Source organism: Ambystoma mexicanum, chromosome 10, assembly GCF_040938575.1.
Source record: "Ambystoma mexicanum isolate Mex_15411 chromosome 10, UKY_AmexF1_1, whole genome shotgun sequence".
Lineage (NCBI taxonomy): Eukaryota > Metazoa > Chordata > Amphibia > Caudata > Ambystomatidae > Ambystoma > Ambystoma mexicanum.
Genome location: NC_090932.1, coordinates 890,606,070 through 890,750,248, shown reverse-complemented (window position 1 = coordinate 890,750,248; position 144,179 = coordinate 890,606,070). Strand labels below are relative to the sequence as shown.

General features: G+C 46.2%; 1 protein-coding gene across 1 annotated transcript; it reads right to left on the bottom strand.

Moving 5' to 3' along the window:
• Positions 1 to 41,586: 41,586 nt before the first annotated feature.
• Positions 41,587 to 130,967, bottom strand: LOC138491840 (fetuin-B-like). The gene is made up of 7 exons (XM_069618630.1): positions 130,609 to 130,967; positions 126,736 to 126,843; positions 98,144 to 98,231; positions 97,292 to 97,455; positions 96,039 to 96,146; positions 60,191 to 60,274; positions 41,587 to 42,274 (listed from the first exon to the last, which is right to left on the bottom strand). Exons 1-7 carry the CDS (start codon positions 130,861 to 130,863, stop codon positions 41,627 to 41,629), a joined length of 1,455 nt encoding a protein of 484 aa, XP_069474731.1. The 5' UTR covers positions 130,864 to 130,967; the 3' UTR covers positions 41,587 to 41,626.
• Between the last annotated feature and the right edge of the window lie 13,212 nt (positions 130,968 to 144,179).

Here is a 144,179-nt window from a genome sequence, read left to right as displayed (position 1 = left end):
AGTGGACACCCCGCTCCCCTTATCAACACCGGTCAACTTACTATATGTAGTGGCCACAATCCACGCCATGTGTCTGGGATCACCTTTACTGCCCGGACTACCATCGGTGAGGTTCCTGGCGGCTTGCTCCTACCCCGCTGAGTGGGTCATATCCTCACTGGGCTGTTACCCGGTCTCTTATTTGAAGGTCGGGACTTATAACACAAGACCGTAGAGACCCATTCTCATTGGCTCTCGGCTGCGCCGACCACCACTGACACACATCCAGGTTAGCCCTACTTCTATTGTGATACCCTCAAGAGACGCTATCCGGTGCCTTACCGCTCCACTGCAGAATACATCAGACAGCCTCATCGTTCACCGACTCGTACTGAGCTGAGGCCCCCCTGGCCAGAAAGACCACCCTCAACCCCTGCACACTGCACAGTATATCCCCTGTGAGAGTTGGAGGGATCATGACCAAAGGAGCTAACAAAAAACAGAGTTCCATCAACATGTTTGCCAAAGCGGCACAAAACTGGGGGAGCACAACCCTGACCCAGAGATTGCCATGTCATCGCATCCCGAGTCGTCAGAATTTCAAAGAATGATGGATTACATGCGCAAAGGTTTTACTGCTCTGCATTCCAAACTGGACGATATGAATGGGACAATATCGTCGATCAAAGCCCATATGGAGAAAACTGACAATCGAGTTACAGAGGTGGAGTCCAGGGTCGGGGTGACCAGGGATGACATCGTCTCCCTACGAGCAGAAGTGACTGCCCTCTCCAGACAAGCCCTGGATGTTAGAAAGAAGAACGAGGACCTCGAATCACGCTCCAGGTGCGACAACCTCAGTATTATCGGGATCCCAGATGATAAGATCGACGGCCCCATAGAAGACTACATTTAGTGTACCCTGCTCATGCTTCTAGACTCCCCGAAACTCTCCCCATATTTTGCTATAGAAAGAGCCCATCGCGCTTTGACGACAAAACCCAAACCAGGCACTCCTCCTCGCCCATACTAAACTACCGCGATAGAGAATCTCTTCTACTTGCGGCGAGAGTTAAGGGCGACCTATTGTAACGCTCACCTGATTCCCGTAGAGGCGCCGGTCTTGACTGGGCGTATACCGTATCTGCAAAGGTGATGTGTAACACACGGCTGGCTCTTTGGGCTGGACCTCTGTGCACTGTATGTCTGACTTGAAGGGTAAGATGTCTGCAGATAGAAAATATGGGATTAAGGAACTGGGTTATTGAATGTCTCTCTCTTCTTCCCTTTCTCTTCTCCTGTAGAACCCCAAAGGTTAACGCTCTCACCTTAGGTAAGTGAACGCCGTGCTCTCCATCTGCCTCGGGGCAGGGTGCTGTAACCAGTTTCTTCACTGGATAAGGGGAGCAGGCCTCTTGACTTCAGAGGACTGCTGTCCGTCGTTTACTGCACGAACGGTAAGTTTCGAGTAATTCTAATGTCTTTAAAGTCTTTAGTAATGATGTTTCTTGTTTTGCAGGGTTCCGGCGATGGCGGATGACGGGCTGAAGTGAGTTGAAGATGGAGCTCGTGTGATGAATAGAAGCGCCTGGAAGCACGTAAGTAAGCGCTTGTTGCCTGCTTCACGATGCGCTCTAACTGTCTTTTTATTTTGCAGGTACAAGTTCGGAGCGGCTGCAGGGTGCCGGAATACCCACTGGGTTAGATGTGGAAAGGAGTAATGGCACATGAGTATTAAAGTTCCCCAATGTCTTTAAACGCACCTTGTTTTGTCTTTCAGATGCGGGATGCAGCGCCGAAGGCCTCCGGAGCGTGCGAAGAGTTGGTAAGCTTTTGTCTTTCAGATGCCGGAATGCAGTGTGAAGACCTCCGGAGCGCACGAAGAGTAGGTAAGCCTTTGTCTTTCAGATGCCAGAATGCAGCGCGAGGCGTTGGTGACAGCCGATGGACCAGGTAAGTGAAGAGCTGTCACTGAAGATCGTAATGCTAACCTGTTCTTTCTTGTCTTTATAGGTGTTGCTGAAGACTGGATTCAGGATGGTAAGCCTTTTTCCTTAGGCCCAGGATCAGATGCAGAAGACACGATGAGCGTTCTGCTGCAGAGGATGCAGAATAACGCAAAGCAAGATTTATCCATCGGGTGTGGTTTAAATAGCCTCCTGTAGTGCTTAGGTGTCTCCTTCCACAGCCACGCCTAGGTAAGAAAAGAGTTCCTGCTTTCCAGAAGAGTTCCAGTGTTCTGAATCTAGGGAGTGGCTCCTGCCCCACCCAACAGAAAAAGTAGTTCCAAACAGAAGAGGATCAGAGGCTCAACTGGCAGGCAAGTAAGCAGCATGGTCTGCTGCAGGTAAGTCCACCCAAGCATTATGAGCCCGGCGCTTCCAGTGCTGGGACTGGGCATATTTATGAGCCTGGTGCCACTGGTGCCAGGACTGGGTCCAAAAGGTCCCAATTGGGACTGGTTGGCACTCGGAACCTGGGTTATGGATCTGCTTCCAAGGGAGTTGGGAAAACCCTGACCTTTTGGAAGCAGAGATCATGACAGTACCACCCCTCAAGGCCCCTCCCAAACCGGGCTTCTCCGGGGGTTTTGGCTTGTCAGGAAATGTTCGGTGAAATCTTTTGATTAGGCGAGGAGCGTGGACATATTCAGCAGGTTCCCAGGATCTCTCTTGGGGGCCGTAGCCTTTCCAGTCAATTAGGTAAAATAGTTTAGATTTGGAGATCTTGGAGTCCAGAATGCTTTTGACTTCAAACTCGAGTTCTCCATCAACTAGGATAGGTTTTGGAGATTTAGTTAGTCGGGTTTGAGGTTGCACGGGTTTTAATAGAGAGACGTGGAAGACCGGATGTATCTTCATGTGCGGGGGCAAGTCCAACTTGACCCCTACTGGGTTTACTATGGTAGTGATGGAATAGGGACAAAGGTATCTTGGGTTGAATGTGCGTGGCCCTTTTAGAGGTAGATATTTGGTGGATAACCAGACTTGATCCCCTACTTGATATTGAGGGGCTTCCTTCCGATGTTGATCTGCTCCTTTCTTGTATTGCTCTTTAGCCCTTTGAAGGTGAGAAACAGCTTCCTTAAAGGCTTGGGTGATTGTAGAATGTAGGTAGTCTACTGCTGGTGTTTCAAGATCTTGGAGGGGATCCAACTCCGAGGTTCGAGGGTGACTGCCGTACAAAAGAAAAAACGGGGTTTTCCCAGTTCCCGAATGGACAGAGTTATTGTAGGCATATTCGGCTATCCAAAGGATGTCTTTCCAAGTTTTTTCAGTTTGTTGCAGCATGCAGCGTAAATACTGTTCCAGAGTTTGATTGGTCCTCTTGGTTTGTCCGTCGGTCTGAGGGTGGTGACTGGACGATAGTCTCACATCAATTTGAGCCGACCGACAGCAACTTCGCCAAAAATGAGAAATAAATTGACTACCTCGATCCGAAATTAGAACCGAAGGAAAACCGTGCAGTCGGACGATGTTTTCGAGAAATTCTCGGGCCAGAGTTGCTGCTGTTGGCAAGCCTTTGAGCGGAATGAAATGCGCCATCTTGGAGAATAAGCCCACGATTACTAGAATCGTATTGTATCCGGAGCATGGAGGTAGATCGGTGATGAAGTCCATAGAAAGCGTATGCCAAGGGCGAGGTGGGATGTCAATAGGGCGTAAGAGGCCTGCTGGTCTTTCCTTTTGACTCTTGTTTTGGGCGCATACTCCACAGGACATTATAAAGTCTCTGATATCTATTTTCCAAGACGGCCACCAGAAGTAGCGCTTGATCTTTTCTGAGGTCTTGGCCATACCGGGATGTCCTTCCATTAAAGAATCGTGATAACAAGAGATTACTTTTTTCTGTAAATCTGTGCTGGGTAGGTATAATCGTTCTTGGAAATACAATAAGTTGTCCTTTACTGCAAAGTCCTTTCCCTGCAGATGCCAATTCTGTATGTCTGCTGGAGTTACAAGTTGCCTGGCCTTATCCTTAACTTCCTCTATGGATTCTGTGGCGATTACACCCAGGATTCTTTGTTCGGGAATGATTGGTACATGTTTAGGGTTGATCAAGTGTTCTTCCACTCCCATCCGAGAAAGGGCATCAGCTTTACCGTTCTTTGTACCAGGTCGATAGGTAATTATGAAGTCAAACTCGGCAAAGAATAATGCCCAACGGAGTTGTCTAGAGGATTGGGCTTTTGCGGTTTTCAAATATTGCAGGTTTCGGTGATCCGTAATCACAGTAACGGTGTGTCGGGCCCCCAGCAGATAATGCCGCCAAGCCTTAAAGGCAGACTTGATAGCCAGAAATTCCTTGTCAGTAATCGTGTAATTGATTTCAGGAGGCGAGAATTTGTGGGACCAAAATGCCACGGGATGCAACTGATTGGTTACCGGGTCCTTTTGTGATAGAACTGCCCCCATGGCAAGGCTTGAAGCATCAGTTTCCACGATGTAGGGGAGTTCGGGGCGAGGGTGTTTTAAGATTGGTGCAGAGATAAATTTAGTCTTCAAATCCTGGAAAGCTTGTTCCGCCTCGGTAGACCATTCAAAACGTTTGTTTTTCTTTAACAAGGCAGTGATGGGCTGGACTATTCGAGAGAATTCGGGGATAAACCTGCGGTAAAAGTTAGCGAAGCCTAACATGCTTTGCACACCTTTTACGGAGGATGGTGATGGCCATTTGAGAACTGCATCGACCTTCTTTGAATCCATACGCACTCCGCCAGGTGATAATATGAATCCCAAGAATTCAACTTCAGTCACGTTGAAAACACATTTTTCCAACTTAGCGAAAAGTTTGTGTTGACGCAATCTTTCGAGGACCATTTTCACGTGTTTCCGATGTTCAGATTCCGATGAAGAATAAACGAGGATGTCGTCAATGTAAACAACAACACACACATCTATGAGCTCTCTGAGGACATCGTTCATAAAATATTGAAAGGCGGCCGGGGCATTGCAAAGTCCGAAGGGCATGACCTGATATTCAAATAGCCCATACTTGGTGTGGAAGGCCGTCTTCCATCCATCGCCCTCTTTTACTCGTACCAAGTGGTAAGCTCCTCTAAGATCCAGCTTTGTATATATGCATGCTTTTCTGACTTGGTCCAGGAGTTCAGGGATCAAAGGTAACGGATATCTATTCTTAACGGTGATCTGGTTCAGGGAGCGATAATCTATACAAGTTCTAAGGTCTCCTTCCTTTTTTGGAACGAAGAACAAAGCTGAAGAAGCAGGGGACTTGGAAGGACGAATAAACCCATTTGCCAGGTATTGATCCAGGTATTGTCGAAGGTGAAGGTTCTCAGGCTCGGTGAGGGCATAAATTCTACTACAAGGAGGAGTAGATCCAGGTATCAGGTCTATCTGGCAGTCATAAGACCTATGAGGAGGTAGAGAGTTAGCCTGATCCTTCCGGAAAACATCTTGGTATTCTAGGTATTCGGGAGGTAACTGGGGAGTCTCTGAAGAAATTGCTGCCAGTGCAACACCAGGTGGAGGGTGACAAGTAGAGACACATTCTGGAAACTGGACCGTTCTTGCTCGCCAATCGATCAGAGGATTGTGTTTCTCTAACCAAGGTATTCCTAGAATAATCTGAAACTGAGGGGCCTTGATCACATCGAACACGATCTTCTCATGGTGTCCATCTTGACTTACTAGCGTCACCTCTTGAGTGGTATGCGTTACTGGCCCGGAGGCTATCTCCGTACCATCCACCGTAGTAATGACGTCCTTTACAGCCTTGGGACAAAGAGTTAGATTCATCCTCAAAACCATTTCATGATCCACATAATTGCCGATGGCACCGCTGTCGACGTAAGCTTCAATTGCATGTAATCGATCCGGATTATCAGGGCTAATGAGGACCATAGGTATCACGAAATGCGAGGTCACGGAACTGGTTTTCACGCTCGGCAAGAGGACCTCTATTCTTGTCGGGCGAGGTCGTTTCCCTGCTCAGAGTTTGTAACTTTGGTAACTGCAGCTCCTACTGCCTTCTTGGCAGGTTTCACCGGACAGTCTCGAAGAAAGTGCCCTGAGTTTCCGCAATAGAGGCATAATTGCAACTGTTTTCTCCTTTCCCGCTCCTTTTGTGTTAGAGGACCTTTCAGACCCCCTATTTGCATGGGTTCCCCGGAGTCTACTCCTTTGGAAGGAGTTGGCGGTTTGGAAAATACTCGAGCATCAAACTTGGAACGATCGGCATTCCTGTTCTGCAGTCTGTGATCTATTTGAACGACTAAGTCTATATAGTCCGAACAATCTTGTGGGGGATTCATGACTTGGGCTAACACATCTTTGAGCTCTCCACGTAGACCTCTATAAAACAGCGTAATACTTTTGTCCTCAGGCCATTGAGTTTCCACTATCAGTCTGTTGAAAGACGCAATATAAGCCAAAAGGTCTTGATTACCTTGTCGCAACGAAAGAAGCTCATTGTCCAAGGCCTGCCCCTGTGAATGTCTTGCGAACAGTTTTTCCATACTGAGCTGAAAAGCTTGAAAATCATGGAGGACCGGATCATCTTGATTTACTAGAGGGATCGACCAGTCTGCCGCATTGCCACTAAGGTACGAAAGCACGAAAGCTACTTTAGCTTGATCAGTTGGAAAGGCTGCTGGCCGGCATAAGAAATGCAACCGGCACTGATTGATAAATACTGCAAACCTCTTTGGGTCACCAGAAAATCGTTCGGGCGGAGCCAGAGGTACATTCCCAGGTAGGTTGATCTGCACTGGATTCATAGAGGATGTAGAAGGAAGATTTCCCCCAGATGCGGGTAACGGGGTCTGTCCGGCTTGTGACTGTAGCAATTGTCTAGCGAGATCATCTGTTCGCTCCTTGGAAATAATCAGTTCCCTTCTTAGATCGTTCGTTTCCTGACGGGCTGCATGCACTTCTGCCCTTAGTTCCCCAAGTAACTGGGCTAGCTGGTCGGTATCCGAGGTTTCCATAGCGCCTGGACGGGAGTTTTGTGGTAGGCTTTGCGTTCTGTAACGCTCACCTGATTCCCGTAGAGGCGCCGGTCTTGACTGGGCGTATACCGTATCTGCAAAGGTGATGTGTAACACACGGCTGGCTCTTTGGGCTGGACCTCTGTGCACTGTATGTCTGACTTGAAGGGTAAGATGTCTGCAGATAGAAAATATGGGATTAAGGAACTGGGTTATTGAATGTCTCTCTCTTCTTCCCTTTCTCTTCTCCTGTAGAACCCCAAAGGTTAACGCTCTCACCTTAGGTAAGTGAACGCCGTGCTCTCCATCTGCCTCGGGGCAGGGTGCTGTAACCAGTTTCTTCACTGGATAAGGGGAGCAGGCCTCTTGACTTCAGAGGATTGCTGTCCGTCGTTTACTGCACGAACGGTAAGTTTCGAGTAATTCTAATGTCTTTAAAGTCTTTAGTAATGATGTTTCTTGTTTTTCAGGGTTCCGGCGATGGCGGATGACGGGCTGAAGTGAGTTGAAGATGGAGCCCGTGTGATGAATAGAAGCGCCTGGAAGCACGTAAGTAAGCGCTTGTTGCCTGCTTCACGATGCGCTCTAACTGTCTTTTTATTTTGCAGGTACAAGTTCGGAGCGGCTGCAGGGTGCCGGAATACCCACTGGGTTAGATGTGGAAAGGAGTAATGGCACGTGAGTATTAAAGTTCCCCAATGTCTTTAAACGCACCTTGTTTTGTCTTTCAGATGCGGGATGCAGCGCCGAAGGCCTCCGGAGCGTGCGAAGAGTTGGTAAGCTTTTGTCTTTCAGATGCCGGAATGCAGTGTGAAGACCTCCGGAGCGCACGAAGAGTAGGTAAGCCTTTGTCTTTCAGATGCCGGAATGCAGTGCGAGGCGTTGGTGACAGCCGATGGACCAGGTAAGTGAAGAGCTGTCACTGAAGACCGTAATGCTAACCTGTTCTTTCTTGTCTTTATAGGTGTTGCTGAAGACTGGATTCAGGATGGTAAGCCTTTTTCCTTAGGCCCAGGATCAGATGCAGAAGACACGATGAGCGTTCTGCTGCAGAGGATGCAGAATAACGCAAAGCAAGATTCATCATCGGGTGTGGTTTAAATAGCCTCCTGTAGTGCTTAGGTGTCTCCTTCCACAGCCACGCCTAGGTAAGAAAAGAGTTCCTGCTTTCCAGAAGAGTTCCAGTGTTCTGAATCTAGGGAGTGGCTCCTGCCCCACCCAACAGGAAAAGTAGTTCCAAACAGAAGAGGATCAGAGGCTCAACTGGCAGGCAAGTAAGCAGCATGGTCTGCTGCAGGTAAGTCCACCCAAGCATTATGAGCCCGGCGCTTCCAGCGCTGGGACTGGGCATATTTATGAGCCTGGTGCCACTGGCGCCAGGACTGGGTCCAAAAGGTCCCAATTGGGACTGGTTGGCACTCGGAACCTGGGTTATGGATCTGCTTCCAAGGGAGTTGGGAAAACCCTGACCTTTTGGAAGCAGAGATCATGACACCTATTCCTCGGCTCCTCCACAATCCACCTCTATCCCAACTTCTCTGTATCTGTCCAACAAGAGCATAAGACCTTTCTAACTACCAAGAAGAGACTCTGAGATCTAGGGGTCAAATACTCGATGCTTTACCCTGCTAAACTCAGGATTGAACACTCAAACCAATTTTTCTTCTTCACCATCACTGAGGAGGCCTCTAAATTCATCGACGAACATTTTCCTGGATGATCAATCACACCTCGGTTGCTGTAGTCATGTCATCCTGCTCCTGAAGTGTGTGTAACAACTCTGAATGCGCAGCTGAATTTGTCAATGATTGATCCTATAGGTAGCTTCTTACACCTGTTTAACTGGTGGCTAGTTTTGACTCTCAAGATTGTTTTCTTCAACCATCATACGTTGTTTCCACATTATGCACCACATAATGCCTAGTAAAGTCCCTGTCTCTGTAGCATTGCCGTTCATGGCCAGCACACAGCCCCCCAGGCGATGCTGCCACTGTTCTTGGCTCTGTTAGAAGTTGTTTTGGGTTTCACCTCTCTGATTGGGAGAGGGGCGGGGGTGGGGGAGGGCTGAGAGAGGTGTTTTGTTAAAAAAAGCTTGACATGCGACGGGGGCTAGAATATCCAAACATGATCCGATCGGCACTTATAGATTTGGGGCCCACATACATCTGGACTGAACCCAGGACCCCAATTTTGGAATCAAATGACTGTCTCCCATTATTGGTAATCCACCCTAATGTCTGAAGATCCCATTGTTTGCTTGAGTTGGAATATCAGGGGGCTGGTTAATCACACCAAAATGCATAAATTACAGCTACATATCGAACGGCACAAGGTTAAATTACTCTTTTTGCAAGAAACACATGCTCGCGCTGGCGGATGTGAGAGGTTCGCCAAAGTGTGGGGTCCCCAGCGATATTACACTGACTACTCCACCTAAAATCGTGTTGTCATGACCTTGATACATAAGAGTCTTAAGTTTCAGCATAAAGTGGTTCATATCGATTCCTTGGGTCGCTATGTCTTACTGTTCGGGACACTGATGAACCGAGAGATTGTGCTACTTAACATATGGCCCCAACATAGATGACCCCGACTTCTATGACCATCTTTCATCCTTACTTTCTCGATTCCCCCTAGTCCCTATCCTTTGGAGTGGAGACTTCAACACCATTTTTGGTGTGGACCTCGATAGATCGGGCTCTAGACCTTGCCAACTCTCTAGAGCAGCTAAAACCATCATTGACGTGCAGTCCAGCTGTTGGTGTCAGACGCATGGAGGCTGATCTATCCCGTTTCCTGATCATACTCCTTCTACTCCTCAGTCCATGATTCCCACTCACAAATTGACAGATGGCTCATCTTGGATGTACTACTCAGAACCATCACACAAATGGCGATCATCCCCAGAACTTTTTCTGACAATTCACTGGTAACAATCTCCCTTGAGTGGGATAATGTCAGTCCTGGAGCTTGCTCATGGAGGCTGATATCACATTCTTTATTAGACATGGCCTTTGGACGGCCATCGACGACTTCTTTACACTAAACACCGGATCTGTCCAATCGTAGGCTACCCTATTGGAGTCGTTCAAGGTCTACATTAGGGGCATTGCTATTTCCAAAGAGTTGGGTATTTTTAAAGTGATCCAGAGGGACATAGCAGATAGTGAATCTCGACTCCCCTCCCTCGAAACCCAGTATGCTTCCTCACAATCGCCCAACACCCTCTCTACTATAGGCACAGAATTAGATACATTCCGCTTGCATGCGGAACAGGAACGAAGGTTTCTCGATGACCCCCATTTTGCTCGTAGATACAGAAAGGGCGAACATTCTGGTCGTGTCCTGGCTAGGCTTCTCTGTCAGGAGTCTGGATCGCCCCGCATCCTGGCCAAAGAGAGGGCCGACGGCTCCCTGGCCCTGTCATCGCAAGACATCAACACAGTATTCTGCCTATTCTATGAAACGCTCTAGTCCAATGCTGACAATATTTCTGCAGCTGTAGTTGAGGCATACTTGGACAGCCTCCCGCTTTCCGTCCTCTCCGCCGAAACCAGGGACACCCTAGACCAACCAATCACGCCTGAGGAAATTTTTAAGGCCTTTGGAAAAGCCCTGGTTCTGACGGCCTTCCTGTAGAATTCTACAAGTGCTATAAAGCCTGCCGAGTCCTCCACCTGACTGCCCCCTGGGAGGAATCTTATGAATTGGGCATTCTCCCCCCCTCTATTCGAGAAGCCATCATTTCTGTAATACTTAAACCAGGTAAACCTCCCACACAATGTGGTTCATACCGCCCTCTTTCCCTAATCAATTGCAATATCAAGATCTATGCTAAAGTGCTAGCCTTGAGACTGGCCACGTATATGCCATTCATCATACGCCCTGACCAATCAGGGTCTTTTACTGGGGCGCTCCACCTCTTTCAATTTACGTCACCTGTTTAACATTCTAGCCCGGGTTGACCCGAACATACAAGCAGTGGCGGCCACTCTCGATATGCAAAAAGCATTTGACTCCGTCTCCTGAAGCTACCTCTGGCGGGTCCTTGAGAAGTGCAACTTTGGTCCACATTTTCAGTCGTGGGTCAGACTCTTGTACTCTTCTCCGGTTGCCAAGGTCCGCACTGAGGACCGATGCTCGGCCCTTATCCAAATAGCTCGGGGCATGAGACAGGGTTGCCCCTTCTATTGCCATCAAACCCTTAGCTGAAAGGCTGAGCCAAATGCATGCACATAGAGGCTTGAGACTAGCTGGCTCCCCTGAGATCATCTCCCTACATGCTGATGACGCCCTCCTTTTTATTTGCTCCTCTGCACAAAACCTTGCCCCTATTCTGGAAGATATTACTCTCTTTGGCGAGATATCAGGTCTCAAAGTAAACTGCTCTAAGTCTATACTGTTCCCGTTAACCAAAGTCACCACCCCCCTTCCAGACCCACTAGGCTTCACATGGGCACATACCGAGATCACCTATTTCATAGTGGTGGTAGCGCGCCAACAAAATCCACTATACATTGCCAACTTTGAGAACTACCTATCCACCCTTGCTCAAAAATTTGCAGGTTGGGATAAATTACCAATTTCCCTCGCCGGTAAGATCAGCATTCTTAAAATGATTGTGCTGCCCCAACTCCTATATAGGTTCTTGAATATTCCCTTATGGCCGGGTCGCAAATTCTTTCAGACACTGACCCGTACCGTCAATTCTTTTCTCTGGTATTCTGGAACGGTCCGACTAAAGTTAGAAACAATAAGCAGCCCAATTTTTGGGGGTGGTTTCAACGCCCCCAATTTCGAAAGCTGTTGGATAGTGGCCCAAGCACATTATGCCTCACACTGGTTTAGCTCCACAGACCCCCAACTGCATACTAGACTGGAACGCTGAACTGTTACCGGCCACAATATCCACACTCTAGTTCTCTCTCCTCAGCACAATGAATTCAACCCCCCTGACCCTGCTGGCTCCACGACACTTACTTTGACTAAGTTGTGGAAACGTGCCAAATGTCCCACACCCTTCATGACAACCTCCCCCTTTGGAACTTCCTCCGGAATCTCCCTGTGTTAACCCTGCAACAACACACCTTTGGGCTAGTGCAGGTCTCAAGTCCATCCAAGATGTCTTTGACCAGGGCAACTTCCTTGAATGGCAAGATTTACCAGAGCCTCTAAGTAGGAAACCCTCCCATTGGCTGCAGTATGCAGGTCTCTGCCGCACCCTTAAGAACAGATACCCGGACTTCCCTGCAATTCCCTCAGATGATCCTATACTGCCTGAACTCCTGAATATCATGTCTCTTAAGGGGAAGGTTTCTAGATTGTATGCCCTGTTTAAGTCCAAAACTATCCCCCCTTTCGATAAACTCAGACATACATGGGGTGAGGACCAAGAAATTGAAATATCTGACCATGCTGGGTTCGCATGTGTGCCTGTATCCACGAAATATCGTGCAATTCCTGTTTCAAACTAATCCAGTTTAAGGTACTCCACAAATTCCATTATACCCCGATTAGACTGCATCATATACCAAAGGACATCCCCCTGGATGCCCTAGGTGTAGCTCGGATGTCGCAAACTACATACACTTGATGAGGGTCTTGTCCACGCCTTTCCCACTTCTGGGAGGAAGTATGCTCTACTATGTCTGGAATCCTTGATTGTATCATCACCCCATCCCCATTGTCATGTCTCTGTTACGCTCACCTGGACCCCACAGGGGTGTCGATCGGACCCGGACAGCTGCGGTCTCCGTCAACGTGATGCATGGTGTAGAGATGATTGTCTGGACTGGCCCAGCTAGTCTTGTCTGCTGGACCCGAAGAAGTATTTTCCTGCAAGTGGAGACAGGGATTAGCCACCTGTGGGTTTTAGTGATGGCCTCCCAACGTTTCTCTCTCTCCCCCACTAATCACCTCCGATATCCCCTCAGTAACCTCACCGTATGTTTGTAAAAGATGAGCTCTCCATCCTGCGTGTCTTGCAGGGGCGCGTAGATACCAGTTACTTCACTGGTTTGAAGGCGTTGGGAGAGTTCCGGTAAGCATTGACTCTGAAGTTCCAGGCGGGATTGGTAAGTATCAAGTTCAAAGAGTTCAATGTGCCCGATGTTCACTCTTGTCCCCTTCCTTCCTTAAGTTGCAACTGAGTTCGTGAGAAGAAGGTCTCGTAGCTGCTGCTGGCGTTCAGGTAAGAGTCTGTGTTACCCAACGCTGTCCGGTAACTATTGCATGCGTTAACGTGTTGTTTTTCTCCCTCTTTACAGATGCGACATATGAAGATATGGAGAATAATACCGCCGGTGGTAAATCAGGCAAGTCTATGGTGGTAAGAGGTATTTGTTGATTCCCTTGGTTCACCTTGTTATTCTTGTGCCCCTAGGTGCCGGAGTACGGCGAAGAAATGATGGAGACAGTGCCGGATCGAAAGATGCTGTGAGAACTGGTGATTATGGCGCCGTGCTGGAGCTGGCGAAGCGACGCGTGCAGGACTGATGTACTTTCCAGGTCAGGAGATGAAATGGATGCGGAATCAGGTGAGGAATTTGAAATAAGTTTGTTTTCTAACCTTGTCCTTTTCTTCCTCTTTATTCTAGGAGCTCCGGATTCGAGGCGGGCGTGGCAGAAGACTGGATGCTGGCTGCAGGCACGCGGGCGTGGCAGAAGACTGGATGCTGGCTGCAGGCACAGTGAGAGGCACGCTGCTGGATGCAGAATAACACGAAGCATGTGCTGCTGTTCGGGCGTGGTTTAAATAGCCTCCAAAGTAGTCCCAGGAAAGAAGTTCCCCAGGACCACACCGAGTAAAAAATAGTCCCTGTAGTAAAATAGTCCCATCCAGGCCTCACGTTGGCTTGGATTTATTTGCAGCATGGTCTGCATGAGGTAAGCAATGTCTATGAGCCTTGCGCCTATGGCGCCAGGACTGATTTTTATTATGAGCCTGGTGCCTACGGCGCCAGGACTGAACACAGACAGCCCCTAGCTGGGGCTGCTGGGGTTTTTGTAAATGTCTGGATGCCTGCTCCCAGGTCTGATGGGCTTGATCCGGACGCCCGGGGGTAGGCATCATGACAGCCTCTTCCATGAATTCCCCCAACTGGGGCGAGACTCCAGAAAATTGACCTGTCTATGTATGCTGGTGGCAGTCCGCTGCATCCTGCTGCTCTGGCTCCGCCCTAGGGCCCCCACACACACCCAATGGCTCCAGCATGTCACCTGGGCCTCGGACACAGAGGGGATTTGGGCAGGATGGCAGCCTCTAGTTTCTAGACCTAGAAACATTTGGACTCCATTCTACTCCTATACTTCTTCCTTGTTGGCTGATACTGATGATGATACCGGCGATTCCCCTTCCCCCGTTTTAATACCTGTTTGATTCCCGAACCTTTATTAACACTGCAAACCATTTACCCCTGATTACTGTATTACCTGTTGGCTCACTCCTACCATGTACAAACAACTGTCATTCTATGTATGCTGATCATGTACCCTGTCTATTATCTGTAAGTTTCTTTCTTTCTCGTTGTAATATCAAGCACCATAAATAAAGTTTAAAAAAGTTTTATCCGAATTCGTCCATGGCGAACAAAGTTATAAGCCGCTGAATAAGTGGTCTTCCTATCAGTTGAGCAACTTCTATATATATAAATAATATTACACTGCCTGCGGTAGCGGCCGTGTAGTTATGGTTAAGTTGCTGAAATCATAGAAACAGCACTTATTGGGCTTCTCATAACTTCACCCCTCACCCCAGACAAATCCTCACCAAACTTTGCATAAAAAGTACATGCCCCCTCAGAACGATTCTGCAAAGTTTGGTGCGGTTTTGTCCAGGGGGGCTAAAGTTGTGGAAATCCTCATAGACGCAATGAAAAAAGAGTTTTGGTCACGCCTACAGCCCAACCCGCTGGATGGATTCTCACCAAATTTGCGGCAGGAGTGGCAGTCTGGTCCCGAAAACATGCTTTTGTAAATTTGGGTAAATCTGAATCTGTCCAGTAGTTTGTTTAACAACGGCCAAAAAGTAGGTTAAAAAATGTGCAATATCTGGGTCTGGTCAGCGGACTGCCTTCCTGGTTCGATATGCAAACACCCCCCTGAGCCAATCAGGGTCCGGCATGATGTCCGCAGACATCGTATGCACCCGCTGATTGGATGGTAGGGGAAAAGGCTGCAAAACACATTCAGGGTTATTTGATGGTCGAAAGAAGGGCTGGAAAGGGTTGGGGTGGAATAAAGATGATATGGAGGTGTTTTTCTAGTTGAAAAAAGTCGGTGCGTGTGTCGCCTGCTCCTTGGACACCACAGGAGTCCACGGACAACGCTGTTAACAAACGACTTGGCGAACACATTTGGGGTTATTTGATGGCTGAAAGAGGGCGTAGAAAGAGCAGGGTCGTGGAATAAAGATGATATGGAGCTGCTTTTTGTAGGTAAAAAAAGGGTTTGCAGATGTCGCAGAGCCTCCGGTCAATTCTTAATGTCCACGGACATAATATGGATAGCAGGGGTTCTGGGTGAGTTTTGTTAGTTGAAAGTGTATTGTACGTACTTGTTACATAGTTTTATTCTATTGTGCTTGCCATTGGCAACACAGAGTATAGTAATATGTGTATAGTAATTATAGGTAATGTAGTGGGAGTATACAGTATTTGTAATATGGTGGTATGATATAATTAAAGTATATATGGTATTTATGATAGTAGTACAATTGAGGACAGTGCTTCTTGATGTCTTCTCCACCTTTCACACAGTCAACAATTGTATCCTCATTAAACGGTTACATGATACCATTTGCATTATTGAGCGGGCACAGGACTGGCTGATTTGTTTTCCTCACTAACCGCCCTTACCAGCTACAACTGGGCTGTTTGTACTCCACCACCTCAATGTGTACCTGCAGAGTATCCCAGGTTCTTATCCTATCATTTTGGCACTTCCATATCTATTTCGTCCATCTGGCTCACCTGATGTCCTTCTCCTTTTCTCATTTTGTGTTATTTTAATGACACACAGCTTTCTTTAAACTTCCCTGAACTAATTTGTTGATCTCGTTTTTATTCCCTAATTGTCTGACTGCCATCGAGGCATTGTGTGTGGCTAATAATCTGTGTCTCAATGCCAGTAAGAGGGAGTTCTTTTTTTACTGTGACACCTGGGACCTGTTTTTCTCCTACCCTCTGGCAGCTGTCTTTGGGCCCTCTACTCTCACCATCCTGTGAGACCAAAAACCTTGGGGTTATCTTTAAGTCATCTCTCTCCTTTACTCCATACATTTTGAAGCTTGTAAAGAAAGCCTGTGCTTTCTGCTTGACCTCCTTACATGCATTGTACCGTTCCTCACCTTAACCAAGAAGCTCAATGTCTGCAGAGCCCTAGTCCTGTGTAGGCTGGACTACTGCAACAGCCTCTTCATTAACCTCCCCATTTGTTGTCTATGCCCCCTTCGGCTAATCTAGAATAGGGCTGCAAGACTTATCCTTGGCCTCAAGCCCAGGGATCGTATTGCTGCAGCCCTAAAATGTGTACATTGGCTCCTGCTAATTGCAAGGACTGCAATATGTCCAACTTTGTTTCCCTAAATACTGCGCTGCTAGAGCCCTCTCCTGCTGTAACTCCAATCCTCTGCTTGTCAAATGCTTTTTGAAACTAAGAGTGGGAGGCAGGCCTCTGTGTTTGGCCGGTGCCTGTCTTTGGAACAGCCTTCCTGCTCCTCTTATACTTGTGCTGGACTGCCTTAAATTCCGGATACTTCTGAAAACTCTACTTTTGTATTCCTGTAATCCTTTCCCTACTAACTCATACCACTGCCACTGAGACTGGTGGTCAAGTCCCTAATGAACCTCACAGGTTCCACGCCCTATATCTTGATCGACACCAGTACACCTCCCCACTCGCCTTCAGCACTGCCCTTGCGGGTATACCGTCTGGCAGATGTGTACCACACCCTTGGGACTCCTCTGCCCAGTAGGTAGCTAGTGGGCTCCCAGTTTGGCATTTCTTGGCACTTTTCTTCTGGTCTCCTATCGGCCCTTTGTAATCCCTACTCCTCTTTCCATTCATGCACTTCTTTTACTGCATAATGCATATGTGCATTTATAGCATCAGTGTGTAAACCTTTTTTGGATAAGCAAGTGAAATTCATATGGAAAAGATTTGTAGAACAGTTTTAAGTGGCAGTTGCTGTGTGGAAGTTTAATATGTTGATAAGGTTATATGTAGAGTATTTTAAATGATTGGTGGATATATATGTGACTGTTTCAAAGCAGGCAATGAGGGAGTGCTACAAACATAACAGTACAAAGGGTAGAAGGGCTGTCTTGTGTGATGGTGTGCACATGCTATCCAGGTTTTTTAATGATACATGGCCTAGAACAGGGACTGCAGAGACCGTGGATAGTCATGAAGAGCATGGATTATGGTGCTTATTGAATGCTAGAGAAAGGTATTTGGGACAGAAAATTGTTTCTGTGCTTTTTTCCTTTTCTGTAGTATACACTTACTATAGTAGAATGCTAATGGCAATGTTGGATAATCTTATTGAGTCCATCTACTTTACTGAAAAATATAAAGTACATGGAGTCTATAAACTTATTTTTTTTTACTTCTATTTTTTATCTGTGAAAAGTGGTTCCTAACGGAACATTTTTTGGGGGTGCTTTTTTATTTGATTTCTTTGCAGGAGAGGCCAGGAAGTAAGGGTGGGGAGGGAAGTAAGGGAAAGGGCAGAAAGCACAGCTATGGAGTAGCAGGTGAACATGGGAAGCTGTTGGCCGTGCATTACATATAAGGTAGGGGGCATTTTTTCTCATGCTTCTTGATTATAGCTTTGAAAGCACTTCAAAGCTGCCCCCGCACCCACAGTAGAGTGGTGTGTTGTAGTGTATACAGAGTACTGTTGTCTTCTAAAGGTATGGATCAAAGTCCTCTTTTATGGCTTGCAAGGTAGCTTGTAGGATGTTGTGCCCCAGAGGAGTAGCCTGTGCGGTTGCAGTATTGGTTGAGGAAGATGAGTTAGAGGAAGACAGCCTACTACTTCCTGAGAAAGAAACAGCCTTTCTGAGAGCTTCCCGGTGATTGCACTTTGTGTGGCAGTGCCTGCATATGGTCCCGTAGAAGTACTGCCCAGGTTGTCCGCAACTGAGTACAAAGTTGCACTCAGTGCATTTCACTTTGGTAGCCTTCGCCTTTGGTACACCCCAACAGTGGTAGCATCCCATGATTCTCTCTGGGTGCTAGAGGTAGGCATTTCCTCTGCCTCATCTTCCTGGTCCTCTTCATTGTTTTCTGAATTATTGCGCTTCTTCCGTTGTCTAGGCCCTCCAGCTGGTGGTGGTTTTGGTGGCTCCTGGAGAGGAGGGATGGCAATAGCTGATGCCATTTTTGAAGTAAAATAGCAGTTTTGCTAATACTCTTTCAAGCATGTGCGGTGTCCTAGATTGTTAATGGAGAATGAGTAATAATAGGTGTAGGTGCTGTGCAAGGGTACATTTTCAGCTTCAAACCTCCTAGATCAGCTGAAAATGCAGTTTCGGAATGTTCACGTAACACAGATCCATTTGCGAAGTACAATTTGGTTGCAAATATGTCATCATGCCGTGCGTATGGTCACGTGACACTGTCCGGAAACTCTGGGATGATGTCAGACGTTTGCGAATGTCGGCAAACACAAAAACAGTGGAAAAAGTTGCAAAAGGTTTATAGAATTGTTAAAAATGTCGGTAGGCGGTGGTGAATGGCTACATTTTTAAATTGAAATGTTCTGCATAGGCCGAAAATGCTGCTATATTGGGGGTAAGCATGATATTAGGAAGTTGTAACAAATAAGGGTGCAGCGATAAAAACCCATGAAATTCAGTGAAAAAACTTTGTTAAAGGGACGTTATAGTTAAGTTTCACTAATAAAAACCTATGAAATTCTGTGAAAAAACTTTAAGTGTATATGATATACAGTGACACTGTTGAAAAGCTGCATCAACCGGTAAAGGCCACCATCTATGGTTGGTAGCTTGTTAGTGTTTTAAAATATTCAGTGCACATGGGTGAAAGTTGTGACCACTGTCCATAACTGAAGGCCATGACTAAAACAGTGACAAATATATTTTAACCCATTCATGTGTTAAAATATATTTGCCCATGTACACTGACCATGTCTGAAGGCCATGCTTAATGCTAGTTACTGTTGCAGTATAATTAGTGATGTCATCAGTGATGTCATCATTGTGGTCATAGTCTGTGCAACAGGGGGCCTGAAGTTAAGGTGGCTTCAGCTGAACTTCGAGGGTTTTGTTGCATTAAGCTCTCACCTTAACGTTCCTGAAACTAAAGTTTTTCCTTGAATTTGAAAGGTTTTGTTACAACGTATTGCTCACCTTAATGTCCCTGCAACTAATGTTTTTTCCTTGAATTTCAAGGGTTTTGTTACAATGTATTGCTCACCATAGTCCCTGCAGCTAAAGTCTTTTCCTTGAATTTCCAAGGGTTTGTTACAAAGTATTGCTCACCTTAATGTCCTTGCAGCAAACGTTTTTTACTTGAATTTCAATTCCTTAGATTTTGAGAATGCTTCCAGACCACTAGAATGGTCTTTGGCCATGGTCAGTGGGAATGCCCTTTGGCCGTGCCCATTGTCCATTTTAAAACGCTACCAGACCACTAGCCAAGGCCTTTGCATTGCAGGCTTTTAGAACTCACAATGTTTTTAGGCAATGCGCAGTGAGATTAGATTATTTGCCATGGAGCACACACTTTGGTTAAGCAGCGTTCTCCAAGCAGTACACCTCTTTTTCAGTGCCTCATTTTGGCGTGGGCCGATTTGGCACAGGTATTCCACTGCAGCCCTCATTTCGGCATGCACTTTTTGTTGCGAAAGCCATTTTGGTGCGAGGGATGTTTGGATGTGGCCGACATTGCAGCCACGTCTAAATGCCCTCATGCTAAATAAGATCACAGGACTGCACTGCAACAAACCTCGCTACCTCCCACTTGCGTTCCTTTTCTTTTAATTAAATTAAATGAGTTAATGTAACGCTCACCTGGTATCCACGGGTATGTCACTCAGCCTGTTCTGACCTCTTACGACCTCAAACCCTTTCCTGGAGTCTACTCGACTTGAGACTGGGCCTGAAACACAGGATTGGTAGAGTTTTACTCCCTATTGTCTTTGTGTGCTTGAACCCCTTCTTCCCCGGGGTCCAACCCTTCCCTTTGATCCACAGCTCACCTTGTTTTCTTGGAAAGTGTGCTCTCCGTCCTGCTTTCAGCGCAGGGGCGCGTTTATTGATGTGGGCTCGTTGCTGCCTAGTTACTTCACTGGCAAGAGTCCGACAGGTAAGTATAATGAGTCTTTTGAACAGTTCTCTAACTTTGTTCCTTTCCTTCCTTAGATGATGGCCGGCGTCCGGGGATGGCGACGTGCTTCTGAGTTGAGTAGTACTGAAGGTGAGTGAGAGCGCTATGCGCAATGCAACCCTTTCGTATTTGTATTGAACTGAGTTATTTTTCTGTGTCTTTCAGGTGGCGCGACGTTTTCAGCGTGGATGCCGGTTATGAAGAAGAAATGCGGTGAGTAAGTGCGGTATGCAGCGCCTCTAGATGTTTAGATGTTTCCACGCTAACCTGGAGTGCCTTTTCCCTCTTGCAGATGGATGAGAAGTTCCGAAGACAGAGTTCCCCCAGAGTGACTGTGATTCAGGTAAGCGTTTGAAGCTTGTACAGTATTTAAAAATAAGCAAAGATTTGCTGAATGCTTACTAATGCCTTTTTTCTGTTCTTTTCCCCTTTCCTAAGGGAGCGGCGTGCCGGGATGGGAATGATACCGCCGAAGATGCCTGCAGAACAGAAGAAGCGATGAATGATGGACAGAAGCGCCGCAAGGTAAGGCTGTTCCTAACGGTGTTCCTGTTCTTGCAGGAGCTGAGCGCAGAAGAAAGATGCAGGCCTACTGGAGACCGATCCGAACACAGTGAGTGTCACGCTGCAGGTGCAGAAAACACAAAGCATGTTTCTCAGCCTGGGCGTGGCTTAAATAGTCTCTGGGTATCCCAAGTGTCCCTGGGCTGAACCACACCCAAAAGACTAGACTGTACATGCAGTTCTGGGAACCGAAATATGTGGGGGCATCCATCTTGACCCCATCAATGCACTACAAGTCCAATCCCCAATGTTATCCTATGGGAGTGAGTGAGTCTGGTGCCACAAGCGCCAACACTGACTCCAAGTGGGTCTTTGGAGGGATGGAGAGGCCATGCAGGTGATTGTGGATGGCCCTAGCCTGACATCTTGGAGGACTGGGGACATGAGGGGCAGGAATCATGACAGTTAAATAAAACATAAAAAAACATACTGCCTTGAACCCAGGATTTAATCATTAGGCTAACATGGATTGTTGCTCCATGGGGCATACATTTCCTACTTAGCCTATCATTGGATATGTTCAAGGATAAAAGGCTAGGTATGAAACGCCAAACAATAACATCACTGTGGAAACAATAACCTCATTGTTGCACAATGATTAAGTGCTGTGTCTTGAACTTCTTAAGGCCAGGGTTCTCTGATAGCAACGTTCAGCATGAATGTGATTGATTTAATCTCATTTTTTTAGTTTTATAATGTTGCCCAGAGATGGTGTAGTCCTCTTTTTAAATACATGTGCAGTGTAAGGGGGAATGTGTGGTGTGAGGGTGTGCATGCAATGTGTGTGTGTTTGATGTGAGCATGTGTGTGTACATGGTGTGAAATTGTTTGTGAGGGATAGTTGCATGCAGTTTATAATGTTGCAGTAAATAAATGATTGTTATGCTTAATACGTGTTCAATTCTGCAACAACGGTGTAATTCATGTCCCATCCTGTTTTATAATGTTTGAGTAAAGAAATCTTTTATCATGGTTAATCCATATTAAAAAATGCAACGTGCCTGCAGTTTCATGCCAATTGCGACCTCTCGGGCCAAAACATTCTTGCGCGGTGAGGTGCAAAATGCAAAGTGTCTGCAGGTTCATGCTGCTCCAATTGCGATCTTCTCATGCCAAAACTTTCTTGCACTGAGAAGTCCCTGCCCCAACTGGCTGCATCTAACTGGGCGCGCCCAAATAGAACCTGCAGCGAAACGGTCATGGCATAACGGCGTGCACCTAACTGGCCATGCCAAAATGTCCTGTCCGATGCTCAATGTGCAGTCTCGTGAGGAACAAAGTCAGCTGCGCAGGGCATTTAAATTTGAAAATCACCTGCAAGTATCAGATCGGAGAGAGGAGATAAACTGTAGAGTGTGCAGAGCAGGGAGCAGCCCCGGAGGTAGAGGCAAACTCATAGAGACGAGCCGTGAGGAGAGAAGGAACCGTTTGGTTCTAAATGCCTCCAGACATTTACCGGCAGAGGATAGGAACTCCAGCGGAGACATAGTGGGTGTCCTCGATGGACCGCTGAAGGTGGACTGTGCGCAGTTAGGGCCGGAGGAGATGTGGCCTTTTAGAGAGGAAATGGTTCCCTTGGCAAAATAATGAAAAGCAGATGTGGGAACCGAAGGAGACTCTGGCAAGAAGGGGAATCCTGCCTGATGAAAACTCTTTGCTGCAGCTGCATATTACACCGCTGAGTCAGACTAAAAGTGTAGGGGACCCTGGGATGTGCCAACATGTTAATGAACATTTGGGAAGCATTTTTGAATACCTACCAAGTAGAACTGAAAAGCAAGGGCAAACATTTTAGAATTCTCCTCTTAGGAGAGGTCAGTTAGGGGAAACCTGGAACCACCATTGCGATAAGTCAAACGACATTATAGAGGAAAAGCAAGTGCAAATGTTTTAAATTCTCCTCATATGAGATGTTAATTTGGGGAAACCTGGAACAGGCATTGCCAATAGCCAAGAGATATTGAAAGAAAGGTTGACGTACAGAACTTGATGTGGGATGACTGTATGGGGGAGGTTGAAACAAGTAATACCTGAATTCAACAATGTTTTCGAAGAAGTGCAATTATACTAAGGGGAATGTGAATATTGCAGAAAAACCTGATAAGAGATATACATAAGGTGGTGGACTATTTTTGGAAAGAGATACCTGGCAGCAGAGTACACCAGGGCATCTGCATGAGCCAAAAGGGAAATAATCCTGGCAGGGGAGTAAACCAGGATATCTGGAGATTCTGTTGAAAAGTTGAAATACGTCAACCAATATTGGAAAAAAGACATTTGTTTTGCCATCCTAATGAACATTTTCATTTCCTTTAATAGACTATTGTTGAAACAGAACATTTTGAACCATTTTCCTGAAACAATTCGGGGGAAGGGAGCCAATCCGTGTATACACAGATTATTTTGCTGGAGTTATATGTTTAGGTTTTTGCAAATTTGTGTTCAATTGAAATTTGAAACATTTATATTGCACCTTTTGATTGTGTATGTTGGTGTGAGGTCAGATATAGTTTGGACACAATGTCAGCCTGTTTAGTTTCAGTTTCAGAGGAAGGGACATTCTCTTTAGGATAGGGAAAGTTATGCCTTTATCCAAACCCCTTTCTGTTAATAAAAATGGCTGATGTTGAGAATATTCCCACTTTGTGTCTGAATCTCATTTCTAACCCCTCACATCACACAGTCTCAAGTATGGTGGGGAGTGTATGATCTATGTATTAGGGAGGAGCCAATCCTTGAAGAGGAGGGTCTTGAGTCCTTTCCTGAACTGTAGAAGTTGTTGAAGTGGCAGGGCGATTTGGATGTTGATGGGGAGGCAGTGCCAGAGTTTTAGAGCATAAACAGAGAAGGCTTGTCTTCTGTTGTTTCCTTCCTGCACCGGCAGAGTTCAAGCCAGCATATATCCTTACTTCTGGTGGATCGTAGGCCTCACGAGATGATGAATTTCTAAATTATTTAGCTGTCATGATCCTACCCACCTGCCACCCAGCACCGCTAGATGCGAGCATTCAGAGACTTTGTTTAATTTCACAGTTAAAATCTACCTACTGCCTCTGCATTTATTTACTTGTTTTACTGCTGTAGTTTTGGACCAATCTAATTTCATGTTCCATTCTGAGTTTTGATTTAAACCATCAGATGCATTCTGGTACATGTATGCTGTCCAAGAGACAGAGAGCTGGAGGAGGCATACTAAGTACATTTGTTTGCAGCAAGCTACTAAGAGCTGGAAAGGACATGATTATATTCACCTGTTCCAAGCTACTGCAGGCTAGTCTGCAGAGAGCTGGAAAGACCTTAATTACAATCCACTGCTGCAGGCTACTGAAGCCAGGGCTGGACTTAATTGAACACAGCTGCCTGAGCCTGCAATCAGTTCCACCCTGTTGGGCTGTTGGCTGGGAGGGCCTTTATAAGCTCACTTTGAACAGAAGCGGTTGTTCAGGCAACTGCTTCGGCCATGAACCATCAAACTCGCCCTTTCTGGGCCTCCTGGTCCGTAACACGTCAGGGTCTACACGCCATAATACCACCAACATGGCGGCAAGCCCAGAACGTCGCTCACCAGTCTTCGCGTTCTACACAGCGTGCTCTATAAAGAGACCACACCCCCGCGGCCCCGCGCGTCTCAACACTGCTGCTAGCTGTGACCGGACGTGTACTCCGTACTCTTCCCTGTACTATTCTGTTGTTTCCTGGTTCCAGGAAACCCTTCTTCCAATCTACCTTTCCTCCTCCTTATCCAGCCTTCCCGGAATCCTTGCACCGCCTCCGTGTGCTTCTTATCCCTTTCTTGAGTCTCCTGGAGTTTCACCTTGATCCCGGACATCGAAGCTGAACAAACACTGGAAGCCGAGGACGGCCGAGCGGGCTTGTATAAGACCCGAACCTTACGAAAGAAGACTCCTCCTAAAGAAGTCATCAGGCAACGAAAACAGGTGAGAAAGGGGGAAACCTGTGACAGATTGAGACGCCACCTGACCGAAGTCGATACAGACATGGAGGCGGCCATCCAGGATCTTATGCGCAGCATGCAAGAACTAACCACCGAAGTACAAAACCTGAAAGCAGAGAACGCCGCGTTAAAACAATTGGTACTATCCCGCGACTCTGCCACAAAGGACAGTGTGCTATTGGGCAGCATTGTCGACAAATATGATGGCTCTGCAAAAACCCTCCGTGGATTCCTGGATTCTTGTTTGGTCCACTTTACCTTTAAACCTTATTATTTTTCTACCCCCAGGGCTAAAGTGGGCTTTATTATTTCACATCTTTCCGGGAACGCATTAGCCTGGGCCACACCATTAGTTAATTCCGGAGATGCCTTTTTGGATGATTATGACAGATTCATCCAAGCACTTAAAACCATGTTTGACCGCCCAAAACAGGTCTTTAGTGCTCAAGAACGTTTACTCGATTTCCAGCAAGGCTCTCAGGACATGCTCACTTATGTCACTCGATTCAAGCAACTGGCCAAAGACGTGGGTTGGCCATCTGAAGCTTGCTTCACTCTCTTTCGAAGAGGGCTAAATGAAGATGTCAAGGATGAATTAGCCAGGGTGGCACGTCCAAGTTCTTATCAGGCACTTATGGATCTTGTTCTACAGATTGATTTTCGCATCCAGGAAAGGAAGGCAGAGAAAAGGAAGACCAAGTCACCCCTCCAGAAGAACCCCTCAGAGACCTCTCCTCGAAATCCGAAGATCCTTCTGTACCCACAAACGAACCCGAACTCATGCAACTAGGGGCCTTCCGTGGACCCATATCCACCCAAGAAAGGTTGCGAAGGATCCATACTGGCTTATGCATGTACTGTGCCTCGGACAAGCATTTAGTCAAGGAATGTCCAATAGCCCCTCCGCGGCGTTTGGGAAACGCCAGCTCCCGATCCTAGATGGAGCTCAGTTTCGGGAGAGAGATGTAGGCTCCACATCTATACCATCCTTGAACTCTCCTGGACAAAACTCTCTGGTAATTTTACAGGCCTTTCTATCACCATCCAAGAAGGAAACCTACCCCATTCTGGCATTAGTGGACTGTGTGGCTATGGGAATATTCATAGATCAAAAATGGGTCCTTAAACATCACATTCCCTACGAATCCCGGAACACCTTGCAACCCATAGAAGCAATTGATGGCAGGCCTCTCTCTTCTGGACCTATAACCCTTCAGACCAAGGAAATTGAGCTTGCAATAAACCATCATCGAGAGAAGATAAAGTTTGACATCATAAAATCTGCCCATTACCCAATGGTATTGGGAATGTCCTGACTACAAAAACACAATCCATTCATCAATTGGACAGCAGGTTCCTTTTTCCTAGGTTCTGAATTTTGCATGTCTCATTGTCTACTCATGGATCCTTCTCCAATACCATCGGAACAACGCTCAACAACCCAGCGAGGTCCTCTCACGGTCTCCAACATCGTCCAGGTTCCTAAAGCCTACCAGGAGTACAGCGATGTGTTCCCTTCTGCTATTGTTCAAGCCTTACCACCCCATAGGCCAGACGACTGTGCTATTGAAACCGAACCTTCAGCTATGATCCCCTTTGGAAGGATGTTTATTCTGTCTGAACCCAAGAAAAGGGCCCTTTGCGAATACCTAGATACTAACCTAGAAAACGGAACCATACGCCCATCCAAATCTCCAGCCGGAGCTTCACTATTTTTTGTTCCTAAGAAAGATACCAAAAAGCTCAGACCTTGCCTTGATTATCGAGGTCAAAATCAGTGCACCCTTAAGGATCGTTATCCGTTATCCCTGATCTCAGACATCCTGGAGGCCGTAAGAGGAGCCGTAATATTCACCAAATTGGATCTCAGGGGTGCCTACCATCTGATCCATATTAGGGAAGGAGACGAATGGAAGACAGCCTTCAGAACACCCTTTGGTCTCTATGAATACTTGGTCATGCCCTTTGGACTCGCTAATGCTCCGGCGATCTTCCAACGCTTTATGGATCGGGTGTTTTCGGATATGCTGTTTCTCTTCGTCATCGTCTATCTGGACAATATTCTGTTATTCTCTAAGGACCCTCTCAAGCATGAAGGACATGTTAAGGCAGTACTACAACGACTACGTGAGCACAAGCTTCTAGCAAAACCCGAGAAGTGCCTTTTTCATGTTTCCACCGTCCACTATCTAGGATTTGTCCTTAGCCCAGATGGCATAGGAATGGATCAATCTAAGGTTAAAGCCATACTACTCTGGCCAACTCTGATCACTTTAAAGCTTTTCTTTAATGGCAAAAAGTAGTAACTGGCAGAGTGAAGGTTACATCAACAGTACATATTTCATATTTGAAGCTAGACTGATAAAACACAGATTCTACAGAAGGTCTCATATGATCACAAAAGCAGGTGGTTTACAATAGAGACATTCATTGTGTAGTTTGATCGATCCCCAGATTGGGAGATGGGGGAGATGACAGCAGCTCCAGGTCAACCCTGCGGTTCAAGTAGCTACAAAACTCTGTCCATATGTTTTTAGGTCGAGTATTACTAGGCAGCATGTTCATGTAGTCTTCCTCACAAGATTGTGTCCAGGTAAGGGCTCTTAGCCACATTTCTAGCGAAGGGGGGGATCTGCGCTTCCAACATTGCAGGATGCATTTCTTAGCAATTATCGCAGCCACATTCAGAAACCTAGCCACCCGTTTGGCCTCAATCCCCTTCCAGAGCCCAAACAGGAGAGACAGGGGGTCAGGGTCGACAGAAAGCCCCACCATCTCGGAGAGAGCCCCAAGCACCGCCTCCCAGAACGGGACCAATGCCCCACAGGACCAGAACATGTGAGCGTGGTCCGCCTCATTGGATCTGCATCTCTGGCAGGGGTCTGAGTGATCCCGTGCAAATTTCCCAACCGCGTAGGGAGTGTAGTACAGGCGATTGAGTAGCTTGTATTGAACACATCTAACTCTGGAATTGAGGGAAACCTTGCATGTATGCATGCACATTTTGGTCCACATATCGTCAGTGATGTCCAAACCCAGTTTCCAGCTCCAAGCATCCCGAACAGTGTGGGGGGGTTCTACAGTTTGCGCCATCATGATTTTGTACAGGGAGGACACAATGCCCCTACCCCCAGTGGAATTAGCAATATAGCAGATCTCAGGGGACTCCGGGGGTTCGTCCGGATACGAAGGCCACATGTGTTGGACTGCCGCCCTGAGTCGAAAGTATTGCAGCAATTCCAGTGAGGACCCAGAGTGCCCTGTCTTCCACGTAAGTGGGAGGATAAATTTCCCATCGGGGAACAGATCGGAGAATGAGCTGTATCCCAAGTCCGACCAGTGCCGCATAAGAAGCGTGTCTTGTGTAGGGGTGAGTCCAAGGAACAACCACAGGGGAAGCCATTTGTAATACGGGGGGGAGTCAGAATAAGGCATCAGAACCTGCCGCCACGCCCTGATGGTGGAGGCCACAGAGTCAGCAGGGGCGTGCAAGCGATACGAGTGAAAAAGGATCAAAGTCATGACATTTACCTCCTCGGTCGCGAGGATCTCGAGTTTAACATGCGGGGGGGGGGTTCCTGGTGATGGTACCAGCATGTAGCGTGCTGAGCCTGGGCGGCAATCCAATACCGTGTGAGATCAGGTGCGTTGAAACCAACCCTCTCATAAGGCATAAGGAAGAGTCATGTGCTACCACTTCCTACGCACGGCGCCGGAGTGCCACAGAAAGCGGGCGCACCCCGCGTGCAAGTCAGCAAAGTACTGTTTCCCGGGCCAAAGTGGAACGTTAGCAAATATGTATAGGAGCTTTGGAACTATAATCATTTTTATTAGGGACAGTCTCCGTGATAGTGAGAGGGGGAGCTTACACCATCTTTTCATCCTGACATCAGCATATTGCGCGGCAGCCCCATAGTTATCAGACAATAAAGAGGATTTAGAGAGGGACACCTGGACCCCCAGGTACTTGATGCCCTCAGGGGCCCACTTGAGCAGAAATTCGCATGCTGGTTGGGAAGTTGCGGGTGTGAGGGGAAAGATTTCTGATTTAGTGTAATTTATGGTGAAGCCTGAGAATGTGCCAATTTTGATTATTTCACGAATGATCGGGTCGAGGTGGATCAAAGGGTCTCTAATGTATAGAAGTACATCGTCAGCATATAGTGATATAATTTCGGGGGTGTCCCGCAGACGAATCCCTTTGCGTACATGGTTGTTTCTTACACTATCCGCCATGGGCTCGATAGCCATCGCGAACAGCAGGGGCAAAAATGGGCATCCCTGACGCGTCCCCCTGTGGAGGTTGAAGGGAGTTGATAAATGAGAGTTAACCAGGACTCTGGCCACGGGGTTAGTATATAGCAATTTAATGCAGGACATCATGTATGGGCAAATCCCCATCTTCTCCAGCACCGCCCACAGGTATTGCCACGAGACCATGTCGAACGCTTTTTGGGCGTCTAGTGTCACGGCCACAGCGTTGGCTTTGGGGTCAATTCTAGAGATGACATTGAACAGACGACGAATGTTTAAGGCAGTGGAACGGGCAGGGACAAAACCACTCTGGTCTGGGTGAATCAGATATTTCATGATGGGGAGGATCCTATTTGCTATGATTTTGGCGAAAATCTTGGTATCGGTATTGATGAGGGACAAAGGTCTATAGGAACCACACTCATCAAGCGGCTTACCCGGCTTGGGGATCACGGTGATGACAGCCTCGCGCAGGGACCGGGGGAGGGTGGCAAGATGCAGCGACTCATCCCAAACCTCGTGGAGTCGTGGGGCAAGAAGGGCAACATGCTCTTGATAGAACTCGGCAGTTAGGCCATCTGGACCGGGGGCTTTACCTTTAGGGAGGGCCGAAATGACAGCGGTGATCTCATCAAGGGTGAAGGGTGTGTCTAGTTGTTCTTTAGTGGCTAGAGATATAAGGAAAATTGGGATGCGGTCGAGGAGGTCGTCCAGATCCTGCGGGTTGTGCTCTTGCTACTGGGCATAAAGGGTTGCATAAAAATCTGCAAAGGTCTCAAGAATGGGCCGGTCAGACCAATGCCGCACTCCGGCATTGTCGATGATACTATCAATCCGGGCTCTGCCTCCCTCGGTCCGGGCAAGGCGGGCAAGGGTGCGACCAGGCCTCTCTGCCTCACCGTACTTTCGGGCCACAATAGGTGGGGCAAGGTATCTTATCTCGCTGAGGGCCAAGGACTCGAACGCGTCTAAATCAGATCTTATTTGTGCAAGCTTGGGTGGAGAGGGTGTGGTCGCGTAATCGCGCTCCAACTCCTTAAGTCGGGACTCAGAACGGCGCAAAGAGTTTCTAATGTCTTTCAGGACCCCAGCCTCCCTGGAGATACACATGCCCCTGATGAAAACCTTAAAGGCCTCCCATCTCACCCCATCTGTTGTGTCATGGCGTTTATTATTATCAAAAAACGAGGTGATATCCGCAAGGATGTCGGCCCTGAAGACAATATCGTGCAGTATCTGACTTAAACCGCCAGTTAGAGTGCTGGGGGAGGGCCGGGTGCAAAGCTATGTCCAATGTGACCGGGGAGTGATCGGATAATGTGCGTGGCAGAATCTGTGTGGTAAGTGTTTTGCTCATAAACCCCGCAGAGAGGAGGAAAAGATCAATCCTGGAATGGCTGTCATGGACAGTGGAATAAAATGTAAACTCTTTCGACATTGAGTGAAGTGCTCTCCAGGCGTCTACCAGACCGGCAGTGAGCATGTGTGCTTGGAGACGACGAGCGGCCCTGGACATTGTCCTGGGTGCGGCCCCAGACCTGTCCAATTCGGAGTCCAGAATAAGATTCATGTCCCCCCACCCAGATGATAGGAACCCCGACATATCTTAGGAGGATGTCAAGGATGTGATAAAAAAAAATCGGGTGCATCCATGCACGGGGCAATATGTGTAGACCAGAAGGCATTCTGTATAACAAGGAAACAGTGGAGGATCACGTATCTACCCTGGTCATCTATATGGCTGGTGCAGATGGAGAATTCTAACGACTTGTGAATCAAGGTGAGGACACCTCTAGACTGTGAGGAGAACACCGTGTAATATTTGTTGGAGCCCCAAGCCGGGGCGAGGGAGGACGAGAGTTGTGCGAGGGCGTGGGTTTCTTGCAAGAGAAGTATTTTGACCCCGTGTCTCTGGACATAAGCAGTGATCCTGCGTGCCTTTGTGAAGTTGCTGAGCCCTCCGATATTCCAAGACATTTGCCTAATAGCCATTCAGCAGCATTTTAGGGGGGATCCGAGTAATGTGTGACATAATTTGTTGAACAAGTGCCGGCCACCATAACAGTGGCCCGCTGCATCGCACCAAAAGCTACTACTACCTCACCATTTTTGTTATAACATCCCTCAACTGCACCCCCCCTCCCTCACTGCCACCCCCAACCCGGCAGTGCCCATAAGCCCACCCAAAGGTCTAAGGCACTTGTGCCATACCCAACAGGGCAAGGCCTGCCCACACACCCAACTGGGGCGCAACCAGTGAACATAACCAGCCAAACTCGGCATTGCAACTGCACCGGGGGTCGCTGCTGCAGTGGGCCCGATTAAGATGATTGACCGTTGGAATGCACTGAATAACGTGCAGCGGTAAATATGTTAAGTTTAGCTGAGACACCATAGCAGAGTACAGTAAGCGGAGGGTGTAGGAATAGAGGAACACAGGCTCGGTGCAATATACCTCAGATCATACAACTGTTACCCATATTGCGTTTCATGAGACTGCACAACAGGTTATGACAAGATCACATGTAACTTCCAAGGAGACATTACAATAGGTTACAACTAGCAGTGGATATACCAGATAGGATACAAGAGACGACAAGGAAAATGGAGAAGTCAAGTGCGCCAGTGGTATGGAAGGCGGCGCAGACAGTGGGGACGAGACAGGCCACCTCAACCCTCATCCAATGGCTCATCCAACGAACCGGGGAGTGGAATTTGGGATTCGATGAATTTAACCGCCTCGTCCGGGACTGTGAAAAAATATATCTTATTGCGATGGGTGAGTTTCAGCCTTGTGGGAAACAACATGGCGTATTCCACTTTCCTCTCTCTGAGCAACTTTTTCACACCATTAAACTGCCTGGGAAGATTCGAATAGTCTGAGACTCCAGTTTCAGTTCACCCTTCTCGCGGGCCAGGCGCAGGATATGGTCTCTGTCTCTGAAGCTAAGGACTTTAGCAATAATCGGCCTGGGGAAATTGCCCGGCTTGGGGCGGCGGGCCAACGCCCGGTGGGCGCGTTCAATCGTGAAGAAAGGGGAGAGTTGAGGATTGCCCAGGAGGTCTCTCAGGAGGTTTTCAACAGCCTGTTCCATTTTGCCCTTGAGGGCCGACTCCGGGGCACCCACAATGCAAATATTGTTCCTGCGGGATCTGGACTCTAAGTCGTCGCACTTCACCTTGACTTGTTTCATATCGCGCACCAGGTCTGAGACAGTATTTTGGAGCACGTGGACCTCATCCTCATTTGCCCCGATCCTGGTCTCGGCCTCAACCAGCCTAGTGCCATGCTGATCCAGCTTGGTGCGCAGTGAGGCTACACTAGCATTGATGTCATCTAATTTTTCGTGGAATGACGCAAAGTTCTTAGCCATAGATTCCATCAGCGTTGTAAGGTCTGGCTGAGGGGAGCATGATGAGGCATCTGGGTCGTCCTGAGGTGGGGCAGCCACCCCCTGCTCCTGTCTAGAGAGTGTTTTGGCATATTTGTCCATCGCCCCCGCTTTGTTGGCCCCGCGTGACTTGCCGGACATGTTTAGAAACACACTGAGTCTCTGGTGGGCAGTCTTTGTGGGGTATTAGCTACGGGGCCCCTGGGGGCAAGATGGTCAGGTGGGTCCTCAACCTCCCAGCCCACACCGACCACTGTATAGGGGTTAGGGCGAAGTATACACCAGGCAGGTGCTTCGCAGGGCGCTAATCCCGCCCTCCCAGAGCGGACCGTGCAACAGGCTGTTCCAAGCGGCAGGGTAAACTGACAGGGGTAAAGTCATGCGGGGCGCACCGAGGGCGAGTCGGGCCGCCGGCTATCCATGCCCCCTGTGGAGGGGAATGCAGACAGAGGTGGTTGCTGGGCGTGGGACGCTGGCGGGCGGATGTAGTTCGAGGGTAGTGTCAAGGTGCCACAGGCAGTAGGGCGATAGGGAGAGGGTAGTAGCCAACTAGCCAGGAGCGGAGCAGCGCCACGCGGACCACCGGGGGGGTTGCGCTGCCTCAGAAGGGTTGAGGGCAAATAGTCCCAAGGAAGCTGGGCAAATGTGGGGGCGGTTGCCCTCAGGGAAGGAGTGATGGCAGCCCCAATGGATATCCGTCTGCAAGGGGCCGGTGCGCGACAATCTAAGGCCCCCAGCTCCTCACCTGCAAGTGTTCAAGTTCAAAAGATGGTGTTGGCGGCAAAGCAGAGCAACTGCAGGCCCCACAGTCAAGAGCGGCAGCCGGCACTGGAGGCGCCAGCAGGGGACCAACACCTCCTCCAGGGATTCCGGGCCGCCCCCGCCACCACCACAGGGCCGGGAACCCCGGCGGAGGAGCCGCCAGGCAGATCTGGCTAGAAGTCCAGGCCGCGGGAGACCGCTCCAGCAGGTCCCGCAGCGTGACGACGGAATTCCGCCTCGGCCGCTCCCCCAGGGACTGGTGGAGAAGGGAGCCGCACGGGCGGGCCGCAGGTACACTGGCAGAGTGAGAACAGACCGGGGGGGAAGGGAGGGCTGCCCAGGCAGCGGACGAGGGTCCCACCACAAAACGGGACGGGGAGAGGAGAGATCTGGGCCACCGCTCCAGCGGAAGGCCACTGCGCAGCCGGATGGAGGAGCCGAGAAACCTGTGCGTGTAGCAGAACAGTCAAGGCAGGCCAGAGGGATGGGTCCGCAGCTGACGTACGCGGCCCCAGAGGCGTTAACAAAAGTTATCAGCTGGCGAGGTTGCAGGGGACTGCTCCAGCAGTCCCCGCGGAGCGGAGAAACCAAGGGCACCAGCACCCGACCGCAGGGGAAGCTGGGCCGGGGAGGGGGCGCCGCCCCAGAAGCGGGCCAGGCAAGGAGACAATCCGGCCCGCCACTCCAAGCAGGCAGCACTCGGCACGGCAGACAAAGGAGCCGGCCAGCCAATCAGGGCTGGGGAGCCGACCCACACAGGGCCCGGGTGTCGGGGCCGCAGCAAGATTACGCGGCACAGGAGGCCTCAAGAGTCGGGCGGCCAGCACAGGTGCGGAGCGGTCTCCAAGCTCCGATTTCCGCCCTTACAAGGATCGTGTCGGGGAGGCAACGAGCAGCACAATGCCCCCTGTCACAGCCACGGATGATGTAGAGAACTGCTGATTTTAGGTGGGTAAGCAGCAGCTGGGCCACGGAGCAAAAAGCTAGGCAGCCATCTTGCAGGCTGCTCAACAGCGCCCCCCAACTCTGACCACTTTAAAACAGATCCAGTCTTTCCTTGGGCCTAGCTAATTTCTATCAAAAGTTCATACCATCCTTCTCCGAGATTGTTCACCCGATAATTGCCTTGTTGAAGAAAGATACTCCCTTTCATTGGACATCATCCCAGGAGAAGGCCTTCCAACGCTTGAAAACAAAGTTTACACAAGCCCCCATCCTGGCTCAACCTGATATAAATCAACTCTTCCTAGTGGAAACAGACGCCTCTAACTATGTCATCGTAGCAGTTCTGAAACAGGAACTCGATGACGGACTGGAACACCCTATTGCCTATCTTTCACGGACATTGACCCCCAGTGAAACTCCTTACTCGGTTTTAGAAAAGGAACTGCTAGCCATCCGTCAAGCCTTCACCAAGTGGCGTCATTTACTTCTAGGAGCTAAACATCCTGTCCAGGTTCGCACAGACCATCGAAATCTCCAAATATTACAGGCCCTGGAATGCAGGAACAGCCGTCAGGCCCGTTGGGCTTTCTACTTTGCCCAATACCAGTTCCAGATTCACCATGTTCATGGAACACAAAATATAAATCGCTGACGCCCTGTCTCGGCGTCCTGACTATGAACCTCCTGAAAACCGAACATTTCCTAAGATGTTTCCCCATACAATATTTGTAGCTCAGGCAATCAGTCTCCTAGATAAAGTCTGAATGCAAACTCACTCCTCTGATTTCTGGAAGGACATCTCGGGCAGGAACCAGTGGAAATTGAAGACTAAGCATGGATACCTGTTCAAAGATAACACCTTGGTTATTCCAACACAAAAACTACAACAAAGGATAATAAACCTCTGTCACGATACCCTTTACTCCGGACATCGTGGTATTACCAATACCCTCCGACTAATACAAAGGCAATGTTGGTGGCCCGGAATGAAAGCTGACGTACAACTGTACGTTCAGGCATGCTCTGTCTGTAATCAAAACAAACACGACAACAAAAGACTGGCGGGTCTACTACAGCAACCTCCACTACCAACAAGGCCTTGGGAATTCATAGCAACAGACTTCATTGTGGAATTACCGCCTTCCAGGGGATACACAACCATCATGGTCACCATTGACTTGTTTACTCATATGGCTCATTTTACACCCCTGTATAAATTGCCATCCTCGTCAGAACTTACTGGAATTTTCCTAGAACACATATTCCAACTACATGGACTCCTTTCCAAGATCATATCGGACAGAGGGCCTCAATACATTTCTCAGTTCTAGAAACACCTTGGCCGGATACTAGGAATTCAACGTGCCCTCTCATCAGGCTACCATCCCCAAACCAATGGAGCTACTGAGTGAGTAAACCAAACCCTGGAACAATATCTTCGTTGCTTCTCTACCAAGGTCCAGGACGATTGGTCCCTTTTAATATCAGTGGCTGAATTTGCTTATAACAACTCGGATCACTCGGCCGTTAAGACCAGCCCTTTTTTCTGTAGCCATGGATTCCACCCTTCGGTTCTACCTACTGTCCTTCCACATCCTACACCAGTTCCAACAGTCGACTCCTGGAATGAAACACTCATTAATGTACAAAGAGAAGCCAAAGAACAATTAGAGAAGGCCAGGACCCAGACCAAGCTGTATGCGGACTCCAAAAGAAGGCCGAGCCCTTCCTACTCAATAGGGGATAAAGTATGGCTATCCTCAAAGCTGCGTCCACGGCATCTGCGACCAAATAAATTGGCTCCCCGGTATTATGGGCCATTCCCTATAAAGGAAATCATCAATCCAGTGGCCTTTGGACTCAAATTACCAGACTCCTGGAAGAAACTCCACCCAGTCTTTCATACATCCTTAATGAAGCCCTACATCCAGACCTCTCGAACTAACCTCCGGCCTAATCCAGTACTCATAAATTACCAGCTGGAGTATGAGGTCTCCAGAATTTGTGATTCCAGATATAGACGTGGCCAACTCCAGTACCTGGTGGAATGGAAGGGATACCCCCCCGGTGAACGCACTTGTGAACCTATCTCAAACTTAAATACCCCCACGTTACTTAGAAGGTTCCATCTCATACAGCCCGGCAAACCCGGCGGGACGGGTTTTCGGAGGAGGCATGCTGTCATGAACCATCAAACTCGCCCTTTCTGGGCCTCCTGGTCCCCGACACGTCGGGGTCTACATGCCATAATACTACCAACATGGAAGCAAGGCCAGAACGCCGCTCAGCAGTCTTCGCGTTCTACACAGCGTGCTCTATAAAGAGACCACACCTCCACGTCCCTGCGTGTCTCAACGCTGCTGCTAGCTGTGACCAGACGTGTGCTCCGTACTCTTCCCTGTACTATTCTGTTGTTTCCTCATTCCAGGAAACCCTTCTTCCAATCTACCTTTCCTCCTCCTTATCCAGCCTTCCCAGAATCCTTGCACCGCCTCCACGTGCTTCTTATCCCTTTCTTGAGTCTCCTGGAGTTTCCCTTGATCCCGGACATCGAAGCTGAACAAACACTGGAAGCCGAGGAAGGCCGAGCGGGCTTGTATAAGACCCAAACCTTACGAAAGAAGACTCCTCTTAAAGAAGTCATCAGGCAACGTAAACAGGTGAGAAAGGGGGAAACCTGTGACAGCTTCCGCTGGGAGTTTGTGTTTTTGACCCTTTTCTGAATATCCTGATTTTGGATTTTGAATCTTGTTTCTTGTTGCTGCTTTGTAGCAACTTTCCAGTGTGCTTTTGCAGTCTGCCTGTTTTTGAACCCTTTCCTTGATTTCCAGCTTTTAACTTCTGAAACCTTGTCCTGTTTTGCCATTAAAAACATAGTTCTCCACCATTATCTTTTCTGCCTTTCTGTAAACACTGTTTTCTGTAAGCATTTCTGCTTCACAGACATGTCCTCTTTCTGCCTAGCTTTTGTCTCTTTCTCTCTGCAATTCCAGTCTCTTGATGTTTTCCAGTTTGATCCTTGCCTGCGATATTACCAGACTTCAGTCCATAGTTCTAGTGCCTGTTCATAAGTACTCTGAGTTTCCTGAACCCCTCATATTCGCTGTGTTGGCAGTTACCTATATTGTCCGAGTCCTTTGCACTGTATATTCTGATATTCTAGTCTCTGCTTTGTACTTTGTTTCTCTATCCTGTCCTGTACCTGGTTACTTCTTTCAACACGGTTTTCCATCTGTATTCCATTTACAGTGTGATCCCTGTGTTGGTCTCCATTCAGATCCGATAAGGGAAAGACTTATGTTAATTTTGCCTTGTCCGTTGGAGCCTTACATGCCTCTGTATATGGTCTCGAGCATTACCCTTACACTGAGCTGAACAGTTTCTTCGACATGCCTAACTCATGACACTGCTGTATGACAGTTAAGAGTAATCTGCTGGTACCGATCCCAATGGCTTTCCTTAATCCATAGAGACCCCTTGTCATATCCCAGAACACCCTTTATTCTGATCAATCCATGTTGCCCAGCATATTCGCGTGTCTTTGCTTACAGCCAGCTCCTGCAGTTCCTGTAAATACATGTCTCAACTCAGATCAGCTTGGTATGTGCCCTGTTTCTGTTATATACTAGCATTGCCTCAGGAATCTACCCTAATCTGCAGTGCATATTGTGAAATATAGCTTTTGCCCTGTGCTCTCCGGTCTGACTCTTGACAGTAACTTGGGGACTTCAAGGTGACTGTCTTGTTGATGATGAAGCAGAACAGAGGGTTATCAGGACTATAGGAACTAATGTACTGAACAGACAGAAGTTGGAATCTCTTTAGTGCCGTGGTTTGAAACCTTCCGTTTGCTTCATGTTTTGGACTATGAATCCCATAAATCCTTATTGTTACCCATGCTGGGTGGGCTATTAAAGGTTGTAATGTAAAACTCTGAAGATGCATTGGTTGCAGACCGCCACTGTATTGCTTCTGAAATTGTACAATACCAACTTTCTGTAGTTATCCCACCATTATTTGCAATGCTTGAAAATGTTTTTGGACCTTCAGAAATGACAGGGTATATTGCATCGGAGCAGGAACACACTCTAAATCTTCAAATACAGTCAAATATGTGCCATAATGTCTGGTAGTTACTAGTTAAGTAATTAAGGAGGTAATCAGTGTTGTTCTAACTGATTTCTAATATTACATCATCACTGATAGCATCTAAGATGTCTTAAGTTATGTAATATGTTATGTAATCTATGATATCATTTTTGATGTTGTCAGTGTGCTTGGGGACTGTCTCATAGTTAAGTTGTTGTAACTTCCAACAACTGCTGAATTTTAGGGGATTTGGTGCATCGAACAAACACCTTATTGTGACTTCAACTAACGTTTTTCACTGAATTACAAGGGTTTTGTTGCACTGAACTTATTCACCTTAACTGTTCCTTAACTAGTGTTTTCAAAGCGTTTCAAATGTTTTGCTTTGCTATACCTGCCACCACCTGCAATTCTACCTTTCTTCCTCCTGATATCATAACTGATGTCTTATCCTTTGCTATCAATATGTGTTCTTATGCTACGCCATATGGCGTTTATCAAGTATTTTATTTTTTATAAGAATCAAGTTCTTCTGTGCTGACTGCCAAAACAAAATCGAGATTTTCATTCTTTGTTCAAATTCACCCAAAATACTTCTCTACCCCAAAATAGCATACATTGTTCTTGCCACATGATATAATTTAATATTTGTGAAGTATTTACTCTTTTCAGTCAAGATCTTAGATTGCAATGAGACTATAGCTGTTTGAAAAAATAGTGTATTTTTCCCCTCTCCTTGCTGTATCAAATTCCAAAGTGACTCAACCCCTACCTCCCTTTAATGCTTCTTACATGTTCCCTTGATCCTTAAAATCACCAATGACTGTTTTATGTTTGTATAAATATACACGGGTCTTATATGAAGATCGAAATCTTCAGTGCTGATGTGCCCCTCAGTAAGAATTGAGATCTTAGATTGCATTGAGAATCAGGATCTTCAAATAAATTGAGCTAATCATTGTTAAATCATGTGAAACACATGCCCAATCAAAAAAAAATAATATAAACATGCATTAGCAACACTTGTGCTTCTGTAGCACACAGAATTTCTTTTCAATTTCAATCCACAGATGAAAGTTTTCTCAGGTAATGCCCCAATCATAAACTCCCCCTAATACCACCCTCCTACACTTTTTAGGTTATTTTAGGTAGCAATCCCTGCATTATTTCCACTTTTGGGGTGCCTGGGAGATTGCGTTTGCAAAATATCAGGCAAATGAATTAAATGTTATTACACATATAATTTTCACATTTCATCTAAACTAACATATGCATATTGCTGTTGCACTAGCGCATAACATAGTTAATGTTAAAATAAATTGTCTATGGAGTAATACATTTTCTCAATATCTCTTGAACCCGTAAATGAAATATTCTGGATGGCTCGTGTTTTAAGAAAAATGTTGGTGTGATCACTTTTTGAACCGCTTTTAACATTGGGTTTTCTCATAGGGAAAACAAATATTTTTTGGCTGCACTATCTAAAAATGTTCCTCTTGGATTTTCAAGACTGTTTGGCATGCACCTAGATATTATCATAAATTGATGCACTTAAAAAAAATCGAGCTGGCCAATTTTGAGATATTAAAGTTTTAAGATGTATCTATATATCATGCATGTGCAGAATTAATGTGCATCTTTCACACAAACTGTATAAAGAGGAGTATGAGTTTCACAGTTTGTACATTATGCAATTTACATCTCATGAAAATCTCCATCAAAGTCAGGTACTGACTGCTGACTTTCATGTACGTTTTCAGAAGATGTAAAGAATCTGTATGTTTCATACAAACTACATGCTTTGGGAACAGGGTCTATACACAATGTTCATGCACGTATAGAATATGTACATTACACATGCTGAGAATCAATGTACAGCTTCTAAAACTAATGTACATGTACATGTAGAATATGTACATTACACACTTTCAGAATCAGTGTACTGCTTCTATACATATTGTATTTGTCCAATGTTCTGGGAACAGCTTCTGTAGGAATATCCAAAGTGTGTCCATGTCCAAGAACAGTTGCTCTGGGAACAGCTTCTATAGAAAATGTACAGACAATACGAACTGTACAAAGAGGCATATGGGTTTCACTTTACATTTCCTGACAATGTACATTAAAGTCAAGGCTGAATTCAATGTTAGTTTTAAATTGCCTACATGTATGGAATGACAGATGCTCTTATGACACATGTTCCTATGCCACTTACATTTATAACATGTACATTACACATGCTGAGAATCAATGTACAATTTCTATTAACAGAATGTCCATGCACATATAGAAAATGTACATTACACATGCTCAGAATCAATTCACTGCTTCATATACAAAATGTATGTGGCCACCAATGTCTGTGTCCAAGCACACTTGCACTGGGAACAGCTTCTGCTGGAATATCCAAAGGGTGGCTGTGTCCAAGCATGGTTGTTAACGTATGATGTTTTTATCACCAAGCTTTCTAACACCAGGCTTCTAAACGTGGAAAGAATAACAAAACATTTAATCAAATTGATTTTGAGGGGTGGCAAGGGCAGGCAAGGAGTTAGGGGCATCGAGAATAGTTAAAAGGGGGTGGGCGAAGGTGGTTTGGGGGGGGTGGAAACCCCCGCTAAAAAAAAAGAAATGTTGAACGTTATCGTTGTTCTTTCCACGTTGAAACAGCAGGCGTTAGAAAGCCTGATGATGAAAGAACATGGAACCATATAAACGCACCCTTCATACCACTACAACTTGAACCTTAACATGCTCCAGGTATAAGGCAGGTTACATCAATACCATAGTTGAAATGAATGTTAAGATTTGTGTTTATAGTTCGACTTTCATGGTTGAATTTGTAGTGGTATACAGTGAGTGTTTGTACCTTAATGCTGTTATTCCCACTTTGTATACTTACTTTTTGTTAGATTACTTTTAACTCTTTAGTAAAAACATTGTTTTATTTATGTATAATAACAGAATTTTATATTGCCACCTAGTAATGTGACGTTTCAGGCTCAATTCTACGTGCTGCATATTTGCTGACATTGGCAGGTACTGAATAGAACATCTTGCTTGAATGAGCTTTGTATATTATATCTTTCCAAGTCCCCAGCCGATCTATGAAGGTAGATTGTCTCTGATCAAATATTACCAATGATGGATTACCTCTAGTCGCTGGACAGTCTCTTTGCAGCATTTGCCAGAGGTTTAATGGACATTTATTCTTGGGGGGAAGGGATCAGTGTGGAAAATATAATGTACACAGATTAAAGAAGGCTGGCAAACTTTACATTTTTTTACACCCATTATATCAGAAATGCTTCAAATAGTAAGAGTATCAGATTGTTTCAATATCGTGTTAATCAATATCATACTTTATTTGGTGGTTATCATTCACTTAGGCACTGGCAATAGGGCGGCAACCTCTGGTAAATCGTGCTTGGGTGCTGCTGGGCATGATCGTGATCCTGAAGGCACATTGGGAAAAGGCAGAGGCACTGGATCATGAAATGGCCCAACTGGGCCTTGAGGAGATCCTGGTGGAAACTCTGAAGGTGATGGATCAGGGATAGTTGGAATGGGGAAAACATCTGTCTCATTGGCCAGTTTAACGAACTGCACTGAACTTATTGGTCGTCCCGGCCGTGGGGGGAAAGGCTTTGATCCAATGTGCTCCTCTGATGAGCTCTCGTGAGGTTTTTGGGAGGGCGAGGTATGTGGTTCACCAGAAGGAGGTGCATTTCCATTTCCATGCCCATGCCCTTTACCAGGCCATTTCCCATGCTTTTCCCTATGCTTCTCGCCATGCTTTTCCCACTTCCTTTCCCCTTGCCTTCCGCTGTGCTTGTGCTCATGCTTTTCCTTGTGTTGGTGTTTTCCTTCTTCTGAATGGGTGTGGTTGTGTCCATTGGGGTGATGGTGATGATGATGATGATGGCCATGCCCTTTTCCATGGCAACGTTTATGGCTATGCTTGTTGCCACGCTTATGGTGGCCACGACTACAGCCATGACCCCGATGATGAGAATGAGATGCATACGGCTAAAATAAATATAAAAGATATCATGTCAGTGATAGGAAATGCTTTACTTAAAGAATTGTTTCACATTTCTTCTACATATGTTACTTGCTAGTGGAAAGGTAAATGGAGCTGCAATCCACTACAAAATAACTAAATTGAATTTCTTCTCAAGTACTTGCCACACATATCATGTTAGCATCTGTTTTAGGGACTTTCAAACAAACAATGATGTCACAGTGCCATTATCTCCCTATGGCTTTCATGTCCTACATCAAAGTTTTGGTCTCTTGGTATCTGGCAGCGATGACCCTTTACCTGGATCAAAACAGTGTGCGATTGTTGAACGCATTTGTGCATGGTTTTTCTTTCTCTTTATAATGCTCTCAGTTGCACAGGATTACCTATGACTGATGAACTCAGTATTAGCATTCTAGACATAAACTGATTATGCTGGCCTACTATTTTAACCATAAATATGAAATACAATAATTGAATATCATGGATCCATCTTTATAGTTTCATTCAGTCTTCCCGCTGGATCTTATACTTTGCAGAACAAATATCATACCATGTACAGCTCAATAGAAAAATATAAATATAAGAACATGCAATTATATATTCTATCATCGGTATCTGTAAATCCAATCTTGCAACACACCATTAAATTAAAATGCTAATTTAAAATGTTGAAAAATACCCATAAAGCCGTAATCACCAGAGCTGAAGAACTGCATCGACATGCAGAGGAATATTGGGAAGGTGTACAGGCTTGCGGGTATACAGCCAGAAGAATGCAGTAAGCAGTGTGTACAGAGATATGTGCGCAATGCCAGTCACCCCCCGCCCTCTGTATCATCCTGTTTCAATTATCTGCCTCTCACCAGTACCCTTAGCCTGTGCACATGCAGGGGTGGAGAAATTGCCTCCCAGAATTAGCATATTAAGTGGAGAGCTGCGTTTATGTTTGATTCTTAAACATATGCAGACCTCTAGCTCCAGGCTATTTCGGCATCGTAGAACATTGCAATGTCTATGCAAATTGAGAACTTTATGATTGGTTAAATGGCGGATACATTCCTTCAGACTTCACATTTCTGAGTGTATAATGGTACAACCTCACCTGTCACAGAGAGAACAAGGGATATATTTGGGAAAAGATATGGAGACTGGGGGGGCCAGAATGGGTTTTTGGAAAGTCCTAGATATTAACATTAATACATTAGAGCACTATACCCAAAGGGAGAGCTAGGCCTTCTGCATCATATTATACTAGTTTTTAGTTTAGTTCAGCTTTGTTTGCAGACTTGTGTGTTAGTGTCGGTATGGCATTGCTGGGGGCAGTACATATCCCTGACACCTCCATCGAAAACCAGTCCGAGCTAGCATGAATGATTTTAAGATGAAAAATACAAATGACTTAGGGAAAACTTACTTAAAATGTGTGTCTTGGAATGCAAATGGTCTTAACAATCGCATAAAAAGGAAAAAGTTATTGGCCTCTTTAGGGAACTTGAAGCAATGTGGCCACGTTGCAGGAGACACATTTGATAAAGAAAGAATCTGACAACTCTGTAGAACATTGGTGGGTCAAGTCTTTGCCTCTACCTATAACTCTCGATCCAGGCGTGTGGTATATAATTGTGAAAGCACATTCCGGAAGTTGAAATTTCATATAAGACGTATAAGGAAGGAAGTGTTGTGGTAGTACAGCTTCAAGGAACATTGCTAACAGTCTGCAATATATACATGGCCCCTCAGTTAATGGACGTCATTTCTTTAATGACTTGGGTTGAATATTGCAGAGCAACACATCTGGTAACATTGTGTTTGGCAGAGATTTTAATGAGATTCTGGACCCTATGCTAGGTAGAGGTGGAGGGAGGGACCAGCGCATAGATGACAACCTGGACCATAGGGCCCTTAGAAGTTTAATAAAATAATTAAAACTGTTGGATACTTCGAGACTCGAACACCCCACAGGTATGATTTATAGTTATTATTCTCAAACGCATGACATATACTCAAGAATTGACTTTGTTTTGACTTCACAGGGTCGGGGGCAGCGCAGAACTGCTTAAACAGTGGGATAGAGAATAACCACATTTCTGATCATGCTCCAGTTGTATGTTTGGTTGCATTAGCTTTCACGATAAAAAAGTCAGGATAATGGAAATCGAACACTACATCGTTGGAGGAAGATGTTAGGGAAAAAAACTATCCAGGGGCAGAGGCAATCATGAGAATAAACAGGACAGAAGATTTGGATGAAAGAACAGTTTGGGAAGCATTCAAATGCGACATGTGAGGACTCCTAATAGGTCTGTCCAGCAAAGCTGAGTCAAAAAGATGCGGCAAGATAAAAAAACTCGAAGAAGGAATTAAATGGCTGGGAAAGGAACATAGATGCAAAATAGAAGAAAGGCAGAGAGAATGTGTCTCAAAGAAATATGAATGTAATAAATGATTAACAGGGGAAGAAGAATATACTCTTTTTCGAGTGCGCTGTGATTCCTAGGACGACAGTGAAAAATGCAGTCGACTATTGGCTTGCCGTCTGAGGGTACTTAACAATTAAAAGGCCATATGGGCAATTGAGACAAATGATGGAGGCATCACATACAACCCTGACATTACCAATATGGAATTCAGGGAATTTCGATGAGAAGGTTCACATTACATCGACAATTGCAGACGTTAAGAATATGCATCAATTTATGAAAACAATACATCTTCCTAAACTGCACAAACAGAAAAAGAAAGTCTGGATAAAGAAAGGTCACTGGAAGTTTTAATTAAGGCAGTCAACTGCATGAATACAGGGATATCCCATGTGCCGGATGGCTTTCGTATTTAATTTTTGTAAGATAGTGTCAGAGGTTTTCTATTATGCTCTTAATGGGATCTATGACTCATTAGCTCAACATGAGCAACTGTCGACCTCTCTGTGACATGCAATGATTTCACTAATCTTGAAGAAAGATAAGGTAGAAACAGAACCAAGTGGATATAGACTAATAAGCCTGGCCAATACTGAATGTACAATTCTGGCAAAGGAAAGTGTATAAGACAGGATCTTACCGAGACTTATAGATGCCAATCATGTGGGATTTGTGAAAAGCTGTCATGTGACTATTAACATAAGAAGGTTATAACTTGCTATGACAGAAGGACAGATTAAAATTCAACTGTAGCAGCATTGTCATTTGATGTGGAGAAGGCGTTTGATTGAATCGAATGGAGATTGTTGCTTAAGATAATGGAGGAAATGAAATATGTTCACTATTTTCTAACATGGGTCAGACCACTCTACAAAGGCCCCCGTGCCACCCTTATTATGAATGGGGTGTGTTCTCACTCTTTTACGCTTAGCCACGGGACAAGACAAGGATGTCCTCTCTCGCTGTTATTGTTTTTTTTTTTTTGTGATGTAACCACTAGCATCAGTGGTAACGGAAAAGAAAGGAATCCAAGGAGTACATTTTTGTGGCGTCAACCAAAAACTTTGGGTATATGCTGATGATTTGTTGTTGGTGTTACGGGGCTTAGACGGCTCACTGCCGATGGAAATGATGAACAGATATGGAGATGTCTCTAGATACAAAATCAACTGGTCGAACACGGAAGCATTATCTATCACAAGATAATGCAAAAATGAAGACATTGTTCAATATGTCTTCTGCTGGCGCCCCAACAACATTTATCAAGACGCAACGGCTGGGTGAGATGATGAAGTTGAACATGTTCTATGCAATACAGAGATTGAAAAGTGAGCTGGGGACTGTCAGCATTGAATCTCTCTCTTTGGGGCAATGTAAATGCGCTCAAATAACTGTCAATGTCGAGAATGAATTCCATCATAGAGATCATCCCACTTTCACCTTGAAAAGGGGTGTAGAGTGAGATAAAAAGGGAGATTAAGATGTTTCTTTAGGATGGGAAGCCCCCAAGATTGGCACTGTGGAAGGTGAAGCTACCTGCAAAGAGAGGGGGATTTGGAACTCCTAACTTCAATTGTACAATTTGGCTTTCACGGCTCGACACATACTAGCATTCCTGGCAGACACACCTGATGATTGGTCAAAAACTGAAATGAACAGATTAGGGCCATTGGAACCACTGGCTCTTCTGGCTACTATTACATGAAAGAGAAAAGATTGCTTTCAGTTGCATGAGCTCATCAAAAAATGTTGGGAAGATTTGCCACACCAGTTGTGTCTGGATCAGTACACAGAAGACAAGCCATCGATTTGGTTTAACCCAAGATTGGTTAATAATAAAAAGACAGAATACTGGCCCACCTTGCATTTAGCTGGTATATGTTTGCTAAGCAAGTTAATAGACAAAGGGATATCGATTTCCTTTGAAACGTGAAGAAGGAGATTGAGGGGAGTTTGATTGGACAATATAGACCCATGAAGAATATAATTAAGAAAGTATGATGTCTGGAGAATAAGAGGAGAATGGAGAAGGAGCTAGGAGAAATGTTACTGTAGATGGAGAGTTATGGACAACTAGCTTTGACAGTGTATTCACTACTCCGAAGCATGGAAGCAAGTAATCCTGCACTGTTGGCTAAATGGCCAGAGGTGTTAGGTAAAGAGGTCTCAGGAGCGCAACCGGAAGGATATTATCAGAATGTTAAACTAACTTTACTTAACAAGGGTGACAGAGTTGTGCATATTAAACAATTAAATAGAGTATTTTGGACTCACCATAAGAGGGCAGAAAGAGGATTAAGTGATTTGGATGTGTGTTGGGGCTGTAAGCAAAGGAGAGGGACGCTTCAACACATGCTCTGGGAGTGCAGTCGCATGAATACATTATAGGAAAAGATAGCAATAGTGATGAAAACTGTGCTAAGACCAGATGTGGAATTATATTTTGAAACACTACTAGGGTCGGATTTGCAGGATGGAAACCTGTTGTTTTGGGTGTTCAGAGACGCAAAGGCTGTTAAAATGTGATACTAGGAGGCTGGAAGATGGTTAAACTACCCCTATGGCAGAACAGATGCAAGAATTATAAGGAATATCACTTATGGAGAGGGTTCTGTGGGGAAGGCAAAATAAAATTATTTGTTTGAAGTTTGGTCACGATTCCTTCAAGTTGGTCAATAATTTCGTAAGGGGGTGGAGAGCTGGGGGATTGTGGAATGCACTTTGTTTGATGTTACCTTTGTACCTTTGTACTTGTTTATGGATTTGTTATCCAATTTCTTTTGCAATAAAATGTCAAATGTAAATAAATAAAAAATAATTGAGTTGAATGAATTCCATTCATGTAATGTTTGTAGTACGTTTCCTTCCTTAAAACAGATGCTGCAGTGAATGCATTTTTCCTCTTCCATTTTGGTTGAGTGTGGCTGGCCCTCTTATAAGAGACATGTAATCACTCTTAATATTTAATGTAAATTACTCAAATGATGTAAGAAAATTGTCTGGCAGCTGGTCAATAACTAACAAGGAGCTTTAAAGAGTTAGAGTTGAAATTGTTTATTCAGATTTCTCCATTAACAATACACATCACATCATAAATGAAACCCCACTTGTTAAAACAATTGCCGATCTAAATTAACATATCAGCACAATTCAAATTAATGCTATATTAGAAAATACATAGGTTGGGATAGGGCCGCTCTAACAAACTCAACCAATCTATATAAATAATTCTGATCATTACAATTGGTCATATAACACATAGCTGACGCGAAGGTGCACATCTCTTAAAAATATTGCACAAGGGCAATTGTGTTTAGAGTTAGATATGGCCAGTGAGGAGAATTCACCAATAGGATACCAATAAAGAGCAGGAGTCAGGCAGTGACATGTTATGGCCCAAATACTTTTTAGTTTGCTTGTTAGTTGTCTGTCATTAGGCATTAGGGCACTGTGCCTGTTCTCCATTTTGTAGACAATGCTTTGGTGTTGGCCATAATTGAAAAATCCCTCCAGAAGTGACTTGGTGCCTTTTGCTTCCTTCCCATTGTCAGATGAAAATGCTGACTATTATTACTGCCAAAACAAAGATCATGGTTGGGGGGCGGCCAGGAGGAGGAATAGGTGAAAAATGTGCTCTCTCTCAGTCCCATCTTCCAATAGTTATGTCCTTTGTGTATTGGGCATTAGGTTTGCCAGCTGTTGTCCGTGGAAGCCCCAGGTCAGGTTTAGCACTTGGGCATTTCAGAGGCTTTATGTGGCCTGCAGGTTCAGGTCTATTTGGCCTCCAGCTGTGGAGTAGAACTATGGGAATAGGCTGCATGCTACCCCTTTGGGTGGTGGAAAACTATTTTCTGATGCAGTTTTATAAATTGACCCGGAAGACCCATTGAGTTCTGTGAGGTTATAATTTTGCATGCATCCTTCCACTGGAATTGCTGAATTGAGTTCTCTGCTTGTTTGGTTTGTTTGTTTGTTTTATTATTTATAATGCGCAAAACATACCCTAAGGTAACAGGGCGCAGCAGTTACATGGATATGCAAAGCTTAGTTACAACAGAGTCAAGATTTACATACAGGTATTAAATACATAGGGTATATACACATGGTACCGATTGACAGGTGGATGGTACAAGAGCAAATATACAAATGATACATACAGCTTACATCAGCAATATATGCAGGTATAGGGGTTTGTGGAGTACAAGTATGCAGTTGGTAGGAGGGGTAGTTGTGACTACTAACAGCAGTGAATCCTGGCTGCTTGCTGCATTTAATGATCATTCGATTTCAGCCACAGGATAGTGTTGGTCCTGAACTTTTGGTAGGGTTTGTCAGTTCTCAGTGTGGGAGGTAGGGAGTTCCACAGTTTGGCTGCTTCCACAGGGAAGTTGTTACTTCCGATTGTGGAACGATTGAAACTAGGACTCGAGAGGCGATTTTTGTAAACTGTTCTAGATGGTCTGAGGGAGATCTGTTTGTGGAATCTGTCGACCAGGTAGATGGGGGCAGCATTGTTGAGTGATTTGTGGGTGAGTGACAAAGTTTTTAGGAGGATTTTGTCATTGGTTGGGAGACAATTATTCTGTCGGCTACTCTCAGAAATGTGGTCTCTTCTAGAAATGCCTAATGCTGCTATAAGGGCATTGTTTTGTAAAGTTTGGATTTTTCTGTTAGTGGCTTTGGTTGACCCTAGATAGCGGGCGTTGCAATAGTCCAGGTGAGACAGGATGAGGACTCTGCCCAGGATGGTGCAACTAGTGTCAGAGAGAAATGGCTTAGCTGTGCGGATGAGTTTGCACGTGTAAGGCGTGGAGGACACTGAAGAGTTGACTTGTTTGGCAAATGAAAGGTTTGAATCAAGGTAAAAGGCTAGTGTTTTTACCTCATGTCCTACTTTGATACTGTTACCATCAATGATAAATGAGGAATAGTCGTCCTAGTTTTTTTAGGCTAGAGGGGGTGCCCATGATGAGGAGTTTGGTTTTATCATCATTCAGGCATAGTCCATGCGTGGCCATCCATGCCCGGATGATGATGTACACTCTATTCACCAAGGCCAAATCCATTTCATAATCCCCTGAAAGCGGGAGGAGGATCTGGGTATTTGTCTGCATAGTTAGTGTAGGCAATACCGAGATGATCCAGATCATCGAAAAGAGGCTTGGTAAAAATGTTGTAAAATGTAGGCGAGACACAAGAAACCTGAGGCGCGCCACAGGTGATTGGTATAGGGTCGGCAGCTGCTATAGGCGAGAAAACCCTCATGGTTCTACCATTTAGGAAGGATCTAATCCAGGTAACTGCTTTATCAGAAAAGTGTGCAGCTGTGTTAAGGTGGTTGCATAGAATAGTGTGATCGACTAAGTCGAATGCAGCCGAGAGATCTAGGAGGAGAAGTAGGGCAGCTTTGCCGTTATCTCTAAGCTTGTCAACTTAGGTCTTGAGGTCGATGAGGGCTGTATCCGTTCCGTGTTGAGGACGGAAGCCTGATTGTCTAGCTCCCAGTAGGTGTTGTACTTCCAGGTGTTTTTGGATTTGTACATAAGCAACCTTATCCAGAATTTTTAGGAGAAAAGGTACTGTTGTGATTGGCCTGTAGTTGGTTGCCGTGGATGGGTCGAGAGTACAGTTTTTTAAGAGTGGAAGTACCCAGGATTGTTTGAGATTGGTAGGGATGGTGCCAGTGGAGAAGGAATGCGTTGATGAGCTTTGTTATGAAAGGAGAAAGGTCTCGGGCTGCATCCTTAATAAGCTATGCGGGGCAGAGATCGCCCTGACAGTTAGAAGGTTTCAGGGACAAGATGATTCTTTCCACTTCAGGAATAGATACTTTGATGAAGTTGAATCGGGTGGATTCATTAGCAGTAGTACTCTGTATTTTAGATGGGGGAGGGTCATTTAAGGAAGCTCTTTTACTGGAGATTTTGTTTTGTACGGTGGATATTTTATTGGCTAGTGCGTTTTGGATCTCTGAGCACCATTTTTTATCTTTAGTGTATGTGTCAGGTGGTGCTATTGGGGTCTCCATTTCTTTGAGAATGGTGAATAGTTCCTTCATATTAGATTTGGCTTGGGATATGCGCGTGTCAAAGGAAATTTGTTAAGCTACACACATTTCTTTTTCATAGAGGGAGGATAGTTTAGTGAGTTTCAGTTTGTTGGCTGCTGAGGGTAGTTTTTTCCAGGCGGCCTCGCAGTTTCTTTTTTGTTGCCTTAGGTTTTTTAGGAAAGGAGTAAACCATTTATTCAAGTGAGTTTTAGGCTTGCTTGGTCTAAGTTTGAGGGGGGCGATCGGGTCCAAGGAGGTGGTCATAATTTTGTTATATTATTCTAGCAGGATCTCAGGATCCGTGTTGTCTGGGAGCAGGTTGAGTGTAGGGAGTAAGGCCGGGATAAGTCAGTCCAAGCTAGTGGTCAGATAGAAAGGATATTGGCTTGACAGTTATAGTCTGCCACCTAGTCAAGTATTCTACCTTTATTGTGGGTAGGTGCCTTACTTCTTTGGGTGAAGCCTAGTTCTAAGAGGGTGTTGTATGTAGTTAGGGCAAGCTGGTCTGATGGGTCATTAAAGCCCATATTATGGTCCCCAAGTACTTGTGTAGAGCTTTTAAGGTTACTGGACAAGATGGTGTTAATATCATCCTCAAATGTTCCGGGAGGGCCCAGGGGCAGTAAATCAGGTGGATATTAAAGGATTGGGCATTGGTGAGTGGTACTTTAACAGATAGAAGTTCACATGAGTGGACATCGATAGGGATGGCTAATCTCATAGAGAGGCTACATTTGTAGATGATAGCGATACAACCTCCTCTTGATTTTAGTCTGTCTTGTCTCAGTATGGAATAGCCGTCTGGGACTGCTAGCATGAGCATGGGGCCTGCTGCAGGGTGTAGCCATGTCTCGGTGATGGCGAGGAAATCTAAGTCCTCTCTTTGGATCAGGTCGGCAATTTCCGTAGCATGTGCTACTAGAGATCTGGAGTTATAAAGAGCTTTCTTGATCTGAGGATTCAAGGCGATTGTAGTTGTCGTGTGGTGGTCTTGTGACGGTTTAGGTTTGCTATGCTTGGCTAGGCTATTTATAGGCCTAGGGTCAGAGTTGCGAACTAGGTTAATGTTTATGTTTCTTTTGCAAGGCCGAGTTAACATAGTCCTTAGTCCAATTGTGGTAGGAATAGAGCTGATGGGAGGCTCATAAATGTTGGCTAATCTAGCTCTAAGGCGTACGTTCCTAGCTAAAGTTGCGCAAGGATTACCTTGTAATGGGAATTTAGTGTCATTCATGTCTAAGAGTGGTCTAGTAGTAGTAGTATTGTTTAGGTTAATAGTAGGTGTCAGGGTGGGTGGGTGGATGGAATAACAGTGTAGAGCGTAATGCTTTGTATGAACGCTATGATGTAGGCAGTCTGGCTAGAGGCTAGAGGGATCATGCTAGAATATAGTGGCGGAGCACTTTCTAAGGAGTTAATGATGGTAGGTGGCAACAGTTAGGGTGTCAATATAGTACATTTGCAAATTACGTTAGCGATAGTTAGAGTAAAGCCACCATGAGAGGGTTTGAACCAACAGTCGGTCATAGGATCAGTGAAGCAAATAATGGCAGTGGTAGACAACAATCAGTGGGAGGCACTAGCCACGTTTCTTCAAAGCAGATTTGGCAAAAGTAGTCAAACAATCAATGGGAGGCACTAGCCACGTTTCTTCAAACAGATTTGGCAAAAGTAGGCAAACAATTAATGAGAGACACAAGCCGCTGCAGATCAAATTAGGGCGAGGAGGGCAGGCAAGCAATCATTGTGGGCGCTAGCCACGTTCTACAGACAGATTTATATGGATAGGCAAGCAATCACATGGCAGTCAATCATTAAGAGGCACTAGCACAGTCTTATGGGCAGATAGGACTAGTCAAGATTGCAGGGCAAGTTACTGGCCTTGGCAACAGTCCATTTGTACATTCGCGGGGCACTCGCAGTATGCGGTGGTGTGTCAGAAGTTGTATCGCAGCAGTTAAAGGAGGAGCAGTGGACCGGGCAGTGGCTGGGACCTGGTTGCAGTGCTGCAGAGGTCTTGCTCACAGCAATTGTAGTATTGGTGCAACGTCGGTTTCCAGGGGGCTCAAGTGGCGTGGTGCCTTTGTGCAGGGTGCAATACTCTAGGTAACGGACATCGATCGGGTGAATGTGTGGGGGAGGCTGCAGGGAGCCTAATGTGAGGGTAGGGACGCCGGAGCAAGAGGTGGGAGGCGGACAGGACATGCGGGGAGGTGCTCAGGCTGGCACACAGTGGGTTGCGGGATATAGGGGGAAATGGGCAGGTGTAACGATTAGGAGAACAACAGCCAAGGGGGCGGTGGGGACCTCACCTTGTTCAAGCCGAGGCTGGTACGCAGATAAGAACGGAGCACCCGAGCGCATCCAAGCTCGGTCAGGCTCAGTCAGGTGGAGCCTTTTTCGGTTGCCTTCGTCGGGGGCCGGCTTACGCTGGCCGGTGCTCCCCGATAAGCTATCAGGCCAAGGGCAGCCAATCAGAAGACAGTGGGACTTCAGAGGGTTTTGAATCCAGCCACAGATGCGGCGGTGGCCATCTTGGAAAGGCAAAAAACCTTGTGTTTTTGCAAAAACGAATCTAGGTAAAGTGCACTTCGTTTCCTAGCCCAGGGAGCACAAGGGGCTACGAGTGGGCAGAGAAGCAGCACAATTACACTTCAGGCTGAATCGTCACACAGAGTTGTTTTGTTCTCATCTCAACATGGTTAGAGTTTTGGATAGTGTTACGTGTGTAAATTGTGTATATATTCAAGGTGATTGTTAATGCAGAATAGGTCATCACTGTGAACCGCAATCATAAGGAAGAGAGGTTCTAATGGAGTATAGAAGGTTAACGCAGAGGATATTGTGGTTCAAAAGGCTTAAGAAGTTGGGCGAGATGCATTACAGTGATGACACCCGTGAAAGGAAGGAAGGTACCGCTTTCTCTTCCGCATTGTGTCATGGCTGGCACACGTTGGTGGGGTGCTACTGAGGCAGTAGCGAAGCCGAGACAGATGAGGGACCAGCACTGAATTGGTGGCGTGACGATGTCCCATGGAAGGAGGGAAGGGACTGCTTTCTCCTCAGCACCATCCAGTGGCGGGTGCAGGTTTGTGGGGTTGGTGAGGCAGTAGCGAAGCCAGTGGGTTTGCGCCTCTGCGAACGGTGAAAGCAGCAAGACTAGTGATTGTTGCCAAGCAACAGGATTCTCGGTCCAACGTTCATGTTCACTGTGCGCTCCCTGTATTAAATGATCACAGAGTGTTCAGACTCAGAGAAAGGAACAATTATCCAGCAAAGGATACAAGCACAGTGAAGATAACATACAGATATTTGTGCAAGAGTCAATAGAGTGGGCCCAGAGATATCCCTCAATACAAGTTACAGGCCTTCACTCTAACGTTGGTTTATGGGTTGGTGTTGACCATGGAACATATACTTGAGCCCCCTTTATTTCTGCAAGCACCTGGAGAGCCACCCATAAAGTGGGCGGACTGGAAGGAAGGTTCCCTGTGGTTTATTCATGAGTGTATGAGGGATCTTCCCTGCTGACAGGAAGAATTCCCTCCTATACCAATGTTTGGGACATGAGGGACCAATAATAGATAAAGATCCCCCAGAGCCTACCAATGAGGCAAGAGGGGATCTTGGTACTTTTGAAGTCAGCCTTTTGAAACTCGATAAACACCTTGTTGTCAAGGAGAACAAAAGTCTCAAGATATCACTTTGCCACGAGAGAGCAAATACGGAATGAGACGATTGATATGATATGATATGATATGGTATTTGTAACGCGCCTATACACAGGTGTTTCAAGGCGCGACGAGGCAGGGAGGGGAGGAACAAGGGGAGACAGACAACGATCCTACTAGGCCAGGTGTCATTCAGATCGCGCAAGTGCAGGGGTGGGGGAGGGGGAAAAGTGCAAGGGGAAGGGGAGGGGGGAAGTGCAGTACAAGGTAAGTGGCGTAAAGTAATAATTAAATAGGGCCAGCTGGTGGCAAGTGCAAGGTAAGTGCAGAACAAGTGCTGGGGAAGGGGGGGGCTGTAGGGATACAGAGACAGTCCCGCAGTGCAGAGGGGTTCCAGGGCATCAGTGCAAGTGGAGAGTGGCTGGGCCCAGGGCCGAGGCCGTTTAGAGAGGTCCAGTTGCAGGATCAGTGCAGTTTCAGTGAAGAATATTAGCTGTTCAGCAGAGGAGAGGGAGAGAGAAAGCAGAAGCAAAGAGGAAGGTTTTGAGGTGCTTCCGGAACTGGGGATGGTTCTCCTCGAGTTTCAGGGAGGCAGGAAGGCTGTTCCAGAGGGAGGCCCCTGCCGCGGAGAGAGATCTACCCCCAGCTCGTTGCTTCGAGAAGCGGCTGACCCTGAGGGAGTTGGAGGTGGGGGAGGGGGAAAAGTGCAAGGGGAAGGGGAGGGGGGTAGTGCAGTACAAGGTAAGTGGCGTAAAGTAATAATTAAATAGGGCCAGCTGGTGGCAAGTGCAAGGTAAGTGCAGAACAAGTGCTGGGGAAGGGGGGGGGGGCTGTAGGGATACAGAGACAGTCCCGCAGTGCAGAGGGGTTCCAGGGCATCAGTGCAAGTGGAGAGTGGCTGGGCCCAGGGCCGAGGCCGTTTAGAGAGGTCCAGTTGCAGGATCAGTGTAGTTTCAGTGAAGAATATTAGCTGTTCAGCAGAGGAGAGGGAGCGAGAAAGCAGAAGCAAAGAGGAAGGTTTTGAGGTGCTTCCGGAACCGGAGATGGTTCTCCTCGAGTTTCAGGGAGGCAGGAAGGCTGTTCCAGAGGGAGGCCCCTGCCGCGGAGAGAGATCTACCCCCAGCTCGTTGCTTCGAGAAGCGGCTGACCCTGAGGGAGTTGGAGGCGGATGAGCGAAGGGCTCGGGAAGGAAGATATTTGGGAAGAGAGAGTTGAAGGTATTTAGGACCCAGGCCCCAGAAGGCCTTGTGGACAATGCAGAGGGTTTTGAACTTTATCCTCGCAGCCACTGGGAGCCAGTGTAGAGATTTCAGTCCTGGAGAGATACGATCCCTGGGCTTGAGGCCAAGGACAAGTCTCGCAGTTCTGTTCTGGATGAGTTGCAGAGGGCGGAGAGTGGAGGCAGGCAGATTAAGATAGAGGCTGTTACAGTAATCCAGCTTCGAGAGAACCAGGGCTCGGGAGACAGTGAGCTTCTGGGGGAAGGAGAGGAAGGGAAGAATACCTCTGAGGAGGTGCAGCTGGTAGTGTGACCTCTTGGCGACGTCAGAAATATGAGGAGAGAAGGAGAGTGTGGAGTCGAAGATGACCCCAAGGTTTTTTGCCTTGCAGGTAGGAGCAGGGAGGAGGCCAAGGGAGGCAGGCCAGAGAGCTGCAGGGAAGGAGGGAGTGGGAGTACCGATGAGTAGAATCTCAGTCTTACTGGCATTAAGGCAGAGGTCATTGGCGGCACACCATTCTTGGATAGCAGACAGACAGTCAGAGATGAGGGAAGGAGAGGGTAGCCTGAAAATGAGCTGGGTATCGTCCGCATAGCACTGGAAATTAGGGCAGAGAGCGGCGATGCGGTGGGCAAGGAGTGCCAGATACTGGTTGAACAGCCAGGGAGAGAGATTAGATCCCTGGGGGACACCACAGGTGGAGAAAAAGATGTCGGAGAGGAAGGACCCCAGTTGGACCTGGGAGGGTCGATTTGAAAGGAAAGAGGTCAGCCACGCCAGAGCCTGACCAGTGATACCCAGGTTTTCCCGGAGACGGTTGAGCAGGATGGCATGGTTGACAGTGTCAAAGGCAGAGGAGAGATCGAGCAGAATGAGAACACACGGAGTGTTGGAGTCGAGGTTCAAGAGCAGGTCTTCACGGATGTTCAGGAGAGCAGTTTCCGTGCTTCTGGCAGCTCTGAAGCCAGATTGATGGTCATGAAGACTACCAACAGATTCAGCATGGAGGTTAAGCTGGGAGGATTGTGTTACTGCTCTGCGAGGATTGACAATAAAGTGTGGCTTTGAACATTGCAGGGAAGAGCACCCGAGAGACCAGCTAATGATCAAATGCTGCAACCAAAAGATTAGATAAGCGTTGTGGAGAGAGGGAGACATAACATTGGAGAGCAATACAAGTAGCACAAATAGTACAACATACCAAATCATGCATTGAAGCACTGGGCGGGGTGGTAGGCAAAGCGCCAACTGACAATCTCAACATGGTTGAGAAGTCAGAAGCAGCCAATGAGAAAGTTGGAAGGGAGTTTAATAAGCAAGCACCTAAAAGAAAGGTGGAGCCAAAGCTCAGGCAAGATTCAAGATACAATGGGGCTAAAAAGTGCTACCGATGTGGAAGTTTGGATCACTTGGCCAGGCATAAAGATTGCTTTGCCATACACTTTGCGTGCAGAGAAGGTGGCCGGAAAGGGCACATTGCCAGGTGTTGTAGGCAGTGGTCTAGATATAATAAGTCAGTGCAAGAAGTCACGTCTTTATTGAATCGCATAAGACTGGCCAGGTGTGAAGAAGAGTAGGATAATTGTGTGGTGAACGCGGCCAATGCCTGTCTAAGGCGATCAAAGCCATGATTCTATATAAGTGTGAATGGAGTTGGGATCAATATGTTGAAAGACAGTGGAGCAGACTACACACTTATGAGTGTAGATGTATGGAACAAAAGATGATTTGTTGTATTTTGCAGGAGGCCACAGTGTCGGCACATGCCTATGGGGAGTCACCCAAAGAATACTGGGAGAATATATGGCTCAACTTCAATTAAGATACCTAGAAGCAATAGGTCTGGTGCAAGTCACCAAGTAGGGTGGTGATTTGCTGTCCTGGGATGCCTAGACCAATCTGGGGATAGAATTGGACCCAGATGAACCTGACCAGGTCTTGACACTGATGATTGAGAGTGTGGGCAATAGAGGTAATGAATGGGAAGTTCAAATGTGGTATCCAGATGTATTTAAGAATAAGACGGTTGCCTCAAGATGTTTGTGCGGCACGTACCATTTCCTTAGCTTTACGGTCAGTTGAAAGTGAATTGAAACGATTGGAAGAGGAGGGTATTATAGAAGAGACGGAAGCAAGTTAATGGATAAGCCCCATAGTGGTGGTACACATAATTAGCGACGTGGTGACGCTGTGTGATTCCGAACAGGTTTACATTGCCCAAGATTAATGAATGAATCACTGAGGTGTCCGGGGCAAAGATGTTTTCCTTCGTTGATCTTAAATCGGCATATCACCAGGTTAGATTGCATGACGGTTCGAGTGATTTAACCAGATTTGTCACACAATTTGGTCTATACAGATGCAGAAGTATGCCATTTGGGTTAATTGCGGCATCAAGCGTGTTCCAGAGAGTGATGGACGAATTGATAGGCAGAATGAAACATGATATATTGGTGTGGTGAAAGGACCAAAGTGAGCATGATGGGGTCGCTTGAAGGAAGTGCTGAGAATATTGTGTGAGGCAGGTTTTACCATTTCCTTGGAAAAGTGTACATTTTGGAAGGAAACTGGAATACTTGTAGCATGAGTTGTCAATATAAGGCGTGAGAACAAAGCATCATGCCATTGAGGCAGTAGTAAAAATTAAGGCTACAGGAAATAAGTGAGAGGTTGCGTCCTTTCTGAGATTTATTGAGTATTATGGGAATTTCATGAAGAATTTAGCGCACAAGACAGAGAATATGAGGAGTTTGACTAAACTGCATTTGTACTTGTAAACGGATGCTGGCGAAAAGGGGGTTGGGTGTGTGTTGATGCAAACCAATGATTCAGAAATGTGAATGGTGGCTTTTGAATATTGCACACTAAAGGATGCAGAAAGGAGGTAGCCTTAGTGTGTGTATAGGCAGTTGAAAAGTTGAAACACTACGTATGGGCTAGGCCCTTTACAAAAGTGACAGATCACAAGCCGTTGGTGTTGATATTTTGCAAAAAGGGTGTTAATGGGATATGTAGGAGGATAGTTCAGTGTATAACTGCAATGCAAGGACTGAATTTCGAAATGGAGTACATAAAAGGTGATCAAAGAAGATGATGACACAAACAAAAAGGACTGTGAAGCTAGTGAGGGCAAGGTTTTCGTTAATTCCAAATTGATTAATGAGAAGGCGTGGTTGAACAGTTGCGAGGCAGATGAGAACTATAAAAAAAAAGAGTGGTGGAATTTGTATGTAATGTATGGCTCACAGAAGAGATAAGCGAAGAACTGAGAGGGTATTGAAGAGTGAAGGAATGGAAGGGAACTTGGTCAGTGGCCATCGAGTAGAAGTGCTGGAGGGTATGAGAGAGGTGGTCTTGGAGATTAAGCATGAAGGGCATTTTGGTGTTTGTAAAACAAAGGTTTTGATTACGGAAGATTACTGGGGGACTGGATGCAGATATCGAGAAAAAACTGGGTGAGTGTGAAAGTTGTAGAGTTAGCAAAAACATTTTGCAGATTAAGAAACCTCCTATGAGAGAGGTTGCGGTGCCAGACACAGTATGGGATGTAGTTGAAATAGAAATAGATATATCAGGGCCGTGAAATGTGAGAAGAGTGCAAAAGAGTGGTATAGTTGTTGAGTGTGATGTGTTGTCAAAATGGCTAGATAATCGTGTAATGAGAGATATCAGTACAAGGAAGATTGTGCATTTCCTGGAGACTGTATTTTGGAGGTAAGGATTTCCAAAGAACTTGATTTCGGATAATGTCCCACAATTTGTATCTAGAGAATTTGAAGAGTTTTGAAAGAGAATTTGATATGACCTATGATGACCTTATTGCATTATCTCAAGGGTAATGTAGTGGTTGAACGATTTAATCAGACTTTAATGGATGCAGTTAGGATGGTTACTGCCACGGGAGGTGAACAAGGGCGGTGAATGAGAGGGGTTTCCAATATAGGATGGCTCTGCATGACACAATACGAATATCTCCGTTTGAAAGTTTGAGACAATGGAAGCCTAACATACGTTTGTGTCCAGGATGGCTGAAGAGAGCAGGTGTGGTTGAAGTTGATGAAGATGAGATGAGGGATAGGATGAGGAGGAGAGGCCTGCAATCAAAGACGAGATATGGAAATTTAAATTGTGTCAGTGACAGGTGCTTTCCCTGGGGACCATGTTGAGAATAAAAGTGGGGAGAAAGGTGTCTAAGTATTCGAGAGAGATGGTGGAGGAAGAGGATCTGGGAAATTATGTGACATTGGAAAATGGGGAAGATACCAAGAGCGGTGTGTGTAATGAGAAGTGCAAGTGAGTGTGAGTGTAAGTAAGTTAGTTCTGTGATGCTATAAAGGGAAAGAGGTGTGTTACATGTGTAAATTGTGTATGGAGCTGTCCAAGCATGTCTGAGGAACTCCCTCTCTGTCTAGGGTGCACAGTAGAATGTTGGTATGTCCTTGAGTTCCATGCAGCAGCCCAGGGTGGCCCATCTCTAGTGGCTTTAACACCAGGCGTGTATTCTCAGCGCTAGATATGAAACACTGATGACATGATTCTCTACATCAACGCAGCTTACCTTAGGATCATATATGTCACAAGAAACAGATTCTCCAGAGTCATCGGGCGTTGAGTACTTGCTGCCCACGCAAAATCCAACGTGCTGCGAAGATACCACAAATACGTTATTATACTTAGAAATGCAGCCTACAGATCCAATTGCATACATTGACAAAATACATTTTATTTCATTTTTTTAAACGCTTGTGGGATGCCAGCCACTGAATACAGTGAGAGCTGTCTATGCATGCTAATGACTCCAGGTTTTGCCTAAATCTTCATGTGGTGCCACTACATGAAATGGTACTCAGCGGATATATAGTGCATAGCAGTTATGCAAACAGCCTTTCATTTTGTCTTTGTTTCCGAATGGAACTCTTCAGAGCCAGCTGAGACATCTGGCTAGTTTCTTAGAGTTGCCTGTGCATATCCAGACCTTTGCTAAACAAAATGTATGTTAAGGAACAATAGGTACTAAATAATTATCTTGATTTAAAGGGTCTGCCCTTTTACCTTTCCTTATAGGCTTTAAGTCTGGATGGAGAAAGGTTTACCTCTCTGCTAGATCTGTTGGAGGTACACATTAGAGCAGGAGTCTGCAAGCTGTGGCTCTCCAAATATTTTGGACTACAAATCCCATGATACCTCACCGTTGTCTATGCTTCCCTGGGCTGATGGAAGTTGTAGTTTAAAACACAAGTAGAGCCAAAGGTGAGAGATCCCTGTATTATAGGGAACCTGGTACCAATCAGTTGCTCCATAATGCAGCAAGCATCTACTGGAGCCTCCAGTTCTTACATTTCTGCATTGGTTGTATTGCGCAAGTTATTTCCAACTGTCTGGACTTACTCTCATCCTATTCTAACCCACTGCCTCCCATCATAACTGCTGCTTCTTCCAACATACTTATTTTAGGGTAGGCATTTTTTCCAGACAGAGAAAAAGGTAATTTTCAGTAAGGAAATGCGAGAAAATTCAGACGATGAAAGTACTCAAAACAAAAGCAGTTCAACAGAAGGGGCCTCATTACGACCCTGGCGCTAATGGGTTAACGGCGCCGTAAAAGGCTGCGGCGCCGTTAACCCATTAGTGCCCGATTACGAGGTCCCTTTGCGGGACCCGACCTTAACGGCTGGTCTACACCAGCTGTTAAAGTAGGGACCCGCAAAGGGACCTTGGAGCTAAGTAATTAGCAATTTGCGGTACAGTACTTAGCGCCTTCCCCATTCCCATTGAGCCCTATGGGGCAAAAATGGGAATGGGGAAGGGCCATGGAGGAAGGGGCAATTACCGCCCCGCCAACCTTGTAATGGGGTGGTAATTCCCCCTTTCTCCATGGCGGAGTCGGTAAATTACCGGCATGGACCATGGTGCTATAAGCACCATGGTTTTCCGCCTGGGTCGTAATGAGGGCCAATGTACTTATTAATTTATGTATTTTATTTATTTATATACAGGAGGAACAATGCTTTTTGATCACAAAAGAACCTACAATATATAAGAAATCCGATTTGATGGGAAGCAGTGAGCTTCTTACAATGGGGCGAGTTTGAGGGACATTCTGACCAGGATGTGAAACAGTCACTGGGGACAATACATAAGTGGACATACATAGATTAAGGACAACCAACATTGGACATTGTTAAGTGCAGGTAGGTGGTACGGCCAGCTGTGCCATGGTTGGTGAAGTGCCAGAGAGAAGGCAGAGGAAATGAGGGACAGAGACAGGTTAGAGGCGAGGGGAAAATGTAAGCTAGCATGCAGATTAGAGGTAAGTAAAGAGGGTAACTCAGAGGTAAGGAGGTAGGCTTTTAGTTTGGTTTTGAACAAATCCGTGTGGGCTGGTTCTCGTATGTCCGGAGGAGAGTATTCCATTCAACTGGAGCAAGAAGAGAGAAAGAGTGGAAGCAGGAGGGAGCACAAGGAGGACGAGGAGCCACATGGGTAGTCGAGGAGGCAGGGCAGAGATTACGAGAAGGCTTGTAGAGACAGATAGAGGAAGATAGATACAGTGGTGCCTTACCGTGGATACATTTGTGAACCAGGAGAAGACATTTAAATCTGGCTCAGTTTTGCATAGTCAGCCATCCAGCCTGGTGATGGTACGAGGAAGTAGATGTAAAGTGGGGGAGTTCAAATAGAGTCCTGGTAGTGAAGTTAACGATCTTGTTGAGAGGGCAGAAAGCATAGTTGGGGAGACCAAAGAGGATGCTGGTACAGTAGTCCAGTGTAGAGAAGACAAGCGTGGTTAAGAGATGCTTGGCAGTGTTGAAAGAAAGGAGGTGCCCGATTTTCCTAATATTTAGGAGGTTGAGGCGAACAGCTGTTCCAGTTTTGGAGATGAAAGTAGAGAAGGTGTGAGAAAGTCAATAGGTGATGCTGAGGCTTCTAGCTGAAGAAGAGTAGGGGAGAGTGGCAGGTGAGAACTGGATTGGCAGAGGAAGAGATAAGAGAGAGCTTTTGGCAGGGAAGTAGAGCACATCTGTTTTGGTAGAGTTTAACATCAGAGAGTGCAAGGCCATATTAAATGGCAATAAAACTGCTTTTTTTGGAGATTTCAGGAAGAGAGAAGAAGATTTGGGTGCCATCAGTGAAGAGTTGCTACGAGAACCCAAAGGAGGAGATTAGTGCCCCAAGAGCAGAGGTGTAGAGTCTAAAGAGGAGCAGAACCAAGACATAGCCATGCCAAACACCAACAGTTATACGAGTGAGTTGAGAGGTGTTGTTGCTCCAGGAGACAGTGAATTGGTGAGGTGCAAGGTAGGATTCAATCCAGGCAAGGGCTTGATCGTGAATCCCAAGAAGAAATTGAGCATTAAGGATATCAAAGTGATCAACACTGTCAAAGGCAGCAGACAGGTCAAGGAGAATTAGGATAGAGGATAGGTTGGAGTGCTTTGCAGAGGCAATGAAGTTGAAGACATTCATGAGAGCAGTTTCCATGGAGTGACAGGAACGGAAACCTGCTTGTAGGGGACTCAAAGGTTGTGGATGTCTTAGAAATGTGTAAGATGGTTGAACACAACCCTTTTGAGCACTTTATAGTAGTGTGAAAGAAGAGACACAGGGTGAAAGTTAGCCGGTAGGTTCTGGTCAGCCCCTTGATTTTGAAACAGAGGGAAAGCAAGCAGATTCGAAGGACAGGTTGAAGAGTTCTGTGACGAGAGAGGCCACTAAAGGGGCAATAGATTTGACTAGGTGAGGAGCAAGAGGGTCTGATGGGGTACAAGAGGGGTTTGCCTTGATCAGTAGTGATAGCACTTTGTCAGTATTGGTGTGACAAAAGTGGGAGACAGAGGATGATGGAAGAGTAGGAGGGAGTGTGAGGAAGGTCAGAAGAGAGTGTCTAATTTTGGAAATAATTGCAGCAAAGTATTCAGTTCGATCATTAGCTGTGAGAGTAGAGTTGATAGGTATAGACTTAGGAGGAGTAAGTTTAGGGTGCCCTGTAGCCCGCGAGGATGATTGGAGTGAGAATCAATGAGGGTTAGATAGAATTCCCTTTTTCACTCTATTAAGAGTGGACTTGAGAGAAATAAGGGCAGGGAGGTAGAGTTGCAGGTCCTTATGCGAGTGGGTATGCCTTAATTTGCCCAGCAGTCAGCACACGTCTGTGCAGAGAGAGTTTATGAATGGGGTGACCCATGGCTGAAGATGCTGAGACATAGGGGTGAAAGTAAGCAGTGGGAAGTGAGAGGGGAATGAGTCATTTAGTAGGATTGGAAGCTGGAGAAGGTAAGTTTAGTGGAAGAGGCATCATGTGTGAAGGAGGGTATACAGTCTGTATAACGAAAAATAAATAACAAATGGAATTTATAACAAAAAATAAATTACGAAAATGTATGTGGGGTGGGGTAAAGGGTTAAATGTTGTGGTGAAGCGGTTGTGGTGGGTTTTTAGTTTGGGGAAACAGGGACTTCGGGGGGGGACCCTCAAAAACAATGTCGTTATTTTTGTTTTCGTTATATATTCATTTGTTATTAATTAATTAATTATTAAGAAATGCAGTGAAAACAAAAGTATTGTTGCCAGGTTTTGTTTTCACTGCTTTTCCTTTTTTGTTGGTTGCGTGCGTAAAAACCCATTCACTTCATTACCTAAATGGTGCTACAAAAGTATGCAATGGTGCAGAGTGATAATGTGTCCAGGGAAGTCAATAGGGAGGGAAATGTTCAATTAGTATTCGAACAAGAGTACTGAGGAATCCTGGACGAATTATAAGAGTAACATCTTTCAAGTGGGAAGGTCCATGTCAAATCAGTCTACAAATGTGTGTTTTGGGCGGGACCTTGATGTTAACACAATGTTAAGTGCCTCTTGAACTCAACACTAATTCTTGGATGACTTATATGTAATCTTCATTACACCTAGTCACTCTCTTCCTCGTCACTGTCCAGACATGTGAAATCAGTCCGCCTGCACCCAGACATTCTACGAAAGATTTTCCTCCAAAATGTAAAAAATAAGGACCCCCCTCGATATGGTTACAATCACAACATCTCTTGCTCTTCCCAGCCCTGACACGATAAGTGCACCAAATACTGGTGAGGTCATGCCATACTCCCCAAAAAGGAGGACAGGCCTGATTCTGCTGAGTCTTTATTCAATACAACAGAGAAGATGATAAAACAGGCTGGTTGAGCGTAAAACTGCACAGGAAAACTCCACATCCCCTCAGCCTGCTAGGTGGCTGCAGCAATGATGCATGAACCCCAGAGTGGCCTAACCGGCAGCTCTGCAAATGCCCAGCCGGACGCCCCTTTTGTTCCTACTCAAGAGGTGTCATACCTCTGGTGGATATGCCTAGAATGCGCTCTGGTGTGAGTGGGGGAAGTCCTCCAGACAAGAAGACAATTAAATTGTGTCTTTCAGCAATCGACAGATGAAGACTGAGAAAGCCTTGTAACCATTTCTTGCCCATCCAAAATTGACAAATTGGCAGTTGGAGTTTCAGAAAGTAGACATGCGATCAAGATACATCAATAGGAAAAATGGGACATATAAGGAGGCCAGAAGCTCACTCTCTTCTTGAGTGAGGGCTTCTGGAAGGGCCGGAAGAACAATGTCCTGGGACATATTTATTTATTTATTTGCATTTGTAAAGCTTTCAACTGCCCTTAGGCATCATGGCGCTGTTAAGAAGGCTTACTTTAGTTACATAAGTGCTTATGAGATAGGTATACATGTAGCCTGACCCCTTCTTGCAGGGCAACGGCACAAACAATGCATAGAGTCAAATCTGGTGCCATAAAATAAGAAGGCCAGCCTTATCTTGAAAGGTGGCATCAGTTAATGCAAGAGTCAGTATAGGTGGCACAGACAACAGTCTACCCATGTTGAGGGCGGCGGCTCCAGTCAAGTGTAAAGTCAAAATCGGTGGCATAAAACATGGCCAGCCTTATCTTGAAAGGTGGCATCAGATAATGCAAGAGTCAGTATGGGTGGCAGAGACAAAAGCCAGACCCTATGTTGGGGGCGGCGGAATTTCCAGTGCAAAATGTAAGATTCGGTGGCATAGACATTGTGGCCGGCCCTATCTTGAGGGTGGCGGCAGCAAGTAATGCATGTGTCAGAATAGTTGGCACAGGTAGGCAGCCGATCCCTATGTGGAAGGCAGAGGCACATACTATGCATAGAAGGTCAGAACCAGTAGCAAATGTGTGGTGGCAAAACCATTAATGCAGCCAACTGGCTACCAAGGGGGTGGGAGACATCATACAACAAGCAGGCGATCAGGGGGGAGGTGTGAGACACACGCACTACATACAGGCTACCAAGGGGTGGGGGGAGACACACACACACACTGCCTACAGGCGACCAAGAGGGTGGGGGGAGACACACACACTCCATACAGACTACCAAGGGGGTGGGGGGGAGACACACACACTCCATACACGCAAACGAGGGGGTAGGGGGAGACACACGCATTACATACACACGACCAAGGGGGTGGGGGGAGACACACTCATTGCAGGCACGTGACCGAGGGGGTGGGGGAGACACACGCATTACATACATACAACCAAGGGGGTGGGGGGGAGACACAAATATTACATACATGCGACCGAGGGGGTAGGAGGAGACACACACATTACATGCACATGACCAAGGGGGTGGGGGGGGAGATGCACGCACTACCTACAGGCGATCAAGGAGGGTGGGGGGAGGCACATGCATCACATACACGTGACCAAGGGGGTAAGGGGAGAAACACGCATTACATACACACGACCCCAAGGAGGTGGGGGGGGAAGACACTCATTACAGACACACGACCGAGGGATGAGGGAGACACACACATTGCATACACACAACCAAGGGGGTGGGGGGAGACACACACATTACATACACACGACCAAGGGGGTGGGGAGGAGACACACGTGCTACGTACCGGCGATCAAAGGATTGGGGGAGACATTCGTACTACCTAGAGGCGACCAAGGGGTGGGGATGTCATGCAACAGGCAGGCTATGATGTGGGCGGACATAGGATGGGAGGGGGGCTTACACTACTACATCATGAAACAGGGCCTTTCTGAGGCAAGAGCCCTGACATACAATGGAGATATAGCAGAATGAGCATTGTATAGATTACACACAGTGAGGCAATAGTGGTCAGTGATAAAGTTTCAGGGGCAGGGTGTGAGTAACCAGGTTACGGATGGCTGGCTGCTTGTGTGAGACAGAGTGGAGAAAGAGAAGTAACGTTTTAGAGTACCTGTGGCAGGGTAGCAGAAATAGGACCATGGTTGTATGGATCGGACCGGCATCCCGGTACAGGCCCGGAGTCGCCTCCTGGCTCCAACTGCACCGCCGATTTGCTGCATCAAGCAGCCAATTGGAATGCTCCTTTCCCCAATATGCAACTTCAGGCAGAGAGAGAGGGTCAGGCATGACGAGAAACGCTGTTGGACATGTTGCTGTTGCTTCATGACTACTGCAATTGATGCAGTCTCGGTATGGGTGTCCATGTATTGTGGACACCACCTTAGGGTGAAAGGAAGGGTTACAATGAAGCATGATTGCCTTAGTTGTGGTAACTAGGTCGGAGGAAGTAAATAGCAAGGCTCCTAGGTGACCAAACTGTCTAGCCAATGTGATGGCTACCAGGAATATGCATTTTAGGTTAGGTACCAAAGGCACCCAATGGCAAGGGCTCAAAAGCGGAACTCTAGAGTGCCCTAAGAACTTGAGTAAGGTCCTAAGGCTGAATCCGATTCTTTAGCCTTGGGAAAGAAATGGTAAAGCTCTTAAGAAAACCAACAATGGTGTTGTCTACCAGGGCAAGAGGAAAGTTCTAAGGGCTGCTCATTGAACTCAAAGGGCGGAGTCAGCCAGACCCATGTAGAAACCCTCCTGAAGGAATTGGGCAATAGCGGGAGACCTGCATCTCAAAGGAAGGAAGTCATTATGCCGATGCCACGTCACAAAAGACAGCCGATGGCATGCATAAGCATAAACTGTAAATGGGCACTTAGAACCTTGCATTGTTACAGAGAGAGCCCCAGAGAGACCTCGTCAGAGAGGCTCTTCCCCCTCAATAGCCAGACCGTACAATTCCATCCGTTTGAGCAGGTCGTAGAAGACCTGGTGAATGAAGGTCATGGATCTGAGGAGAAGAAAAGGGGAAGATGAGAAGACGGGGATAGCTGCAGGAGCAGAGGGAACATGATCCTTTGGTTCAATAAGGTGTGATTAAGATGATCTTGGATTCGCTGCCCGTTATTCAACTGCGCACCCTCGGAGGGTAGGAATAGAGGAAAGATATAAGACCTAAGATGTGAAGAGCATTACATTGCGCCTCCCCCCGCTCCCTCATGCTCCCTCCTCCAGAAACCTCGAGCAGAAGCAAGGACATTTGGCGTTGTTTGCTGACGCAAACAGGTCCAGAAATAGAATTCCAAACTGCTCTGTGGTCCTCTGGTAGGCAGCCAGACAGATGGTCAGGCCCTGAGTGGTAGGAAACACTCTGTTGAGAGAGTCCACCAGGATGTTGTCAGCTCCCCTGATGTGTGAGGATTCCAGGAAAAGAAGGGTATGCTCTGCTCAGGCCCCTGTGGAGGAAGCAATCTTTGTCAGTTGACTGGATGCCATGCCACCATGGCGATTGACGTATGATTCTACACTGGTGTTGTCCGTTAGGATCCAAACTGGGCTCTTCCTGATGTTGGTGGAGAAGGCAAGCAGGGCCCTCCTGATTGCTTCTGGTGCTAGTGTCGGTGGAAATCAGACAAGGAGGGTTGAGGGGAAAGCCCTTAAAGAGACTGCTCTGGTTTGTCCACCAATCAGGGTTGTTTCTTATAGTTTCTCATTTGATGTTGCAGTGCTACCTGGAGCTTGGAGTCCCCCAATAAGGGTGTCCAGTGTTGCTGTAGGCGGAATCGCATGAGGCTTACGTGAAGATGTACCTGACGTACCCAGGAGTTGACTGAATTTGTCATCAGACCCTGAATTCTCAACCATCTCTGGGCTGAAGCACTCTCAAAGCAACATAGGCTCCTCACTTCCTGAATGACGCAGTTGCTTCTGGCCCGGTGAAGGTGAAACTGGCTCAGAATGGTTGGGAAGGGAGCCCTGATAAAACAGGGTCCCTAAGATTTGTGTGATGTAGATCAGAAACTTACGAGAGGTTAAGCATTTGAGAGTCTTGCACACCACAACATTGACACTTTGCGGAGAAGGGTACAGAATCAGGAGATTGTCTAGGTATAGGACAATGGTGACCCCTTGTTCATAGAGTCTCCCCATCAGTGGAGCCAGTATTTTAATAAAAACCCCAGGGGTGGATCTTAGGCGGATGTGGAGGATGGCAAGTTAGAAGTGTTGGCCCCCTACGGTGAGTCTCAAATATTGGTGATTGTCTGGTCTGATGGGGATTTAGAGGCAAGTGTTGCTCAGATTTAGGAAAGCAAGCCAATCCCTTCCATCTTGAAGGTGATGTGCATAACAAACTTTTTTGACCCTCCTTTTGGTCGATGACTAATCTGTAAGGACCTGGTGGCCAGGAGAATGGTGGAGTCTATGCCATTTCCGGTGTCCCCCAGATGGACCTTGCCCTCTTCTGAAGTGGTGCAACCATCTATTGCATGGCTTTCCTCCTCAGGGGATTCTTTGGCCAGGGAGTGCTTGTGATACCAGAGCTGTTGGGAGAGGAGAAAATTGGATGGCAGAGCCCTTCTTTTTGTATTACAGGTTCCAGATGTATGATGTAGAATAGCACCATTGGGCCAAAAACTCTTTCCTACTGTCTCCCGCCAGGCCCAAGATGCACGACCTGGTCCAATCAGGATTGCAATGTCTTGGGTGACTGAGCAGACCTGCTCTTTTGTGGAAGGTCCTTTGCCATGCATTGGAATCAAGGATGGGTTGTGGATGCTGGTGGGTGAGACCTGGTGGTACCAAAGCCAGAAGTGCTGTTATCTAATGGGTTGGGCACTTGCTTTCTTCTGGAGGGTTCCTGAATACGGTTCAACAACAGGTCTATCCCTTCATTTTTAGTTAACAGGGGATGTGTGTTGAACAGGGATAAATAGCTTGGAGAAATAAGAGAAGTGTGCCAATCACGGGGACTGGAGGAAACGCATATAGAAGTGGAAATACCCAGTCCACCACGAACACAACCCCTAGAGCTCCTCTTGGGGGAAATTCCCTTGAGCAGTACAGTTTGCACTTCCGGTTGGCTCCAGTCACGAACAGATCTACTTGAGGGGTTCCCCAAAGGGTGGAGATCTCCTGAAGGACTTCCTGAGGTAGTTCCCGTTCGTGAGAAACTGTGCTCTGCCTGCTCAGAGCGTCTGTCACTGTGTTCTGCTCTGCGGCTAGGTGAATTGCCGACAGAGAGATTCCTTCTTGAATTGGCCAGACCCAGAGCTGCATTGCCTCTCTGCACAGTGGAAGTGATCCCACGCCTCCTCTTTTGTTGAGGTAGTACATGGCCACTGTGTTGTCTGTCATTATCAGGACATTCTTTCCCCGTACAGAGGGCAGAAAAGCCTTCAGCGCTAGTTTGATTGCTCTCAGCTCCAAAAGGTTGATGTGTAGTTTGGACTCCAATGGAGACCAACAAACGCTGATTGTCAGATCGTTGGTGTGGGCTCCCCACCCGTGAGTGAGGCGTCCGTCACTACCGTTATCTCCGGCCATGGTTGCCATAAAGATTCTCCCTTGAGGATATTTTGTTTGCAAGCCCACCATAGAAGATCTTGAGTCACTCTGGCCGGGACTTGCAGAAGATCTGACATCTCCCCCGAAAACTGGCACCATTGAGTCCTGAGGGCCCATTGAAGGGATCTCATCCTCAATCTGGCCTCTGGCACCAGAAGGATGCAGGAGGCCGGCAGAAATTGGGCATTCTGAAATTTTGTCACCATCTGCAGAATGTGGTGAGCTCTTTCCTTGGGAGGCCAGGCTTTCCCTGAGGCAGTATCCAGGACTGCTCTGATGAATTGGAGTCTTTGGCGTGGTATAATTTGTGACTTCTTGTAATTGAGGGAGAAGCCCAGCCTGTGCAGGAAGTGGCAGGTCACAGCCAGATGTTCCTGGGCTCGTCTGGGTGAACTTGCCCTGATTAGCCAATCGTCCAGGTAGGGGTAGACGTGAATCCCCCCTCTCCTGAGACTCGCTGCCACTACAGCCATCAGCTTGGTGAAAACCCTCGGGGAAGAGGTCAGCCCAAAAGGCAGAACCCGAAACTGATAGTAAGAACTGCCCACTGGGAACCTTACGTACCTTCAGTGCTCGAGATGGATTGGCACATGAAAGTAAGCATCCTGAAGGTCCAATGAAACCAGCCAGTCCTGAATCTGAAGAGCCTGAAGGATCTGAGAAAGGGTGACCATCTTGAACTTGTCCTTCCTGAGGAATTTGTTCAAATTTCTTAAGTCCAAGATGGGTCACAATACTCCGTCCTTTTTGGGGATGAGAAAATAAGGAGAATACCAACTCTTGTTCCTTTCCGCTACAGGTACATGTTCTATTGCACCTTTCTCTAGCAGGGTTGAAATCTCCTTCAGAAGGAGCAGGTCTGGAATTTTGACAGAGTTGGCTCCCGGTGGATAATCTTGAGGTCTTTGATGAAAAGGAAGGCAGTAAGCATGGGTCACTATCTCTAGCACCCAGTCATCTGACGTAATGCCGCGCCATTCATTCAGATGCTAAGTGATCCTGCCTCCCACCAGGGTTTTGTGGGTGAAGACCTCAAAGTGGCTTTGCAGCGGTGTCACGATCCCTGCTTCCAAGGGGTCAGGACTTGCCCCACGACCTTGGAAGCAGGCCCATGACTCTGATCCCAGGAACCAGCCAGTCCCTATAGGGACGCTCTGGACCTTGTCCTGGCGCCAGTGGCGCCAGGCTCATGATGGTGACTGGTCCCGGCACAGGAAGCGCCGGGCTCATATTGGATAAGAGTGCTTGGTGGACCTACCTGTAGCAGACCATGCTGCTTACTTACCAGCTAACTGGTCTCCTGATCCTTCTCTGCCTGGAACTACTTTTTCTGTCTGGGTGGAGCAGGAGCCACTCCCTGGAAGCAGAACACAGGAACTCTTTTTGAAATCTGGAACTCTTTTCTTACCTGGGTGGGGCCGTGGAAGGAGACGCCTAAGCAGTACAGAAGGCTATTTAAACCACACCCGATTGGTTTCACGTGCTTCGCGTTATTCTGCATCTGCAGCAGGACGCTCACCGTGTCAGCTCCAGGAAATCTCCAGCTCCAGATCCTGTGAACACGAAATAACCTGCTGGAATCCAATCTACAGTCTTCTTCAGTCTCTTGCAGCTCCTGCAAAACAAAGGCACAGTTTAGGTTAAAGTAAAGGCAGTGAATCTACTTACCTAATCCAACGGCAGCATCCAAGGCGCCTTTTTCTGCCTTTCTCTTCCGGCATCCGACATCTGCAAAGAGAGAGGACATCGGTTAGTAATATTCAACTACAAGTTCTGCTTACCTGTGTTACGCTCGCTTTCAATCTGTTCGCGCTGCACCTCAGCACCTGCAAAGACAAAAGAGACATTACGGAGCATTCTCCAACACTAGTGCAGTCTTTCTACTTACGTGCCATTAGAAGGATAATCTTCATCGTCACAGCCTCTGAAAAGGGGAAAGACAATAGACTTTACAGACTTAAGACTTTTGAAAGAGAAGAAAGCAAAGCAAAAGGAACTTTAATACTTACAAGACACGCTCGTGCATTAACGGCGTCTTCGCTCTCAGCAAATCCTCTGCTATCAAGAGGCAGAGCTCGCATCCAGTGAAGCAACTGGATCCAGCGCCCCTGCATAAGACGCAGGATGGAGAGCCCGGCATTTACCTATATAAGGTAAGCGCAATATCAAACCAGTTCCACAGGGAAAGAAAGGGCGAGAGGGGCTAGGAACTTTCCGAACCTTCCAAACACTAATACCTTGGTTTACCCTTGCAGACATCTCTCTCTTCAGCTTAAACTGTCGGTGGGAAGGGGGCCCAGTCCGGGAGCAAAACGAACCCTGCGCCTCACACTGAAGACAGTATCCTCGCCAGATCAAGACCCGCGCCTCCGGGGGAACCAGGTGAGCGTTACAAGCGGCAGCAGCAGTGGCTGATGAGGTAGTAGCCGATGCTGGGGCTGATCTAGCACCTTTCCCCTTTCCACCACAAAGGGGTTTTCTCCGTTGGCCTCTTTGACTAGCCTGTCCCTTCCCTCTTCCAAAAGAGGAGTAGAAACAAAAGGGATGACTCCTCCAGGAAGATGACCCTGCGTAGGAGTGTTGTTGAGGCTATCTTATTGCGGCGCTGAGTGATTTTGCTGCGCTTTCGAGGTCTGCAGCTTCTCCAAGCTCTCATCCACCTTGCTGCCGAACAGCCTCATGCCGTCAAAGGGCATATTGAGTAACCTGGATTGCACGTCAGGTGCAAAGCCAGATTTCTTCAGCCATGAAAATCTGCGTAGGACTGTGCTAGATGCCATGGACCTGCTTACACTCTCAGCAGTGCCCAGCCCTGACTGGAGGCATTCCTCCATAGCCTCTTTTCCATCTTTGACTCGCCAGGAAACCATCCCATTCCTCACCCTCCGGGATGTGTTCAGCCGCTGATCTCATACAGTCCCACAGGGTGTATGTAAATCTTGCCAAAGTGCAAGTTACATGAGTCGATTTAAGGGCCATGCTGCCTGAAGAAAAGACTTTCCGGGCCCAAGCATCAACTTTTTTATCATCCCTGTCTGGTAGTATTGAAGGGTAAGCCGATTGCCTAGTGGAAGTTGCAGCTTGAACCACTAAACCTTCTGGTGAGGGATGTTTAGATAGGTATTCAGGATCTGATGAAGATGACCTATACTTTCCCACACATTTTTTATTTACTGCAGAAACCGAATCAGGAGTATTCCAAGTTGCCATCACCCTCTTTTATAGTGCCTTATGGAAAGGGAGGACAGGGTCTTTTGGGGGTCCCTCATTCAGTATGTCAGTCATATCATCCTGGTCAAAACTTGGGGAAGCTGCTTTCCAACCGATGAAATCAATTACCCTTCCCATGAGGTTCCTATAACCAGGATCTGCATGATGTCCAGGGTCTGGCTTCCCAAATTCCACTTCAGGGGAAGTGTCTAGGCCACTGGCATTTTGAAGACAATCACAAAGATCTGTCATCTTGGTACTCTGGTCTACTAACTCTTCAGGAACCTCCCTGGCTCCAAACAAACCCCAGCCGAGGTAACATCCTCTTCAGAGGATTGCTCTTCAGAAGTAGATGACATGGACCTGAAGAATTCCTGCCTGGGTTGAGGATAGAAAACTTTTTCTGGTAAAGGGGGTGGCATCGAACTAGGCTTGGACAATGGCGTTGACTTAGGCATCAGTATTAAAGAATGCCTCTATAAAAGCGTCAAAGGTGTCGATGGTATGGACGCTGGCTTGATGTTTTCGAAGGAGGCTTCGATGTTGTCGAAGAGGCTTTGACACTCTTGAATGTGTCGACGCCATTTTCAGTGGCGGCTTCAACGCAATCATCGTGGACTCTGTTGAGTCGAGTTTTGACTTCGACTCCACTATCACTAATTTATGCACCAGTGGTTTTGCCTTCACACAAGGTGTCGGAGAACTTTCCCCTGATGACACCCTCAACTCTTTGTCGGCTCTTGCGTGCCTAGTCTTTGATCTCCCTCTGTCACTTTTGGGGTAGGCAGGGGCATGATCTCCACGCGGCTTCTTCGAGGGGGTCTGGGCTGCTTTCTCAAAGATTTTAAGCATCGAAGCACTAAAGGTCTCCGATTTTTCAGGGGAATCGTGATTGGACGGATAAGTCACTCTTCTTTCAGACGAAGTGGAAGAGGAGGAAGAAGATCTGAGATGCCGCTTCATCGACCTCTTGGACAAAGACAAGGAGGATTTCCTCGAGCGACTCTTGGACCTCGACCTCCTCGACCCATGTCGAGATTTGCGACTCAACTCTCCTGGATCTTTTTGTCTTTTCGAAGACCTATAAGATTCCTCCCCCACCGCCAGCTTACCTTTCCGTTCCTTAAGAGCCTTATTAGACATGTTCTGACAGGAACCACATTCGTCAACCCGATGGTCTGGCCTGAGACACCAAAGGCAATTTGGATGGGGGTCGGTAATTGACATTTTCCTCCCACACTTCAGACATTTTTGAAACCGTTCTTGGGTGTGGTCGGAGTAGATGACAAGGACATTGTTGAGAAAAAACCTGATGCGCCGTTCTGTGACACGAAGCAGTGCTTGGAAAAACAGAACTGAAGTAACGGGCGCAGCTCGAGACCTTTATACAGCAGATTACGTTGATGCTCGACGGTGACCCATGAGATACTACGACTCTGCAGCCTCGAACACAGCGCCCTCTGGTGGAAATCTTTTTTCCGAAGCAGCAGAGCTGGGAGACACTATCAGGCCGATTCATGGAATCAACGTGCGCCGAAAAAATGGTGCACGCGTGCGAAAACGTGCGATTCGCAGTGAAATAGCGAAAATCGCAGTGCAAGTGCGATTATCGCAGTGCAAGTGCGATTATCGCACAGAAAACATCGCACATCTATTCATGGAAGTCCGTGCACGCGCAAAATGTGGGATGTGCGCAGAAAAAGAACGCGGCGCACGCTGGCGCACGCTGGCGCACAGGTCATCGAACGCCGTGCGATAAGGCCACAGCGAATTTGCACATAGCGCGGCGCACAAAACAAAAGTAGGCGTAACACGGGGCGTTACATGCAGAATGGGGAACAACTCGTGAAAATGTGGGCGTCACGGGGGAAGGACAGGAGGCAAGTGCGCAGAATGCCCACACGCTCGCCTACAACACGTATTCATGGAATCGAATAGGGAAAAACAGCGCATGGCCAAAGACGCGCACAGGCCCATACATGTCCGCCACACGAAAGCAGGCGGTAGCGTCCCTGCGCAGGAAAAAAATGTGCGCCAAAGTTCTACACGCGCGAGAAGTACCACACACGATCGGGCCTGGGGGAGCGTGTGCGTGTATTTCAGGGGTGCGCGAGAAGTCCCACACGCGATTGGCCTGGGTGCGTGTATTTCAGGGGCTCGTGGGTGTTATCACACGCGATTGTCCTGTGCGCGTGTATATCAGGGGTGCGCGAGAAGTTCCACACGCCATCAGGCCTGGGGGAGCGTGTGCGTGTGTTTCAGGGGTGCGCAAGAAGTTTCACACGCGATTGGCCTGGGTGCGTGTATTTCAGGGGCTCGCAGGTGTTCACACATGCGATTGTCCTGGGCGCGTGTATTTCAGGGGTGCGCGAGAAGTTCCACACGCGATCGGGCCTGGGGGAGCGTGTGCGTGTATTTCAGGGGTGCGCGAGAAGTTTCACACGCGATTGGCCTGGGTGCGTGTATTTCAGGGGCTCGCAGTTGTTCACACACGCGATTGTCCTGGGCGCGTGTATTTCAGGGGTGCGCGAGAAGTTCCACACGCGATCGGGCCTGGGGGAGCGTGTGCGTGTATTTCAGGGGTGCGCAAGAAGTTCCACACGCGATCGGGCCTTTGGGAGCGTGTGCGTGTATTTCAGGGGTGCGCAAGAAGTTCCACACGCGATCGTGCCTGGGGGAGCGTGTGCGTGTATTTCAGGGGTGCGCGAGAAGTTCCACACGCGATCGGGCCTGGGGGAGCGTGTGCGTGTATTCCAGGGGTGCGCAAGAAGTCCCACACGCGATCGGGCCTGGGGGAGCATGTGCGTGTATTTCAGGGGTGCGCGAGAAGTTCACACGCGATTGGCCTGGGTGCGTGTATTTCAGGGGCTCGCAGGTGTTTTCACACGCGATTGTCCTGGGCGAGTGTATTTCAGGGGTGCGCGAGAAGTTCCACACGCGATCGGGCCTGCAGGAGCGTGTGCGTGTATTTCAGGGGTGCGCGAGAAGTTCCACACGCGATTGGCCTGTGTAAGCAATTCCATTGGACCAAAGGCCCTGACAGCGCAGGCGCGTCTGTGACGTGACACGCGCGGGCGTGTCCCTGTACCCGGGGGAATGTTACAAGACCAAAAACTGCACGTCCGAGTGTCAGCCCGCGTGATTGGAGAATAGTGCCACAGTGCGTATACGCGGAAGTGACGTTGGACGTGTGGTGCGGTTTAAAAGGTGTGTGTAGTACGTCATTTCATTGTACGTGCATCCCGTGGAGAGCGAGTGGGTGAAATCTGTACTTCTTGTCGGTTCACACGCGATTTACTTCACAGCCTTTCTAATTCGTACTCCCTGTTACCTCTGTCAGTATTTTTCTGATTTTCTCTTCGACCTGTTTCCTCAAACAGCGTTGACTTCTCCTTTTGTCCTGTCTCCTCAGACAGTGTACAATTCTTCTTTTGGCGGGGGTGTTGCCAACGCGCACACGCGCTTATTTTTCACACTCTTTTCCCAGGCAGATGGTGAGTCGCGCACGTATTTACCAACTGTGCTAGCCCCGTGTGTAGCGTACCCCTTCAGAGGTCATTGTAGGCTGCGTGTGACACGCATACGTTCATTTTTGTGTTTCTGGGTGCCACAGCGTAGTGCAGGTTCCTTTTCCCACGCACGTGGTCTACGAGGGGTCGCGTGCATGTCATTTTCGGTTTTAGGGGTGCCTGTGCGTTGCGTGACCCGTCATCTTTCCACAGGGGTTACATACAGCCTTGCTAGAGCACTTGGGTACGAATTCCATCTAGTACCCTACCCCTTTGACCCCCAATTGCCAGGACAATTGTCCACTGCAACTCCCATACGCACAACTCCATCAGTGCCATGGCTGGGAGGCGAGCAAGTGGTAAGGGTGGCAAAGGTGGCCGAGCCTCAAGAGGTGGGCGTGGTGGGCGCGGTAGGGGATGTGGCCAGGATTTGCAGACTCCCCCAAGCTCCCCACGTGTGGAGGACCAGTCAGGGACACACATCACCCCCCCAATGGTTGAGGGAAACGTGGCTGACACCATCCCTGCTCAGCCCTTGTTGGACCGGCCCGTTGTGGCACCTGACCTAGCACAGGGTGACTCCCAGGCTGACTTCCAGGTCGCCAAGTCTAGGCCACGGGTGGCGGCGCAAGCCAGTGTCACCAGGCCACGTGGTACAGGGGCAGCCATGTCATCTGCTGCCCCGAGTAGACGGGTGGGGAGGCTGCAGGGGCAGCTGCAGCTCCGTCCACCCCAGCTCTGACTCCCCCAGCAAGGACAGTGTTGGTCCCGGTACATCAGACTGAGGTTCCCGCTGCCATAATCACACTCCAGCTAATGCCTGCAGATAGTCATGTGGTCAGTGTGCCATCGCACACTACTACTACACAGTCCACCGGTGCTCCTGCCTCTAGTGTCCAGAGCGGCGTAGGGCACTCCGGATCCCCACCACCCACAAAAAGAAAGAGGAAGAGTGCTCGTCCAGTACAGGCTGATGACCCCGACACGGCTACACGGTCCGGCACGCCAAGGAAGCCTAGCTTCAATGATGCCGAACTGGATGCACTTGTGCAGTATGTGTCCGAACATGACGCCGAAATGTTGGTCACTTCAGGGTGTAGGATTACACCTGCTCGACGTCAGGCACACTGGCAGTCCATCGCGGACAGCATAAGTGCCCTTGGGTTTATGAGGCGCACAGCTGTTGAGTGCTACAAGCGCTGGAACGACCTTAAGCGTAGGGCAAAGAAAAAGCTGGCCTCAAGTCATGCCGCAACTCTGGTGACTGGAGGTGGGTCTCCACAAGAGGACATAGAACTCACTCTACATGAGCATGTTGCTGGGACCTACGTCACAGAGGAGCAGATCCAAGGTGTGGGAGAACTGCCAGATTACGAGGCATTGTCCGGTGAGTGCACATGCATGTGTGTGTGATCCATGTGTATGTAGTTTGTGTGAGGGGATTCGGTTGAGTGCCAGGTCAGGGTGTGTGTGCCTGAGTGTTTTGTTCAACCCATGTGCTTCATCCAATGCATTCTGCGCCCCGGGATTTGGGTATTACAGTGTCCCTTCTGGCCACAGTAGGCGTTTTGCACTACATTGCGCCAGTTGCCCTTGAAGTGGCATCTTGTTACCACATTGTTCCGTATTAAGCTGTGTTCATTCAGGCTGATTGTAGGAATTCACCTGGTTCTACTGCGCATCACTCTGCCCCATTGTCACATATATGTCATGCCCATGGTACATGCCATCTGTGTGATGGCATGTGTCATGTATGTGTATTGGACATGCCACTCACAGGCCAATGTGTGATGGCACTGCTAGCCAGCATGCAGCTGATGTGTTGCTCTCCCATCTTGGTGTCATCAGTGTCTGACATTTTCCTCCCCTTCCAACTCATGGACAGTGCATGCATGGGAGGGTTATAGTCATGTGGGACATGTGTAAATCAAGTACTGGTACTGTAGCTTGTCTGGCCTAATAGCGTGCCACGGTGCTAATGCCTGTTTCCATTTTTTGTCTTTCTTGTTTTTGCAGAGGATGACGCACCTGATGCTGTTGAGGGAGAGGAGATGGTGCAGGCCCAGGAGGGATCTGAAGCACGACCAGGCACCAGTGGGGGACGTGGTTTGGTGGTGGGGGAGAACCCTCTCTTGCTGCAGGCCATACTGTCCCGGGGTGTCCCTGGCTGCACCTCCCCAGAACTCTTTTCAGGTGTTGATTCGGATGAGGCCTATGTGGATTCGCAGGTATGTGTTCATGGAAGGGATACTGTTCTGTCCGACCCACCTGCACCAGGGGTAGAGCCCACTATGGGGATGTCAGTGTTGGTAGGTGCGCCTGTGGTGTTTAAGAAATGCAGGGCCACACTACGCAACATCTGATCCTGTTCCTGGGCCAGCAGTTCAGAGGGGAAATGCAGTCCTGCAGCCTCAGGCAGTGCCGACACAGCAAGACGCAGTTCGCCTTGCCCCAGACAGGTGTGGTGCCCGCCAACGCGGTGGCCGTCCGCCCACCAGGCAATACCGCATGGGAGCGATCCATTTACAGTATGGACAACCAACAGGCAGCATCATCCGAAATTATTGCTCAGGCCATGGAGAGGGTGGCCACTTCCATTGTCCCCCCAGAAAGGCAGATGGAGCTACTACAGCAGGCAACAGGCTCCATTTGCCAATCAGTCAGGGAGGACATGTTGGCGTCCAACAGGGACAGACAGGCGGCCCTGGACAATCTGAGGGAATCAATTTCTATAGATGCTCAGGGACAGAGGGAAGCCCTGAGGGGAGAGGTCCGGCACCTCAGGCAGACTCTTGTGGACCTTGAGACTTCCACTGTCACCAGGACGGAACAGCTGCTGGAGCGCGTCACCTGTACGCTCTCAGCAGAGATGCAGGCAACTCGGGCGGAGGTCCGGGCAACACGTCGGGTGTTGCATGGGGATCTCCGCACCATATCCCTCCAGAACGAGGCCTTCCAGGCCCGCATGCTTGCTGCCATGGAGGACCAAACTAGGGCATTGCGTGGGCTGCCTCCCATGGCACCACCACCTCCTGTGGCAGCAGCAGCAGAGGTTGAGGAGAGCGAATCCAGCAGTGAATCTCCCACTATTTAGTAGCCGTGCAGGCCATGAGCCCATGGAGGTGTTTTTTTTTCGCAACATTCACGCAGGTGACTGTTGGTGGGCACCCTGTCCTCGGACCTCCTGGGTGGCCTCCCCCACACCCCCTGGCCCACACATGGCCATTTTTGATTTTTGATTTTTTGTTGCAGTGTGTTGCCTTGTGTGGCTCCCGTGGGCATCCACTGTATTCCGGCTGGGCACATGCAGGCTTGTCCTGAGTTTGGGTTAGATGCTTGGGTCAGTGAGACACACACCCCTCCTGCTTCCCATTTCCATGGGCTTGCAAAGGGTGTGCCCAAGTGACAGTGAATTACACAGTGACGTTGGACTCCCATGAGCTGTGTGGGCAGTCTGTAGTCAATACTGTGTAAACATTCCTAGTGCATATTGTTGTTGTATTGTGCAATGCATGGTGTATTGATGTGTGCTTGTGCATCCATGTCTCCCTCCTGATTTGCAGGTTCATTCCTCATGTCTTCACAAGGCCGTCCACTTTGGAGATGGGGCTCATGTTGTGAGCAGTGGACTTCCAGATGTGCGTGGCAACAACACTGTACAGTTGGAGGTGGTGGATGTGCTGGCATTCTCATGTTGTAAGACTACGTATCCTTTGCCTTAGTACGGTCATGTTTATGCTATGTCGATTGTATTGTGGTAAGTATTTGGTCATGTGTGTTGTTGTTTCTACATTCATGTGGGCATATTGTGTGTGGCCAGTTTCCATTAGGGACACTGTACTTTGTGACACGTGTCATGTTTGGGGGATGACTTTGTTTGCTCTCACATGGCATGTCATGCCATGGTGTGTTGGGTGGCGGTGCTGGGGAGGGGTTGGGTGACATGGCACTGTTGTCATGTTGTGTCCTGCAAGGGGGTAATGATTTCAGCAGCATAGAAGTGTGTCTTTTGAACAAAGCATTGGTGCTGTTTGTGTAGTTTGGGAAGCACGCAATGGAACACTTCCAGATGTACAATCTCAGGCTGGTACGGTTGTGACAGTTGACTGTCCATTGACACATCATAATTGTCAGTAACAATCATCATTGATTGTCAGCTGGTATGTGCCAGGGCTGTGTGCACTCCACAGGGGTGTGATTTTATGTGAAGTAATTAGCCAAGAGCTGCGTACGGGCTGCCTCACCCCGTGCCCTTTCCCCTCCCATGCGCAGTGGGCATGCATGTGGTTGGGGATGTGGGGGCACCACCATGTCCACGGCCAGGCCCCGGCGTGTTGCAACGTTGTGCAGGACACATGCTGCCACTATGATCCTGCACACTACTGGGGGAGCGTATAACAGCTGCTCGCCAGAACGGTCAAGGGAGCGGAAGCGTGACTTGAGCACTCCGAATGTGCGCTCCACGATGCCCCGGGTTGCAATGTGGGCTGTGTTGTATCTTACCTGGGGTGGCGTGGTGGGGTTCCAAATTGGCGTCATCATGTGGGTGCTGAGAGGGTAGGCACTGTCCCCTGGGGAGGTGGTGATGGGTATCATCAGTGGGGTTGTGACATTACTCAGTATCTGACATGCATGCATGCGCAGTGGCATTTATACTCACCGAGCAGCCGTGTATCGCCATGCCGCCCAGCTTCTATGTCCCGGTTTAGGGTAGACATTCTGTAGATGAAACTGTCGTGGGTGGAGCCTGGATAGTTGGCGTATACTGAGGTGATGATTCCCTTGGCATCACATACTACCTGGGCGTTTATGGAATGCCAGTGTTTGCGGTTTCTATAGATGTGCTCAGTTGCCCTGGGGGGACGTAGAGCCACATGGGTGCAATCAATGGCACCTAGCACTTTGGGGAATTGGGCCACCCTGTAGAAGTCCTGGGCAACAGCCTGCCTTTCTGCAGGTGTTCTGGGCAGGTATATGTGCCTGCGGACTGATGGGCGTGCAGTGATGATGGCCAAGACCTGGTGTAGGCAGCGTGACTGCGTGGCCTGTGACACCCCCCCACCCCACTATGGCACTTGTCCGCTGAAATGATCCAGTGGCCAGGAAGTGCAGTACATTGAGGACCTTCTCCAGGGGGCTGAGTGCTTGGGAGCACAGGGTGGTTGATGTGAGGTCATCCTCCCACTCACTGACCAGGTCGAGTATTATGTGAGGTGGAAACCTGTACCTCCCATACACATGGTCATCAGGCATCCCAAAAAGGCTGGTTCTGGGTGTAAAAATTCTGGCCCGGACTATCCTCCTCCTCCTCCTGCGGTATCCCACGGCAACTGCTGCTAGGAACGGTATGTTCATCCTGGCGTCTGAGCTTGTTTGTTGTTTGCGTGCACTTTTATGCTGTGCGGGTGGACGTACGCCTACTTCCTGCTGGCGTACGTGTTTCCGGATTGGCCACGTTTGTTTCCATGAATACGTGTTGTAGGCGAGCGTGTAAAACTTCCCGCGCAGCCCTGGGATACCCGCACCCAGCCCAATCGCGTGTGGTACTTCTCACGCACCCCTGAAATACACGTACCCCGCTCCCACAGGCCCGATCGCGTGTGAAACCATCCGCGCACCCCTGAAATACACGCACACGCTCCCCCAGGCCCGATCGCGTGTGAAACCACCCGCGAGCCCCTGAAATACACGCACCCAGGCCAATCGCGTGTGGAACTTCTCGCGCACCCCTGAAATACACGCACACGCTCCCCCAGGCCCGATCGCGTGTGGAACTTCTCGCGCACCCCTGCAATACACACACCCAGGCCATTCGCGTGTAATACTTCTCGCGCACCCCTGAAATACACGCACCCAGGCCATTCGCGTGTGGGACTTCTCGCGCACCCCTGAAATACACGCACCCAGGCCATTCGCATGTAATACTTCTCGCAGGCGCAGCCCTTTGCGATGGTTTTGCGATCTTGATGGCTTTTCCTTGCGCGAGGGCGTTCTTGGGGGCGTAACTGGCGCTGATGCAGGGTCGCTGCGCCACTCTGCGCCATGTCTGCTTTTGGAGGTGGGAATCCATGAATACGCTGTGCGCGGAAATTGATTTTATCGCACGTGGCTGGTGCAGACATTCGCACGGGCATGCTGTGCGCCAGCCGCGTGCGACACTTTTGGGAGGAATTACATGAATCGGCCTGTATATCTAAGATGAGGAATAGGTGGTAGGACACAATCCATTCGAAAGGGGTATCAGTTGTGTGGCCATGGGTGGACCGTGTGGCCCGACAACTGCGCCTAGACCAAGCACCCTGCATGAAAAAGCAAATGAAAGGAGAAGTCAAGAGTGTTGATATGAAAAATGAGCAAGTCAATTAAAATATACATGGAAAGACTTGTGTTGTCACAGATGTGTGTTGGTGAACCAGAAAAAATTATCCATGATAAGAAGGTTGGGAAGGATCCAAACCATTTGTAAACTGTTTTGTTTTTAACGTTGAACCTTCTATCTTAAGCTTGGGGAAGGAACCCAAAGAGTTTTGTGGAACTGCCTTGAACTTGGGGACGAGAACCCTGAGAGTTTTCTGGGACTGTTTTGAACCTCCGATAGTTTGTGAAACTGCTTTGAACTTGGGAAAGGGGAGCTGAGAAGTAAGCCTGGAGCTGGAAGAAGTTCAGAACGTTATTTGGAACGCTACTTATTTTATTGCTGACATCCCTACACAATGTTTAGCTTTAGTTGTTAGGGCAAGTATAGGGTTAGGACACAGACAGTCATACACTTTGAAATTACTGACTCAGACGATCCTTAGTTTCTTAAGTAGGGAAATCCACTTTAGCAGAGGGCAGGGTAGGCCTTATACCATCCTGACATTTAAGTTAATTAACCATTTTTGTTTGAACTTTGAATCTGTTTATAATGCATCTGCAGGCCTGAATAAAGCATATGTTTTCTCAATTGTCAATAGGCATCTTAATTGGCTACTAGTTACTGCAAAGATCATGTTGAAGACCTTGCCATTCATCTATGAGTTCACATACAGGATAGCTCTTTCCTGTCAAAATGAAGCAAACAAACAGACTCACATTCTTTAAGGAACTTTCAACCTCAAGACTTGCCCAATGTCTCCAAAACAAGCATTGGCAAAGCCAAAAGTTTTGGCTTTTATGCAGCCATAGGAGTGGCATTTGCCAGACATGACAATAATGCTACTACAAAAGCTGGCAAATGGTTTGAGAACCTGTGGATATGCTGTTAAATCTGAACAAATGCCTACACAATACCCAGGGACAAGTCAAAACCGCTAGCTTTGCCAATGCTTTATTTTAACAGGACTTGAGTTTAAGGAACAGATGTGAGGACAAATATTGCTTATAGATCAAGTGGCTGACTTCAAGCTTGGTTAAGACAATTTATTACATCAGGTGATTCAGAAGACTGCTCAGATGTAACACAGGAGGGCCCTTAACAGCACACATGTTGATGCTGTCAATTGTAAGAGCTAGCTTAAAGAGATCCCAGGAGATTGTGTTTTGGGCAGTGAGGGGCAGGTAGTGGGTGGGAATTGTAACGCTCACCTGATTCTCGCAGAGGCGCCGGTCTTGACTGGGCGACTACCGTATCTTCAAAGGTGATGTGTAGCACCCGGTTGGCTCTTTGGGCTGGACCTCTGTGCACTGTATGCCTGACGTGTAGAGTAAGATGTCTGCAGATAGAAAATATGGGGTTAATGAACTGGGGTTATTGGGGTGTCCCTATCTCTTTCCTCTTCTCCTCTCCTGTAGACCCCCAAAGGTTAACGCTCTCACCTTAGGTAAGTGAATGCCGAGCTCTCCATCTGCCTCGGGGCAGGGTGCTGTAACCAGTTTCTTCACTGGATAGGTAGCGCAGGCCTCTTGACTTCAGAGGACTGCTGTCCGTCGTTTACTGCACGAACGGTAAGTTTCGAGTCATTCAAATGTCTTTAAAGTCTTTAGTAATAATGTCTCTTGTTTTGCAGGGTTCCGGCGATGGCGGATGACGGGCTGAAGTGAGTTGAAGATGGAACCCGTGTGATGAATAGAAGCACCTGGAAGCACGTAAGTAAGCGCTTGTTGCCTGCTTCACTATGCGCTCTAACTGTCTTTTTATTTTGCAGGTACGAGTTCGGAGCGGCTGCAGGGTGCCGGAATACCCACTGGATTAGATGTGGAAAGGAGTAATGGCACGTGAGTATTAAAGTTCCCCAATGTCTTTAAACGCACCTTGTTTTGTCTTTCAGATGCGGGATGCAGCGCCGAAGGCCTCCGGAGCGTGCGAAGAGTTTGTAAACTTTTGTCTTTCAGATGCCGGAATGCAGTGTGAAGACCTCCGGAGCGCACGAAGAGTAGGTAAGCCTTTGCCTTTCAGATGCCGGAATGCTAACCTGTTCTTTCTTGTCTTTATAGGTGTTGCTGAAGACTGGATTCAGGATGGTAAGCCTTTGCCTTTCAGATGCCGGAAAGCTAACCTGTTCTTTCTTGTCTTTATAGGTGTTGCTGAAGACTGGATTCAGGATGGTAAGCCTTTTTCCTTAGGCCCAGGACCGGATGCAGAAGACACGATGAGCGTTCTGCTGCAGAGGTTGCAGAATAACGCAAAGCAAGATTCATCCACCGGGTGTGGTTTAAATAGCCTCCTGTAGTGCTTAGGTGTCTCCTTCCACAGCCACAGTTCCTGGTAAGAAAAGAGTTCCTGCCTTCCAGAAGAGTTCCAGTGTTCTGAATCTAGGGAGTGGCTCCAGCCCCACCCAACAGGAAAAGTAGTTCCAAACAGAAGAGGATCAGAGGTTCAACTGGCAGGCAAGTAAGCAGCATGGTCTGCTGAAGATAAGTCCACCCAAGCATTATGAGCCCGGCGCTTCCAGCGCTGGGACTGGGCATATTTATGAGCCTGGTGCCACTGGCGCCAGGACTGGGTCCAAAAGGTCCCAATTGGGACTGGTTGGCACTCGGAACCTGGGTTATGGATCTGCTTCCAAGGGAGTTGGGAAAACCCTGACCTTTTGGAAGCAGAGATCATGACAGTACCCCCCTCAAGGCCCCTCCCAAACCGGGCTTCTCCGGGGGTTTTGGCTTGTCAGGAAATGTTCGGTGAAATCTTTTGATTAGGCGAGGAGCGTGGACATATTCAGCAGGTTCCCAGGATCTCTCTTGGGGGCCGTAGCCTTTCCAGTCAATTAGGTAGAATAGTTTAGATTTGGAGATCTTGGAGTCCAGAATGCTTTTGACTTCAAACTTGAGTTCTCCATCCACTAGGATAGGTTTTGGAGATTTGGTTAGTCGGGTTTGAGGTTGCACGGGTTTTAATAGAGAGACGTGGAAGACCGGATGTATCTTCATGTGCGGGGGCAAGTCCAACTTGACCGCTACTGGGTTTACTATGGTAGTGATGGAATAGGGACCAAGGTATCTTGGGTTGAATGTGCGTGGCCCTTTTAGAGGTAGATATTTGGTGGATAACCAGACTTGATCCCCTACTTGATAGTGAGGGGCTTCCTTCCGATGTTGATCTGCTCCTCTCTTGTATTGTTCTTTAGCCCTTTGAAGGTGAGAAACAGCTTCCTTAAAGGCTTGGGTGATTGTAGAATGCAGGTAGTCTACTGCTGGTGTTTCAAGATCTTGGAGGGGATCCAACTCCGAGGTTCGAGGGTGACTGCCGTACAAAAGAAAAAACGGGGTTTTCCCAGTTCCCGAATGGACAGAGATATTGTAGGCATACTCGGCTATCCAAAGGATATCTTTCCAAGTTTTTTCAGTTTGTTGCAGCATGCAGCGTAAATACTGTTCCAGAGTTTAATTGGTCCTCTCGGTTTGTCCGTCGGTCTGAGGGTGGTGACTGGTCGATAGTCTCACATCAATTTGAGCCGACCGACAGCAACTTCGCCAAAAATGAGAAATAAATTGACTACCTCGATCCGAAATTAGAACCGAAGGAAAACCGTGCAGTCGGACGATGTTTTCGAGAAATTCTCGGGCCAGAGTTGCTGCTGTTGGCAAGCCTTTGAGCGGAATGAAATGCGCCATCTTGGAGAATAAGTCCACGATTACTAGAATCGTATTGTATCCGGAGCATGGAGGTAGATCGGTGATGAAGTCCATAGAAAGCGTATGCCAAGGGCGAGGTGGGATGTCAATAGGGCGTAAGAGGCCTGCTGGTCTTTCCTTTTGACTCTTGTTTTGGGCGCATACTCCACAGGACATTATAAAGTCTCTGATATCTTTTTTCCAAGACGGCCACCAGAAGTAGCGCTTGATCTTTTCTGAGGTCTTGGCTATACCGGGATGACCTTCCATTAAAGAGTCGTGATAACAAGAGATTACTTTTTTCTGTAAATCTGTGCTGGGTAGGTATAATCGTTCTTGGAAATACAATAAGTTGTCCTTTACTGCAAAGTCCTTTCCCTGCAGATGCCAATTCTGTATGTCTGCTGGAGTTACAAGTTGCCTGGCTTTATCCTTAACTTTCTCTATGGATTCTGTGGCGATTACACCCAGAATTCTTTGTTCGGGAATGATTGGTACAGGTTTAGGGTTGACCAAGTGTTCTTCCACTCCCATCCGAGAAAGGGCATCAGCTTTACCGTTCTTTGTACCAGGTCGATAGGTAATTATGAAGTCAAACTCGGCAAAGAATAATGCCCAACGGAGTTGTCTAGAGGATTGGGCTTTTGCGGTCTTCAAATATTGCAGGTTTCGGTGATCCGTAATCACAGTAACGGTGTGTCGGGCCCCCAGCAGATAATGCCGCCAAGCCTTAAAGGCAGACTTGATAGCCAGAAGTTCCTTGTCAGTAATCGTGTAATTGATTTCAGGAGGCGAGAATTTGCGGGACCAAAATGCCACGGGATGCAACTGATTGGTTACCGGGTCCTTTTGTGATAGAACTGCCCCCATGGCAAGGCTTGAAGCATCAGTTTCCACGATGTAGGGGAGTTCGGGGCGAGGGTGTTTTAAGATTGGTGCAGAGATAAATTTAGTCTTCAAATCCTGGAAAGCTTGTTCCGCCTCGGTAGACCATTCAAAACGTTTGTTTTTCTTTAACAAGGCAGTGATGGGCTGGACTATTCGAGAGAATTCGGGGATAAACCTGCGGTAAAAGTTAGCGAAGCCTAACATGCTTTGCACACCTTTTACGGAGGATGGTGATGGCCATTTGAGAACTGCATCGACCTTCTTTGAATCCATACGCACTCCGCCAGGTGATAATATGAATCCCAAGAATTCAACTTCAGTCACGTTGAAAACACATTTTTCCAACTTAGCGAAAAGTTTGTGTTGACGCAATCTTTCGAGGACCATTTTCATGTGTTTCCGATGTTCAGATTCCGATGAAGAATAAACGAGGATGTCGTCAATGTAAACAACAACACATACATCTATGAGCTCTCTGAGGACATCGTTCATAAAATATTGAAAGGCGGCCGGGGCATTGCAAAGTCCGAAGGGCATGACCTGATATTGAAATAGCCCATTCTTGGTGCGGAAGGCCGTCTTCCATTCATCACCCTCTTTTACTCCTACCAAGTGGTAAGCTCCTCTAAGATCCAGCTTTGTATATATGCATGCTTTTCTGACTTGGTCCAGGAGTTCAGGGATCAAAGGTAACGGATATCTATTCTTAACGGTGATCTGGTTCAGGGAGCGATAATCGATACAAGTTCTAAGGTCTCCTTCCTTTTTTGGAACGAAGAACAAAGCTGAAGAAGCAGGGGACTTGGAAGGACGAATAAACCCATTTGCCAGGTATTGATCCAGGTATTGTCGAAGGTGAAGGTTCTCAGGCTCGGTGAGGGCATAAATTCTACTACAAGGAGGAGTAGATCCAGGTATCAGGTCTATCTGGCAGTCATAAGACCTATGAGGAGGTAGAGAGTTAGCCTGATCCTTCCGGAAAACATCTTGGTATTCTAGGTATTCGGGAGGTAACTGGGGAGTCTCTGAAGAAATTGCGGCCAGTGCAACACCAGGTGGAGGGTGACAAGTAGAGACACATTCTGGAAACTGGACCGTTCTTGCTCGCCAATCGATCAGAGGATTGTGTTTCTCTAACCAAGGTATTCCTAGAATAATCTGAAACTGAGGGGCCTTGATCACATCGAACACGATCTTCTCATGGTGTCCATCTTGACTTACTAGCGTCACCTCTTGAGTGGTATGCGTTACTGGCCCGGAGGCTATCTCCGTACCATCCACCGTAGTAATGACGTCCTTTACAGCCTTGGGACAAAGAGTTAGATTCATCCTCAAAACCATTTCATGATCCACATAATTGCCGATGGCACCGCTGTCGACGTAAGCTTCAATTGCATGTAATCGATCCGGATTATCAGGGCTAATGAGGACCATAGGTATCACGAAATGCGAGGTCACGGAACTGGTTTTCACGCTCGGCAAGAGGACCTCTATTCTTGTCGGGCGAGGTCGTTTCCCTGCTCAGAGTTTGTAACTTTGGTAACTGCAGCTCCTACTGCCTTCTTGGCAGGTTTCACCGGACAGTCTCGAAGAAAGTGCCCTGAGTTTCCGCAATATAGGCATAATTGCAACTGTTTCCTCCTTTCCCGCTCCCTTTGTGTTAGAGGACCTTTCAGACCCCCTATTTGCATGGGTTCCCCGGAGTCTACTCCTTTGGAAGGAGTTGGCGGTTTGGAAAATACTCGAGCATCAAACTTGGAACGATCGGCCTTCCTGTTCTGCAGCCTGTGATCTATTTGAACGACCAAGTCTATATAATCCGAACAGTCTTGTGGGGGATTCACTACTTGGGCTAAAACGTCTTTGAGCTCTCCACGTAGACCTCTATAAAACAGCGTAATCCTTTTGTCCTCAGGCCATTGAGTTTCCACTATTAGTCTATTGAAAGATGCAATATAAGCCAAAAGGTCTTGATTACCCTGTCGCAACGAAAGAAACTCATTGTCCAAGGCCTGCCCCTGTGAATGTCTTGCGAACAGTTTTTCCATACTAAGCTGAAAGGCTTGAAAATCATGGAGAACCGGATCATCTTGATTAACTAGAGGGATCGACCAGTCTGCCGCATTGCCACTAAGGTACGAAAGTACAAAAGCTACTTTTGCTTGATCAGTTGGAAAGGCTGCTGGCCGGCATAAGAAGTGCAACCGGCACTGATTGATAAATACTGCAAACCTCTTTGGGTCACCAGAAAATCGTTCGGGCGGAGCCAGAGGTACATTCCCAGGTAGGTTGATCTGCACGGGATTCATAGAGGATGTTGAAGGAAGATTTGCCCCTGATGCGGGTAACGGGGTCTGTCCGGCTTGTGACTGTAGCACTTGTCTAGCAAGATTGTCTGTTCTCTCCTTGGAAATAATTAGTTCCCTTCTTAGAGCATTCGTTTCCTGACGAGCTGCATGCACTTCTGCCCTTAGTTCCCCAAGTAACCGGGCTAGGGGGTCAGTATCCGAGGTTTCCATAGCGCCTGGGCGAGAGTTTTGCGGTAGGCTTTGCGTTCTGTAACGCTCACCTGATTCTCGCAGAGGCGCCGGTCTTGACTGGGCGACTACCGTATCTTCAAAGGTGATGTGTAGCACCCGGTTGGCTCTTTGGGCTGGACCTCTGTGCACTGTATGCCTGACGTGTAGAGTAAGATGTCTGCAGATAGAAAATATGGGGTTAATGAACTGGGGTTATTGGGGTGTCCCTATCTCTTTCCTCTTCTCCTCTCCTGTAGACCCCCAAAGGTTAACGCTCTCACCTTAGGTAAGTGAATGCCGAGCTCTCCATCTGCCTCGGGGCAGGGTGCTGTAACCAGTTTCTTCACTGGATAGGTAGCGCAGGCCTCTTGACTTCAGAGGACTGCTGTCCGTCGTTTACTGCACGAACGGTAAGTTTCGAGTCATTCAAATGTCTTTAAAGTCTTTAGTAATGATGTCTCTTGTTTTGCAGGGTTCCGGCGATGGCGGATGACGGGCTGAAGTGAGTTGAAGATGGAACCCGTGTGATGAATAGAAGCGCCTGGAAGCACGTAAGTAAGCGCTTGTTGCCTGCTTCACTATGCGCTCTAACTGTCTTTTTATTTTGCAGGTACGAGTTCGGAGCGGCTGCAGGGTGCCGGAATACCCACTGGATTAGATGTGGAAAGGAGTAATGGCACGTGAGTATTAAAGTTCCCCAATGTCTTTAAACGCACCTTGTTTTGTCTTTCAGATGCGGGATGCAGCGCCGAAGGCCTCCGGAGCGTGCGAAGAGTTGGTAAACTTTTGTCTTTCAGATGCCGGAATGCAGTGTGAAGACCTCCGGAGCGCACAAAGAGTAGGTAAGCCTTTGCCTTTCAGATGCCGGAATGCTAACCTGTTCTTTCTTGTCTTTATAGGTGTTGCTGAAGACTGGATTCAGGATGGTAAGCCTTTGCCTTTCAGATGCCGGAAAGCTAACCTGTTCTTTCTTGTCTTTATAGGTGTTGCTGAAGACTGGATTCAGGATGGTAAGCCTTTTTCCTTAGGCCCAGGACCGGATGCAGAAGACACGATGAGCGTTCTGCTGCAGAGGTTGCAGAATAACGCAAAGCAAGATTCATCCACCGGGTGTGGTTTAAATAGCCTCCTGTAGTGCTTAGGTGTCTCCTTCCACAGCCACGCCTAAGTAAGAAAAGAGTTCCTGGTAAGAAAAGAGTTCCTGCCTTCCAGAAGAGTTCCAGTGTTCTGAATCTAGGGAGTGGCTCCAGCCCCACCCAACAGGAAAAGTAGTTCCAAACAGAAGAGGACCAGAGGCTCAACTGGCAGGCAAGTAAGCAGCATGGTCTGCTGAAGGTAAGTCCACCCAAGCATTATGAGCCCGGCGCTTCCAGCGCTGGGACTGGGCATATTTATGAGCCTGGTGCCACTGGCGCCAGGACTGGGTCCAAAAGGTCCCAATTGGGACTGGTTGGCACTCGGAACCTGGGTTATGGATCTGCTTCCAAGGGAGTTGGGAAAACCCTGACCTTTTGGAAGCAGAGATCATGACAGGAATGGACACTGATTTATTTGTGTTTGTAATTATTTGAAGAACAAGAACGTATATTTCAAGCAGATGTTTAGATAGCTGAAGTATTCTCCTGAAGGGTGACTGTAAATTAGCACGAAGATGAGAACAAGTGGTGAGACAGTTAATGAGGATGTGAACAAAGTGTGGTATAGACCAGGGACTAAACAAAAAAGGGGGCTTACAAAGGTAAAATTAACCTTGGGGGCAAGCTCAGCAAATTAAAGGGGAGTAACATACAAACATTTAAAATTACATTATTACGCATGGTTTGGAACAAGTAGGGAGGAAGAGAGAAAACAAGAGTAAGGACTGCGTGGTATTGGGGAGTGATGTTGAGTGCAAACGAGGGGAGGAGGAAAGAGATGGTGCATAGAAAATAGTCAGCCAGGTGCTGAGAAGCAAGACATTTGATAGCTTTGAAGACTAGGAGAAGGAACTTGAAAAGGGAGCCGTTATCCATGTGAGAGGGTAGACATGGCGGAAGGATCTGGGTAGGTTGTAGAGAGTGCAGGTAGTGGAGTTGAGGACTTTTCCTTGACGGAGGAAGAAGAAGAGAAGAAGGCCAATGAGGAAGCACGAGCATAAGTTGAGTTTGCTGAGGACAAGGGAGGAGATTAGAGTTATTGTACTATGGTGAGTAAGAAACTGACATATTTTCTCAGAGCTGATAAGGTTCATAGATGCAGCAGAGGTGGTGATAGTGTTGAACTGTTACAGTCACCGGTTGCTAAAAAATATGACCCCCCCAAATTGCAAGCAAATATATGTGGAGAAATGGTTTCAAAGAAAAAAAAGAGATCACCATTTTCGGCTTTGCAGTAATGGATTCGATATTTTCACATAGATCCGTTTCGATCATAGAATCCCATCCCAAAGTAGTCACAAACATGCAGCCTGTTCATATTCGTTTCACCCACACTAACTAATTAATCTTTTACAATGCGCTTAATACCGAGACCAGCCTCTAAGCGCAGGACATGTTGAGGTTGACCCTTCTATTCCTGATTTTGTTGATTTACCTTCATATATCTCAGGTTCGTAAACTCCACGTATGAATTTGCAAGAGTTTGAGGCGCTATGGATGTTCTTCCTATTAAAACCACATTATCTGCATATCCCTGAAAGGGGGTTTGCGGCCTAAAAAGGATAGAACGTCAACTATCTTCCTTAAGAGGTATTCTTCAAGCCGGTCAATGTAAACATTAAAAAGCAGAGGTGCCATCACACAGCCTTACAGTGAGATTGCAGGGAGACAGTTAGTAATCTTGTTTGAAATGGCTTGGGTGAAGGGTGGAAAGGAAAAAAACATTTGAGTTTTGTCAGCAAAAGGGTAATAATGAAAACAAAGAATGAGCTGAGGCTGCTTAATGCAGAGGTATAGAGGAAGAAGAGCCAGGATTGATCCTTAGAGGACACTAACAGAGTGGTGGGGTCAGAGGTTTGAGAGTTCTAGGAGATGTTAAAGGAGCAACCGTCCAGGTAGGAGGCAATCCAGGCTAGGACAGACTTGCAAATGTCATGGTTCTGAAGAGCCATAAGGACCGCAGGGAGCTAAACAGGGTCGAAAATGGCAGAGAGGTCCAATAGGATGAGTGTAGAAGAGTTTGGAGTGGCGAACATCAGAGAGAAAGTTGGAAACATGCATAACTGCTTTTTTGGTGGAGTGTTTACTATGGAAGCCAGACTGAAGGGGATCTCAAAGGCCATTTTTCTCAAGGTATGCCTCTAGATATGTAGTCGTCTGGTTGAAGACAACTTCCTCAAGGGCCTTTGACTTATTAGGTAGGGGGGAAACTATATGATACTTTGTCAATGTGGTTTGGTCAGCAAATGCTTTCTTCAAAAGGGGTAGCACAGTACTAGATTTAAAGGAGGTAGGGAAAAGTCTCAGAGAGAGAGAGAGAGAGAGTTGAAAGAGCTCAGAGAGATTAGAGCAAGTGATTGGGGCTATGTGTTTCACTGTTTGAGTAGCAAATGGGTCAAAAGCAGCGCAAGTTGTGTTGGCGCTCTAAAGGAAGAGTGTCCATTCCGTAGGACAAGTAGGGGAAAAGTAGTCAAGAGCAGAAAGGATAGGGGTAGACACAGAGGGCAGACAGAATTGTGCTATGGGTGAGAGAAGATGGCTGTGAGAGTTTCAAGAATGTTCGAGATATTTTTAGGAAAAGCAGTGAGCAAAGTCATTAGCAGAGAGGGAGGAGGCAACGGATATTGGCTTGGGAGGTGTGAGCAAATCTTGAAGGGTAGATGAACGTTTGCAGGGGTGATTGAGATGAGAGGAGATTCGGTTTGTGAACCAGGAGTCCAGTGCAGAGGGAAGAGCAGCAAGGTGATTATAAAATAGGAGTTTGTTGTAGTTCATGGCATATGTTTGTTTTGAGGATCTGGATCCTGAAGGTGATGCATGGTGGAGGATGGGGCAGGAAGCTGTGAATGTTTATGAAGAATAGTAGCAGTCAAAGAGAGTCATAGTTGCATAATGAAAGTCAGAAAAAAATATTGCAGTGGATGGTCAATGGGGGAGTAAAAAGCCACAACAAAACACAGGCTCTGTGCTCACCCTCACATCCGACCTGGCTCATATTTGTAGTCCAGTTGAATACTTTTGCCTTATAGGTGGTGCTAAAGTGCCACCAAATAGGGAACACTAAAACAAAGGTGCTGTATAACACAATGAAGAACTTTCTTTCACACTGGCTCGTGGCTTCAGATCCTTCGGTCTTTATTATTGATACACTTTTAGGTCTCTTTCAATTTTTGGTGGGCAAATCTGAATCGCTTGAATCTTGGGTTGGTTCAGAGTTTTGTTTAAGAAGATGGAATGGAGGGTGGTGGACAACAGTAGTGCATGATTTTTTAAATAAATATGTGAAAGCATGCGTGCGAGGGCAGGTACTTTTTTTCAATTTGAAATACCTTCCAGCATAAAGAGTCGCAGTGCATCATGTCCCAAAAGGAGTGTGAGAGATTGTAAAGCAATGTTTCCATAGGTCAGGGCTCCTTGAATAGGAGTTAGGGATCAAGATATGGCTGCATGACGCTGATGTGCGATTTAGTAACCTACTCCTTGGAGCATGCAAAGAGGTACATTTCCAAATGATAACTCCTATTCAGGCACCGTCTTCGATGTTGGACAGCAGAATACTAAATGAAGAGTTTGCACCTTGCTACTGAGTGTTCAATGTCTGCCAGATGGCGTGCCGAACCTGCCATGCAGAGTCCAGAACCTCACACCATGAACGCAGAGTGCTGGTTTGAGGGTCCTCAAAGTGGAAAACTAGATCTTGAGGCAGTGGCGGAGCCACGGGGGAGGAGGAGGGGCAACAGCCCCCCTGGCTCCCACTGGTGCCCAGTGCACCCCAGCCTCCCGCTGGCACCCTATTGGCCGCCGTGTCACCCAAAGCTGGCACTGCTACTGTCTTCAGGAGAGTGTGAGGAATGCCTGCAGAAGTAGCCCCATGTCCAACTCCAACTCGCACTTTAAACATAGTAAAATGACTACCTTCTGCTATGTCTATAGTTTACAGATAACAGACATAGAAGAGAGTGGACCCTATGTTCAAATGGATTTGTTTTGCCGGGTTGGTTCTTCATTGGGATGTAGTTGGAGCAATCGCTAGAGCAAGTTGTGTGATTGTAAATCCAGACAAAGGTGCTCTGGTAAGGAAAAGAGGAAGTCTACTATGTGTCTGATTTGTTGATGATTACTTAAGCAAATATGCAGATTTATTTCCTTTAGGACTTAAGTTATGTTATGTAACAGAACTACATTCATGGATAGTATTTCAAATAGCTCATGGGATCTGTTGATTACCTGCTCAGAAGTGCAAGAGTAATCTAAAAAAAAGGAATATACATACAAAAACACTCTCCCTTTACTCTTAAAATGGCAAAATATAGCAGAATGCTGTATGCACTATGAAAATGAGTAGTGACGTTATGCTGTCAAGGCCTCCTATAGTTTACACAGAGTAGTAGCTTCATCTCAGGACTTACCGCTTTATCGTCCTCCAAGAACTCACACTCAGAGATATTTTCAGCTAATTTGGAGCAATTGGACTCCCTTATAGTGAATTCCACAAAATACGATGGTCCAAACACCCACTGAAAGAGAAAAAATGAAATTTAGGAAAATGTACAAATAGTTGTAAACACCTGTTGTATATTTAAAAATGCACATTCCTTACTTGGACAGATTAATATATTACTAGTGTATTACTAGGTTTAAAAAAATCACAATAATAACCACAGTCACACAGACAGCTGTGGCTTGTTTTTAGTTTCACACATAGGGCCCTATTAAGAGTTTGGCGGTGCAGAGAAAACATAGGCCTCATTACGACCCTGGCGGTATCGGTTTAACGGCGCTGGTAGAGCTGCCGGTGCCGTTAAACCCATACTGCCCTATTACGAGGTCCCCTTGCGGGACCCGCTCTGGACGTCTGGTTTTACCAGACGTCCTTAGCGGGTCCCGCAAGGGGGCCAGCATGCTAACAACAGGCCCGTCATTAACGGGCCGTTGTTAGCATGGATGGTCCGGGTTCCCTGAATGGGGAAATACCGGACCTCCAAGGTCGGAATGGCCTGCTATTTCCCCATTCAGGGACCACAGACCCGGACCCGAGTTCGGAGGCAGCCATGCCCTTATTGGCTGCCTCCAAACTCGTAATGAGGCCCATAGTGGTGCCACCATGTTTACAGTCCTGCCAGATTCTGGCTGGATATAAAATAGAATAATTGCCACTGACAATATTCCCACTAGCAGGAATTCCCCAATACCTGCGTGGAGTTATATGCGACTCCATAATGAGAAATAATACTGGCTTGGAATCTGAAGGATCCACCTTAAGTTCTGAGGTGGTACTATGGCGGTGATATTATGATGGTAATACTAACCGAGTATGGCGGAAGCATCACTGGCAATTCCGCCATACTCTTAATGATGCGTCAATCCCTCTTTTCGGTGGCCTATGGTCAACACAGACATCCCCTAGTCTCCCGGAACTGTTTGATGTTCAATTGAGGTTGAAGGTCTGGATATTTGGGACAGATTGCAGCACCAGAACACTGTCTGTGCTTAAGCTGTATTTACCACTCAAAAATACGGCCACCTTTCACACAGGTAAAACATTATATGCTTTGCAACCTATACCCGTGCATAGATAACATATGGGGGGAGGATGGATCACTATCCCCGGTGAAGAGCACAAGCAGTTCTTTAGTTGTGGCTTGATGGGTTTTGTAGTCACCTGCATGGATGCCCTTTCAATTTTATCAAGCAGGAAGTAGTTGGTGTTGTTGCTTTCCTTGTTGTATTTGTCTATCAGTGCTTCTACTTTGTCTTCATAGGCAGCCGTGTCTGTATCTATTGTTGGACAGTCGGGGCAGTTGTGTATAATCATATCCGGAGGGACTGCGGAAGAAAGAACATTGATTACAAACCTCTACACGGTGCAGACACAATGTTACGATGAGTAGTTTGATTAGCCCTGAAATACTTTATGGAATCGATACAAATACTGAGATACTGAAAGATCTAGAGAGGCAACCACTTTGGACTGTATCAATCTTGTATCATAAACCTAATATTTTCCAGTTATTGCCATATGATTGTATGATGCTTTTTGCTGTAACACCTGTATTCCCTTTACCACCAAACTTTGCCACTTGAAGTGCTATTCGAGTATTCAGGTTGTATAACTAAAAGCAAGGCTATGCAGGGTACTTCCGAATTCGGTCGATTTACTGGTGACAAACGGAAATGGAATTACCGTTACCGCTGGCATACCCCCTACAAACTAGAGGTAAATCCTCCATATTCTGAGGGGGTACTATTCCTCATTTTGGAGCCCGATCGGAATCCATTCAGGTTTGGCGGAATTACTGCCAGTGGTAATTCTGCTGGCTGTAATTGCACCATTTTTGGAGGTAAACTGGAAGAAATACCTCCGGCCAAGTGGCGGAGGTTTTTCCTCCTCTTTACCGCCAAAGGTGGAATTTGGCAGAATAGTAAAAGTGGTGGTAATTCTGTTAATGCACTTTATTATTGCACTGCCAAACTCAGAATGACCCCATAGAGCTACTTTATAGTGTTACCATACCTGCGCTGAGGGTGCAGTTGTAGTTGTAAAGTTTGACTCTCCTCCAAGGCAAACTCAGATAAAGGATGGCTTTGCACCGTCCAAACACCTGCAGGAAGAAAGCAGCATATTATACTCAGAAACAAGATGTTTTCCCCCATGTAAAATTCTTCCTCACTAATTGTGATCATACATCCCACTGTTCTATGTTACTGACCTAACAAGACATGTGTGGGTAGTCCACAATTACTATATTAAGGGCCTCATCACGAGTTGGGAGGTATCCCGACTGGGATACCGCCCAACCGTATTTGCGTTACTGGCCACCCGTCCAGTGGTATTACCGCAGGATCATGGGTTGGCCGGTAAACGTAATTCCCCATTCCCCATTGGGTCCGTTGGACCCAATGGGGAATTCTCTGCGCAATTGGCGGGCACTAATAGCGCTGAGCTAATTGCACCCGAAAATGGCAATTTGTCCGGTATGCTTACCTCCAGCTAAGAGCTGGGGGTAAAGACACCATACTCATGTTTGGGCGGACCCTTAAATGCGGTGGTAAAAGCGTTACAGCCGCATTTAAGGGCTACCGCCCAACTCGTGATGAGGCCCTTAACTATTTTACTGATATTTTAATGTGCCAGTATTTTACTGGGTTTTTTGTTTTTAAAAGGCAGTGCTGACGATTGGTAATCAGAGAAAATTTAGACGATCGGATTTGGAATGGTGTTGCACAACACTAAGTAGCTCATTTTTTAGTTCTGCATACATACATACACAGGTCCCCCCCCAGTAATTTTTATCTTTTCCACACCAGAGTGCAAAAGGAGAGTGTAAAATGGTGGCATGCTTACTTGTACACCACCCTTTTCCACTCTGCCGTGCAAAATGAGTAAAGGCCAGATGCCATTTACGTATGGCGGGCAACGTTTACAATGGATTTTTATGGAATCCCCCTGTCTTTTGCGGATGTAAAGAGCAGGTGGATTCCATAGGAAACTGCAGCATTTGCACCAGCACAAAAATACAGGCTGAGGCAAATGCTGGGGTATTTGGATAGCATTGAAGAAGGGTCAGGGGAGGACTGGCAACATTTAGCCTGGGGGCAAGTTTAATTTTCTGGCCCATAGTGTCATGGTCCAAACCCCCAGTGCAGCGGCCCCAACCTCCAGAACAATTAAACTCAATACCAGCCACCGCCAAACACATTCTCAAGTATAACCAGTAGACATTATTGACTTTTCTTTTATGCATCATATTATTCAGTTATGTTGTGGTTTCTTAGAGTATAAATGCAAAAGGCGATCTGTCATTAAGTAGTGCGAGGACATCCAACAGTTACAAAAAATAAATGTTATTATATGATACAGAAATTCATCAAGTACTAAAAATCACAATTGTCTAAAACATCATAAAGCACATATGCATACACAACATTTCGAAGTGTCCAAACTTCTAATTAATACCAACACACAACACAAGGAGACTCTGCAATCAAAAATAGGATTATGATTTCCCTCTGACGGGGATAGCTCAGGGGAACGCGTTTTTCTTTGAAGCAAGATAACGAAGCGCAACACTGGTTTCAATCACGATCCCGCGCCTACAAACCAATCTCTAGTTTTAAGCACATGATAAAAGAACAATTATAATTATAGGCCAGATCCTGAAGCGGGGAGCTTGCTGGTAATTGTGGCCATGGGGCCTGCATTTGGATAATACAAAGTGAAAGATGGCGAGGGGACGTGGCTTTTTTTTGTGCTTCCAAGTTGCATTTTCTTGGAAAGTCAGCTGCATATTTCAACTCACGGAATCAGAGAGAACTGCAAGGAGAATACACTTTGTACCTGGTGATGGAGAGAGAGAGCAAGAGCAGACTATTATATGTATGTGTGTTTTCAAATAGGGTGGACTGTGTGTTTCAGTTTCTGTGACTAGGATAATGTGTTCCGGTGCATTTGTGACAGTGTAAAGTATAGGTGGAAGGATGAATCTGTGATCATGTGATTTTGTATCTATATTTCTGAATATATTGTTGATGTACATGCATGTGTTTTGTTGGTCACGTAAGAAAAGAGTGTTATGGACAAGACAATGAAAAACGATCACAGACTTAGGGAGTCATTCATGGTTGGCGGCAACAGTAAAATTGCTGGTATTTGGCTAATACAATTGATTTTACCATCCATACAATTCAGGGTTTAATGACATATCATCAGTGGTAGTCCATGGACATACCGGCTGTGGCATTTTTGATGGACCTTTTGCAGATAATCCACCTATTTTTACATCCATTCCAGGTGAGGTAAACATTTCAAACTGGCCCCAAATGTTTTACATTTTTCTTTTTACTGTACATAAATGAAGCACAGGTGCTCCCTCCCCTTCAATAGAGTTGGTTTTCTTTTTTTTACAAAGGGCCATGTTGAGGGGTAAAAAGGTGGGCATCTCTGATTGCCTCCTCTTAACACCTTACCCATATAATTCATAAAAGAAAGGGCCATACATGACCCCTTTCTGCAGACAAAAAAAAATCAACAGCACTGATATGAACCACAAGTGTACATAATCAATGTTTCCACATTGATGCTGAAAGTGGCTGAAGAAAATGCTAAAAGGCCCTTTTTACATTACCTCCACTGGAAGTGGTATTTCTGAAATAGCACTGGATGTATTCCAGAAATACCACCTCTGTTGGTGGCAAACATTGAGAAGGGCAGATTTTCAGATATCCCACTGGTGGGGCTGGTAACTTTCTTCATCTGTATTGAAAAAACACCCATTTTATATGCCCCCCTTACTTTGTAGCCTTCTAATAATGAATAGCTCAATATTAGATCTTTCGATGTGTGTTTGTCAACTGTGTCCAAAATATAGTACCACAAACAGTCCAACAGCCATTTCTATAACTGCTATATAGGTTCACAAGTATATAAGTAGCATCCAAGGGTGATATTCAGGGTGCGATTACACTCTTTTTGTATGAACACACTGATGATCAAGATATTTGCCAGAACAGAATCAAACTGAGAACAAACTCTTATACAATATGAACCCTTACTTCCTTAGCAAGTAGGAGTCTCATGGCCTGATCACGAGTTGGGCAGTATCCCAGCGGTAATACTGCCGGGATACCACCAAAGGCAAATCGCGTTACTGCTACTCGGTCCAGCGCAATTTGCGCCAGAACCCAAGTAGCAGGGGGGCGGTAAAGCACCATTTGCCATTGGGTCCATAGCACTGAATGGAGTTGGGGGCGCTATTACCGCTGGCAGTAACTGCAGTATTGCTAAAAGTGCCAACAACGGGAGGTAAAAATGTAATTTTCTGCCCTAATCGTGATTTGGCCAGCCCTTAAATGAGGCACCAATACCATTACCACAGCATTTAGGGGCTCAGGCCACACTCGTGATGAGGCCTTAATATGCTGCTGCTGTGGGGAGCAGGGGTGCCAACATTACCATCCATGGTCACATAATCTGTTATATAAATGCATACATTGCCACTAGGTGGTATGAACGTGTCCGTGCAGCCTAGACCCCTCTCCCTCTCACTCACTGTGGAGACCCATGTGTGGGGTCCATCCAGGCACATAGACAACGTTGCTGAAATCAAGACGAATGCCTCGCCCCATGTATACAGAATCTGATCAGGCTTTGCAGCACTCGATTCCTTTGTGACAGGCGAGATTCTGAAATATTTTGTCTTTTTTAATTCTTTGTTACATTTTGGAGGTCTGGCCCTTGGGGAAGCAGCCCAGCCAGCCTGGGGAGGCAATTGCCCATATGCCCCCCCTTGCCAGTCCCCCCCTGGGAAGGGGTAAGCAGAAACGTAACTTACGTTCTGTGGCTACTATCCACCATACAAATGAATGAAAATATTCTGTGGATTAAAATCAAGGTGCATAATGTTTATGCTTGACTTTTACGCATTGCCCTTACTACGCGCCAATTGGACATTAGCTCCTAAGTGGTGAAAAGACAAAAAGGGAGGTTCTGGAGGACAGCCCGACCCTCTTTACCCAATATAATATGCAGGCCAGTAAGTATCGGGATGGATTGTCTCCTCATTCTGAGGATGGATATACAATACAGCATCCGCTCCTTTCCTGGTGTAAGCTTGCTCTCATCTCTGATTGGGTGGCATCTGCCAAATTAGAGAGCAATTTTGTAGCTCAAGCCGACTGGCTGATCGTATCCAATAAGAGCATGCAGTACTTTCCTGCCTCCTGATTGATCAAGAAAATGTGCTCCGGGTGGCTTCTGCTTGGGCAAGCATTTGTGGAGAACTATCTATGATATGATAGGTCATTTATAACGCGCTTCATACCCAGAGGTTTCTAAGCGCAGACCTGGGGATCGAACCTGTGTTGCTTCGCACCGTCTTGCTTTCAAGGCGAGCACATTGCCCCTGAGCTATCCTCCGAGACTATCAAGTCTGTGGCTGAGCCTTCATATACAGATTCCACCTCTTCTGATACAGCCTCAGCCTTGTCGCCCAACCCACACTGGTCAGTACCTCATGAGTTTTTTTTTTTCAGAATAATAATTTGTGGGCCAACCGGTTACAAACAAAGTAAAGAACGACTACAAGTCTACATCTTTCAGTGCGCCCTGAGACCTCCGGGTGAGTGGCGCTTTAGAACATTTTAAATAATTAAATAAATGTCCATGTGTTAAGTAAATCTTTGATAGTGTTTGGCCATTTTAAAATCACTGCTTTTGGTGTTTCTAGGGAACACAAACCAATACACCAATTGAGTATCAGTAAACTAGAGGGTTGCAGGTTCCTTCGAGCCTCTCAGACTCACTCAGTGTGTTTAGGATGAGGGTAGTGTTAACTGGATGGTGGAATGTACTGGGTTAGCCAACAGACTTAAACACTCCAAGTACCTTGCTCTGGAGGTGATGGTGCAAATGAGAGAGAGGAGAAGCGACACCCAATCCAAGCCTATCATCTGCTCTTGGATTACGAACAAGAGAAAACTTTAGAAGGATCAGAAAACTGAGGAGAATCTACTTCCAATTGTCAGCAGCTCTGTAATCTAACACTCTCCACACACGACACACCTGGCTAGCCATACTAGTCCACTAGCAGAGATAGGCTGAGCAGGGTGCTCCTCCTCCCCATTCACCACCAACCAGTTGAGGCCACGTAACAAAGGGGCCTACACCCCCTCCTACCTCCCGCTTTCCTTACTGCTTACACCCTCCCAGATCACCTGATAATTGGGGTCATCTACATATGGCTTGTCAGCTCTGGAGCAGCGTGACATTGTCTTTCCATTAGCAAGGGAGGGGTCAATGTTATAGTATAGATACTGCATATTACAATGTACTCATGATGTTAAATGATTCTGGAATCATGGGATTCCAGAATCATATGATGACGAGAAAGCTGGGAGAGAGGTCGGCAACCACCCGGGGGCCTCATACTTATAATACTTAAATAAATACACCAGTGTTTGGAAACATATGCCTCGAGTCAAAGATTTCCATTTTATGACAATTGACAACGAAGATCGTCCGTTGCAGGATAGAGGTCCCCGGCAGGAGAAAGGCAAACAGAGACGGGCGTACGGACCAACAGATTACTGCGATCGACTTTCCTACAGTAAAGAGTGTGGTGAGTTGGAGCACTGATGAGCCCACGAGAAAGCGCAGTGAGTTGTATACCAATAAGGTTACATAAATGATGAAAAGAATACGTACGAGTAACGGTGCCATAGCTGCATCTTTCAAGTGAAGCGTGAGCATACCGATCGTATTAGATTAGAGGAAAGGACCTACAGAAAACATAAAATAACGTGCAGCAGCCATTTTGTGAATGGGAAGTTACCAAGGCAACACAAGCAATACATGTGATTGCCAATATACGAAAAAGAACGGTGCAAGACAACAAATGAAGATGATTAATTGATATTGCAAGGAAGTAGCAGTACAAAGAAAGAAATACAGATAACTATGAACTAAAAAAAATAATTTAAAAAACAGCACAGTACAAATATAAAGCCAATATTAGTCACAATATACATAAGAAACTTATGTGGCCAATAATTTGATGTTGATCAATAAGGTAGTTATTAAAAGAAAGAAATCAAAAGAAAGCAAACATAAGACAACTACCATCATAATTAGAAACAGCACTGCTTAATATAAAAATCAAAATGCTAAATATTGCTTCACCAATGAAATTTCTTGCACAGCCAGGGAATCCAATATGCAGTTGGGAACAGTGGCTAGACAACTTTCAAGTATACCCGAGGGCAGTAGAAGGAGCCAAATTTAATGATGATCTCAAGGAAGCCACATTGCTGAACTGTGTGGGGGCTGAAGCCCTACGAATTTTCAGGACTTTACCTGATAAAGTCAATACTGAAGAAGGATCTGAAGAGGTGGCTACTGGCTCCGGAAACAATACAAAGTATGAATTGGCTGTGAATAAATTGACCAAACATTTTGGAAATACAACTAATGTAGTACTGGAGAGATACCATTTTTTCTCAAGAAGACAAAATAAGGGAGAGACTGTTGATGCATATCTGGCTGCCCTAAGAGGATTGATATCAACATGTATATTTACCGGAGTAGCGAAGGAGTATTTAAGAGATCAATTAGTATTGCAGGTTGCAGACTCTCGGATACAACAATGCTTATGGCAAGCGAAAGACCCAACCCTAGAACAAGCCATGGAAATAGTCAGATCAATGGAATTAGGAGATAAATGCATGAAGGAAATGCAAGACAAAATACAAAGTGCTGAAGTAAGATGCGTCCAAGATATTCATGAAGGAACCCCAGATAGAGAGGAAGAAAATTTGATTGCAGCGGTTAGGAGAATGTTGAAAGACAACTATAACAACAACATAAGAAGAGATAGAGAGTCAACCAGTAGAGCACAAAACAAGTGCTACAAATGCGGCAGGTATAGGCACAACAACAATGAAAAAGAATGCCGAGCATTTTCAGCAGAATGTTACAAATGTGGCTATATAGGCCATTTTGGAAAAGTGTGTCGAAACATCAGAGGAAGAGGGAGAGCAACAGGAACGTTCTCCATGAATAGAATGCAAAGCAATGGGAATCAATTTACAAAGAATATGTCGAGTATAAAAGCAGTAGAAGGAATTTCTGGTCCAAGCAACCTAATGTCCATCGTCAATGAGATGGAAGAACATGTACAAATCCTGACATTGACACCATCTGAAGGAGGTGTGGGATCATGGGTGTCTATGTTGGTAAATGGTGTGTCATTGAGAGTAATGGTTGACAAAGGGTCACCATACACCATGGTGGACATAGAAACATTTGAGAAAGAACTAAGAGGAAAAAGGGCAGACCTAAGAGATACAAGAGTGAGAGCAACTGGGTATGGAAAGACACCTATCAATATAATTGGATACACATGGGTAAACTTATGTTTTAAAGAAAGGAAGACATATTGTAAACTTTAAGTGGCCGACAATGGATTCTCAATTGAAGGATGGTGGGAGCAAGCTTCCTTACAAATCAAAATACATCCAGGAGAGACTGTACCAATTTTAGGTAACACCGAAGAAATTTGTGGAACTGGTGAAAACCTAGCAAACTTTTTTCCAAAAGTGTTCAATTAAACCATTGGTACATTAAAGGGAGATAAGCATAGAAACATATTGAAAAGAAACGGCAAGCCGGTAGTTCATACGGTGAGAAACACTCCAATTGGCACAAGGGAAGCTCTACAGAAGGAATAAGTAAGGCTGTGCGAACAGGACATTATAGACCTATAGAAAGTTCAGAATGGCTTTCGCCAATTGTCATTGTACGCAAACCAGATGGATCAATAAGGATGTGTGTAGATCTAAGACACTTAAATGCAAATATTTGGGTGGGCAGACATCCCTTACCAAATATAAATGAGATGTTGACAACGATGAAGCCAGCAAAGTATTTTACAACATTATTTTTATCATCGGCCTATCATCAGGTGGTACTAGATGAAGAGTCGAAACATCTCACATCTTCGTTACCTCATTAGGAGCTTTCAGGTATATGAGGATGCCTTTTGGATTGGCATCGGCGGGAGCCGTATTTCAAAGGTTAATGCACCAGTTGTTTGATGGTCTCCAAGGAGTTCACTATTTTCAGGATGATATTTTGATATCAGCATTGACTGAGGAAGATCATAACGCAAAATTGCTAGGAGTCTTACAGGTCATCCAAGAAAGAGGTCTCACATTCATAATAGAAAAGTGTAAAATAAAAAGAAGTTAAGTGACTTATTTAGGTCATTCTATAAATGCAGAAGGAATAAAACCAAAACAAACTCTGCTTGATACAATTCTAGGTATTCCAGAACCTATGAATAAAGACCAACTTCGCAGTTTTCTAAGGTTGGCAGAGTATTATTCAAAATGTGTGCACCATTTTTCTGACAGATCAAGACATATGAGAGAGTTGATGGGCAAAGGCATACAATTTGTGTGGTCAGAAGAATGCAAAAGAGAATTTGAAAGAACTAATCAACACAGCTCCAACACTTAAGATGTTCGACTATGGTGCCAGAAGTATCATCTCTGTAGTTGCCAGCAGCATAGGGCTAGGCGGAGTCCTTGAGCAGATACAAGATGGCATGGTTACCTATCGATTTTGCCTCCAGGATGCTGAGAGGGGCAGAGAAAAATTATTCCACCATCGAGAGAGAGGCGTTGGGGGTGAGGTGGATTTTAGAGCATTTTAAAGGTTTAATTTGGGGAGCACCGATTGAATTGAGAACTGATCATAAACCATTGATTCATGTGTTAAGTTCTAAGAGCACACAACTAACATCACCACGCATCAAGAGGTGGATTTGAGACATTATGCAATATAATGTTATAGTGAAGTACACACCAGGCAAATCCAATGTCGTGGCAGACTGTCTTTCAAGGTAACCTTGGGATTGTGATGAAGTAGATGCACAAAATGATGAATGCATGGGGGAACAAACCACAGAGTGTGTAATAGCACACATCAATTCAAGTTTTTCAAAAGAAGAATAGGTCAAGGTAATAGATGAAGATATTTAACAAGGACATTTGAAAAGAGCTATCAGAAGTGATTGGCGCACCAAGTACCGGACAAGTACTGTTTGCTGCCGCTGCCTCGTTGCTCTGTCTCAATTGGATTGGACTGTGTGGATTGAACTCCACAGACTTGTTACAGCGCTCTAAAACTCCCTGGAGGAAGTCTTTCACGGGTGCACCAGCGTGCCTGACTTTAAGGTCCTTCCTTTGTGGTGGCCACGCCCCCCGCTGACGAGTCACGCGCTCTGCGACCTCAAATACTGGCAGCCTCGCGCACCAAGTACGGGACAAGTACTGTTTGCTGCCGCTGCCTCGTTGCTCTGTCTCAATTGGATTGGACTGTGTGGATTGAACTCCACGGACTTGTTACAGTGCTCTAAAACTCCCTGGAGGAAGTCTTTCACGGGTGCACCAGCGTGCCTGACTTTAAGGTGACTGTCTACTAGCATAACCCTGTGTCACACAGAGCGTGCTCTCCCCCCTTCGTGCCTCACAACTTGTGTATTCCACAAGTGTGCGCCTTACAACTTGTGCTCTTTACAACTTGTGCGAGGCACACACTGCCCCTTCAAGGCTTGTGTGTAAATATCTGTGCTCACGTGCTTTTGTCATCCCGCAGTGTTGTGGTGCTCATTGGTAATATCGTCCTTTTTTTTTTCTTTTCCTTACCTCTCTCTGTAAAGGTCCTTCCTTTGTGGTGGCCACGCCCCCTGCTGACGAGTCATGCGCTCTCCGACCTCAAATACTGGCAGCCTCGCGCACCTGCGCCGCGCCGCGCACCAAGTACCGGACAAGTACTGTTTGCTGTTCGCGGTGCGCGGCACGGGGTGCGATTCTGCTCTTTGGGGTGTCTGTTTTTGCACACGCTGTGAAGTGGCTTTATATCAGGTGGTAAGCACTGTTTTGATCAGGTGAAGCTAGGTGGTGTCTTTTTGCATTAAGATGGTTAAGAAATTGCGTAATGGGAAGAGATGCCTGAATGGTTCCCCCTCAACTTTGTTGGAGGGCATAATGTCAGAAGAGGAGCCCATTTACGAAACAGTTAACCAAACTAAGAAAAAGGGAAAAGGTATAAATGAGAAACCGTGTACTAGCTCCTATATGAAGTCATCAGTAAATTCAAATGTGCCAATCTTACCTCCGCTAGAATCAGTACAAGTTACAACTGCAGAAACTGAAAAAGAGGTAAATACAGTGGCCCAAATTCACAGGGAGGTGCATGGAAGTATAACCCACCCACTCAAACTAATTCATAATGTACCCATTACTGATAGCTCAATATTGGGAGTGGTAAATGATGATGAGAACATGCCAGCTATTGATATTTCGTTGGTTGCGCCAGTTGTTCTAGCTGAACTCCATAGTAGAACACACCTTTCGAATGGGCCCTCAACACCTGCTGCTGAGTCAAGGGGCTTTAGGGAACAAGTTCATTTCCATGCAGCTATAGCAGAAAATTTAAATCAATTAAAAGAAATGCAAAAGAGCAAAGAAGGATGGGGGGCTCGGAATCTTAAACACTCTGCCAGCTCACCCGCTCATGAGATTCAATTCAATCCCTCTGATACAAATTACTTACATTCACCAGTACTGGGTTGCGATCCTATACCGCTAAAAAATAACTCAGGAAAATCTTGCCAACCAAATTCATCACTTCTGCTATTCCCACTGGAAGAGACTTTAGTGGATTTAAATCCCCAAGAATTACAGAATTTTCCTGTCTTGACCAGGATACTGAATTTGCTGGACAAGGGGCACGAATTTACGCATGGAGCGATTGGTGCTCTGAGCTTAGCAACATCAGAAATCAATTCAAGACTGTTTAAAACAGAGGGTTTTTTGGTGGCCCAGGAAAAATGTCATGTATTTTGGGCTGAGCAACATATGAGTGAGAAACGCTTTCATACTCAAAAGTTAGAAGCAATAGAAACAGAGCTTAAAGCTGGGAAATCATACAATATGAAATCTTCAGCTTCCCAAACCGAGTATGTGGAGCTGAATGATTCGGTTATAACAAACGCAACAACTGATGTAAAAAATGCACCAGCAAATCAGCTTCCACCATATGTGGAGATAGCGAAATTGCAGCATGAAAGAATATTGGCTTTAGAGAAGATTGTCCTTGCTGCCAACCTAATGCCTCCAGAGAGGATGGCAGAGGTACTTAGCAAAAGGGAGGCGCCAGTATTAACCCCAGTTGCACATACCCCTGATAGTCCCTCTGTGCTTACAGATCTGATTGATTTGAACTCAGAGATCAAGCAGAGTGGTCAGGAATGTATTAGCGATTCAACTGAAGGAGGAAATGGTACTCATAGTACATTCTTTATGTCCCGAAAAGCTAAAAAATTACATACTAAAGCTTTGAAAAAACAAAAAAATGCAAACTTCCAAAATCCATTAACCCGAGCAGGGCTCACGATGAATCAAAATAACAAAAAATGAAAAATAAAAACTCTGAGACATTGGTAGAACAGAATTAAAAAAAAAACAGCAAAAAAGGCATAACAAAAGTGTTATTAAGGAAGATAACAACATTGATCTAACGCAACTAAACATCGAAAGTCAGGCTGTCTTGGGTATAGCTGATACTGGGTCACAAAAACTCGTTTTTTCGAGTATTGAGGGGAGTGAAAAAAAAAATACATCAGATGAGATACCAAAATCTAATGTCGCAAACATAAAAAATGACAATGTGCTATCATCACCTATCCTTATACAAACGCAGCTACAACGCTTCTTCGGAAAAATAGACAAAAAAATAACGGACCTAGTTCAAAAACCACATAACACTACAGATACAAGTGCCGACTGTTATGTTGCCAGTTCTTTACCTGATAGAAGTACTCACAATATGAATAGTCAAGTTGCGAATGAAGTTGTAGGCACTCAGGATCCTGATTTTACTAAGTTACAACACATGAAGGGAGCCCCTGATACACAGCAAAATCGGCAGTCCATATCGCCTACCCCTTTTCGTGAAGGAGAGAGTGAGGATAAATGGTCATTCTATAGCACCTTAGGGCCTGAGATGAAATTGGTAATGGGATGGACGTTGGATCCAACAAAGGTAGACAAACCAAACTTAACGCGATCATCATTGATGAAAGTTTTTCATCAAATACCTGCACTGCGCAACTTAGTGTCTAACGATATAGACTGGGTTCGTTTACCGTATGTCTCAAACGTTCGAATGTTATGCAAATATCAGAACACGATCATCGCCGCACTAATATGGAAACATATACAGGACTTTCAATTGCTTGGTTATGAGTTATCACTGTTTAACTCCCTGGAAAATGCCATACCGTTTGTGGAATATCAACCTTCTGCTCCTAATAACAACACCCACATTGAAGATCATGAGAACCAGCTTGCAACCTTACATGAAGAAAATCAGATTGCAATCGGAATCCGTTGCCCAGATTGTGACAAGCCTGACATGGCTTGAACCACTGATGAAAAATCCAATAAGCAATATGCCAGCCAAAGAAAACCAATAAAATGATACAGTGGTTATAAATTCTTGGAATTGCTGTGGCTTTAATAATTTTGAGAAATGGTTTCAGAACACATTGGATGTACAATCACCAGCAATAATCATCTTGCAGGAAACCATGGCGACCCAAGATATTTATCTGGAAGGATATGTAGCTTTTTGCTCTCATGCGATAAAAGGTAACCAAGGCCGTCCATCTAGAGGCCTTGCGATTCTGGTGAGACATTTATATAAATCTAAACTGCTCCAAATCTATTCATCTCCAGATATATTGGCGGTGGAAGTGACATCTAACGTCAGGGTGTTCACTCAGCTGATTATAGTTGCACTGTATTGGAACCCAGCAACGTCAACCTTAGACTCTATTATCGAAAAAGTTAACCATGTTCTTTTACAAGTGGCAACATAAGCTCCGAATGCACAGATCATTATGGGTGGCGATTTCAATTCAAACCTCAACAAAATAATGTTGAAATTAGATATAGCATCTTATTATGAAACATTGGCTTTTGAAAGGGGGCAAATATGGAGGGAGTTTTTGAGCGGTTGGGAATTGCAAGTTGTGCCCTTTGCACAAAAAGAGAATGCATATACTTGGGCTCGTGGTAGAAAACGCACAGCAATTGATTACATAGTAACCTCGAACTCACTGGCTGAATTCACCACAAACTGCAAAATTATTCAATCACATCTAAGTGATCATGCATTTTGGAGTGTCTATTTGAGTGTAGTTTACCATTATATGAAGCTAAGCCCGTACTGTCATTGCTGGAGATTGATCGCAAGGCACTTTCCATCAGGTGGAATGCTAGATTATATAGGCAGCTAAACTATCTGGTTAATAGAGACATGGTAAAAGATAATGTTGAAACGTTGTCCAGTTCTGATCTTAATATTTGGGAAAGGCAAAATGCTGGAATGATAGGCAGGCATCTTGACACTTTGGTGGAGAAAAGCTCAACAGCCAAAAGGTTTGACTACAAGAAGAGTTTTAACGCAGAAATTGCATTAAGGAAAAAACAAAAAAACAGAGAAATTCGTAAACTGTTGAAATTATCCATTAATATAGGGGGTTATGCAACTGAGAAAAAGAAAATCCTTGCAACTTATAGAAACGATGTCAAACACCTGAAGATTGGTTCATTTATCGAAACCAATCAAAAAATGATCCAGAACTTAATTGGCAAAAACTCAAGGGAAACTTGGGCAATACTGAAGGACCCATTATTGAAAGGAAAACCAGATCTTTGTTCTGCCGTAAGTGGAGAAGTATGGTGTAAAATCTATGAATCCAAATATGCTATGCCACAGAAATTTTGTGAGTTACTAACCCCGGATCTGGCAATAAATATTCCCTCTATATGTCCCTGGGGATTGAATGACATCATTTCTATAATTGCAAAGTTAAAACCTTCTAAAGCTGCTGGGCCGGATGGTATTCCACCGTGCGTCTTAAAGGACGACCCGAAATTATGGGTAAAAATCATCCTAAGGAGGCTGGAATGTGTATTTAAAGCAAAGAGGGTACCGGAGTCGTGGCTATCCGCAATCATAATTCCACTACACAAAAAGGGTCCTTTGAACGACCCCTCCAACTTTAGACCCATAGCTTTAATCGACATCTCGGCAAAGATCTTTGCTGCCCTAATATTGAAGGACTTAAATGTTTTCATCCTAAAACAGAAAATTATTTCACGGTTTCAAACTGGGTTTCGCAAAGGCATGGGTACACAGTTGAACGCAACCCTGCTGGCACACTTACTAAAGATATCTAGAAAGAAAGATCATGGGCCACTGTATATGGCGCTTGTTGACATATCCGGGGCATTTGATTCTGTAATTAGACAACAGTTGTGGCAAAGGATGCAGGACATTCATATTCCATTGCACCTGATAGCTATGATCATTATGTTGCATTCCAACACAAGTTACAGGATCAAGATCGATAAGGAAGGTTCGCTAACACCACCCATTCTTACCTTTATAGGTGCAAAGCAAGGCTGTAACCTTGCAGCCACACTGTTCAACCTGTATCTATCTGAAATAGCTTCAATTTGGTCTATGTGTAACTCATTTGCGATTAAAGTAGGGGATCTTTGCTTGGATTGGCTAGCTTTTACAGACGACTTGATAATGTTTGATCTTACTCCGTTTGGGCTGCAAAATAAACTTGAATGCTTAGTTGAATTCTGTGAGAAGCGCAACCTCCAGTTAAACCCGAATAAATCACACATATTGGTATTCGCAAACAAAAGAAAGCTTGTAAGATACCAATGGAAAATAAAGGGTCTTCCGATACCACGTGCTTTGGGCATGATTTACTTGGGTTATAACTTGAACAACTCTGATTCAATTGACTGGAATGGAATAAAGAAATTTCAATTAAAGCGATGCCATTGATCGCACAAATTAAATGAATCTACTCAAAAATCTGTAACTTCTCATTAATTCCATTGATAGATTTCTATAAGCTTAAAGTGGAAGCAATCATCATATACGGCCTAGATCTGTGTTACTTGGAAATTGGTTCTATATTAAACAAAATCCAAGGAAAAATATGGAAGAAAGTCTTACATTTGCCTATGTCACTACCAAACTCGATTATTATGCACGAATTGGGATTGACATCATTAGCTACCAAACATCTATGGCGTAAGTTTGCGTCTCATGCAAAAATCCTAGACCCTTTGCCAAATTCCCTTTATGAAGATCTTGGAAAAATGCTAAAAAAGGGAAACCCGGCTTCGGTAGCAGATGAAGGGAAAAGGTGCGATGAAAATCTTGCACAATTAGCCATGGGAAGGGAAGATCTAATAAATCGTCCTTAGGTTGTAAAGGCAAGACTAATTCAATACGATTGGGCAGTGAATTCAGATAAAATCGGGCAATATAACTCTCACAAGGAGTAGGCAAAATTTCGGCATAAACAATCACCACTATTGCCATACTTGAGACAGTGTCCTGGTCACAAAATGTGCACAATGTACATGAGGTATAAATTTAACTTAATTCCAACTTTAGAGCGCAGTAAGAACTGGCTCAACTGTTCCAATTTAGAAGATGAAGGATGTAGATTTTGTAGGAATGCTCAAAAAGAAACGTTGAAACATCTTGTCTTACATTGCGTCTTCTTTGCAAAAGCACGGCAAAACAATCTGCTGAAACATCAAAATGTAGCAACAGTCTACCAAAGTGAGATGTTTTGGACACAATGCATGTGGGGTTATCGTATGTCTATGATCATCGATTTAACACAACTGTTGCATGAAATTGATCAGAATCTGATGTCCAAGAATTCAGGCAAATAACCGTTTTGATATATTAGATAAAACGATTTTAGTGAACACAATAGATGAATGAATATACCAAAACCAGGTCATTTCAATGGAAAAATTACTGACTCTAATTTAGTTAAATAATCTGCAATTGGTGGTGAAGGGTTACTGTAATGATGTTTTGTTTGTTATCATATTTAGAGTGTAAATATGGTTCTCCCTTTTCATTATTTGATTATTCGTTGATTTTATGTAAAACACTTTGGTAATGTGATTATGTTTTTAGGTATTATGTGTATTTTAACAAATCCTTTTGTAAATTTATGAAATAATATTAAGAACTGTTGTAAAGATATCTTGTATCGAAAAACAACAAATAAAAAATAAAAAAATAAAAGAAGTGATTGGAAAGATGTTGACCAGAGTATCACAATGTGGGACAAAATAAAAGATGACATCTCTTGTGATGATACGTGTATATATAGAGGAGATTGCATTATTTCACCGATTTCATTGAGGGAGAAAATAATGGTCATTGCTCATGAAGGACATGTAGGAAGAAACTTTACAAAAAGGAGAGTAAGAGCAGTGTATTGGTGGCCTGATATGTGGAACCAAATGAACCAGTTAGTAAAATAGTGTACGGCATGTGCCATCAGAGATAAAGGAAAGAAAACACAGCCTACACCATTACAACCTGTTGTAGTCCCTAAAAATATATAGACCAAATTGGCCATTGATATAACAGGACCGTTTGAAACTTTGAAGGGCAGAACAGCTTCCAATAGGTTAAGACCTGCTAGACTCATATTAAAGAAAAGCAAAGAGATTAATATGGATGAAATTATAAAGAGAGTGAAGAAGAGACAGGCTGAATACAAGAGATATTATGATAATAAACATGTGAGAAAGAGCACCATCGATGAAGGAGATTGGGTTTGTGTAAAAGAACCAAAGAAAACATTGAAAGCAGAATCCAAATACAGGTTTCCGCAAAGATTGGAGAAATGTTCAAACAAGTCTGTAATCCTTGATGATGGTAAAAAGTGGCCATGTGATGACATAGTGTTGTCAAAAGTAAGAATTCCTTTGGAAGAAGAACAGGTGACAGAAGATTTTAGAGACAATGATGGAAAGAGTAACATTTCTTCCAAAAACGGAAGGATTATACGAAACTTAAAAAAAGATTTTGTGTATTATTAAACCACGCATAAACTGTACATGTTACAATGATGTCAAGAAGCGGATGCCAGAACATATCCTTTATAAGTTTTATTTTGCTGAGTATTGTTATTATTGTTTTAATCAAATGTTCATTTGTTGAATTTGTGGAGGGGGAGATGTTATAATATAGATACTGCATATTACAATGTACTCATGATGTAATATGATTCTGGAATCATGGGATTCCAGAATCATATGATGATGAGAAAGCTGGGAGAGAGGTCGGCAATCACCCGGGGAGCTCATACTTATAATATTTAAATAAATACACCAGTGTTTGGAAACATCTGCCTCGAGTCAAAGATTTCCATTTTATGACAGTCAAGCTCAAGGCTCCTTCTCGCCATTCACCTCCAACCACAGCAGCTCCATCTCCACCATACTAAATTAGGCATGTGTCCATTCCATGAGTAGATCAGCAGCCATTCTCCACCGGGGTCTGCAATCACATGGCTCACCTTCATGCTCCCGACCTCCCAGCTCACCAAATATTTTGCGGCATCACTTTTCTCACCAACATCCCTTTTCCAATCCTACCCGTGACCTATACCTCATTAAATAAACATCTACACTTGTAAACTACTTTACGGGTTTCGATTTCCAATGCAAACTATTGTTATTTCATCATCATTGTCAATGTAATCTATTGTTTTTTGCTCATCACTTTCACAGTCACTTATTGTGCTGGTGGCCACTGACCTATCATCTTTACAAAAAAAACAGTGGAGGCCGCCCTACCTTATTTAAAGCTGTCGTTAAAGGGATTATATAGACACATTTTAAAAAGAGGACCCACACAGCAATTTTACAAAACCTGATGGAATTTTTAATCATGTACAAAAACATATTTATTGAAAAATATGTATATCTTGAAAAGAGACCTTTTATGCAACACACTACAGTTATAACTCTAAAGAGTAAAAGTCAATCACTTAATTCACCAGAAAAATGACGTGTAATAGACTCAGTCAACGGTATATAGCACCCAGTGGACATCTACCACCAAAGGAAGTTCAAATACAGTGAATCAATATAAACATCACCAAATATTACATAAGATAATATGAAATAAAACTGATATTTCCCACCTCAAGGCCGAAAATGTATCTACGTTAACGATGTTGGTTATAGTAAACAAAACTCCCCGTCATTCCTGGCCTCCCAGCTGAACACCTTTTCTGTCCTGACTAATCTTCTTGAGTAAGTTAAGTTGTGCTTTTTCACTAACCCTTTCTCCTCCCACTGATCCCACCCTTGAAAACTCTCTTCAACTCTTCAGGCAGTGCTTGCCCTGCCTCATCCTTGCTCTTCCTCCTCTGCCCTAGCTGATAACGTCTTTTCCCTATAATTCTTGTCCAAGATATCGAAGACTGCTCTCCTCTCGCTCCAACCTACTACCTTCTTCTATGGTCCGACTCTTACTCCTGTTCCGCCCCCACACTGGACTCCTTCTTCCCTACCTCCACTACCTCATATGAGGAACTAGTAACCCTTCTCCAAAGAGCAAACCTGTCCTGTGGCCGTGTGACACGTTTGTTCTGCAATTAAGGCACTGATACCTCTCACCTGTCCCAGAATTTCAATAGTCTTCAATCTCAGGTAAAAGAAGCCACGTGCCTACCCATCCTCATGAGGCCCTCAGCTAACCCCTCTAACCCTGTGAACGACTGTCTTCTCTCACTCCTCCCCCCACTATTCCCAAATATTTCAGTGTGCAATATTTACCTGAACAAGCAACTGAATAGCCATTTAATTGACTGGCTTCTCTAGATGTCACTCCACAGAAACAGCTCAGGAACCTTGCTCCTTAACTTCCTACCTGCAGCTCATAACTTGAAGCTATTCCCTACTCTCCTTCTTCTCGATCTATCCGTAGCCTTTCATACTGTTGACCAGCCCTCTCTCTCCTGCTTAGCCTTTCCCACCTTGGCATCCATGATGCTGCCCTTGTCTGGACTGATACTGCTGCTAGATTCAAACTTCTCAATATTAGGAACATCTGTCACCTTGGAAACTACTACATCACTCAGACACACCTCTACTTTAGTACTCTGTTGTCTTGGCTATTGCTCTAGCCTACTCCTGGGCCACCTTGTCTATTCCTTTACACTTCTCAAACGATTCTTTGGTTTGCAAGTCCCATTCTCTGCAACCTCCCACACTCATATTCCACTTCCCTGCATTGCGTCAATGCTGGATGGCTTTCTATGAAGCAACACTCTCTCTTCAAATTTCTTCTACTTATCTTTAAATCAATCCATGGCACCTTCTCTTAACTAGCTAGCACTATCACCTGCTGCTGCCCCACTTGTGCCCTTCTTCGCCTGCCTGTTCCTCATCCCCTCTATGCCTCCTCCTTCCGCGCCCCTCTCCACTGGAAGTCCCTTTCTCCCAATATCCAAAATACTATAACCATCTCTCCCTTCAAACCAGCCCCATAATACTGTCTTCTATCCCTTTAAGAGACTGTCACCCTAAGGCATCACATGGTCCCACCCCTCTGATCTACTTTTCCTTCCTGTAATTACTGTCCTGTCCACCTCCCTCTGTTCATTGTCAAATGTAAATAATGCACTCATCTCTCTTGTAGATGTACTTTTTCCATTAGATGCTTTCCTCCATACTTCTCAATCTGGTTGCCAATCTCCCTTTAGCCGGTTTACCCTTATGTAAAGCAGTCTTGTATGAGATTGCTGTGGTCTCTGTTTTTGTTCTTATGTATAGTACTTTTGGTTGAAGGGCTAACCTATTCATTAATTAGTATATGTAAACACCAGCATGGTGGAGCTGCAATCTCTTAGACTATTAAGGGCACTCCTAGCTGCTGGTAAGCAGTCTGCAGCTGACTTGACCCGTACGTGAATTGTTAGGTATATTCCCTGCCAAGCAGCTATTTGGTCTTTGCTCTCATGTCCCCATAATCCTGTTTTTCTTTGCAGAGTTAGCGGTGGGAATAGGTATATGTATGATGAAATACTAGAGGGTACTCATTTGCTTTATTGAATAACCTGTACCAATGACCAAAATAAGTGTATAAATGTGTTTTTGACTCATGCCAACTAAAGACGTTCCCGGGGTTCAGTCCACTCACCTCTGGTAGAAGCACTTTCACTGTCGCTTAATGCCCCCACATGCTTAGGCAGTGCACCCCATAAGGGATAAAATGTGATACTCTCCTGTACATGTCAGAGTCGTACACCATATTTTTTGGAATCACTGTCAACAAGCAAATGTGGCTAAACTTTCATTGCCAATAATTGGCCTTCATTACGGGTTTTGTGAAATTCGGTGGTAAATCCACCGTACTCGATTACTGTTGCCACCACTTGGTCTAGTGCAGTTACCAAGGGATTACAAGTGGCAGTAGGGGGGTGTAATTCCCCATTTATGGAGTCCACTCCATGGGAATTTATGGCAGATGTACTGCAGGCGGAAATGACTGTGCAGTAAATCTGCTGATTTTTGTGGGTAAAGTCGAGGATTTACCTCCAGCAAAAAGTTGAAGATGATTCTGCCACTTTTCCTCCAACAATTGGTAGATTTACTGTGCAGTAATTTTGCCAGCGGTAAATCTGCTAAAAACTATAATTTGGCAGTGCATAAAAAACAGTGCTAATTGTTACTGCCCAAAAAAGAGGCACTAACAGAATTACCACCACTTTTTGACTGAACGCACCGACAAACTTGCAATGAGGCCCATTAATACTGGAAATTTGGGCAATATTTCTTCCCCTCTCTGCTCATCAGAAGAAGCCGGTCAACCTTCATATTGCCAGGATGGTAAATCTGTCTGATCCAGCTGTAAATCTGCCCCCAATTGACAGCCCAGACATGATATAACATGGCATTTATAACGTGCCTGTGCACAAGTGTTTCTAGGCGCATGGTGGAGACCGGTGGACCTTGCCCTTAGAGGTATGAGAGATGCCTTTATTCCCAAAAGAGGCCTGAAGTGCTAGGGTTCCCAATTATAAGGATTCCTTTGTCACCCAGGTCATGCCTAATGTGCCATAGTGATTGTGGAGGCTCCTGCTGTTTTTAGTTCTGCTGCCTTTGCGGTCAACAATCACCACAGGTTGGGGGGCGTGGCCAGCCAGCGATCATTGGAGACGTGAGCCCAAGAAGCTCCCGCGGGCACCAAACAGATCCTGAGCAATATCCTGGGTTTTCATATGGAAATAAGTCATAAATGGTCCGACTCAACTTCTGATCGCCTGGTCCCTTTGCAAGCTGAGTTAGATGCAACAACTCGGTGGAATCTCTAAGAAATCCCCCATGGCGTAACAGACCTGGTGGCGTCCGCCGGCGGGAAGAACCAAGATGGCCGGCGGCACCCGAGGACTGGAAGGGACCCTACCCCGCTCTCAATAACCCGCAACCTGGGGACAGCCGTTGTGCAGTGGAGGAAGCCGGCACACACAAACAGATCCTTAGCCTGAACTGGGGTGAGAACACGCAGCAAACCTGCTGTATGGTGCCCGGCCGGGAGAGTGGTTCCCCCTGATACGCTGCGACATGATCCGCGGCTCTGGCAATAAGCAACGGCCCCGCTGCGCCGAAGGAGAGACTTGCCACCCGCCGTGTACGGCCTCAGAGCTCGGCTGCTGGGAGCACTGATTGGGAGGCTCCGAGCGATGATCCGCAGCGCTGCAGCGCCGTACTGAGGGAGAGCTGCGGAACCGGCCAAGACATGGGAGGGGAATCCCTCCCTCCCAAGAGGGAGCACCTCAAAGGACCATCCACCCGCTGTCTGAGCAGAGGTGAAAACAGGCAGCAAAACGCTGCATAGTGTTCGGCCAGGAGAGCTGCTCCCCTGATAAGCTGCGAAGTGAACCGCGCCCCCCGGAGGTGGGAAACGAGTGACGGCCCCGCTGTACCATAGGAGAGCCTTCCCACCCGCTGCATGCGACTCCGGGGCCTAGCTGCCGGGAGCGTTGCTTGGAAGGACCCGAGCATAGATCCGCAGCTCCGAGGCACTGCACTGAAGCAAAGCCGCGGAACCAGCCAAGACCACCTCGGAGGGCCATCCACCTGCTCAACGGCGGGAAGCGTACGCTGCAGCGGACACTGGCATCAAGTAAGTCCGCCAAGGAGGCAGTAACACGAACCCCCGCCCATAGACACCGAAGGGAAATAGGAGGGGAGCGGGACCTTATCCTACACATAGCACAGCGATTGCTAAACTGCTCAACTACCGGCACAGAGACGCCCTCCTCCAGATGTCACCCTCGAATGAGACAATTACTCACAACGGATCCCGAATCACATTCTTTCCTGATTACACCCGAGACGTCCAAGGGGCGCTGCAATCGTTTGAACCACTAAAGAGACAGCTAGCCCTCATGAACTTCAAATACGGGCTGCTTTTTCCAGCACAGCTTAAAATGTATCATAAAGGATCCACAGTACAGTTTACCGACCCGCAGGAGGCATGGAAATGGGCGGAAACGCACATCGAAGGCGACAAGAATACGAGACCGGGGAGACACAGAGGGAGACCCCGGCCTGGACGAGACCGCCCCTCCCCCATAAGAGATCCTGGAAGGGTGGAATCGGAAGCCCCGGAACAGGGGGCGAACCAGAATGAAAGATGAGCGGGTGATGATCCTACACCAAAGGAGCATCAAGGATCACAGCTATGCAGCGACACGCTGTTCCTCGAACTGGCTCACTGCTGTGTGGAGCGCTCCAACACGAGAAACCCGACCACATGGCGCAGGAAATGGGGCAGATTGTTTCTCCTCCCCATTGTTCCTGACTTTAGTTAAAGTTTGACCTGACCCCCTAAGGTTTGGAGGATCAGCTATGTTCGGGCGACAGGTACTTCAAGTTGGGGTGGAGTATAGGGAGGGCGGAGGAGGGGAAAGTATTCATGATGTTTTGTTAGTTCGGGACTATAGCATGCTCAAACACCTACCCAAACACAACCCTCTACACATTATACCCTGCAGCACCATGTATCGGGATTCTACTCCCGCAAGACATACCAATGGGAGGCAGCCCTCCCGACTAAGGCATCCTTCAAGCCCTCCAACAACAGTTTTAGATGGCACAAACACAAACCCACTCACCACCGGCTGACCGCCCCAGATCCCTCAAGCTGCTCACCTGGAATGTGAATGGAATGGGTTCTGGGATTAAGAGACGCCTGATTAGGCAATTGCTGAATAGACACTCTCCCGACGTGGCCCTACTATCTGAGACACACCTAGCGGAACACACTGCACCCTCTTCCAGAGAACCAACTACCGGACCGCATTCCATGCGGGGTATACAATGGGATCCAGGGGCACCCTTATCCTTATACACAAAAGACTCCCGTTCTCCCCACAGGTCGTGGAACAGGACCCGCGAGGTCGCTATGTACTCATCCTGGGTTCGCTCTGGGGAGAAACACTGGCCATTGTGTCGATATATTCCCCGCCCGGATTGGGCCAGGATTTATTGGATGACCTAACCACTCTCATGGGGAAACACCAGTCAGATCGGTGGATACTGGGGGGAGACTTTAATGATGTTATGTGCAATAACGTAGATGGTACCCACCTAAGAGGGCGCAACCCGGATACTCCCACGAAACTCTCTAACTTTTTGTCCGCCCTGGCCTCCGCGATGTGTGGCGGGAATTACATCCCCAAAACAGAGGTTATTCGTTCCACTTAGGTGTCCATGGCTCCCTCTCTAGATTCGACTACCTCTTCCTCCCGAACACAGACCTACATAGGCCGATATCCGCAGAGTTCCTCCCTCGTGGAATCTCGGACCACTCCCCCCTAATAATAGAAATACGAACGCATGCCATGACCCCTCCTAGAACATGGAGACTAAACAACTACCACCTCGGATTCCCCAAACTGGTTGACCGCCTCACGGAGGTGTCCGATGAAGATTTCGATATAAATGAACCGGCTGTGGACGACCCAGTAATGATGTGGGAGGCTTATAAAACAGTGCTGTGTGGGGAAATAATCTCATGGGTAGTGAATAAAAAGAGAGAGAGACTCCAAAAAATAGTAGAGGCAGAGGGAGAATTGATCTGGCCGAAAACACACATGTTCTTGACCCTACCCCGCAGACCCAAAGGTCCCTCAAATTAGCTACGGAGAGCCTCAGAAATATCATGCTGGATAATGCCAAACAGGCCCACTGGGATTCCAGAGCGAGGATATACGAATTGGGGGACAAAGCAGGCAAAATGCTGGCCTGGCTTGAGAGAAGGGATGAGGGGAGACGCCACGTCCGGGAAATCGTTGCCCCGAGTAATGTAAGGTACCAGACGGATGCCGAAATAGCAGAGGCATTTGCCCAATTTTATGCGGAACTATACCGAGCCCCGATATCACCACTCGACCCGACTCTGCTAGACGAAGTAATACTCCCATCATTGACAGCACAACAACGTGCGGAACTAGACTCCGATCTCTCTGAATCCGGAATAGCCGAAGCCCTAGCGCAAATCCAAACAGAGAAAACACCAGGCCCTAACGGATTCCTGGCCGAAACCTGGCAAAAGCTTGGACGGAACAAAACAGCAACCCCCCCTCTACAAAATGCTCCTTAGCACCCGCGACCAAGGCACCCTCCCACCAGACCTATGTAAAGCCACCATTGTGGTCATTCCCAAACCTGATAAACCCCCGGAACTGTGCGCCTCTTACATCCCACTAATTAATAGGGAAGCCAAGGTCCTCGCCAAGCTCCTAGCCAACCGACTGCAGCCAGTAGCCCACACCCTGATCCACCCGGATCAATGTGGATTTATGCCACACAAGTCAACTCGAATGAATCTGCGTCGGCTCCACTTAGCGCTAGAACGGGCCCCGGTCATCGATACCCCTCTCGCCCTATTGGCAATAGATTTCGAAAAGGCCTTCGACTCGGTCAGGTGGGGCTGCCTCTGGGAAATCATGAGACGTATGGAGTTTGGCGACGGCTTCTTGGGATGGGTAAAATTACTCTACATTAACATTCAAGCGGAGGTCAGGGTGAATGGTTGGCCTTCCCGGTCCTTCCCTCTGGGAAGGGGCACGAGACAGGGTTGCCCCCTCGCTCCCCTTCTCTTTGTCCTGGCAATCGAGCCTCTCGCCCTTTGGCTCTGCCAAAATGCTGCCTGGACAGGATTCAGATGGCCTGAAGGACATGAGGGCCGAATCTCCTTGTACGCAGATGATCTCCTGATATATCTGGGGGACCCAGCCCGAACCTGCCCCAGGGTGACACAAATGCTTATTCGTTTTGGAGAATTTAGTGGGCTTAAAATTAATTGGGGGAAATCATTACTCTTCCCGGTGAAAGGCAATGTGCAGGTCGACCCCCAGGAATGCCCGTACCGAATGGAACCGCAAGGTTTTCGATATTTAGGGATCTGGGTGACATCAAACCTGACTGAATATACAAGACACAACATTCAACCGGTCCTTGACCGTTTTGTCAGTGACGTCCACCACTGGAAGCTTCTCCTCCTTACACCCATGGGAAGATCCGCACTTTTTAAGATGAGGACTCTCCCAAGGTTTTGTCTATGTCTTACAGAATGCCGCATTAATGGATCCCAGATTCCGACTTTAAACGGGTGGAAACCCTCTTTCGGGAACTCATATGGGGTGGAGGCCAGCCGAGGATAGCGATAACTACACTCCAAAGATCGATCTGGGAGGGCGGGATTGGGGCCCCCCGCCTCCAAACCTATTATTGGGCTTCACAACTGGCAGTGGTCAACAACCTGCTTCACGGAGACAGGGAACTCCCCCACATTAGGTCTGAGGTTGCTGCCATGCATGGCACGACCCATGGCAACTACTATACCAAACCCTCCCGAGACCCCCCCCACCAACAACTAGGACTCATACTATAGCTGTCTGGAAGCAGGCGCACAGATTTGTAGGGTGGGAAAACAGCGTAACCACGGCCCTGTGGAGAAATAGCAATCTGCCCGAGCGAGATAAAGAAACTTCATCCGTGGCCCGATGGGTAAGGGCCAGGATTCTGAGAGTTGAAGATATTCTTGAGGAGGGGGAACTAGCCTTGTTTGAAGCCATCCAGCAAAAATTCCAACTCCCGGGCACCGAGCGATACCACTATGTACAACTGGCCCACGCCCTAAGAAACCATATACCTGTAGGCGCCAATATCCCAGACTACACACCAATAGAGCACAACATGCTACCAGCTTTCATCCCCGCCAAATGCACCTCAATCCTATATAATGCTATCACATCCTTTGCTACGCCTGAACTCGCGACCTTAAAGGCCAAATGGGAGGTGAATGTAGGGGAGATAGATCCAGAAGACTGGATGCAAGCACTAATGCATCCAAGGGAAGTGGCCATCTCCTCCAGGCTTCGGCTGGTCCAATTAAAGATCCTGCATAGGGTCTATTACCCTAGAACGATACTATATACGTGGAAGAGAGCCTCGAACCCGATGCGAAGAGGAAGAGGGGACCTTCTTTCACATTCTATGGGCTTGCCCCCGAATCCGCACTTTCTGGAATGAATGCTGCACTGAACTTAACAATGTCCTACGTGCCGCATACCACTGGACCCAAATATTCTCATTTTGGGTGTTCCGGATGAGATTGCTCTTAATAAATGGGAAAGGCTGCTTTTGAACACGGCAGCGGGACTGATGAAGAGCAATATAGCGCAAAAGTGGGGAGCCCCGGAGTCCCCAACAATGGAACAATGGGCAACGGACATGGATATATGCGCAAGGATAGAACACAGAATATACACTGCCAGAGGCTGCCCTGCTAAAGCGGACAAGATATGGGGGAGGTGGGAAGAGGAAGGACCTTTGATCCTGCTGGATGCAGCGGAGGGGATACGGTTTTATTGCACTAATGACTTGGGGAAATGTTATGGGTGATTGATAATGACTCTGCTGATGATTGAACTTTGAAAGGACATGCTAGTCCCTACATGATGTTGTTGTTTTGATGCTGTGGCTGGCTGGCAATTCTGTCAGTCACTGTAAATTCCTCTGGTGACCCCTCACACGAGACGTTACCAGAGGAAGTTACTGTCCCTTTGTTCCCCCCCCCCCCCCCCAAGATCAACGAGGCGTCTTTAACCCTCCGTGAACCTGGGGAGTCCTCGACATAGTTCGAGGTTTATAAAAGATGGCTTGAAAAGTACACAATTGAAGCCATCTTTTATAAAGCTTTGCCAACGGACAAAGACACCTCGGGCTTTGTCAGTCGGCAAAGCTTTATAAAAGATGGCTTGAATTCTGTACTTTTCAAGCCATCTTTTATAAACCTAGAAATGTTTCAAAAAGATGGCTTGAAAAGTACAAAAACCATAAGGTATGGACACAAATATATAAATATAATATAAATATATTTGTGTGCCCACCTTACTATGGTTTGTGTACTTTTCAAGCCATTTTGAAGTACATAAACCATACTAAGGCATGCTAACAAACATATAAATGTACGCATTTATATATGTATGTACGTACCTTACTACGGTTTGTGTACTTTTCAAGCCATCTTTTATAAACATAGAAATATGTTACATATTTTTATGTTTATAAAAGATAGCTTGCATATTAAACAAACCATAGTAAGTTAAGCATACAAATATATAAATGCTTGCATTCATTTATATATTTGTTTGCGTACCTTACTATGGTTTGTGTACATTTGTTTAGGCCGCGCCCATCCCACAAGGCACACCCCCAAATGAGGGACCCCCCCCTAGATTTCTTACCCCACTTAGAGCCCTGGACAGGGGTAGCAAAGCAACGAAAAGGCAAAGGAAGCCATTATGCAACACGAAAGAGAGTACAGGCGACAAACAAATGGGCAGAAAAGGCAAAAAATTCAAGCAATAAGAAGAAAATGAAAGCTGGATGCAGGAAATTCCAGCAGTAAAAACATGGGAAACAAAAACAGAATGAATAAAATGTAAAAGGCAAAAGAAAAGCACAAAGTGAAAAATAGGCAATGTAACATTCGACATCACACGATTTTGCTAAAGGTATTCATCAAGCAAAGGCAGAGAACATAAGCAAAAGAGAATTGGGACAAATCACCACCACACCGAGTTCCCAATGTTCTAATCTCAAACACACTACAAAAAAACGCATGGCGTCAGTTCACTTTTTGGCAGGGTAATCATACATGTTCAATCCTTAAAATGTAGAAGTCATTCCGTGTTTTTGGAAATTAAAATCATTCCACGCTTAACGTTTTGGGAGAGAAAGACTTTCATGATACGAAATGGAACTCAATTATTAGTTACGACAGCCAAGTGGAGCTCTTCTGCTTTCTTTCAAGTCTGAGAATGATGCAGAAGCAGCAATTGGATTTTTAAAAGTGCCCACCTGACCAAAGGGACGGGAGGGGGGACTTCAGGAGCAGCTAATGCAAACTCACCAGCATTTTTCAAGCTACTCGAGATGCTCCACCACAGGATGTTATATTTTAAACTTTCCACAAACTATGGAAGCCTTTGACTTACAATCATTTAAGGGTTTTTGGCTTGTTTCAGACTTAAAATATGCCAAAAAGGTTTAACAGAAACAGGGCATGTACGTCTTTGTACATCTTCTTGCTGTCACACTACTTGCCGTTTCATGGAGGGGTCTGATATTGCAATCTTTCCAGCTCTTTCCGCTTAGGACTGAACACTTTGACTCCAGCACGTCGACGGTTAAGTAAAAGACACTTCCAGGACCCTAAAATACAAAGGAAAGATTAACCACAAAATAGGGTACCAGACTGAAATTAGATGATTCCCAATTCTGAGAAATATGGCACAGAACTCACACTTCTTCTTGCATCTCAGCCTTAAACCCGCATAATCCCTCTGCTGCATTTAGCGCAGTCGCTCAGTCCATTCCTAATGACAGTGTCACAGAGGCAGGAATCACTATGAGGATCTGAGACTCTATTCATTTCTTTCTAATCGCTTTCAAGAAGTGTCCTTATCTGCCTTCACTTCTTTTGAACCGCTCAATTGTGGTCTCCCTCAATGGCCCCTCTGGCACTGCTTCTGTTCAGTCTGGATGTCCAACCGCATGTTTCTTTCATTCAATCATTTGGTGTTTCGTTCTTCACCTGCACTGATGACACCCATGTCATTATCTGGCTCGAAAGCGACCTGGGTGCCAGGTCTGCCCGATTTCAGGCCTGCATGGTGGCTATTCCCATCTAAAGGCATCCCAATTCTCTTATACTAAATTCTGATAGGACAGAAGTTATGATCATGGGTGGCCTTCTCTCCACCTGGTCCTCTGCCCTCTTGCCTCCTTCTTTAGTGCCTTGTCCATTTCTTGCTTCCCTGGTTTGTTATGTGGGATTTTACCTTGATTGTGAACTTTCTTTGTCCACCCACATTAGTCATTTCTTTTCTTCCTGTTTTGCCAAATCATTCGATTTCCCTCCAAATGCAGGCACCTGGGGTATTACTGCCTTCATCCAGTCTCGCCTGGACCCTTTTAGTGGCCTTTATTGGTGGCTTCCTAAACTCCACCTTGATCTTCCGCAATGAATACAAACGGCTGAAGCTCGACCTATCAGCAGCACCAAGAAATATACCCATGTCACCCCTGTCCCGCAGGCTGTGCATTCGCTTTTCTTTTAAAATGGGATATTGATCAACATTCTCTGTTTGGTTCAGAGAGCTTTCCATTCCAAAGGCCCACTCTTCATTTCTAAAACTCATGAAATATCTTCCATCTCCTCGCTCCCTTCGCTCCCGCAAAGAGCTGGTTTTCAGGGTATACCGCTTTCGACTGGCCCCTAAGGGTGGCAGATCAGTCTTGGCGTTGGATCGTCTTGAACTGAACCCTCTTCCCACCCAAACTCGTCCCATTTTCTTTCATTTAGGAAAACCCTCCAAACACACCTCTTTCATTCTGACTATGTTTTGGTGAAGGCGGTGACATTAAAATAACATATCAGGTAATACCTTCGACCAAAATACACTCTGTCAAGATGTTGCCAGAGTCCAAATTGGAAGTAACCACCATCATCTCTTTAGTTCTGAGAACTATTGAGCCATTATCTGCCACTTGTTAAGGAATGTAATGTCTGACCACACCGATTCTGTTATGCATTGGACTTTTTGAAATTGCAATTACATATAAAAAGTAACATATGTATAAATGTCTACAAATGAAAGAAAGGCAGAAAACATTCCACTCCCCCCCATTTATTTTTTTATTCGGCTTTTTGTATTTTATGTTCTTAAATTACTCTTCAATTCTATAATTTGGGCCTTCTTACTGTCCACACAGAGTTTTGATGTGTTTGCCATGTCAATAATTGCCTGAGACAGTCAGCGGGAAGTCCCTTGACCAAATGAGGAATGCAGTGTGCACCACAGGCTGTAGGAATAGGACCACCATGCAGGTCCAAGATACCCTTTGCTAAGGTAGGGGGATTGACGCCCTTGCAGCATGCAGTTTCCAACACTGCAGTTCCCTAGGAATTCGATCAGGCATATATACCATTGTAAGGCCTTTATCAGTATCCTCCTTTACACTTTCCTAGGATCCAAGTAAGATGCAATCGTGGATTGCAAGCGAGTCCTGGCTTGAATCCTGCACCCCAGGTGCAAGCTCATAGCCTGCCTCCCTGCGCCTGCTTGGATGCCTCGATTCTCTCTTTCTGGGCTTTCAGAACTTCTCAAAATACGGCATATCAAATCTAAACTCAATACTTAGAAGATGCATCTATGAATAGCACGATTCCAACTAGCTACCTTGGTCCGTTATATCAACCCATGGACTCAAGATATGTTTCCACTAGCTACCTTGGTCCGTTATATCAACCCATGGACTCAAGATATGTTTCCACTAGCTACCTTGGTCCGTTATATCAACCCATGGACTCAAGATATGTTTCCACTAGCTACCTTGGTCCGTTATATCAACCCATGGACTCAAGATATGTTTCCACTAGCTACCTTGGTCCGTTATATCAACCCATGGACTCAAGATATGTTTCCACTAGCTACCTTGGTCCGTTATATCAACCCATGGACTCAAGATATGTTTTTAAAACCTGCTTAACATATGGAGTGTGGGGGATCAGAATGAAATGTGCACGACTAGTGGTAAACTGACTTGTCACTTGGTGCTCAATGATATGCGCCATGTCAATTACCATTTAATTGAAAGCCAATTATTTTCAAATCAACCTCAGAACAATACAAAATAGATTTGGCATTCTAAGGATTCGAACGTGCGACCTCCAGATTGTAAACATATTTCTGTGGTTGGTGCCTCAACCCGAAAGAACAATCTTCTTTTTGTTTTATTGCAGAAAAAGATCAGGAATTTTTAAGTGCCGGAACGGCATCCTGCTCAAAATCAAGAGTGATTAATCCACTGAAGGTTGCTTCTGATTTAGTGAATGTGTCCTCTGAATGGGGTTCCCATACTCAAATCAAGATTGAAAAAGCATTGCCAATGCTAACAGTTTTGGCTTTTGTGTAGGCATTGGAAAGGCATTTGCCAGGCACCACTGTAGCGGCATTATACACAAGCCAAAATGATTGGCTTTGTCAATGCTTGTTTTTAACAGGGATTCCGTCAAGGACATACATAATGCTTATAAATAGAGTGGCTGAAGGTAGACCTGTTTAAGACATTTTATATGACACCAGTAGTACATTTACAGCTCTTATTAAGTCATCAACTCTCAGAAGACTGCTTTGAACCAACACTGACAGGCACTTCAAGCACAACGTTTAATGGTGAGGCTTGATAAACCTAGCAGCAAGTGGACGTGGTTTAGGCGGAGAGGGGCACAGAGTGGCTGGGAGTGGCCATAGGGATTAGCCTGGCCATAGGCAGTCAATGGGTAGGTACATTTGCAAACAACACCTACAAGCGGTGCGTCCCTCCTCGTGTGCCATTTCTCTCTAGCTGTGCTCTAATGCTAGGGTGACCAGACGTCCCAGTTTTGCCGGGACTGTGAAGGTATTTGGTGCTCTGTCCCCCTTTTTCAAGATAATGTTTCCATTGGAAACTGCAATGCTCCCGGTTTTTTGTAGGTCTTCATAGCTGGCATGCAAGAAATGCACAATCTCACACAGAAGAAATGTTGCATTTTACCATTTAAGATAGGGTTAGTTTGTGATAAATTAATTATAATATGTGTTTGTTTGAGCAGTAACACCTAAACCCCCTTCTCCTCCAAACCTACTGGAGTGTAGTGCCTTGAGAAGCAATTTCGAGAGTTAGTCCTATTTTATGTTAGTTGCCTGGTCCCGGTTTTTTTACTTTTTAAATCTGGCCCCCCTATCTAGTGCAATAGTTTCCATTTATGGGTTTAGCTTTTGCGCCACCGAATAATTAAAACTAAAAAGTATACATGTGTCTACTACGTAAGACACATAATAGTATAACATTGTTGACATTTTACAGCGTTATTAACCTTCATTTTCTCGAGAATAGCAAAACAATGTGTACAAAAGGAAAAACATCTTTTACCACCGGTTGGGTGTAAACGTCGACCACCCGGAAGAGGCTGAACACATATCCCTCGTTACGATCTTTGTTGATCTCTTCCAGGAGCAGCCCAGCTGGAAAGTCGGTGACGTTGCACTCTCCCGGCGCTAGCGGCACGGGGCTCACGGCGTTGCTAAGGGATACAAGCGCGAAGCACAGCAGGGCTGTGTGCGGCTTCATGATCTTGTATCCGCTTGGAGGCTCTTTGTGCTGGCAAAAGTTAGGTCCGGCTAACATGCACAGCTAGGCGGTTTTATAGCACTCTGCTACGCAGCCCAGCTTTTGCCCGACCCGCAAATTAAACATGGCCTTCGTTTGCAGGGTAATGATTGGCAGACTGTGTTTACCCCTTGTAGGCCACTTGTGCAACGGGACATCTTCGTGACAAAGGCCAGTGGGCGTTACCTGGGTTTGCATTACAAACATTACCTGGCGGCTTCCGTTAATTCAATCTATGGTGGAAAGCACATGCCTTGACTCAGACAGCCACACGCACGCAGCTTGTGATGCCACGCCGCCCTGCAGTGATTATTGCTGACAATTGAAATGACGTGCATGGGAGAAATTGGGGCTTGCCGGCAACTCATCTATTGTTTGTGCTATAAGCGTTTTGTTCTAAATGTACAGTAAGAGAGTCGGGATTACTGCACTTTTTGTAGGATATGAGCAGTGATTGTAGGCACTGACCTCGAGGCAGGTGCAATAGCTTATGCGTTAACCATGATAATAATAATAGTAATATTAATAGTAATAACAGTAATATGTTATTACTTGTACCCCCCCCCTCACCCCTAGCACTGTCTGCATTGTTGTTAGGGCGTTTTCAATTTCAACCGCACTCGGATAACTGTTTACTGTAATTCTATGGCAAGACAGGAGGCTCATATTATGCATTTCAATCTTTACTGAGATCCACAGCAGCAAAGAATAAAAACTTTGTAAAACGAAATTTTTACCAACAAACATAAAGTTATAACAATGCAATGGGAACATCCCAGTTCAACATGGTGGGCAGGTCATGCCCTGGAGGTAGCCAATAGGGAGCGAGCCAATCCCATATAGGTCCATTCCTTTAACAACTCCCCCTCTCTTTCTTTGCTGCTGACCCACAGCTAAGTCACACCTCCAGTTTGCTTAGCTTGTACTTGTTAAATTGTGGCATTTCTGTAGGAATTGCTTGATTTATTACTTTAATATCTTTGTTTGCCTTAATTACGGCGTTTGTTTGAAAGCGTGTGTTTCCTTTACATAGGTATTTCATTTCAATTACTCACGCGAGCGTGGCGTTCCAATTTAGAGCCTGCTCCCCGTCTTGTGTGTTGAGCGCTGCCTGAAGGCGCCGAGTTTCATCGCACACGCTGGGTTTGGTCCTTCTGGATACATTGGGCCTCATTAGGACCCAGGCGGTAAGGGGTTTACGGCGGCGTAAAGAGCGCCGACCCTTACTGCCTGATTCCGAGGTCCCTTAGCACCATGAGGTGTTAAAATCCATGGCGCTAAGGGACCTTGTTGTTAATTACGCCACCGTAATTTACGGTGGCGTAATTAACGCCTTCCCCACTCCCATTATGCCCTATGGGGCAAAAATGGGAATGGGGAAGGGTAAATGGGTTAATGGGGACTTACCGCCCCACTCACCTCGGAATGGGGCGGTAAGTCCGCCAACCACCATGGCGTAAACATAGTTTACGCCATGGTGGTAAAGGTAAGACCCAGGCGGTAACTTACCGCCTGGGTCGTAATGAGGCCCATTGTTGCTAACGCTTTCAGCGTTCTATTTCAGGCGCGCGTCCCTGTTCAGGGCCGCGGCGTCTGCTTTGTTTGTTCATCGCGCGGCAGCCAGTGTCAGGAAGCTTATCTTCTGACAGACTGCGCGCGTTTTCCACAAGGTCTCTGGCACATGCTGTAAGTGTGCCACTTCTAGTTTGGAGGTTGGCGGTTCAAGCCTGCTATCTGCCTGGTGGTTTATGTGTAAACATTTTTTGGTGTAATTGTTTCTTGTATAATTAAGAATTTCTATAATTATATTGTGGGATTTGTGTTTATATTTTTCCCCTCACGCTGCTCGCGTGCTTTTGGCTGCTAGTCAGCAGGCTCTGCCTGTGTGAGGCCTAGGTGGCCCTTCACCTGATATTACAGCCTGTGAAATTGTGGGTTCAGCCTGCTAGGCTTGCATAGTTCAACAGCTAGCCCTGCTGTTTGTTGACATAATATATATTTATATATTTTGTTCCGAGTGGAATACTGCCAAGTGCTGTCATGGATAAGGGGGTGCTCCCCTCCTCTGCTGATGCCAGCACTCAAGTACGTACTGCCAATAAAAGTGACAGGTCTGGAGACAATGTGGGGGATCAATCCTGTCATGCCCAACCTTCAGTGGCTCAAGCTATTCAGTCCTCTTTGGACACAGCTTTAACTGGTTTAAATAACACCTTGGCGTCAGCCTTTGACAGATTAATCACCCGCATTGCGGATTTCCACCCCTCTCAAGATGCTGCCCCATCTGTTGCAACCCAGGTCCCTAAAAAGTGTACGGCCAAAACTAAACATACCCCGGGACAATTCAGTCCCCCCTTGGCCATTTCACCCATATCTTCCCCTAAAAGAACTTTAAAGAGAGGGTGGGAAGAGTCTCATCAACCTTTCACTTCCACACCCTGGCCAGCGCACGCGCGTTTCGCGCCGGCGGAGTCCCCTATTGCGGTGTCATCCTCAGAAAGTTCTGTTGATTCTGATTCGCCCCCTAAGAGGCGGAAAAAGAAAGTAACATCTGTGGGCCCTCAGGAAGCGCCCCTGCTTGATGGTAGCGGAGTACCTTTCTTTGACCCTGCCCTGATACAGCACCCCAGGTCAGCCGAGTGGCAGCCCTCTGAGGAGGTTTCCTCTTTCCTCAAGTTCTGGATAAGGCGCCCTATGCCCAAAGAGGATCGTAATAAGATGCGGTCGGAGTGTCCCAGACCTGTGCTTGCAGACAAGGTGGCTTTAGCGCCAAAAATAGACCAGTCTATGGCGGCTTTTCTATCCCAAAAAGGGAAGGACCCCAAGAAGGGGGTCGATAAAGCGTGGCGTAGTTGCCAAGACAGACTGTTGGACATCCTGGGTCCAGTCACGCAGATTTTTGAAATGGCAGAAGAGGCGGCGGCCTCTAATACCCCGGTTGATGTTGACGCATTAAGGGGTTGGATCCAACGTACGGTATGCCTGCTCGGCAACGCTAATGCCTCCATATGTAGGGAGAGGAGAAAATCATTATTAATGAGGTTGGATTCCAAGCTGGCAGACATGGCTGAGAGGGAAGGTGGCCCTTCAGCTCAGGGTAATTTATTTGGGGATTCTTTCCTGAAAGACTTGTCGGCTTATGTTCACACATTTACAGCGCTGGACAAGGCACAGGTTAATATAAAAAAGGTCTTTGCCCCAAAGGTTTTTAACAAGGCTGGACGAGGTAGGGCCCGCTCCTCCAGCCGCTTTTCCCAGGGCTCCTCCCGTCCCCGCCAGTTTGCGCCCCGTGGCGCATACCATACCTCCTCTGCTCGGGGAGCACATAACCAGTTCTACCCACAACAAAACTCGAATGGGAGAGGACGTGCCGGCAGAGGAGCCGGAAGATCAAGAGGGCAATCAGGTACTTTCTCAGGTGCCAAAAGTTTTTTCCCTCAAAAGTCTAGGTGGTAGACTAGCCAAGTTTCTTCCACAGTGGGAGGCCCTCACTTCGGATCCTTGGGTGTTACAAACGGTTCAGGGTTATCAAATAGAATTCTATGCCCCACCTTGTCAGTTGTCCTTTCCCTTTCCTTTGGTGTTGGACGAAGTCAAACAATCCCTCATAGATATGGAGGTAAGGGATCTCATCTCCAAGGGGGCGGTAGTCCCGGCCTCTTACAAGGCCTCTCAGTTTCTGAGTTCCATTTTTCTAGTCCCGAAACCAGACCAGGGGTTTCGCCCAGTAATCAACCTGAAAGCCCTCAACTCTTTTGTGGTGTATCACCACTTCAAAATGGAGGGAATTCATTTACTCAGAGACACCCTTCTCCCTGCAGATTGGATGGTCAAATTGGACCTCAAAGACGCTTACCTAGTTGTTCCCGTCTTTCCCCCGCATCAGGAGTTTCTTCAATTTCAATGGGGGGGCCGGGTGTGGCAGTTTGCATCCCTTCCGTTTGGCCTGTCCTCGGCCCCATGGTGTTTCACCAAGCTCATGAGGCCTGTGATGGCTCTTCTCAGATCCAGGGGGTTTCGGATGATAATTTATTTGGACGACATGTTGCTCCTAGCCCAGAATTATCAAACTCTGTGTTCTCATCTGAAATTCACTGTGACCCTCTTACAGGATCTAGGTTTTGTGATAAATGTAAAAAAATCCACATTGAAGCCTATGCAATGTATCCAATTTCTGGGCATCAATATAGATTCAAAGCTTTGCATCCTTCTTCTCCCAGACAACAGACTCTCCAAGATAAAGAAGGAAATTCGTCTGCTGCTCAAAAGAGGGAAGATCTCCCTCAGGCAGTTGGCCAGAGTTGTGGTAATGCTGTCAGCATCCATTCAGGCTATCTTCCCTGCTCCCCTACATTACAGAGCTCTGCAACGCTTAAAAGCCAAGCATTTGAGCAAGTGTCTCTCTTACTCCCAAATGGTGATATTGCCGCCGGAAGCCAGGTTGGAACTCCTGTGGTGGCTCAGGCACATGGAGGCCTGGAATGGCAAGGCAATATTTGGCCCATCTCCGGATGTCGTACTGGAGTCAGATGCGAGCAGATCGGGTTGGGGAGCCAGATTAGGTCAGGTTTCCACAGGTGGGAAATGGTCGGAGTCAGAGAAACAACTACATATCAATTGCCTAGAGTTGTTAGCGGGGTCCTTTGCGGTTCGGAGTCTCCTCAAGGATCAGGGGAATTGTTGTGTTCTCCTCCGCATGGACAACATCTCTGCGGTGAGATACATCAATCGCCTGGGGGGTACCAGGTCCAAAGTCTTGGCGGATTTGGCAAGAGAGTTTTGGCATTTTTGCCTCGACAGGGATATTATATTGAAAGCGGAATACCTCCCGGGAGTCAGCAACGAAGTTGCAGATTGGAACTCCAGGCACCTGCAAGACAGGAGCGATTGGATGTTGAACAGATCTCTTTTCGCCCGCTTAGCGTCCCTCTGGGGTCCCCTGACCATAGACTTGTTTGCCTCGAGACTGAATTGTCAAGTTCCCAGGTTTTACAGTTGGAGACCAGATCCGTTAGCTCTGGCCACCGACGCTTTCCTCCAGGATTGGTCGGGTCAGTTGGGGTATGCCTTTCCTCCCTTTGCCATGATAGCTCGGGTTCTGGTCCAAGTGCGCACACAAGCGGTGGTTCTGGTTCTGGTTCTGTTTACCCCCTTTTGGCCCTCTCAGGTTTGGTTCCCGGCCCTGCTGGAATTAGCAGTAGATATTCCCCGTCTTCTCCCTCCCGATCCCCTATTGCTGGTGGATCCGGAGGGTCTCCCTCACGAGTTGGTCCTGCAGGGACACCTTGCCCTTATGGCTTGAAAATTTCAGCTCTTCCTGGTGCTTCAGAGGACTTTCGCAAGACTCTATGGCGGTCATCAGGGACTCCTGGGCACCCTCTACTAAGGCGGGGTATTCCTCAGCATGGAACAAATGGGTTAGCTGGGGTGTGGCTAGGCACCTCAATCCCGTTTTAGCCCCTCCTGTAGAGGTGGTTAGTTTTTTAGTGGAGTTGTATAAGGAAGGAAAAGCCTACAGGACTGTTAATGGTTTTCGTTCAGCTATTTCAGCAGGTTACCTTTTGGTTAAAGGGGAACCGGTGGGTAAGCATTTTTTGGTGCGAAGGGCCCTCAAATCTATCCGTATTAAAGTTCCACCACAACCAAAGTATTTGGTTCTTTGGGATGTTAATATGGTACTGCAGCTCTTCAGGTCCTGGCCTCTTAATGAAGAACTGTCCCTGCAGCAGTTATTTGCCAAACTTGCTATGTTACTATGTCTAGTGTCTATTAAAAGGGTCTCTGATATCAGAGCCTTGGATGTGGATAATAAGATGTTCACCCCTCAGGGGGTTACTTTCTTTATCTCACGAAGGACTAAATGCATGACTTCCTCGATATCCTATCCAGCTTTTCCTGAAGATTGTAAATTATGTGTGGTTAATTGTCTGAAATGTTTTGAGCTCAAAACTGAACGTTTTAGACCTCCCAATACCTCTCAGCTGCTGATTTCCTACCGAAAACCCCATAAACCGGTCTCCCCTTCTACTTTGGCCAGATGGATCAAATGGGTTATGCGAGAGGCGGGGGTTGACACTTCCTCCTTTGGTCCCCACTCAGTCCGTGGCGCTATGGCCTCTAAAGCAGCCTTTCTGGGGGGTAGTTTGGAACAGATTTTAAAAGCAGCTGACTAGTCAAGGGAGTCAACTTTTAAGACATTTTACCATAAACGTATTGCTCATGTAGCGGTGAATGTAATGCAAGGGCTTTGAACTTGCATAATATGAGCCTCCTGTCTTGCCATAGAATACCTAATCCCCCACACTAGCGTGAGTTGGTGGTTTAGATTCTATAAAAGACAAGGAGGTGAGTAATATCCCACCCACCCACCCTTACTGGTGTTAATTGTTGTTTCAGCTTTCGGTTGATGGCTTCGACGCAGGAAGAAGCAAGAGTTTCCGCTCCAAGTTGCTGAAGGTTTCAGCTCCGGCGTCTCCATGGGAGTTTGGTCTTCATTCTACGTGGAGAAATTGTTCGGTGGTCGTGTGAAAAGGATCAGCTTCAGAAAGAGGGGGAGTTGTTAAAGGAATGGACCTATATGGGATTGGCTCGCTCCCTATTGGTTACCTCCAGGGTATGACCTGCCCACCATGTTGAACTGGGATGTTCCCTTTGCATTGTTATAACTTTATGTTTGTTGGAAAAAATTTCGTTTTACAAAGTTTTGATTCTTTGCTGCTGTGGATCTCAGTAAAGATTGAAATGCATAATACTCGCCTCCTTGTCTTTTATAGAATCTAAACCCCCATCTCACGCTAGTGTGGGGGATTAGGTATTCCAGTCAGCAGCGCAGGAAGGAAAACACGACCCTTCGTTTACATTCACACACCCGGACTGCCGTTAATACGTCAGTTCCGAGGTTTTGTTTATTTTTCATCTGTGCCGTGTGAGTGTGACGTGACCGGCTATTCCCAGGCACGGGACACCACATTCCTCTCCAACTTTATTTTTTTTTAAATAAATAAATAGATAAATAAATAAGTAAATAAATAACTTTTCAAAGCAGTAAAATTTCAAACAGGATTAGTGGATTCCAGTCTCTCAAGTCTATCTGGACAGGCTTCCTCCTGGTAGATTCCATCCACCACATATCCTTGCAAACGGGACGATAGTTTTGGTTTTCCCCTTAAATGGTATCTAGGATTGCATCTTTCCGGGGTATCCTCATGTAAGCTCTCAGAACTAACTGCTGTTTCTTGCATGTTAGGAGTGTTCGGCATTCTAAATGTTTCATCATGTCTTGGTGTCGAGTGGTTTACTAACTGGTACGGGGATTGACTGGCCAGTGTGACAGTCCTGATTCCTCTCTTGTGGTTTCTTGGCCTTCCGGTCGGTGCATCGACTGAATGATTGGTCGGTGTGACGAATCAGGTTCTTCTCCTGTGATTTCTTGGTTTTCCTCCCACAATTTCGAAGGTACTTTCTTGAAATGTGAGATATTCCTGGTCACAGTTTCATTTCTTCGTGTGGCGGTGACCATACTGTGTTTTGCTGTGCTTACTGTCCAAGGCTGATACTCGTAGTTAAGAGACATTTTCTTGGGTGTGGCACAGTTTTTGCATAGCTCTCAACCATTTGTGTTGCAAGGGCGGGTGAAATCACCCGATTTTGTTTTTGTTTTTGGCGGGTGAGACGTCCATTGGGATGAATGGGCGTGCAGGAGGCTTGGCGGGTGAGTCAGCCCTTTACAAGGCGGGTGACACCCACCAAAAGCGTGTGAGTTGAGAGCTATGGTTTTTGACAATAACCGTGTCTCCAGGTATTAGCTCTCGGTGAATGGCTCGCCGAGAGGTGCTCTCTCGTTCATTCCGTTTCCTTCTTTTGGCCTCAATAGCTGGAATATCTGGTTCAGGTGCTATCCATCAAGGGTGTATTGGGAGCTCAGCCTGTATAGGTACTCCAAACAGGAGTGCTGCTGGGCTTATTCCTGTCGAGGAATGTGGAGTTTGTCTGTGAGTCCTTAAGAATTGATAAACTGCTTTCAACCATGAATGTTTTGTTTCTTTAGCAATTTGGATGACTTTGTTGAGTGACCCCATAAACCGTTCAGCATCAGCATTCGCTTGTGGCCATCCATGGGTGATTCTCCTGTGCCGCACATTGAGATCTTGAAAGAATTGACGTAGTTCTTGACTGGTGAAAGGTGGTCCATTGTCACTTTTAATTTCTGATGGGATCCCATGTATAGCAAACACTTTCTCAAGTGCTAAAATCAGGTTCTCCGCATCCGTGGACTTCACATGCTCCACTTCTGGGTATCTACTAAATTCGCCTATCAAGACAAGAAGATAACCTTCCCCAGCAATGGTGCAAAAATCTGCGCTGATAGCTTCCCATCGTTTAGTACTTCTTTAGGCGTTTTGAATGGGCTCTGGGTTTTCTGTTCTTTATGTAGCTTGGCATGCTGCACAAGATTTCACTAATTCTATCACTCGTTGTTGCATGTTCGCCATCCACATCCTGGACTTTAAATATGCTGTTGTTTTCACAAAACCTTGTTGCCCACTATGCGCTAGTCTGAGGGCTCTGTCTTCTAACGAACTGGGTAATACAATGCAATGACCTTTTAATATCACTCCTTCAGGAGCTACAGTAAGTTCATGACGAATTCCAAAAAGAGATTGAAGTTTGACTTGTGCCGCTGCCGTGCGCTGAGCCATAGATGCAAGGAAGTTTTTCCAATTTCCTGATTGGATGGCTGTTATGGTATGATTTAGAATGACGTCTCTCAGTTTCATTAGCGATCTCTTGCAATGTCAACGCTCTTGGGCGGGCACAAGCTACCACATGGCATACATGCTCTTCCGTCTCCTTTGCATGTTGTTCTTCTTCTGTAGGAGGTCGCGGGTAGCGTGATAGATAATCAGCAGTATTAACTTTTCCTGGTCTGTATTCTACATCTATGTTATATGGCTGGAGTTGAAGCATCCATTTTTCAATGCATGCCGGTGGATGAGGTGACAAACCTTTAAAGGTTGGTATGAGTGGTTTGTGATCTGAAAACATTTTTGCCTGTTTGCCTAGCAAGTATACTTTGAAGTGCCTGCATCCGCACAATATTGCCAAGGCTTCTTTCTCTATGTGTGCGTAATTCTTCTCTGTGTTCGCCAGAGCCTGACTGGCAAAAGCAATTGGATAAACCTTCTCATCATTGTCAGTCTGAGTAAGCACGGCTCCTAGGCCAACTGGGCTGGCATCAACTATAAATTCAGTATGTCTCTTGATGTCAAAGAAAGCCATTGTTGTGGATGCAGACAGTGCGTCCTTGATTTGCTGAAATGCTTGTTGGTGAGTATGCAACCATTCCCATTTTCGATCCTTCTTTGTTAAATCACGAAGAGGACTTGCTATCGTGGCTAAATCTGGAATAAATCTTGCGCAATACGTCGCCATTCCCATAAAGCTTCTTACTTCAGTAACTGAGGTGGGTTGTTTGGTTGTTTTTATATCATTGACCTTGGCAGGATCTGGTGATACCCCTTTTGCATTAAAAACATATCCAAAAAAACTTAACTCTTCTTTTCCAAATTCACATTTTTCAGCATTCAAAGTTAATCCACATTCTTCCAACCTGCTTAGAACTGCTGCTAGGCGTTTGAGGTGTTCACCATCATTGGACGCATACACAATTATGTCATCACTAATATTCATCGTCCCATCCAGGTCAGTAAGAACTTTTCTAATTTCATGTTGAGATGCTTCTGCCGCTGATGATATTCCAAAATTTAGCCTTTTGTATCGCCGCAATCCGAGGTGGGAGGAGAAGGTAGTGATATATCTCGACTCCTTAGCTAACTTAAACTGGTGGTATCCAGATCTGAGGTCAAGTTTACTGAAAATGGTTGCTCCCGTTAAGTCGACAATGAGTTCATCTATGGTCGGCGTGATGTGGCGTTCCCTTTCAATAGCTGTGTTAGGAAGTCGCATATCAATGCAGATTCTTACTGCATTTGGTTGTTTTGGTTTTCTTGTGACCAACATGGGGGATAACCATGGGGTCGGTCCTGAAGTTTTCTCTATGATGCCTGCTGCTTCTAGTTTATCCAAATCTTCTTTTACCGCTTCTCTCATATGAAATGGCACTCTGCGATGGCGCACTGCTTTTGGTTCGATGGTGGGTCAATGTGGAGTTTGATTGTCTTGCATTTTAAACATCCTATACCTTGGAATACTCTGTGATGTCGTTTTAACAGTTCATCAATTTCTCTGCACTGAATGTTGAAAGTAAAATGGATTAATTTGAGTTTCTCTGCGGTTCTACAACTTAACAGTGTTTCACAGCCAGCATCCACCACATAAACTCGTGCTCGGCACATCGCTTTATTATGTGCAAAATCAGATTTGAAAGATCCTTGAAATGGTAAAGGTTTCTTGCAGCCATATGCATATAACTTGACCTTCTTATTCTGGAGTCTGGGCTTCGGGTCCAACTTGTTGAATGCTGACACAGGAATTACGTTGACGGTTGCTCTTGTATCTATGACTACACGTAATGGTACTCCATCAGAGATGACAGTGCATGATGGCCTTTTTCGTTTTCTAGATCTTTGTGGGTCTACAGCTGAGATGAGGTGCACATGATGTACTCGTCTATTGGATTTCCTCCATTTGTCATGTTCATCTCTATCAAGTGATGCACCATCTTCACTGTCTTCACTTTCGCTGGTGCTTGGCGATCACTGTGAAAGATCTATTGCTCTCGCTCTCCCTCTTCTTCTTGGTTGGCGAGTTGTTTCTCTGGGCCCGAATTTATTTTGGCGTTCCTGACTTTGCCACAGTGTTTGTTCTCGATCATCTTTGTTTGGTGGATTTAAGCACACAGCTGCGTAGTGATTTAGTCGATTGCATTTTCGGCACGTCTATCCCCAGGCTGAGCAAGTTTCTCCTTTGTGCCACGGGCCTCCACACCATTTGCAGGCCCTGTTTTTCCCTTGGAACATACATGTTTTTGAATTTCTCTCTTTCCACTTATTCTGATCTCGGTTACTTTGTTTTCTCGATATAGCAGCAACATCTTCTGTTGGTTTTGGGTTGTCAAGTGGGAGTTTCTGTATTGCTGCTTCCATGACTGCCACTTGGTCTTCTGTTTGTTCACGCAAACAAACCATCTCTAAGATGCGGGCCAAACTTATGTTTCTTTCAGATAGGATAGCTCTCCTCAGTTTTTCAGATGAAATTCCATTTATTATTTGAAGACGGATAGCAAATTCTTCATTTGTAAATTCACAACCAACAGCCATTTCACGTAAACGTGCATGGAACTTGTCAACAGTTTCTTTCTCCCATTGTCTCGCCATACAGAAATGGAAACGTTCATAATATGGATTAAGTTCAGGCTTAAACATCTTAGTGAGAACATCCTTTGCAATGTTGTTGTTATTTTCATCTCCCCGGTCCGGGTTTGCGTTAAATAGTGCTGCTGCACCAATGTTGAGTAAAAGAAATGGGCGTTTTTTTCTTTGGTAAAGTGATTTCTCTTGCATCTAAGTGCATTTCAAATTGTTGTAGCCAGATTTCCCATCGAATAGCTGCACTTGTGGTGAATGGGTCAAACGGTGGCATGAGAGTGGTCAGTGCTGGGTCTGGGTGATCTGAAGTACCATTTCTTCTTGTTGATACACTTGTGTTGGTTCTCACAGGGCTTGTTTCAGTGCTGGACATGGTTAGCACTATGATATTTCACAAAGGTAATCTGAATTTCAAATAAAAACACTTTAAACTTGACCAAATCTAGTAATGAAGAACGGTGTGCACCTCTGACTGGTTTACTTTGAAGTATTAACATGCAGGATTGGCATTACATGTTCTTGTAATAAAAAAAAAGTTCATTAACAGTATGACTGCAGTGTCTTTATTCAGTGTTAACTGGCATTCTTTATGATTTCTGATGTCTGCCTTTTTTCTTGTTTTTTGAAAATTTTATTTTGAGGAACTTGAAAAGTAAATATCTTCTCTTTACATCACTTGCCTTTACAGTCTTAATTTGTTGAAAATAAGGCACTGTTTTCCTCAGGCTGTGTGAGTAACACTGTTAAGGCACTACTATAATTTCTTCTGTATTTGTATTTTTCAACCGGTGATATTTTGCTTAATTAATGTTACGTTGGGGGAATGAAAACACAGTTCCTTAAATATGCGCAATTATAATGTCAGTCAAAAAGCCCCTCACCTCATAAAACCTTGCTGCGTAGGAGTTTCATTTTCCACCTTTTTTTTTCTGTTAGCTTCTTGAATTTCAACCGCACTCGGATAACTGTTTACTGTAATTCCAGTCAGCAACGCGTCGCAGCGCAGGAAGGAAAACACACGACCGTTCGTTTACATTCACACACCCGGACTGCCGTTAATACGTCAGTTCCGGGGTTTTGTTTATTTTTCATCCATGCCGTGCGAGTGTCACGTGACTGGCTATTCCCTGGCACGTGACACCACAGCAGGGTAATGATTGGCAGACTTTGTTTACCCCTTGTAGGCCACTTGTGCAACGGGACATCTTCGTGACAAAGGCCAGTGGGCGTTACCTGGGTTTGCATTACAAACATTACCTGGCGGCTTCCATTAATTCAATCTATGGTGGAAAGCACATGCCTCGACTCAGACAGCCACACGCACGCAGCTTGCGATGCCACGCCGTGCAGTAATTATTGCTGACAATTGAAATGGCGTGCATGGGAGAAATTGGGGCTTGCCGGCAACTCATCTATTGTTTGTGCTATAAGCGTTTTGTTCTACATGTACAGTAAGAGAGTCGGGATTACTGCACCTTTTGTAGGATATGAGCAGTGATTGTAGGCACTGACCTCGAGGCAGGTGCAATAGCTTATGCGTTAACCATGATAATAATAATGCAAATAATAATAGTAATATTAATAGTAATAACATAGTAATATGTTATTACTTGTCCCACCCCCCTCACCCCTAGCACTGTCTGCATTGTTATCAGGCCTAGTACGATAGTCGCTTTTTTTGGTCCTCCCCTTCCTTTCTGCACCCCCTCTCCCTCACCCTTTTGTTTTCTCTGGCTCTACCAGAAATGTCGTCAGGCGTAGTATGGTAGTCGCCTGTCTGTTTCCATTTCCTTCCCACCCTCCCTTCCTTCTTATCTATGTTTTAGCTCTTGCACTATCTGAAATGTCGTCAGGCCGAGTGCGATAGTTAATTTCACATCCTTACTGTTCATGGCCTGTAAGAATGTCATTGTATTTTCTTTCGCTTGTTCTCTCCCTTGCCTTGAAGCGCTTTGAAACACATTGTCTGTAGGCGCTATATAAATAAACTATCATATCAATACTCTC

Excerpts from the sequence above, each read along its gene's own strand:
- LOC138491840 (XM_069618630.1), bottom strand. The coding sequence starts at position 130,863 with ATGTTAGCCGGACCTAACTTTTGCCAGCACAAAGAGCCTCCAAGCGGA. Across the intron at positions 98,232-126,735 it reads TCAGACCCCTCCATGAAACG|GTGTTTGGACGGTGCAAAGC; the intron begins GCAAGTAGTGTG and ends TTCTTCCTGCAG. Across the intron at positions 60,275-96,038 it reads TCTTGGAGGACGATAAAGCG|CACGTTGGATTTTGCGTGGG; the intron begins GTAAGTCCTGAG and ends GTATCTTCGCAG.